The sequence below is a fragment of the Urtica dioica genome, chromosome 12, assembly GCF_054948205.1.
Source record: "Urtica dioica subsp. dioica isolate 48M chromosome 12, U.dioica_male_clone48M_v1_H2, whole genome shotgun sequence".
Taxonomy (NCBI): Eukaryota; Viridiplantae; Streptophyta; class Magnoliopsida; order Rosales; family Urticaceae; genus Urtica; species Urtica dioica.
The window spans coordinates 10,071,794-10,212,248 of record NC_142767.1 but is presented as its reverse complement, the minus strand read 5'-3'; the positions used below and the strand labels follow the sequence as shown (position 1 = coordinate 10,212,248).

Below are 140,455 nucleotides of genomic sequence, written 5' to 3'. Positions count from 1 at the left end.
ACACAAATATTTAAATTAGTTATAAATTTTAATATTAGTTATAAATATTTATATTTGGTTAAATTATGTAAAAACAATTAGTTAATTTATGTAAATTAAATGGAATTGTATTTAATTGTTATTAGAAATGATTAAAAATGTGATGGATTATGAATTTTAATAATCGAACCATTGAGGTTGGATATATTGTTAGTTTTAGGATGGCGTCGAAGGAGAAGACGAGGATATCGAACCGGCCGTGCGTGGGCCAACGGTCGGGCTTCGATCTGAGCGTGCACGGCGCCCCGGGGTGAAGGAAGTCGTTATTTATAACGAGGAGTTTCAGTCGTTCTTGCAGCCAGAGCGCGAGATGGATCCGGATCTCGCGACGTTCGCGAACACGCTCAGGTTGGTCGTCCGAGACAAGATCTCGCCTACGGTCCCAAGGTGGACGAATGCGAACGTGGGGCGGCGAAGGAGGCCGAGATCCGAGCAGCGATTTGAGACAAGTACGACATTCGAGTCGATGGTGATGCAACCGGGAAGAAGAAGCCGATTGTCGATGCGGCAATCATTCGAGACGCGAAGACTCGTCTTCGCGATTGGAGGCATACCTTGCAGTCATGGTTCGACATCGACTACAAGAGCAGCGTACAGGTGGCGCGGTCGCTGTAACCGAGGACCGTTAAGCTCGACACCGAATGGGAGACGCTGATACAACGATATATGAGCGATGAGTTTAAGGTAATCAAATCATTTACGTTAAATATGTGTTTACCCTTTTATTAAACGATTTGTTATTTACGTGTACGTTTACTTATATTACAGGCCATTCAAGCGAAGAACAAGGCGAATCGCGCGAAGAAGAAGACGAAGACTCGACAGGGGACGATTGGGTTCTCGACCCACCGCATGAAGAACGTAAGTTTTATGTTTATATGATACATCAAATCGTTAAAATTATCTAACACTTGAAGTTTTGTTTACATGCAAAAGAGCGCCGAGACAGGCGCTTTCGAGAGCTTGTTTGCGAACTACAAGCGCCAACATCAGTCCGACAAGTCCGAATGGATGACTCCTGAAGCCTCCGCACGTTATGTAAGTTTACATTTATTTTTCTTATTTTAGTTAATTATATCAGGATCGACTGGTCGATAGGTTCAACACGTTGCGAGCGGAGGCTGAGCAACAAGGAGCGGACGTTGATATTTCTGTCCTAGAGCAGCAGGCGATCCGCGATATTATGGGTTCGCGGACTGATCACTTGACCGACGTCGGACGTTTAGTGCCACAAGGAGCACGGATGGCGGCTGAAGTCGCCGAAGTCTACGGTTCCGAGGTTGGGACGTCGCAACCATGATATATCTCGCAGGAGGTGTTGACATCGACCCTCGCCGCATTCGCTGAGGCAATACAGAGTCAGGTGCCCGGCCTCAACCTGAGCTCGTTTATGCCTCAATTTCCGCAGAGTTCGCAGCACGCTCCGTCATCCCACAGCCAGCAGACTCCGACGGCCGGCGTCCACACTCCGACGCCCGGTGTCCACACTCCGACGGGCGGCCAGCAGAGGACTCCCGACGCTAGCCAGCAGAGGACTCCCGACGCTAGCCAGCAGACGACGCCCGGCGGACCAAGTCAGTCTACTCCGACACCGCAGCCTGCAGAACTTCAGCGCCAGCAGAATAGCGTTTCACGTCGAGGAGGGGGAAAACGAGCGGCGGGACGACAAAGCAAACGTCGCGACTAGTGTTTTATTAGATATTTTGTGTATAGTAGATTATTATTTACATATTTCTCGATAACCGAAAACGTACGTAACCGGATTTTATATATTTCTTGATTTGGATAATATAATTTAGTTTTTATTTGATTTTTCATTTTAGAATTTCATAAACAAAAAACCATAAAAAAATAAATAATTAACGACGAAAAAATAATAATAATAATAATTAGCGACGACAAAGTCGTCGCTAATTATTATTACACACAAGGTATTAGCGACAACTTTGTCTTCGCTAATTCACGCGGGAAATTTACCCGCGCTAATTAGCGACGAAAAAGTCGTCGCTAATTATCTGTTTCAAAATGAAAAAAAACTTCTCGTCACAACATTTAGGGACGACATTATCGTCGCTAATATCGTCAGTAAATATTTAGCGACGATTAAATCATCGCTAAATATATTTAGGCACGGACATTTAGCGACGATAAGAATCGTCGCTAAATACATTTAGCGACGAATATCGGGTTATTACCGACGAAAAAAATCGTCGGTAATTGTTGTAATTGTTGTAGTGAAGGGCGTTCTCTAAAAACAATTAATATTAATGGGCCGGGTATCGGATAGACGGATGCGGGTCCTATCCATATACTCGATAAAAATGAATATCACCCACCTCATTTAAACCAGATAACAGATCGATAACGGGTAAACTTGTCGTCCCTATATTTATACGATTTTTACGGTGCTTGTCATGCTTTTACCATTTATTTAATCTATTCATATCTAATATTGGAATAAGAATAGAATCCAAAACGATCTGCCCATTTTAGCAATTTACTTTTGATATCTTGTATTTATATTAGCAATTGAAAAATGTACGCAGATCGATATATATAAATATAGGAGCTGGACACATACATATACATATATATATATATATATATATATATAAATCTATGTTACAAAACAAATATATCTCATAATTCAATATATATACATATATAGACAATGTTATCCATGAGATTCGATCACACGTCTTGTCCGTAAGAGGATAAGTCGTAAGAAGAGAATTTATATTATCACTTGCCCCAAACAAGCTTGGGTAGCAATATTCTTATATATTAAGGCTAATTTCAAGTTTGCCATTATTATTATTATGCCTATATTTTAGGTATTATTAATTGATAAAAGATTGTAGTGTTTTGTTTTGAAATATTAACGAGGTAACTAGCAATTTAACATTGAAATATTATCATTTATCACAATTTTCAACGCATAAAGATTTATTTATAAGTAGAAAAACCTTATAAATATATATATATATATATATATATATATATGAAATTACCTTTTGTGCTGGTTTTTGAACTTTAATCTCAAATACCGTCCTAATTAATCTAATTACGTGGATATCGCTGTTAATTTTCTATATACTTTTTTCTCCTGAAGGACATTTTAACTTTATCTAAACTCAGAGCATTATCATGCGTCTGGAATCATTAAGAAAATTTCCAATTTTTTTTTTTTTTTTTTTTTTATTTATCAAAATGGATAGTTTTAAAATTCCAAAAATTAAGTAGAAAGTTTGATACCCTTTGCCATTATTTCATTTTCCCAGTATATGTATATATATTATATATACATACTGTTTTATATATATTTTACCACCCCTGCCCATATATACTTGAGATATAGAACATCCAAAGTTCTTTACATAATATTAAAGAAAAACAAAAAGTTTCTTATTTATAATGACAAAAGGTCTTCCCATATTTAAATGTTAAAACCAAAGTCGCGGAAATCAGTACATATCATTGAATGGAATTTATACTACTTCCAAGTTTCCAAGTTAATTATCTCTTCCCGGTTTGAATGACATTCACATATTTTTCCTAACCTCATTAAGGAAAAATGTTAAAGCTAATGGGCACGTAATGTTGTTGTACATTCACCAAACGACCCATGCAGTCTCTCAAATCTCAATTAAATAGATCTCCTTCATTGTCAGGTAACACCTACCTCATTTGATATTCTTCAATATACCATCAATTAATCGATATACTTAAAACTCTATATGCAAAGCGCGTGTGTTCACTCTCGCTCTCCCCGAGTGGGGGTTTATTAGCGTCCTCTCTCTATCTCTCCGAGTGTGGGTTTATTAGCGTCCTCTCTCTCTCTCTCTCTCTCTCTCTCTCTCTCTCTCTCACTTAAAATATAAACTCAAGGGTTGCATAGGATTCCATGGAGGAGCATTGAATATCTACCTAATATCGCTCTCAAAACATATCAAAATAGAAGACATTCATAAGGTTTTGCATAGATTGGTTTTACCAAATATAACAACTCAATTATCATAATGAATCTTTCCACGTGAACGGTCTGAGCCAAGCCAACAAAGTAATATAGATTCATTAAATATAATATAACCTCTTTCTTCCACTTGGTTTTCACCGATAATCATTAGCTTGTAAAAGTGAAAAAACAAAAAACAAACAAGTCTTCAATATTCTCCCTCTCTTCTGCCGGACGTTAAGCCTCATTCAATCAGCCTAGAAAAAAATATCAATATTCTGGCGATAATAAAGATATTAAAAAAGAATATTTTTATGAAATGATAAGTTTTGGTTGATTCCAGCGGAAAATAAATTTTTGGTTGAGTCTTACCTTAATTGATGGATGGTTTAGATGTACTAATCACGGCCCTCATAATTTGCATTATAATTTGGATACGCAGAACAGTTGGGATGTGTAAAGATCAGGTTATATTCTTAGTAACTGGTCTTTAGCCAGAAACCAAATATGCATGTAAAGTTTTTGAGGTTTTTAATTATTTACTCATAAAACAGAAAACGGTCAATCTACGTATCCATAATTCACGAGGTTTTTAGCTAAGCTTAAAGTTTTATAACCTCGAGCTAAATAGTAAGGTAATTTTTTATTAAATAATTTGATATGTTTTGTAACCACTACTAAACAGTAAGTCAACATAATAATAATAATAATAATCATAATAATAATAATAATAAAATTGGCAAACTTCTATAATATTGTACGCTAGTGGTAAAATTTCAGTTTTAAAAAAATTCATTGCTGGTTGTGTTTGTGTATATTAGATTAAAACAATAAAACAAAACGTGGGCCTTTAAGCATACTTATATAAGAAAAAAAATGTACTAAATAACTACTATCATACTAATTGGTTTGTAATATATAACTATATTCTCTCAAACTAATTGTGTGTACAACATATGACACTACGAAATAAATCTATACTTGTTACGTATTTTAAGTATTGAACTACATTTTTGGGTAGCTGACTATTCTTTTTTTGTTACGTAACATATAATCTAAAAATGAAACTGATACTAAAAAGAATTATATGTGAACGTTGTTTTCTTCTTTTAACTTCTGATATTTTCGCAGGGCTTTAGGTTTTTTTTTTTTCTTTCAAGAATAGTTAACGCATAATGATGTGCTCTTTTATTCCAAATCCCAAAGTGATTAATATTCTCATGGAAGCTCGTTATGTAAGCCAAGGATTTTGGTGTGCTAAAAGCAGTAGACAAATTACAACATTCCAGATCTAAAACATCCTTAACCATGGATCACTTTATTCCTTGTGTCATTTATACACCGGTTTGCTTACTCTTAGTCCTATTTTTTGTTTATAATAATTTTTACCTCCTTTTCTTTTTATATTATTCTATCAACAATCCCTCTTTTAATGCATGTTACGAGATGAAACCCAGATCCAAAGATCATTAGAAAGCGGAACAACAAGAAGTAAAAGAATCTCTCATATATAAGTATTCTTTTTCACGTTCTCTAATTTTTTTTTTTATTATCTTGTTTTCAGATTTTTTTTTTCTGGAAAAATTAAAACAAGTCAATAAAGTGCGGAGCGAAAGGAGGACGCCAGATTTGCATCATATATATTTATAACTTTTACCACTTATAAATATATTGATTTTTAATCATTCTGTGAGTTTTACTACCTTATATGCTAAATTCTCTTTTAATGCGCTTTAGTCCTTCGGAGTTAGATTTCTCTAGTAAAACAATAATCGAATATTTTTTCAATTGTTTTAACCTGATAAAAGGTAATGAAATATAAATAAAAGAACGAAAATCGTCAGAAACATTTGTACGTAGAAGAGAGAATGCTATTTCCTCAGATACTCATAATTATACTTGAACTTTTTAATTCATTTCTAAATCAACGAGGTATTTTTTTTTTTTTTTACTATAGAATTGAAAGTCCAAAGAAACTATTTTTTTTTTTTTTGTTTTTCTTACTTTGACATGTACACAATTATTCATTTATGTAATTCTAATGAAAAGAATCTAGTAATTTAATGGGGGCAGTAATTGTGCATATGGCTCAGAAAAAGAAGTGCTTGACTTCAATTAGTAAAAGATCCGACTAGGCAATATGAAGAGGCTATATACATATTAAAGAAGAGGCTATATGTTTATTATAAATACGTACATATTGAGCTCTAGATCAATATAAATAGCTTCCATAATATGTCGCTCTAGATATATTTCATGAATGGACTATTTTCCAGCTATTTTAGAGCTATCAGTTTTGGACCTATACGAGTTACAGAGACCACAAATTTGTGTTTAAAGAAAAGATAAGAACGGAATCAATATTGATAATTTGTCCGTCTTTATTGATATTATATTCCAATTAAGCACGAGCCAATAGTAGTTAACATTTGACATTGATTCCCGCTAGAAAACAATAAGCTATGCTTCAACCAAAACATATTCTAATAGTAAAATCAAATAATTATATAACTAATCATATTTACACTTTCACATTATTATATAAAGCCATCATTTCATAAATTTTAAGTAAACGGCTATAAACATGACGTGACATTCATGTTTTGCCCTTTCATTAAATTAAAAAGGTGAGTGTTTACGGCAATTTACGTGTGTAAACACTAAATACATTAACGTATCCATTTACCTAGTATTTACGAAAGAGAAATGATCTAAACTAGTAACAATTTTGATACTTTTGACCAAAATAGTAGCAACTATGTTTTTTGATATTTTTACTAGTAACTGTGTACTTATATATCTACAATTATTGTTAATTGTAGACTTGTAAGTCTACAGTTTATGACAACTGTATACTTTGATGTTTATAGTTACTAGTAAAAGTGTCCAAAAACATAACTGCTACTATTTTTGTCCAAATTATTATAATTTCTACTAGTTGAAATCATTTCCTATTACGAAAAATTGGCTATATTATAATTTAAAAATATAAATATGACTATATGTCTTCAAGTAACGTAAATTTACAAATGTAAACTACTTCTGAGAAAACGTTTATATCAACGCATACGTTATGTTGAATATCTGTACAATAGATCATTATTACTCGTCCGTCTTGAGTATAGATGCTCTTCATTTGTACTTTCTTTCTTTCCTTCTTTCTTTTTTTCCGTTTTTTTCTTCCTTATTAACTTAATTAGATCTATGATATTTTTTTAACCCATGGTTAAAGCCTCTCCCTAGTAATATATTCTGCTAATGAGTATATTATTTGGTCATTAGATTATTGGAAACCCTTAAGCTGGTTTTATATGATCATGACCAATGCCAAATGAAAATCAGTCTATATACAGTAATTAATTTGGATCAGATATATATAGAAGAAAATTCCTATCAAGATTAATTTCCCTACTCCCAAAGGAGCTAAGCGTATAGCTATAGGATCCATATACAATAAGTGACGATTTATTGGTTGATCATATGGTAGTTTTTCTTGACCGTCTCTCATTAACTGCTCATATGCTACATAAATAAGATGTGCTAACTTTCACAGTATTATTAACTACATAGCTTATATAGTGGTTGAACCCTGCAGTAGGCTCTAATAATACCCAATAATTACGACTTGCAAATTGGGTAGATTTTCGGATCTTGATTTGACCCACATATGAGCGAAAAGTTTTTTTTTTTTTTTTTTTTTTTTTCAAAGAGAGAACAATAAACTCGTTTTCAATCTGAAGGATTTTTTTTCTTTCTTTCCTACCATCAAATACTATAGGAATTTTTTTAACTATGGTAAAATATATGGACTAACCAAAAAGACGCAGCTTGGGTGGTACTTAGGATAGCCTAGTGGTAATTCCACACCTCCTGTGTGGAGGTCGTGGGTTCAATCCCCACTGCAGCAAAGCTGCCTTAAAAAAAAAAAGACGTAGCTCGGTAGGCTGTTTCCAAGAAAGTTCGAGCTCACAGCAGAAGGGTTTTAAATAGATATACATACCAATTTCATAAAATAAGAGCAAACACTAGTACAAAAAACGGCTTGTATGACACCAAAAATCCGTCGTGCAAAGCTTGCACGAAAGTTGATTTTTGATCCGTCATGCAAGTCGGTCTCAGCGAGCATAAAACGGAGAATATTGGAGAAGCTGACGGTTATTAATGGCTTGTCAATCATACATCGAAATGTGGTCACGAAACTCAATTAACCGCCTAGACCGCATGGTTATCGATCAAAACAATCTGCACGAAGTCAAGAACTTGATGTTTACTAGAAAATAGACACTCTAAAAGGAAGAAAAAAAATGTATAGGACAACTAATCAAACGCTCTTACGCACACAAGACTCATCATTTCTCTTCATCTACCACTAACTATGTTGTAATTTTCTGCCTAGAATAAATTTTTCTATTGTAGAGATAGTTCAATATGAAATTTCGTCTATGTTTTGAAACCTTTCTTGTTGGCATAAGTGGATTTTTAGCTGCATGGATATTGTTGTAGAATTTTTTTTCCATAAACTGTTTGACACTAAAAGAATGTGCCAACTTTGAAAATTTATGGTGACTTCCAACGATCCCTAATACTTGTATTAGAGTACTTTCTCCTGGACAGATCGAGGAACAAAACCGTACATGAACTTAAAACTCTTGTACATGATGGATTGACCAGACTTGATCTTCATGGAAACTATCCTATCCATGAACATGACCAATCAAATATTTGGAGAATATACTCGAGGATTCTGAAGATCGAGGAAGAGCTCGAATGGCTATTACCAGTAGAGCACTAGTCCGGTGCTAGATGAAAATCCTTGTTAATGACCCGACAAAGAGATCACCAATGGTCAACGAACAATTTCATCTTATAGAATGTCTTTCAGGGATAAGTATGACAAGTGTGACAACACCAAAGGGACCTGTTACTCCTACCGACCTAAGAATGAGAAAACTTAAGAAAAATATGAGCCCTCGAGAACAAAAACCATGTCTGAGCAAACCAGGTCGAGGAAGACTAGAATGGTGGGCGAAGACTCAGATACTGGGGACAGAAAATGTTCCACCGAGGGAATTTGTAGTTCGAGTAATAGATACTTCATTTCCTTTCATTGTGCGAGCCTTTGGAGATTCATTACCGAAGAGGTTCAGGATGCCCCGGAAGATCACCTATAAGTAGTGCCAGATGTGTTGCCTAACTCTTTCAACTTGTAGAAAGAGCTGAGTTGCTACTTCATGAAGACTCCCATCTATCCGATAATCACACGAGAAATCTCGAAGATTACATCAAGATGAACTCATAGATGATGTCCCCAACCAATGTCGTAGGTTATATCCGGTATCGCGAGTCAAAATTTGGTGGTCTATGCAAAATATCCGAAAGTGGTAATAAAATATTTCTAAGCAGAAATAAAACGTACATCACTACTAAAGTAGTTGGGCTTGTTGCTCATATACATAGAGTCGAGAAGCCACACTACTGATCTGAAGAAGATATAATACAATGATTATAAGATCATCGACCCCACAAGATAGCAAGCCATTTTCCACAAGTTTGAGAAGTATCATATGCTTAGCACAAAGAAATCTTTCCAAAATTGCCTCTGATCAATAAAGACATTGTGAAACGGGATTGCACCAAGTATCGCGCTTTCAACCGCTCTATTTTCTACAACACAAAAGTTAATGCGGCATTTTGTAGGGTAATCTAGCAACGTAGCCAATTTCAAACATGGTTTTAAGGATGTAGCCAACGTTTGGTAAATTTTGTAATCTAGCCATTTACAGAAATAAACGGTTAAAAAATATCGAAAATACCCTTATGTAACATAAATCATAGAAACCAAATACTAGCCAACGTTTCAGCCAGCCGAAGTTTATCGTGCGTAAAATAAACGGAAATTAACTGAAATTAATCCAAGAAAACTTGATCGTTAATGTAATAAGAAAGGAAAGAAATATTAATTGATTGTAGAAATCAACTAAATAAATGCATATTGCAAATTTAATCGGCTTGTGAATAACACCGTATTAAATGCGTATTAAAGGAAAAGAAAGAAATATCAATTGATATCACCATCGACAACTTCAAACTGGTGGGCATGGATCGGCTCTACCTGAACATATGTAAATTTACCATAATTAACATAAATTAACAAAGCAGCGGAGATTAACAAAAATTTAGAAAGAAATAAACGCCCAATAACCAACTTTGCCAAATATATAATTTTTTTTAAAATTCTAAATATATACACGTGTATTAACTTCGGAAATTCGTATTGAAAATTTGATCAGCTTGTGAATAACACCGTATTGAATGCGTATTAAAGAAAAGGAAAGAAATATCAATTGATAACACCATCGACAACTTCAAACTGGTGGGCATTGATCGGCTCTACCTGCACATATGTAAATTTACCATAATTAACATAAATTAACAAAGCAGCGGAGATTAACAAAAAATTAGAAAGAAATAAACGCTCAATAACAAACTTTGCCAAATATAGAATTTTTTTTTTAAATATATACACGTGTATTAACTTCGAAAATTTTAGTTGATCAAACGTGGGCTACAAGTTTTGTAAGCAAATTCTAGTATAGGATATTATAGTAATTAATATCTTACATAATTAAGACACGTCATCATTTTTTGCTAGAGTGAAAATTTGGACGAAACGTTGGTTAGATTACAATTTCAACGTTTCAAGTGGCTTAATTCGACTAATTTTTCTTTTTTTGTGCAAACGTAAGAGACATGGTCGAATAACAACTTTTATACAACATGTATCAGCCTTTATAGTTTTGTGCTGATTATCTTCATAAGATTCATCGCTTTTACATTATCTTGATGCTATCGCTGTAATGCCTTCTGCAACTCATTCGTGGTCCCTAAGATATTTCTTATCAATGCAAACTAAAAATAAATTAAAATGATTGGATCGCATCCTACAGGCTATTTGCAATAACACTAAAATATGTTGTAATTGTATAAAATAATGTCAACAATTTTTCCAATGCTTATATAACAAATAAGACCGTAAAGTCTGTTTTCATGTGTAACTTTCGAGCCCCGATCAAAAAGACCAAGACCAGTTACAATAGCCAATTGTCCAAATAGACTTCTTATGCTATCTAAACTAATATTGTTACTAGGATCCTCGACCATCCAAAATCATTTATTACTCCACATAGGCCACATACATATCTAATTGATGCTGAGGACACTATTTGCAATTGCTCCAAGCAGCCATTCTCACATTTTCCTTTTTATTTAGTTGCCTCTCTACAGAACAAAAAATTAATTAACTAGCCAATTTAAACGTTTGTGATTATTATATAACCACCATTTCGTAAATACTAAGTAAATAGTTACAAATATGATGTGACATTCCTAGTTTACCTTTTTATTTAAATAAAATAGTAAGATATTTACGTCAATTTAAACATATAAATATGTGTACGTGACCATTTAATTATTATTTAAGGAATGATGGTTATATAATTATGTGAAAATGTAAATATGACTATATACCTAACGAACCCTTACAAAATGATCATCTAGCCAGGAAAATGGCACCAGCAAATCCAACCATATCAGACTCATGCAAAGTAGGGAAACGAGAAAGGTCAAGAATAAGATCACTCTACTGATATATAGACCTCATGATTGTCCCTAGAGAATAACTATGCATTACTCTTTTTCAAGTTAACACACTTAAACCACTTTTGCAGTGATAAAATCTCAGTGTTACATTCTCAAACGTCTCACTCAGACCAAAACTTTACAAAGGCGTCGACAAACGCCTTAAAAACAGACCATAAAGGGTTGTTGTCTTGTGATCGTCTGGGCTTTTCCGACGCTCCATCCCATGACTCCCTGTTGAGACAGAAACAACGAGCCAAAACAAGGTTGTCCGTTAGAGTCGCCGAATGTTAGTCGACAAACCACAATCTCTAACAATAGAAGGAATTCATTGTAATTAGTTAACCAACAGATAAATATGGCTATGACTTGTTGGACTAAAAAAAGTCGACAAGATTTTCTTACAGATTAATTCTATGTAAAGTTGGGTTGCTTTCTTTCTGGGGACTGCTGTTCTGTTGCAAAACAACTTCCTTTTCAGTTTTCAACGCTCCATTCGTTCCTCCGTTACAGTCTGCGTACTTCATTTTCGTGCCATTTGAAGCACCTACCACCTGTAAGGGCATTATCGTCGATGCAAAACACATTTGTAAGCCAATAATCCTTCACGCACCATTTTGAATTGCTGCTTTCTCAATTTTTATGTTCAAAGTATACACAACTAGACCACTACAATACTACCGCTTTCAAAATTCTATACATGAATATGAAACAGACCACTGACAAAAAAAGTTTTGAAAACGACAAACCTTAGCTCCCGCGCTCTGTTCAGAGATCACTGTTGTACTTATAAGGTCACTACTAGATTCTTTCATTGCCTCAGTGTCCTCTTTTATATCCACTGCAACAGAAGTCGGAGACACATCTACTTCGTCTGTCATATAACTTCCAAGAACAGCCACCTCCTTTTCAGTATCATTCTCGGCAAAATTACGGTCCTTATCTTTTGACTCACTAGACAATCCGTCCAAATCATTTTCTGTACTGGCAGGCCTCATTGGAAATGTCTCTACTTCAAAATCTCCTATTACGGTAGTCACTTTCAACTCGGATGCAACTGATTCTACTTCAACATTCTCGACTTCGGACTCTGTATCGACTTGCAGCTCCATTTGGGTAATGTCTTGAGATTCTTTGGCCATCGCATCTACCAAACTACCATTAATAGCCATATCACTTTCAGGGAAATCATAATCAGCATCAGATGCTATGTTGTTTTCCTTCTCTGAGTAATCATTATCATTCTTCCCTGCTTCTACAACTTCAAGACCTTGCGTCTGTTCATCTTTTTGTTCATCAAGTCCTTCATCTTTCCTGTCTGACGGAGTACCATTGATGAATTTCCCATTCTCAAGTAGTTGATGTTTGGTCGGAGACACATCTACTTCGTCTGTCATATAACTTCCAAGAACAGCCACCTCCTTTTCAGTATCATTCTCGGCAAAATTATGGTCCTTATCATTTGACTCACTAGACAATCCGTCCAAATCATTTTCTGTACCGGCAGGCCTCATTGGAAATGTCTCTACTTCAAAATCTCCTATTACGGTAGTCACTTTCAACTCGGATGCAACTGATTCTACTTCAACATTCTCGACTTCGGACTCTGTATCGACTTGCAGCTCCATTTGGGTAATGTCTTGAGATTCTTTGGCCATCGCATCTACCAAACTACCATTAATAGCCATATCACTTTCTGGGAAATCATAATCAGCATCAGATGCTATGTTGTTTTCCTTCTCTGAGTAATCATTATCATTCTTCCCTGCTTCTACAACTTCAAGACCTTGCGTCTGTTCATCTTTTTGTTCACCAAGTCCTTCATCTTTCCTGTCTGACGGAGTACCATTGATGAATTTCCCATTCTCAAGTAGTTGATGTTCTTCAGGTGTAGCATGATGTCGATCAGAAGTTGTACTCAGTTCCTCGTAACCATTCTGAAATTCTGCTTCTATTGACTGAAAGCCATTTGATGATAATGTCAAAGGATACTGATGTGCTAGAGCGATTGAACCCAACGGTTCTTTTTCCAAGTGTTGGCTGCTTTCATTCTCTTCCACAAACTTAGCAGGACCTAGTACTCTATTTTCTTGGATTATATCTCTCACTATCTCTCGTACCGTGTAGAAAGAGCCACCAACTTCCTTGTGTGTAAGATTAAGTGAAGGGAAGCTCCCATTGTTTAATTTCTGATGCCTAAGATCAAGATTGCAAAAACAATTGTAAGAATATAGGTTCCAGTGGCTACTTTCTAGGCAATTACCCGGTACTTGATTCAGCTAGCCAATACTGAGATACCAAAAAGAAATATTAAAAAAATGAATCTGTCAATAAACAACTAGCTAAATCTCCAACATGGTAAGAATGTCCATTCTACAGAAGAAGAAGAAATGTGTCATGCTTATATGTATATACTTCAAAAAGTATTTCCCCATACAGGACATGAACACTTGCTTCTGGAGTGGCCAAATAAGACTTGGGACGCCTTTTATTTGGCAGTTTTTTGGATTTGTCAACTAAAAACTTACACAACTGTCAATTGTCAAGGTCTCATACATGATTTTAGACTAAGATAGTGAGTACTACAGAAATCCAGAACACTCATTCAAAGTCATTGATTTAGGAACATTTTCCATGACTCACGAACCCTCTGACAAATCCTAATCAACAATAGAAACTAGTAAAAGATATGAAAACCCTTTTAATAAGCAAAACTTAAATATAAGACAACAAACAACACAATGTACATCTGAGATAGAGACAAAGAGAAAACGATTCTATCTATGTGTAGTTTCTTGGAAGCTGCATTTTATCTGTGACCATATTATCATACAACGTATAAAACTAGCCTATTCTTTTCATGCGAAAAAAAAAAGAAAAAATATTACTTTTGTATGAAGGATTCGACCATTGCCTTCCTCTCCTCCTTGGAACGCCGGATTCGAGACTTCCTTCCTTCGGACTCATTGCCTCTCGCGAGGGCAAACGTTTGGCCGACCCAGCTACCCTTCACACCGTGCATCACATTCACAAAGTTTGCCACCTTTTAGACAACGAAACCTTCACTTCAAGAAGAATACATGTCACAGTGTTTTCGATTTTCGTTGCAGAAACTCTCTAGTGGCACACAAATGTAAACTAGAAAATTCAAACACATCAATCTCAACAAAAAAAAACTTCTTCTACTTTTACTAAGGGCGTCAAAACTAGTTCCATATGGGTGCCAGAACCAGCTAAATCTTATTACTTATTTTTTTAATAATGAGATAATTACTGTAACACAAACAATCCTAAACAAAATTTCAAAACCTACTCAAACAAACAAACAAAGAATTAGTCAGATTTAAACATAAAAAAACTTGCAAATTCCAAGCAAATCAAGATATCAGCTAAAAAGTTCGTAATATACACACACAACGCTTGCAAATTCAAAATTAGTCCTCAAATAAAACCAGTAAAGGAAAACAATCCCTTTCATTTCTCTGTCTGTAAATAGAACACAAACATCAAACCAGCTCATTTTTAGTGCACGGATATACCAGAACCAGAGACTTAACAACCCGAAAATCCATAAACCAAAGCAAACTCGTTCGAAATTGACATACCGACCCCAAATACCCAGCTTGGTTTATGCCACTGGAGAGAGAGAGAGAGAGAGAGAGAGAGAGAGAACATACCAACGCCGAATCGGCCGAGTCGAGAATTGAAATGTAACGCCGAGGCGAGACGTGGAGTCGCTAGATTGAAGGAAAAATTAGGGGGAGATAATGAGTGAGAAGATTTTGGGTCCGTACTCACTGTGTCAGTAGGGTTTAGGTTTTAGCGGGCTTTTCCATTTTTTTTTTATAAATAAAAATATAAATAATGTTAAAAAAAAAAAAAAAAAAAAAAATACAAGTGAAATTGAACAGGAAAACAAGTTTAATCGACTATTATTCTCGTCATTCTCAATATCTGTAGTCTGTACATTCCCGACAGAAATATCCAATAGCTTCGTAAAACTTTCTCTCTTATTTTTGTACTAGAACCATCGCAACAAATCACGGACCATTGCTAATATATAATAGTCAAATGAAAGTCATCCGAGACCATTGCTACTGATTGCATATTTATATAGACTAGTCTATTAGCATATATATAATATATAGTGAAATTTATTATAACTAGTCAAGTTTGCTAATTTTTATCGGGGAAATAGCTCAAGTTTCATTTTATTAAGCAAATAGCTCATATATTTGGCTCAGACCATAATGCCCTCACTTCATTCGCGAATAGGTTAATTTAATTAACGTACTGGAGTGAGTTAGGTTAATTAATTAACTTATTAGTTGAATATTAGCTTATGTTTTGATTTTTTTGTGAGTAAAGTTAATTTACTAAATGATTGAATTAGGAATTATGTTAATAAATTGAATGTTTTGAATATCAATTGACTTAAGTTCTTATTTTTGTAATTTTTTGTAAATTTCAAATCCTTCACGAATCAGTTAATTAATTAACCTAACTCACTCCAGTATGTTAATTAAATTAACATATTCGTGAATTTACAGTGAATCAACAAAATCAGATATGTTTCTTTCTCTTCTTCTTTTTCTGAGGCGAGGATTCATCGAGGCCTCCGTCGAACCGGTTCGACTCGAGGCGGAGAGTCAGCAGTCTCGGGAGACGAGCGAACTCGATCGCTGAAATCTCGCCGGTGAAACGATTATGCGAGAAATCCAGTCTTTGGACTCGTCGGAGCTTCGAGATCCCGGAGCAGGAGGGCGTGGCGGCGATGGATGTGGTGGAGGAGTCGTCGTCAAAGAGGTTTAGGGCGGCGGTGAGAGGGAAGGAGTTAGGGTTAAAGGAGGTTGTGGATGATAGGGATAATTTAGGTAGTCTAATAAAGTTGGGCTATTTACTTAATAAAATGAAACATGGGCCAGTCTCTTGATATTGTTGAGCCAATTTGGCTATTCTTCAAAATAAGTCATTATTATTATTATTATTATTATTGTATTTATGATTATTTCTCTTTTTCTTTATTTCCCTTTTTGCTGTATTGAGTTATATATACCCGGACTATTCTATTCTTTTACCATGCAATTCATTATTCAGACTTCCTCTTATTCTCTTAATTCCTAAATCTTCATAGTCGTGTATCAACTTTCGATCCTAATTACAACCTACGAGATCTTTCTCAAAAGTATTCCTCTCTTGATCTCACTTGATTCTCATGGAAACGAATCGCTACAAAAATTATAATAAAATAAAAAACTGTTTAAATGACCATTTAACTAACTTCCTAGTTGCACTCTCACTTCATCTTGAGCCGTTGATGTCCATGCCACCTTTTAGGATCTTCCCACGCCAGCTAAACGAAGCCTTGACTGTTCTTGAAGGGCTTTGAAGCTAAAACTCTTCATAGTTGGGTTTTAACATGATTATATACGCGTGCGAGAAGAACATCAAGCCTCTCAGCCAATTTGTTAAAAGAACGATGAATGATTGCATACCTCAAAACATTGACTCATAATGTTTTATGACGCAAATAGAACCGAGAACGGGCTTTATAGAACGTTTAGAGAGATGCCTTGCGAAATTTGAGTAGGCTAACCAATTTAAATAAGGATTATTTCTAAAGTATTTGGACCAAAATTCAATATGTCAAAGTTAATTCAAAAGTATAACTTTTTTATATTTATTGGTACAAAACTACTCTCAATGAAATATCATTTTTCATTTATATTTCGTCTGTCTAGTTTATTTATATGATCATCATTACGATTTTTTTTTCAAAACTTGGAAAATCTGAAAAAAAAAAAAAAAAAAAAAAAAAAAAAAAACATATTCAAGAAAACCAAACAAAAATCAACAACTACACATCCGAAATCCATCTCGTTTCGAGCCTCTCTCCATTTATCGGCGATAATTTAGGTTTATTGGTCATGGCTTTAACTTTAGGATTTGGCTTTTGGTGTTTCTTTGTCATTTTTGGGTGGTGGAGAAAAAGAAATCATGACGGAGAAGAAGATGAATTGGCGTAGAAATGAACATAGAGAGAAAGAGAGATTTACGTCCATATCAACGTGTTTCACAATTCAACTCCCTCCAAAGCCTCGTATATACCTAATAATTAATTTGGGAAATCTGAAAAAAAAAAAAAAAAAATGGGTTCTAAGAATTTAGAAATCCGTTTGAAGATTTATTGACATTTTATCTTTTTATTGATATCAATGTCAATAAATCTTCAAACTATTTTGAAAAATTCTTTGAAAATTTATTGACATCGATTTCAATAAATTTTGTGGATGTTAATAAATCTTCAAATGAATTTGGTGTGTTGATGGTGTGTTGAAGATTTATTGACATGCATAATATTTATTAACAATGATACCAATAAATCTTCAAAGAATTTTTTGAAGATTAATTGACATTCATGTGAATAAAAACAAAAAAATGTCAATAAATCAAAATGATCTCTTAATTTGCTTTTGTGTCATTGAGTAAATAACAAAATTAAATACAAAAGAAAATAATAGGATATTTCATTAAGGGTATTTTTGTACCAACCAACATTTTAAATTTCGTCGAAAGTAGGAGAATTGCTAGTCAAGAGGTTGGTGGTGATCAAGCCACACATGATGAAAATCACGGGGCACGGCGTCAAAGATCTGACAGGTTAGTGTATTCAAATTTAAATAATTCGGAATTCTCAAACAATGTACATATGCTTAATATGGAAAGTAATATATTATATATTTCACAGGTCGGGAGAATACTTTGACTTTGAGACCGGATCGTATTACGGTAGTGAAACACAGAGAGGAACGACACACTACATGTCTTCTGGTAGTGATTACGACGGTGGCTTTCAACAAGGATATGGATCGTACATGTCCTTTGGTAATGAATAAGGCGTCGATCACTTGATGTCTCAGTTCAACACTATGTCATTCACTACGTCACACACACAGAGTGACGGTTCGTATACTTGTCCTACTTACCATTACCCTAATCCAATAGGAGGGCCACAACCACAAGATAATCCGCAAGGAAGTGAATGTCGTACCTTCGGTGTACGCGTAAATCAGTTCGGTGCCGAGCACATTATAGTATGTGTACCAGAATGTCCACTTATAAGTGATGTCGTGGGGTACGATCAAGGCGACTACGACATTATGTTCAAAACTTCCAAAGGGGCATTTCACATGGTGCCAATATTGCGAGCTTCAAGACAATCAACCGAGTTTTATTCAACTGGGACGTCCATCGGGATTCTATTGATACATTTCATTTTCAATTGTAACTATATATCTGCAGAACATATTTATTTCATGAACGATTTGGTGGTATATCATTCAGTATAGAACATTTATGCTAGATATGTATGATTTCAAGTGTTTTAAATTTGAACTATATTTACCCATATATATATGTATTCCTTAATTTTGCCACATTATTTCCATTCGGTTTTCCGTCGGCACGTCGGTTTTTCATCGAAAACGACATTTCACTTGCCATTTTCACATTTTTTTCGTTCGATTTTCCGGCGGCATGTCGATTTTTCGTAAATCAAGATACTCGAAACGGTATAAAAAACGGCATTTAAATCCTTGATACCAACACATATAGGGAAATCATAATTTTGGATTAATTTTAACTTATTAGATTTTGGTCTGTAAGGGGATGACATAATTTAGGATAATCCCTTTGAATAAGCTATGGCGAGACACTTGGAACTTTTGAGATCGGACCATGTACCTCCCCTTCTCAAGACAAAATGAGGAGAAACCGATAAATGTGCTGATTCATTGGGGAAAATAAAATTGTTTCGGATCAAGGAGACCCAATATGGGGATCTATATGGCTGGAAGATCATTGTAAAAGCTCGGCTACAGCTATAGAGAGGCTTATAGGGTGGAGGCAAGTGTTGAGTCTTTACCAGGGTTGCCGTAATTTCTCATAAATACTATGGATAGCACCTTCACCTAATTTTATCTTCGAGTTCACGAAGGAATACAGCCGAAAGTCATGACCAAAAAATAACGTACTTCTCTTCATGCCTTTCATGACGAATCTGATTCAAAAGGCCTTTTTTTTTCTTTTTCTTTTTCTTTTTTTACCATGGAGCCGATTATGGCCTGAGGAATTGACGACTTCCCATCCTCTTTTTTCCACATAAACTAGGATGTAGTTGGGGAGGCAGAAACAACAAAGTTTGTCTTCCATTTCTGAATACAAACGAGCTTTTGGCATAGATAAGTTTGTGTTGATCCAAAAGTATATAGTAAGGATTACTCGCCGATAAGTCTCTGCAATATTGTATACAAGGTCGTGCTGCAATGTCTAACCAAAAGACTAAAGTTGGTTACGTCCTCGGCCAGAGCGCTTACGGGAGTGGAAAATATATCAGCGACGATACTATGGTGGAGTTCGAATATCAGACCGTTCAGCGACATTATTGTATACAATAGAGAATCTTTTTATTTATTTATTTAGCAATTATGTGAAGAGTGATTTTGGCACTGGAAGCCAAATTGATGAAATAGTAATTGCCATTATGTTAACATAGGGGAATAAATAATTGCAACTCCAACTGGGACATTACCTGTCTGTTTTCTCAACAAAATGGAACTCCAAAAAATTATTATAATATTCGTTCCAAGAAAGAATTGTAAATTTAAGTTAGAAAAAAAATCAGATTCTTTGCTTGAAAGTCTTTAAATACTGAAACTTTCAGTTTGGCCAAAGAAAGGTTAGGGGTTGCCCATTTTCGCAAGCTACGACACAGTCGGAAACGGTACCTGCCAGTTGTTTCTCGAGATCTTCCACCGATTGGAGAGCATTTATAACCTGCAATAACAAGTATTCATCAACGAAAACAAACTCAGAAAACAATCTTGGCAGACAATAAACTTGGAGAGTTTTTCCTGCCTTTTAGACTCCACTTTGTCAGCAATCAAGGACACCGAAGAAACAAAAACTTGTTCACGGTTGTTTTTCTTTATTAAATTAAATAAGCTTTTTGTGGCTAATTAAACGCCGAAAGAGAGAAAATAGGCTTTCTTCAGGATTATCATTTTTTACCAAATAATAACAAATACCACTCTTCCAGTACACATCCATGTTCAAGGTTGCGCCTAGAAGTAAAAAAAAATGTACAAATTGTAAAGTTGCTACATATCTTAAAGCAAGAACTAGAGCAAAAAAAAATTAAAAACAAAAAAACAAGCCTATAAAATGGCATGTCAGAATATGATAAGAGTTACCTTCCAAGAGGAATCATGGAGAGTCTGGTAGCATTGTCTAACTTTCTTCTGAAACTCAAGCTGCTCATATCGCTCTCCTCCATAACCCCCTCTTTCAGCAGCTTTCTGGCAAGTACTAAAATAATATATCGATTCAGACGAAAATCTGAAAATGATTTTATCTCAACTGGAAACACAATTAAAATGAAATTGCGAATAAAATGATGTTATATGAGGCCTGTGCGTATTAGTTCACTACATATTACACGCATTACATCAAAGCTCATCGGTATATATCGGAATTTTAATTCTTTATGTAAAGACCCTTTAATCTTTGAAGGGTTTGGGAGTTCGAGCACGATTTGGGCGACCCAGACTAAAACCGCAGGAATGAGATATTTTATCTCATATGCAAAACAAGCAAGCAAACAGTGAAGTTCTCTGACTTCTAAGCCAAAAACAAAGAAGCTTGAAACATATAAATTGAACCTATGGCTATGAAAAATTGCAAAACTACCCTAACATCAACGAAAACAATTTCCAAAAATAATTCAATGGCTAGGTCTCTTAGAAAAGAAATACCTCGGGTGGTATATCAAGATAAAGTACAAGATCCGGAGCCAATAAACCAATTTCTGGAGCCTGCAGATGATCATGCTTGTTAATTTAAGGCCGCGGATAATATAAAAATAAATAGTAGAGTACATCACCACCTTGCACCAATCGATATCTAGTCCTTTGGCAGAAGAAAAAGCTACTCCTGAATAAGAGTAACGGTCAACAATAATTGTAGTTCCAGCTTTGAGCTTACTTTCCATCAGTGATCTGCAAACAGAAACTACATTATATATTCAGTACCCAATGATTCATGAAACCAAATAGAAGCAGCAAAACCTCTTTTCCCAGCGGTTGGCACTGAAGAGAAGATGAATGGTTTGATCGTCGAGTTGCGAATGGTTGGAGAGATAGGAAGATATCATTTGCCCAACACTTGTAGTCCGGTCGGGGAATCTCCATAACTCAGCCGAATGACCCGATCCTTCCAAGTGTTTGTGTATTCGACTCGACTGTGTAGTCTTTCCACAACGATCCAAGCCTTCCAAAACAACCAACGCGCCTCTCCACTCGCTGCTTGCTTTACTCGCCATTTTGGTAAAGCCTTTACGGGAATAATTTAACTGGAGATCTGAATATCTTAGAGCTGCAATCGCCCTGAAATTCCCAGAAAAATTACCCATATAATGATACGATATGTAATCGAGTTAAAAATGATAAATAATATTTACGCTTAATAAATATTATTTACCATTCGAAAAAACAAAATACTTGTCTCCGATTTGGCGAACGATTCCATGATTCAAATCTGATGATGAATAACTGGAAAAAATTTGAAATTGACAAACAAATAAGAACGAAGTTTTAAGAAACCAAAGAACCTAAACACCTACACTAGACAAACATAAACAAAGAACGATTAAATGACTAACCTAGACGAACAGATAATATAAGAACAATAGAAGAACATGTACGAAATCGAAGATCCTTAGCATCTATTCCAAATGAGTCGTCCAATATCCTGGTTGCAAATTTAAGATAATTTTAATGGTAAATAATATTTACTGTCGGATCATTCGATAGTAAATATTATTTACCATTCGAAAAAGCAAAATACTTGTCTCCGATTGGGCGAATGATTCCATGATTCAATTCTGATGATGAATAACTAGAAAAAAATTTGGAATTGACAAACAAATAAGAACGAAGTTTTAAGAAACCAAAGAACCTAAACACCTACACTAGACAAACATAAACTAAGAACGATTAAATGACTAGCCTAGACGAACAAATAATATAAGAACAATAGAAGAACATCTACGAAATCAAAGATCCTAAGCATCTATTCCAAATGAGTCGTCGAATATCCTGGTTGTAAATCTAGGATAATTTTAATGGTAAATAATATTTACTGTCAAACCATTCGATAGTAAATATTATTTACCATTCGAAAAAACAAAATACATATCTCCGATTTGGCGAACAATATGATTCAAATCCGATGATAAATAACTGGAAAAAATCTGAAATTAACAAACACATAAGAACGAAATTTAATGAAACCAATGACAATTTTGGAAATATGAGAAATATGTGCTATTTCCCTAAATAAATAGATAGTTAGGCTATAATTTAAAAGTCTCATTTATAAGTATGCTAGTTGTTTATAAATATTTTGAAGAATTTGTTGTAATTGCATAAAAAGTGCAGTTAATTAAATTAGTTGTTCAATTAATTTCAATTTGATGAATTATTTTTTTAATAAAATAAAACTTTGACTATTTTTTAAAAGAAGAGTGATCTATGGGATTATTAGTTAAAATAAATTTAGTGCAATCGGATGAATTCAAAATTGGATTTTAAATGTAATTAAACTTCACTGGGGGGAAACAAATTTTGATGTGATTTAAAACTTTGACTATTTTTTAAAAGAAGAGTGATTATTAGTCAAAATAAATTTAGTGCATTCTGGTGAATTCAAAATTGGATTTTAAATGTAATTAAACTTCACTGGGGGGAAACAAATTTTGATGTGATTTTGGACACATAAATATCTGTGATAGGAAAAAAACGTGCGTGCGTGCGGAATTGTAAGAGGAATGAGGTTTATTAAAGTTAAAAGTATTTTGATCCAAAAGTGAAAGGATATTTTTCTATTTTGGCAATAGTATAAAGAATGAGTTAGAGATGGTCTGAGCATATTTAATAAAAATGTCTAATAAAATGAGCCTTCGCGTCTTTCTTTTGAAAATGCAATCGTTATCCATTTAGCTTAAATTTTAATCACTTGGAACATGCATATATATGAAGATGAAAAAAAGCTTTATGGCCACAAATGATATAATTTGCAACGTGTCCATGACGAGATAATACAAAGTGTTTCATCATATCATCCATTGATTTCCATTTGAGCGTATACTTTAGCAATCTCCAGCAATAGATAGTCGAGCAAAATAATTAAGAGTCTCCCTCCGATAATCAAATCATAAATAAGCCTCATCTGTTTTTTGTTTTTCTTCATATAAATAAATAATCCTCGTCTATTTGAATCAAAATTGTTCCCACCGTTTCAAAGAATATACATCACATGTACCCACCAAACTAATTCAAAAGAGCCCTCTAGCACCTTCTTCTTCTTCTTCACTTGAAATAAATAACGAATAACACGTAATATTCTACCAAGTCCCCCCAAAGTCCAGAAAGCCTCTTTTTCTCTCCTTATTACTACCTGTATATATCTCCAGTATATAAATAACGAATAAAATCTGCCTCTACGGTTAGAAAGAGTTAGCAATGTTCGTCAATCCACTATAAAGCTTTATAATCCTGCACCGAGCGTCTTCTGCTTATACCCAAATTTCATCCTCTCAAGCAACTTCTCTTTTGTTTTTCGCTTCTTGTCCATCTTTACCCTATACCTTTGTTCCCTCTCTCTCTCGTAAATGCCCTGCCAGTGAACTTCGCCGGTCAACGGCCACAGCCACGGCTCGGTCGGGTGGTCTCCATCATCGGCTGCCTCGGCTAAATCCTCGTCCATTCTTTTCAACAGCGTGGCATTGAAGTACTTTGGCCGCATAAATTCACTGCGTTGCTCAACCGGGTGTTGCTCTTCTATCGAACCTGATTTCGGATTCAAGTACACCATTCTCCGACCGCTGTGGTAAGCCCAGATGTTGACCAGAACTTCCAAGACCCGACAATAGCAATGCTTTTTCTGCCCATTATTAAACAAGTATATGAGAGTTCTAAAATAAAATATAAAAAAAAAAACTATAGCCATGACCGAGAATCATTGGTGACTTACCTCGAGCCCTGAAGAACCCAACAAGCAGGCCTCTCTTTTGCTTGTGTTCCTCTGCGTGGTGTCAAGCGAATCGGTAAACATTCTGCAATTTCATCCATAGGTGTTTAGTTTGTTTCATGGGGAAGGGACTATCGTTTTGTGAAAGACTCTGAAAGATATGATAATGCCAGTCAAGAGAAGAAGATAACAGACCGGGAAAACATAACGAACTCCAGGAATGAAGGGGTAGGCATAACCCAGCTATGCAATGCGGACCAGTGGCCACCGTCTTCGGGCATTGGTGGAAGTGTTTCGATATTCGATGGCAAGCCATACATTTGTCGGAATGCCACTTCAAAAGCAGTTCTGTGTGCATTCATGACACAAAGTTCAATTTCACCGAGAACTTATCATTATTAATAAAATTTGAAAAAAAAAACATGAAATAGAATAATGTCAAGGCTGAGGTGTTTTAACATGGGTCACCATTTTAAATAATTCAGAAAGGTAGACACCAAAAAATTAGTGCATCCTCTTTACACTCCTAAATATGATTTTACTGAGTTTTTAAAGCTATATGGTTGCAATTAACAACTTTGTACTATTTTAGTGCACATATATTAACAGTCGATCAATGACAAGATTCAGCACAAAATATAGAAAAAAAAATGATTGAAGAAAGGGAAGTACCTGCAATTTCCTCCATTGAAAATGTCACACATGGACCAAAAGGTAAGTTCATTTTTTATTCCACTTTCTCCGTCAGTTTTAAAACGTGCCCAAAAGTACATTATATCTCCTCTTATATTTTTTTGTATTGTTTCTTCCAAAACCTTTTCTGCTGTCTCAGACAACGAGACCTGCATTTTCAAATTCAAGAAGAGAAATAAAAATGTATCCAAATTCAAAACAGAAAAGCCCCCAATGGCATTATCAGGTCCCTTAGTCTTTGTAACAGCCTTGTAGAACCTTTTTTTGAATCTCATAAACCAAACCATTTAGTTTACCAGAAAACAAAATATAGACGAACTATCATATAGAAGAAGAATTATACCTTCCTACCAGCAGAACGCCATGATTGAAACCCGATCCAAGGTCTCCCATGAATGTTATCCACCTTTTTAGCAATAGCAAATATTCCTCCAATTTCACAGAGGATGTCTCGATAATAGGTTTCATTTAAAAAGGGAAGCCGGCCAACGGCATTAACATCATCCGATCTTAATCTCCTTGCTCCCGCAGACTGCCATATTTGAATGTTGGATAAGACACTATAAAACTTCAAGTGCTGCTTGTATCTTAATTAGATTAACTAGCACATATCTTTTGGGTGTTTAATGTCAGAACCTCCGCTGGTTTGCCACAGCAAGCTGCGCTATACTAACATGTTTTGAGGAAATATGACTGGAAATGATAAGACTTTAAGAAAAAGAAAACTCGTTGGAGTGTCAGTGTGACTATATAAATGGCTCAACAGGAAAATACTTGATATTAATAATTAACCTTACCCGCACTTTCCTTATTTAGAGGTTTTTATTTATTGCTTATATATCAATGATAAAGCTTACCTGCAGTTTCCTTTTTCAGAGGTTTTCAATTATTTATTTATCTGTTTTATACATACATATATACATACACATACATATATACATATACATATATATATAAAGAGAGATATTAAGATAAACTAAATTTTAGAGGTAGGTAACTCGATAAAAGCCCATTTCAAATATAGACACAAGTTTTGAAAATTAAATAAAAGTCTATTTTTTTTTTGTTATACTAATTATTTTTTGTACTCTATAGTGTACAATTAAATAACCACGGTTAATTGAATTTGAAGTCATACAACGTATGAGAAGTGTCAATATAATCGTGCCATCAAGAACTTTTCAATGGTACCAAGTTGATTACAATTGGTGGTCTAGATTATGAGCTGTGCATTTTTTTATACTTAGTGAAGAGATAGATAAGACATTGACAGTTATTTAATATATGAAAACTGTGAACATTAACTTAAGTATTTATTGGACTTGTATCAAAATTTCTTCTAAATGTTATTAGAAAGAAGAAAAAAGAAAGTTTTGAGAAAGTAAAAAAAAAAAAAAAAAAAAAAAAAAAAAAAAAAAAAAAAAAACTATAACGCACTCTGCCAATCTCTATAGATGATTTTATGGATTGGGGTGGGGTGCTATGTAATAGGGACTGGGTTTTTTTTTGCTTTTATTCCTTTTCCTTTGTTCTTCTATTCCAGTTTCTTTCCTTGTATCATTCATATTTTCTTCTCGATAAATATTTTTTTATGTTTTAACTAACAAATATATACATTTGTAGGATAATTTATTTTGATCAGTTTTTAAACAAGCATTCAAAATGAGAAATATGTACCTTACAAATACATTACATGTTCCTTGGAAAGGACAAAGACTAGCAAAGGAACTTGAAGAGCTAATAGTTTATTGTTAGTAGGCTGATTTAGGACTTTGTATTTTGAGTATTTTCTTTAAGCATAAAATTCCATTCTTTTATCCTCGAAAAATCAGTAATGAGTCTGCGATCACAAATATCTACCCGAGATCCGAAAAGAACAATACAAAAAAAAAAAAGGTTGATACAAGTACTTACAAGACTTAAACCGCGGTAAAGAGATCCGTGGTGCAGGAACGGCCAGGCAGCTGACCCACTGTATATCTCATAAATGCATACAGGCTGGCCAGTCCTCTCGAGCTCACCCTCATCTCTCTCATTTAGCTCAAACTTTAGCTTTTCAGATTTACGAGCGTTGCGATATATCTCATCCCAAACACCATAGTTTCTTTCCATCCTCTCCTCAAGCTACAGGTAAGATGAAGAGAAACATATTTTTCATATCAAGACTGGCTAAATATGCAAAATGGAATACGAGAAAAACATACAGAAAAATAACACATAAGTGCTGAACCATGACATGAAACAACATACCTCCTCCATCTCTAAATTCTCATACTCTTCTGAGCTTTCAATTTCTTCAAGAACATTCCAATCTAGTTGATCTGGGACATCTTGTTCTAGACTCTTGGTTCCATCATCAGAACCGTTTTTCGAATTATTATAAATTATGAACTCCTCTTCAAGGGCGAGGACAACACTTGATTTTCTGAAGGGTACACTTCCTTCAGCAATATTCAGCACTTCACTGCTTGGTAATACTATTTCATCCCGGAACAAATTCCATTCCCAAGTTAAATTATGAAGCTGAGAAATTGAGCTAGGCAACAAAGCATCAGAAGGGAAATTTATCACACTCTCCAGAATTCTTCCATAACCCGTTATGCATTCTGATGCTAGAATGTTTTTGGCAAGCCGTCTTCCAGAAGAGGCAACTAATTGAGCAAATCTAGATAGCTTTCCGTTTGAGATCATGCGTGAGAATTCCTTAAGGAGAGCATCGGGATTATGTTTTGGAAAGAGAATCATATGGACTCCATCAACTATCTGCAAGAAAACAGGTCATCAACCAATTCCTCCCAGTTCTTAATAAAATACATAGCCAGTACGTGCTCAAATCAATAGGAAAGTATTTATACTCACATATTTCTTCAACGTTGTATAATCAGGTGCTATAACTGGAATTTCAAAAGTCATAGCTTGAACAAGTAAAGGAGGAAAGCCTTGTACATCTTGGGAGGAATCATAAAGAACAATGTCAGCCATCAACAATACGCTCGCCACATCACTGTTCAATCCATAGTGCCTCAAAGAATCATCCCGTAGTCCAAGATGCGATGTAACTTCCTATATAGATGAGAAGAACATTATATCATATATCATACGCCTAGAACTCAAAACATCTTATAAAGACCTCTTTTTTTTTTTCATTTTCTAGCTATATGATAGACTTATTTTTACATAAGATTATACATATAAGAGCATAACTTTTTCAGTCAAATCTGAATTCCATTTTATTAGAAGGAAAGGGATGTATTGTGGCATTTATAATTGAGTGGACGTAATATCATCCTTTCATAGAGCTGTTTACCTGTAAAATGTCTTTATGTCCATCACTAGAGTTGCCACATAGAAAGACAAATTTAAATGACCCCCCTAAATCTTTCCTCCTAGCATATTTTGTTAGCAAGGGTCCAATAGAATGTATCACGACAGCATAGTCCCATCCTAGCTCATTGTAGAAGATAGAACTTCCAGCCACAAGAACCAAGAAATCATCTTCACTAAACCCGTGTTTCTCCCTTAACTGAAGTTTAGAGTGAGTGCTGGCATATATTTCTGCGGCCCAAATATCCACTGGTGATCCCGGAACGACAAAGAAGTTTCCAGTGTCAAGCCTACTATATAACATCTGATGCAAGGAAAGAAATTTGAGAAACAGATAATAAACACTAGTACCACAACTGATAAACAGTACAGAAAAACAAAATAAGTTAGCAAATCTACCGGCAGACTGAAATCTGGAAACACGACAACATTGGCTCTGCTAAAAGCACTTCTCCAGTGAGAAATAAGGTGCACCAAGCCCATCTCCTCATATACTTGAAGGCGGGTAGCAAGGGTATCTTCTTGAATGATCCATATTAATGGTACTGAACAAAAAGGCTCCTGCATAAGACTGCATAAATATAAAACTCGCTGATCACTAAATATTAAATTTAGATAATATTGATTTATTGTCTCTGCATTGGTGAATTTATTGTCTCTGCATTGGTGTAATTAATTCTTTGGAAGAAAGCCTATGGCTTTTTTCGTACAGTAACATCTTCTCCAGGGGTCTGCTGAAACTTAAAGCTAATCTATTTACAAGAAATATCCACCATGCTCGAGAGGTTATGTACTGCATGATTGTGGTGCAAATTAGGCTAGCTTGCAAGGCCATATTTCGTAACAAAATTCAACTGAAAAGGCTTGGAATAAATCAATTTGATAATGGTGCACATAATTAACATTCTTTTGTCATCAAAACTTCTGTTTTCTGTTCAACCTATCCATATGCTTTGATGATAAGCTCTCCTAAGCTAATATAGTACCAATAGGAGGGACACCCATCCACAACCACAACTATTATCTTTTGCAAATATAGAATAAACATGCCTAATTCCATGGAGGGAAACGGATATAATATACAATTACATCAACTTCTGCGAACTACAATCTGCAAGAGAGTGCACTCAACATAATGAAAAATGAAAATACCTCGAAATAGCTTCTTTTGCTTCTAGAGAGTCAACAATAACACCTTCAAAGCTGCAGCCAAAAAAGAACACTCTAGTTATTCGAGTATTTTCTTGAGTTTCCAACTTTACACATATTATGAATGTGCAGGAGGGGAATTGTAATAGATTTATGTAAAATGAACTACAAAAAGGGACGAGCATACATTGACCAGTCCATTCTGTCATGATTCCCTGACCCTATGATTGAAATCCGACCAACAACTTGCTCCCACATCAAGCGTGCATTTCCATTACCTAGTGCAAAAAACTGCCAAACAGGCTTGCTGAGATTAATAAGATTATGAAACTTGCAGTTCAAAATACTAATCAGGCCGCTTAAAGGAAAATGGAAGGGAAAAAAAACGAGTGAAAGAACCCCAACGTCAGGGTTATTCAAAACAAGTACACATACACGAAAATTACATTAACCGTATTGGTATCTCATGGGCATATATTTTTCCAATCCATAATGCCTCTTTTCTCTAACAGAATAACAGTAACATGCATACATGTCATATAAACAACAGCGTAATTAAAATTGAGTGTAATGAAAGAGTACCTTTAGATCATAACCGAGACTTTGAATATTCTTAATTACAGTAATTAGAACCAGTGACTGTGGATCTTTCTTCATATTTCCTAACACCTGAAAAGAATCAAACATGGGGATTTTACATTCATGTGCAGTAGTAAACTTCCATCCCAGAAACTACACATTGGCCTCACAATCATTCTCAGAGTATAAAACACACTCTTGGACGTAGTTTCAGATCTTAACTTTTTAGCTATTCATAAGATTCATCTCATTCCAGACAATTGACTCCCTAAAATACTACCAGTTTATTCAGCTCAACAATTTGACGAATTCACTTCTGCATTGCATTTAAACATGAGAAAAAACCCTCACTGCAAACAGATATGTTGAATAATCTTTTGTAAATTAAAATTCCAAACGACGCATGCATTAAACAACTGATCATGCAATCACACATTTCTGATTCATTCCAAATAATTTTTCTTTTTTTTTTTTAAATTTCCAACTTCATAAACAAAGACAGATTATGTTATAAACAGCTCTTATTCACCAACTCTTCCACAGTTAAACGCATGGCATTGCAATGAATTTCATTTAAGTCAAGAACTACGTAGCTAATTAACACTTACAAGAGCAAGCCTGGGTCTCCGATGAGCGATCTGAGGTTGGTTCCGCCACCGCCGATCGAGCCCGATTCTCTCGGAGAACTGTCTCGAATGCCTCCCCGGAACGAACCTGAGCGTGGTCCCCATCCTCAGCCCTTCCCTGAGCATCCTGCCCCGGTCGCCGCCGCCTTGCCGGAACACCGACGTGATCGAGCTCTGCAACACCACCGACGCCGTCACGAAGAGGAACACCGCCGAGATCACAACCAGGTACAGCGCAGACTTTCCTTTCACCGGACAAAACTGGATTCCTCTCCGACCGGACCGGCCTCCGAAGGCGTGGGATCGGCCCCGCGCGGCGGCGCGATCCGAGTACACCCTGCCGGCTCCTCCTCCTCGGTCATGGCCGGGGTTGGAGGTGGATTTAGGGTTAGGATTTCGTTTGAAGCGAAGACGGTCGCGGATCGAGTGGAAACCTAGATCGGCGCCGCCGCCGGAGCTGGCATTGTCGTCGAAGGTGGTGTCTGGTGGAGACGAAATTCGGCCCATCGGCCAGCCGGTTTTCCGTTTGGAATTTCCCCGGGAAAGTAATGGATTTACTTTTCTCTTTGTTTGATTTGTTTTGGTTTTTCAGACGTGAGTGATGTCAAAGAGTGACCGGATGTGACATTTCCTCTGCTTATGGAGTTCTTTCTCTATACAGACTGAAACTGAAAAACTCTTGTTTGCGCGTTCATTATTATTAGTATTATTATAAAAATAAAAAATAAAACTTTATTATTTGGCATTTCGGCAAATTTGTGGATATTTTCACTTTGATCCTTGATTTCTTTTTGGAATTTATACTATAAACCCTTTACTTTGATATTTTCAGCCCCTCCAAAAAAAAAATATTGGTAGATGCACGTGCACCAATGCTTTTAGTTATTTTTTGAATAAATAACATATTTGCCCCTGAACTACATCGCTTGTAACCACGTGCCCCTCATAATATAAAAACTCGATTTTTGTCCCTTAATATCATATTTTGTATCATTATAGTCCTTCTGTCTATGCTTAGTCACTTACCGTCAGTTAACTAGTCATTTTTCATCACGTGTTTCCCATATGGAATGAAGTTACATAAATACCCTTAGTTTTATTGTAAAAACATATTAAAAAATAAATGAAAATAAATTTAAAAATAATCGTACTTTGTTTTTTAAAATACATCTATCTCCTTCAAATCTGAACAAAATCAGAGCAATATAAAGCCATATTCGTAGTTCCTCTCTCTCTCTCTCTCTCTCTCTCTCTCTCTCTCTCTCCGGCGAGCTCTAGACGTGCATTGATAACATTGCCACCCATCTCTCTCTCTCTCTCTCTCTCTCTCTCTCTCTCTCTCTCTCTCTCTCTCTCTCTCTCTCTCTCTCTCTCTCCTCCAAATCTCTCCGGCGAGCTCTAGACGTGCATTGATAACATTGCCACCCATCTCAACGCCGATGTTTCCCTCCGGCGAGCTTCGAACCTGCATCAAGAACACATCCACCAATTTCAATATCGATCTCCAACCTGCATCGAGTTTTTTCCTTCGTTGTTCATCTTCGTCTTGACTCTGACATACCTAGATGAAAACAATTTCTAGGATTCCTGGCTAGATGAAAGGAGAGGTGATAAATCATCCTCTGCATCAAAACGAAATTTCTGTAAGGCTTCGAGAGAAAAGATGAACAATGCCCAATTAATTTTTTTTTCAAACCACCAGAAAATTATTTACTTTTCTTCTCTACACACACAAGCAAAGGGAAATAACACCTAATTGTACCATCTACATTTTGTAATATCAAATATCAAACAATTATCAAGAAAATCATCGAAAGAAAAATAAAATAAAACAGAGCATAAAAATTGGAGCAAAAACACATACCATCAAGTTACATAAACAAGTTTGAACAATTATCTGGTGACGATGGCGAGATACGGTGAGCGAGACGAGATGGCGGCGAGTTGTCGAAGTATGAAAAACGAAGGTCGAAATTGGGGCAAAGATGATGAATAAGAGGAAGCAGCGATCGCGCGAGGGTTTTCAAAATATGGAGACAACGAAGAGGAAGAAAATGGAAAATACGAGAGTTTGATCTGAGGATGCTTTTGAAAATCGTTCGGTGAACACCCCCTCCTTCACATGCATTTTTTCAAACATCTCACACGCATCTTCCGAATTCCCAGACTCCCATAGCGCACCAATCAAGAGATTACACGTGTAAGTCTTGGGCTCAACCCCTGAGCCGACCATGTCCCCGTACAGCCACGACAGAGAATCAAAGTCCCTCCGGCGAAGAGACAATTCGAGGAGCGAGTTGTAGAAGCGGACCGAGTGAACCTTCTCTGGAAACTGAGAGCGTATGAACTTGAAGTGAGAGACTGCCTTTGGATCGGAGAGACCGTAGTCGGACAAGGTTCGAAGCAGCGAGAGGAGAGAATGATGGACAATTTCGGGGGTGTCCGAGGCGGCGGCGATGGGTCGCCGGAGATCGTCGAACTCCAGGACCATTCTGGCTCTGGCGAGGAGGCGAGCGACGAGGGGAACAGAGATGAGATAGAGGTTTGCAATACAAACAATGACTTTCAATCGTCGCCAGATCTCGGCGAAGGTGACGGGGTTTGATATTCTATGTCAAGGCAATTGCATCAATGTAGAGAGAGAGAGAGAGAGAGAGAGAGAGAGAGAGAGAGAGAGAGTGTGTGTGTGTGTGTGTTTTAATTCTTTTTCATTTTTTTAATGATTATTTGATGATAATCTAAGAGTTTACTAAAATACCCTTCAACTCAGTAACACGTGACTCACACGTGAAAACATAACTGACATAACGTGATCCAACATAGACGGAAAGACCGATCTGTAACAAACCTGGTGATTAAGGGGAAAAGATCGATATTTTAAAGATCGAGGGGTATATTGTCACATATGCTATAGTTTAATGGGCAATTTTGTTATTTATTCTTATTTTTTTTGTACATTAGAAAAATAATCAATTTAAACGTTTGATATTGTTAAATAGTCAACGTTTAGTAAATCTTAGGTAAATAATTATTTTATATATTTACAGATATAAATCTTAGATAAATAATCACCTACACATATTAGATAATGTCATTATTTACGGCTATTTACCTATGATTTATCAAACATTAGTTATTTAGCCATATCAAATGTTTAAGTAACTTATTTTCTAATTTTTTCTCTCTTCACTATTGCACTATTACTACTGATTGCAGAGGAGTGGGAAATTAAGAAATGGGAGAGAGCGAGTTCAGAGTGGGGCAGCGAGTCCACTCAGCGGGCGATCCGCAGCGAATCGGGAGCGTGGCCTATGTGGGCCCCATTGAGGGCTACTCCGGCGACTGGGTCGGGGTCGAGTGGGACGCCGGAGACGGAAAGCACGATGGTTCCGTTAACGGTGTCAGATATTTCCGGGCCAAGTCCGAACGATCAGGGTCGTTCGTCCGGACCCACAATCTCAGCCTCGGCATTTCGCTCCTCGAAGCTCTACATCTCAGATACCGAAGCGAATCCACCAGGGAAGAAGAAGGTAATGGCATTACCATAAAATTATTATGTGATAATAAAATTATTATTCTACTGATGTTGATCATGTAACTTGGAGTTGGAAAGAAAGAACTCTTTTTTTATTATTATTATTATTATTATAGATTTAAGACTGTCTTTAGGGCTGTCTTGATGATTCTAGAATCTGTCAGGAAATCTAAAAAATCATTTTTTGGTACTAAATTTGTCAGCGAAAAATTAAGGCTGTAGAAAGATGGCAAGGGACATAGTTTTTTCAGAGTTGAGTGAACAAAACTGGGATTTAATTTGCAGACCTGTAATAAAAAATAAAATAAAAACAAATTGATGTTATTAATGCAATGAGAAGGGTTCTGATTTGTTTTAATCTATTGCTTGTTGTGTTCTTCCAGATGAGATGTATGTATTTTCATCGAGCAAGAAGCGTGTATCGGTTGAGCTGTTGGGTAAGGATAAGATTCAGGATAAGCTAAGTCGATTTGAAGAGTTGACGGGTGTGTCGCTTTCGTTTTTGGGTGTCAGCTCTCCCGGATCCTCATCCGATATTTCGGCTTTGCTACCAAGTAAGTCACAATTTTTTTTTTATTTTTTATTTATTTTGTAAAGATGGGTTCTTACTTCTTATTCTGATGGGTTTGCTCTGGTGTTTGTTTCAATTTTTTTTTTGTTTTGTAAAGATGGACGCTTTATTCTGATGGGTTTGCTCTAATTCTTGACCCATTTACTTTAGCAATGAGTAAACAAATTTAGTCTTGTCTATGACCAATTTTCATGTTTCCTCTTAGAGTCGGAATTATGACTAATTTTTCTTCATAATTTTGTTTGTTCAATGACTAGAAGTAGGATATATATGTCCTTCTGTTTTTTTTTTTTTTTGGTATGTGTGAATTTTTCTAAACATGTACTACCTCAAGTTACCAAAAACTATATGGATTATCATTATTGTTATTTTTTTTTGCAGATCTAAAGGCACTTGATTTGACTGGAAATCTTCTGTCTGATTGGAAGGTATAACTTGTATTAGCCTCCTCGGTCACTGACGTCTTTCTACAAAGTTAGTTTGACATTATTAGTTCTTGAGATTTGACATTTGATTTTATGTTGCAGGATATTGGCACAATCTGTAAGGAGTTACCAGCCCTTTCAGCTCTTAATTTGTCTTACAACTTAATGGCGGAAGAGATTGTTGATCTTCCACTTCTTAGAAACCTTCGCACTTTAGTCCTCAACAATACTGGTCTGAAGTGGACGCAGGTTTTCCCTTTCCTTTGAATCTGCTTTTTAATTTTTTTTTTAAGTGACTGCGGATCCTGAGAAATTGTAGCATTACCGTGATGAAGGTTTTTGTGGATGATCGTTAAAAAACACGTTCAAATAAAGTCCAATCCCTTTCACTACAAGTTTAGTAAACGAAATAGAAAATAAACTCTAAATTGTGGGCTAATATGCCTTTTCTTTTTCTTTTACTCTAAATGATATTGATATTCCATCTTGCTATAAACTTCTTTCTTGTCTTTCTATATTAAGATCGCAAATAATGTTAGTTTTATATGGCAGGTTGAAATACTTAAACATTCTTTGCCAGCAATCGAAGAACTTCATCTTATGGGAAATAACATAAGCACAATAGATGTATGCATCTAAATTTCTTACCAATCTCTACTACTTCGGTCAGATCATATGGTATTGTTATTTTTATTCCGTAGTATTTAGGTACCTTAAAACATGGAAAATGTTTCTTCATTGGTTACTCATCTGTACAATTAAGTTGGTTTCCTCAATCTTAACTATTGTTCTTTATTGAACACATGAGAAGATATGGTGCAACGATCTCATTAAATCTGTCGTTTTATTTTTCTTAGAGAAAAAAAAAAAAAAAGTTTCCGAGATTCTAGTTCACCTTAAAACCCCGAGTCAGGTGTGTTCCATTTCTTCTGTTTACCAGGTCCAGACATCCTCAGGGGTTCAGGGATTTGATTCTCTACGGCTTCTAAATTTGGATGAAAATTGTATAGCTGACTGGAGAGAAGTTCTGAAACTCTCACAGCTGAAGAGGTTAGGATCAAATTAGAGGGTCATCTAGCTCAAATGCTATTGATAAACAAAAGCTGCCAATTTTTTTTCGACTTTTTTTCTAAAAACTTGTTTTTATTTTTATTTTTTATTATTTATAGCTTGGAACAGCTTCAATTGAACAAGAACAATTTGAACCGCATATTTTACCCAGATGCCGACACAGAAATTCAACTTTCAGGGGACCGTGAATCACAGGAGAAAAGTAGCAAGCCATTTGAAAATTTGCGCTGCCTTCTTCTCGGTAAAAGCATTCTTCACTCTCCTACAAACCCAATGATTTTTTTTCCCTACATAAATTACGGTTGTAATGATCTTGCTATTAATATATAGGGGCCAACAATGTTGAGGACGCTGCTTCAGTTGATGCATTAAACACGTTTCCAAAATTAATGGTACACTCATATAATGTTGTTACCACTGAGGAAATACTACACGTGATAAATTTTTAGTTGACGATTTACGGTCTAATATCAATTTTGTGAAATTAAAGGATATACGATTATCTGACAACCCAATCAGTGATCATGGAAGGGGTGGTATGCCAAGATTTGTTCTGATTGCCCGATTGGCTAAAGTCGAAATAATGAACGGCAGTGAGGTAATATAGTTATCCGTGCTGGTTTTAGTGACTGAACTATCTCAGTGATACAAAGAAAAGCATACAGACTCCATTGATAAAATATATATATATATATATATATGTATATATATATATATATATATATATTATACATACATTGCAGGTTAGGCCTCGTGAAAGAAGAGAGTCCGAGATTCGGTATGTTTTTCTTCATTTTTCAGCTCAGGTCGAGAACTTGCTTCGCGTTCTTGGTTATCAAACCAACTGCTAAAAGTTATTTTGTTGATCCTACGTGAGACTGATTTGACAAGACTAAAATATTTCTCAACTTTTTGTCCTTTTTAGTCTTTTCCTAAAGGGCTCAGCCGGTGAAAATAAAAAAATAAAAAAAACTGAACTTTCATCTTAATGGTGAAATAACAAGGGTCCCTTTTCAGATGTGTACTCATAATAAATTTTGTGTGCCTGTTTCAGATATAGGCTGTTCATTTCTTCTTATAGAATATAGAGATTTATATGTTCGTATATTTTATTTTGCTTGCGTAACAAGAACACTATTTCTTAAAGGTATGTCCGCTCGGTTATGTCAAAGTTGCATGGCAATCACGAAGATATCCATCGGATCAACCCTAGGTAACATACAATTTGTCCTGAAATGAATAAAATCCATAAATTTTCTTCATAATTAATAATGAGATGATTACAGGTTTGGCGAGCTCAAGGATTTACATGGAATAGATGATGAAAAACTTACAAGTGGACCGGCGGGTCCTCAGAAAATGTCATCTGGACTTCTATGTATGAAACCTTAGTTTTTTTCCCAAAGCTTTAATTTTTATTTTTTTATTTTTTATAATATGGATGTTAAATTTGGTATGTAAAATTTACAGCTATCACTTTGAAGTGTGTTGGAGCATCTATGGGAGAGAAAGCCCCACTTACAAAGAAGCTCCCAGGCACCACAACAGTAAGACAAATTAATTTTTCCTGTGGCTATATTATTTTTTTTATTTCTATTATTATTTAACTTTGTATGGAAGTTTATTTGATTGATGATATATTTATTTTTAAAATAGGTGGGCAAACTAAAAATTCTTTGTGAAACCTTTTTCAAGTTGAAGTCTATCAAGCTGAAACTGTTTTTACAAGAAGAGGTTAGCCTTACTATTATTTACCTTGTTCTTTGTGATATCTGTTTTTCAAGCAAGAAAAAAATGAATAGATATGTTACTGATTTCGTCCTCTGTATTTGCAGGGTTCTCCTTTTCCAGCATTGCTTGGCGATGAAATGGCATCTCTTGTGGATGTCGGAGTTTGCAATGAGTCAACCATACTTGTTGACGAAGAAGAGACTTAACAGCAACCGAAACGTTTTTTCTCATCATCTCTACTTATCATTAAGACCTTTGTTTTTTCGTTTGTTTTGTTTTCAAACCACATAAACCCAGAATTCGAGTTCTTAGGATCATTTTAATACTGTTATTATGGAAGTAAAATATGTAGATTGGTTCTGTAATGTCGTGGGGTTCCATTAATTTATGTAATTTATAGGATAATTAGTTTTGAGTCACTTCTCAATAAAATTTTGCATGAAGTTGAAGCATGGTGTGGATTTTATTTATATTATTTTCAATTGGGTACTCTGGCTAATTAGCTTAATGAAAACAACACAATAGCAAAATAGCCAATGTCTTGGTAGTTATTACAAATTGACCATGAAAATCTTTTTAATGCCAACTGTATTTTAGGAACTTTAGATATTGAGGATATGGTAATATGAAATATTTATTATGGGGTTATATTTAGACTTGAGAGTACTCTTGATTAGGTTATAAATAAGAGGGGTTAGAAGAGAAAAGGAGACGAAAATTGCATGAGAGACTAAGAAGAAATTCGTAAGGAGAGAGCACAAACCTCTCGAATTTTCAATATTCATTTGTTTAGCTAAATACAAAATATATTTTAGCTGTAACAAAGGGTACTAGAGCAGTTTGATCTTTGTCGCTGAGTCTAAAAAAATCCCTAGAGTTAGATCTTGGAGCAGCTAAGGGGAGCAAAAGTTACTGGGTTTGGACGAGAGATTTGTACACGAAGCGAGTTGGTGACAACAAGGCAGAACGAGAGCTCGCGATCCAGCTGTTCGACAGAGCTCATGAGACGATCCAGGCATCACAACTTCCAACGCCACAACATGACTAGGGTAACAACAATATGGTAAACTACCATGATCATAAGATGTCTATTTTTGAGGTTTTAATGTGAGAAACTTAACATAATGAAAGGAATTATTCCAAAAGTATGACCATTTAGTAGTGTCTGTTTTCTCATTATCCAATAGCAACTATTTATTTCAAAAGTATAACATTTTGTAATTTTTCATGACATTTATTGTCATAATTCTGGAATAAATTGCTCCTATTGGATAAGAGAAAAATAATATTAAATGGTCGTACTATTGAAATAATCTTTAATAAGAAGAAATTGTGAGTGTAGATAAAAAAAAATGGTGGGGCACACACTTTTTTTTTACCTCTTCTTCTATTTCAATTTCACTAAAATCATTTCCGGATTCTTCCTCATCGTAAGTCTCTCTAGATTTTTCTACTCTCGTATCATCATCTTCATGTGCGCTCACTTCTTCTTCAACTATGGTTACTAAATCTTTTTTTTTATGAGAAATTTATCAAGAGCTCCTCTCTGAAAGTTAACGAAATATTCTCCTCTTTTTTTTTTCAATTTGTCGAAGCAAATTTTTGACAAGACATAACTAAAAAAGAAAATCAACACACACACACACACGCAAAAACCTAACAACAATAATAATCTCAAACAAAACAACTTAATTAGAAAGATGGAACTTGGAAAGTGATGAACAAATTGCTCCAACTTCAAGCTTTAAAGTGGATTGTTTTTTCTTCACTTGCTTGAGAATAGCTTCTGTGAAAAAAAAAAAAAAAGAGACCAAATAAAGTTTTGATTTTCTTTGACGTTTCAAGTTCCTTGTTTGTTTTAAAATATCTTCTCATCAATCCTCTTTGTGGGCTTAAAAATGATTAAAAGCCATAATATAAAATGCCTACTTCCACCCATATGACACAATGTCATAACCAGGTTTGGTCACAGCCAATCATCATCAGATGAGTTAATTATTTTGAAGTGTTCAATATTTGAATCTTTAAATTTATTGGGCCAAGAAACTACAATTTTTTAGGCCTTTATTTTTCTTCAAAGAGGGGAGGCCTCTAGGCAATTGCCTAAGGGAATGACTGGCCTGTAAGAGCATCTTTAATGGTTTAGCTAAATGTATTAGCTCTATTTGCCACATAGATTTTTCTAGAGCTAAATAGTTAAGCAACTAGCTTAATAGAGCCAATTTGCTTAGCTAAATCAATAGTCAATATGCAAAACAATGGTTAAGCAACTAGCTAAACATTTTTTATATTTACAAGCAAATCCTTACAATTGTTAAGCAAGAAACTATTAAAGATGCTCTAACACATACACAAGAACGTTGGAAATGACACTGTGATTAGAAAAAGTTTGACATGAATTCCAAAATTTCACATATCATAAAAACAGTTTTAGTGAAACCTAAGCAATGCGCATGATTATGTTTAAAACAATAAAACTACCCTCTTGAAGCGTGATTGATCTTTGAGCCTTTGAATATTTGAACACATGTCTCCTGGCCTTGAATGAATGTGAACAAGTAACCACAAAAAGAATCTACAAATAAGTTCAAAGAAAGTGTCTAAGATTTGTGTATAGGTACAAGCGAATCAAATGACAAGAAGAAAACTTCTTATTCAAATGTCTACTTGGAATGTCAAACAAGAAAAAAGAAATGGCCGAGTACCTATAAATATATATATATATATATATATATATATATATATATATAGAGAGAGAGAGAGAGAGAGAGAGAGAGAGAGAGAGAGAGAGAGGGAAATAAAATACACACACACATATATATATATATATAGAGAGAGATTATCTAAAAAATAAAATGTGTTGGAAGGTGTGTTTATGACCGTCTACTTGTAAGGCTATTTATAGCCTTCCAAAATCGTGTGTAGGTGTCCTTTAATCAATTTATTATGGAGTCAATGCCAAGACCTCATCAAAACGAAAAACAATCCCTCTCTTACTTAGTCACACGGTCAAGTCCATTATTCTTGTGAAATGAAATTAACTAATGAGTAGGAATGGCAGTTTAATCCGAAACCCGTTAACCCGTCGGGTATCCGAGTTAAACGGGCCGGGTGATACCCGCTCAAATGGGTTAACGGGTTAACGGGTAATACCCGTTATCATTTTTAGCGGGTACGGGTCGGGTGGCGAAAATAACATACCCGATCCGTTAACCCGTTAACCCGACCCGTAAACATTAAAAAAAAATCCTAGAATTTTGATATAACTTATACGTACTCTCACACGTATAATTTAAGATTTTATACTAGGGAAAATAACACATTTATACCTTGTGTTTTAGTGAAATGTCGAGTTTAACCCTCGGTTTTCAAAAATGTCGAGTTCATACCCTCTGTTTAACTAAAATGACGAAATTATACCCTGAAATGAATAACAGCGTCATAAATCTCCCTTTCATTGATATTAACTCTTATATAAGAAAACCAAATCATATCTAAATCAGTATCCTAACTTCCAAATTCTCAATTTTGAAATAAAAATAGCCTTAAAATTGAAATTAAATAATAAAACTCATACCTCTTAAGAAATGACTTCATTCCGTGTTTGAATTGTAACTCTAAATCCTGGATTCTCTGTTCGAATATGCGATTTTGATGACTATCAACTATCGATGTTTACCCCTTTGCTTCTTTCTGTGTTCTTCACGATTAAGAAATTGTTGTTTATTTTTTAGTTTTTAAATAAATTACATATATGACGCGATTGAATAAAGATAATTGGTGTTTATATATAAATATTATAGTCAACGTCAATGAAAAGTCAATAAAAGGAATATTCGTGTTACTGTTGTGTATTTCAGGTTATAATTTTGTCATTTTAATTAAACAGATGGTATAATTTCGTCATTTTAGTAAAACAGAGGGTATGAACTCGACATTTTTGAAAACCGAGGGTTAAACTCGACATTTCACTAAAACACAGGGTATAAATGTGTTATTTTCCCTTTATACTACTATATAACCTATGTAGTAGTGACAATTTTTTCTTATAATATGAGTCAATTTTTTTTATTAAAAAAAAGCGGGTTAACGGGTGCATATTTTTGGCACCCGTCACCCGGCGGGTATACCCGTTACCCGCCCCGTTTAAATAGACGGGTTAACGGGTATGGGCTAACGGGTATTTTTTTTGGCGGGTACGGGTATGGTAATGGTGTACCCGCTAAAACCCGTACCCGTTGCCATTCCTACTAATGAGAATGAAGCACAATTAAGTCATCATCGTTGTTATTTATATGACTACTATTAGGGAAGACAATGAGTATGATCTGGGTAAGGTCCTTCAAAATCATACTCTACCTATGAAAAAAAATGTTAAAATCATATCCTACTCATACTCATTTATTTTTAATGGGTCTGGATAAAACCCTATAGGTTCCACTGTAACTCATGAGTATTTTGTACCCATTTAATATTGTATTTTTCAAAGACCAAATAAATAAATCTTTAAAAAATACTTTAATAAAAACGTACACAAAAATTTATTTAAAATTCATAAATATAATCATTATTTTAAACGGGTAAGGTATTGAGTATGGTACTTATAACCATACCCTACCCATACGGGTCATACCCATACAACTTTTAATGGGTAATACACGTACCCTACTCATTACTCATTAATTCGGCTACACTACTAATAATGGGTAAGGTCTTCCGGATACGCGGGTATACAGATGATACTATCCTAAAATATACAAAATTAATTTGAAAAAACTACCCTTATTAATAACTCTAATTAAATAAGAAAAACCAAAATAATTGTCTGGTTAACTTCTCAAATTTGAAAATCCTACACAAAAATAAAAGAATTGTACTCATATTAAAGATGATAATTTTACCCGCATACTCACGTACTTGCAAAACCCTACATGTAATGGGTATGAGCTTACCTGAATAAATGGGTAATGGGTATGGTACGGTTATTACCCATTACAAATTATATGGGTATGAGTAGAGTATGATTTTTAAATACCCTAATCATACCCTACCGATTTAAAATAATTACTATATTTATGAATTCTAAGCAAACTTTTGCGTACGCTTTTATTGTTTTTAGTATTTTGTTAAGATTTGTTTATTTGTTCTTTAAGAAATACAATATCAAAGGTTATTGTGTACCCTTGGGTTTTACACAAGCCCAAACCCAAATTAAAATCCATTAAAAATAAAAAAATAATAAGTAAACTAGCCGCAATTACACTTTTAGATTGTTATTTAACCAATCTTTAGTAAATATTTGGTAAATACCCACAATGATTACACAAATTTTCAAATTCAAAATTAATGTAAATATACGTTTGTATAGAAATCATTGTGGTTATTAACCAAATCTTTACTAAAGGTTAGCTAAATAGCAATCTAAGAGTGTAAATATGGTTATATATCTGATGGGGGATCCATTAGGTATATAGTCATATTTACACTTTGAGATTGCTATTCAGCCAACCTTTGGTAAATATTTGGTAAATTGTCACATACACGTATTTACACGCTTAAATTGACGTAAATATCCCACCCTTTTATTTCAATGAACGGGCAAGCCAGGAATGTCACGTCATGTATGTGGCTATTTACCAAATATTTACTTAACGTTGGCTATGTAACAATCTCAAACATCTAAGTTGGTTAATTTCCTAAATTTATGGGTATGGGTAGTGTATGCTTTTATTTTATTTTTCGTGGATAGGGTCTTGGTTTGCAAGACCCTACTCATTGTCATCACTGACTCATACACAACTACAACAAATGATAATGAAAAATCCAAGAACAAAAAATAACCTTAAACCCACATAGATTTTTAAAAAAAACCCAGCAAATCGTGAATTAATTGTCGTTAATGTTGGTAAATACAAGGAATCTCGCCATCCCGCCCAAAACAAAAATATTTTTTTGAGGCTTTTACATGAAAGGATTCCTTCGTTTGTGGCCTTACAACGTCGTGGGATCCGCTGCTCCAGCTCATGCGCATCTTGTGAGACTTTGAGACGAGCAACCACGCAATTTTCTCTTGTCCAATGTTGAAGCAATTCTGGAAAAGTAGTGTTGTAGCGTGCTTTGAGTGGAGCTTGTGGTCGGCGCCAAGTGGTTGATAGAGCTTGAGCCAAACTGAATAAGTCGGAGAGGGAGTTCATGGTGTTTGGGACGTTCTTGGTTTGGCAAGCCAGAAATGACCTCGTTCACGGGACCGAATCGATGTCTCTAGAAAGCCTTGCAGAAAGGACGTCTCAGTGCATTCGGGACTTCCAGCAGGCCAAAATGGAGATGCCATCCTCGATAAGGCAGTGGAGCATGGACGGACAACAATGGGCTCCACCATCGACCGAGGAAACAAAAGCTTAATGTAGATTTGGCTATTCCTAGGGATGGTCGATCGACCAGAATGGGCGGGATGATTCGGAATTCAGCGGGAGAGGTTTAGGGCGCGTTCTGCAGCACAGTGGCTTCCTCACTTGACCTTTTCGTTGCTGAGTGTTTAGCAATCCGGGAGGGGCTGATTTTTGGCAAGACTCATGGTATCAACATCCATGAGGTAAAGAGCGACACTATGTTGGTGAAGGCAATAAGAGAGCCCTCTGATCATCGTCGAGGTTGTGGTTGCCGATATACACGCTCTTATTCGGGAGCTTGGAGTTAGTTGCTGCAAATTCATCCCCCGTGCACGAAATCATGCGGCACATCTCTTTGCTCATAACTCTTTTCGTTTTCAGTCCGATGTTTGGTGGATTCTTGAATGCCCTCTATGTATTTCTGATGTAATTTCGGTGGATACTCCGTTCAATTATTAACGAGAGGAACTATTCTTGTTTTAAAAAAAATGTTGGTAAATACGGTATAGCGAAACAATATACAAAATATTCTACATACTATGAACACAAAGAAAAAATAAAACAATAATGAGATGAAACGTAAGAATTTGAAACATAATTGAATGAAAATGTGATAAAAAAAATAAAAAAAAATAAAAAAAACCCTTGAACCCACAATAACTGATTCCTATAATTAAGGACAAGATATATTTTTAACCATATATCTGCAAAAACAATTAAGTAATCAGCTGAATAAGAATAATTACAAAAATAAAAGGACAAAATCGGCAAAGAAAATACCCACTAATTGTTAATTGGCTATTTTGCTAAGCATTTACAATGTGTGTTAGTTTGCAATTCTAACATTTCACATGTACGTACATGTATCTTAGTCCATTTTATTTATTTATATTGGATGATCTCAATCACTATATATGTAAGAGAATATGAATTGGCATATATCGTCATCGTTGTTATTTGATTGAGAAAAACCAATTTGAGAATATATTAGGATTATCGTGAGAACAAATACATATAATAGGTGTTTGGCGCTTTTTGTCCATAGTAGACTTCTCCATGTATAATAAGCCTTCGAAGGTCCCATAAAGAAAGTACATAAAGAAAACATCTCTCGTGGCTTGTGTTGCGAATCACAAAATCTCGTATGCTTTATTAGGCTTATCAAACATTATCAGTTAAAGGTAAGAGAACCAAATTTCGATACTCAGCAAGCGCCCAAATGGGAAATATGTTCCTATAAGCTGCATAGTGCAACATGCAATTTCTCATGAAAACACCCATAATTTCCTGCATTAAATAAAGTAATAAAAAATTAGTAAGCGTTCCTATATGTGATGCCTTGACTCCAATTTTTCTCTATATATTTCAAAAATATTTTATTTTTACTATTTTTTCATTCATATATACATATCCTTGATTATAATAAACATTTAAATTCAGATTACAAAAAAAATTGATCAACTTCGAATAATAAAGACAAATTGTTATTTCGAATGAGACCTCACAGACAAGAGATAGTGCAAAAATAACATAATAGTTTACTTTACTTGTAAAAGGTAACTATACATAAAATACTACTTAAGAGATTTTAATTATTACATTATAGTTATTAAAATAAACATTAGTTTTAATTTTATTTATAAATATATATCAATGAAGTAATATTTTTATAATGACTATTTAAAATATAGTTTCTAAATAATCAATCTAAGGTTAAAAAAGTTACGTTATTAAGAAATACATATTCAAATTTATAATGATATAAATGAAATAATCCTGTAATCTAAATTGGCATATTTTTAAATGTAAAAGCTAATGTTCAATCAAAACTGAATTATTTTTTTAGTGATATATAAAAATAAGATATGGATATTATCACATATTACAAAGACTTCAAGTAACCAACAATAACAAATTTCAATCGATTAATAATAATTTTCTTTAAATTATCTAACTTAGCAAACAATCTAGAGACCGATCGATAAGTTTAAATAATAACTAGCTTATTCCGTTAAGTTAAAATATTTAAACGTAAAAGTAAACATGATGTGTTAGTATGCATGCACGGATAAAATTAAATTTTGTTTTCGCATGTATACATATATACTATTTTAAAACAAGTAATATATATGATCACCTGCTGAGGAAAATCTCCATTTTCAAGTTGAGAATTGATCAGCAGTCGCGCAGCACGGTGGATCGGACCAGGGTCTCTCTCACACTAATAATAATAATAAAAAAAGTAGACACAAATAAAAATCCAAAAATACAAAAAAAAAAAAAAAAAATGTCAAAAATACTCACCTGTTTAGCATGAATCAAAGCCATCATAGCCCATGCAGTTTGAACCAAATTGGAATGGTCTCCTTCAAAAGGAGTATATATTTTATTGGTACAAGAAGTGTAACTCTCAGCCCAACCACCGTCGTCTCTCTGAGCCTCAAGCAAAAAGTCAACTCCTGTACGGATAGCCATGCAATCATGATACGACTTCCCAGCAGCCTCTAAGCCAAGCACCCCAAACCACGTGGCATACACAAAGCAAATACCCCATTTCCCGTACCATGACCCATCACGCATTTGAATGTCTTCAATGTATTTTGCACCATTGGTTATGAAATTGTCAATCTCATTTCTTCTATGCTTTGGATACAACTTCCTAAACATATTCAGAGCTTGGATCGATGACGATGTGCACTCTATGTACCTGAGTGTGAACACATATTCTTAATTATTATTATTATCTATGAATTAACTAACTATGATTTTTATGTCCTAGTCATTATTGATTTTTTTTTTCCTTTCTTCTCAATTACTTACTCGTATTCAATCACGATGTCTTCTAGAAACTCGATAGGATTTAGCCACTAAAAAAATACCAAAAGACACGCATCATTACATGTAATCTCGTTACAAGAATATTATTATTGTAATTTTCTTCTTTCTAAATAGTACGTACCTCTAGCCATTTTGGAGCTCCAATTTTCTCCCAACCCGATACACCACCATTTGAACTCTATTTTTTGAAATCATTATGCGTCATATTATTTATAGAAAGTTATGAAGATCACCAATACCGTACAAGTTTTCCAATTTTCTCACCTGTAGTGATAAAATAACATTAACGGCATCGTACATTTGTTCTGCTTCCATTGGCTCGCCTACAAGTTCCGATGGCAACATTTGTAACAATAAACAACACTGCAAAATAAATGGCATAGTAAGATTATATCAGCAATTGAGAAAGCTATATATATATATTACCTTGAGAGCTTCGGCAGTACAATCAGATACTTGCCATCCATGGTCTCGATCAGAAAATGTCCAAGCTCCTTTGCTAATATGACGAAAATGGTCTTTGTAATTTGGAAGATTCTCTCTTACTTGAGACCCCTTGCAAAACTCATGTGCCTTCTTTAGAACAGGGGCGATTTCTTCGTCAATTTTTCCCGCAAGTAGAGCTTGTATGGAAAGACTGCAATCCCATGATTGACTCCCAAAAGACTGTCCATGTTAAGCGGTAATTTGGATAAGTCAATAAATAAAAATGAAATGCAATAGTTAAATATATATATATATATATATATATATATATATATGTATATATATATATATATACCTGCATGGTGATTCCATCTTCAGCTACCCAAATGTAATCAGAAATCCTAGGAATATGTTTCTTAAATGCTTCTCCATTGGGATCATCACTCCAACAAGCGAGCATCATTAACGACTTTTGCACATTACCAATGGCGATGTAACGGCTATGTTCATCCTCGTAGTGAATATGGTTCATCACTCTCTCCACAGCTATTTCTCTTAGCTTGCTAAACGGCCAGGTATTGATGAGAGGCTCAGCAACATAGTAGAGAGAATCCCAAAGAAGCCTTTGCAATCTGCCATGGGGATAGTAGTTGTCCACGTTTGCACACAAATGGCGAATCTTGCTCCACCTAATCTCTTTGTAAGGATGAACATGTATCTCTTCTCTCAACTGTTGAACTAGTGGCGTGATTGGTCCCACAAACCTTCTTCCGTAAAAGTAAGACATTGACATGAATGTCAACCGGCAATAGCAAAACATTTTTGCTGCATCATGGGCAAAAGAAATCAAAATTTATAATTAGTAGAAGAGTTTGGCAATAATATATGAATTTAAACCTTAGCAACACGTAAACAAACAAGTAAATAAATAAATAAGTAAAAATGGTATTAATGTCACTAGTTTGAGATTGAGAGGTTTCTATGTACTTTTCATGTTTTTCTCAACAGAAAATTAGAAAAATAGTCAAATTAAACGTTTGACATTGCCAAATAGCAAACGTTTGTTAAATTTTAGGTAAATAGTTACTTTCAGATGTAAATCTTAGGTAAATAATCAATGTTTGGTATATGAAAATATCTATTTACCTTAGATTTACGTATGAAAGTGGCTATTTACTTAAGATTTACCAAATTTTGTCATTTAGCAATGTCAAACGTTTAAGTTGCATATTTTCCTAATGAACCATTTTTTTTTCTAAGAAAATGCCCCATATTTACAGATAATTTTACACTAAAAATGACATTTGTGGAAACAAATTTGGAATAGGGCATAATTGTCTACTGCTAAAATAATGGGGATACCGTATCCAAATCCCTAACTAAAGAAATGGGGTATAGACAGGGACGGAGGCAATGAAGGCCCCCCTCCCTCAATTCTTTTTTTTTTACACTTTTTACCCAAATTTATTTTTTTTCATATTTTACCTTGAAAATTTACAAATTAACCCCCTTGAAAAAAAAATTCACTTTAACCCCTTTAAGTTTAGACTACTCTAGCTTTGTCCATATAGATTATATTCTTACATGGGTGAAGTGGAACGATGGAAGGGTAGAACCAAAACTCCGGAGGCATGGGATTGCATCCATCCCATTCATACACTCCAAGCATTGCCATCAAAGTCTTCCCCCAAGAAGCGGAGGAAGTTGCGCCGCCATTTTGATGAATCCATTTGCGAGCTCTTGTGCATGAATCGTTAAGGCCTCCATCGGGGCCTTCCCCGAGAATGCGCATCGCAAGGTAGTTCAGAACGGTGCACATCATCATACTCGGGCCCTCAATGTGTAACCCCCATCCTCCGTCTTCGTTCTGATGGCAATACATGTACCGCAACATTTCTTTCTTGTGATGCTTGTTGAATACCGTATCCAATGTACCACATATGTACATAGAAAATACCTGAAATAACAATTTTTTTATATTAAAATAATTATTTATTTTGAGGTTAATATCATATGAGGTTTCAAATTGTGCACCATTATTGGTGTGAAGAACATAACACCGGAATTTTGAGCGGGCCAATGGCCATGTGGTGACTGAAGCGCCGACCAAAAGCTTATTGACCTTCTCATTGCATCATCTGCTTTTTTGTGTGTGCATTTTTCGTCCTCTTCCAATCTTACTTCGGGAATTTTTGTTGTGAAACTTTTCTTACTCAGTATCTGCAATTTTTGTGTAAATGTAAAAAATAAGTAAAAATAAAATAGAAAGATCTTGTGCAAGAAATCAGGGTCTTGTGCAAAAATAGATTTTTCATTTTTCTGTAATCCTATGTATAATAGCTTAATAAATATGACATGTCTACGAACAACTTCCTAAAATACAAAGAAAAACAAGGAAAAGTGGTAATGCATGTATTTACCCTGACTTGCTTCTTCACCTACACTTTACTGCGTAATAATATACATATATATATAATACAAAAAATTAGAAAAATAGTCAACTTAAACGTTTGATATTGCTAAATAGCTAAGGTTTAGTAAATATTAGGTAAATAGTCATAAATAATGACGTGGCTTAATATGACAGTGTCTATTTACTTAATATTTACATTTGTAAATATATAAAATTGGCTATTTACCTAATATTTACCAAACCTTGACTATTTAGCAATTCCCAACGTTTAAATTGACTATTTTGCTAAATTACCCAGTATAATATTGTGCATATGGTGAATTCTGGCTGCCAAAAAGAGTTTTTTTTTTTTTTTTTTTTTTCAAACCAATAAAAGAGTTGTGAAGTTTACAAATTATTTAGTCAAGCAAATAAGGATTCTTTAGGAATGTTTTCCATTGTACTTTTGTGGACATCAGCCATATTATTCTCATCATCCACGCAATTGTTGGATACGAAGGTAAAAAAGAGTTGCATATTAGTTTATTTAAGGTATTATATTTCACCTCCCTATCTACATATTAGTCAAATTACTATGAATAATCTGAAGATTTTCTGGAAATAGAATGTAGTAAAAATATACATATAAGAAAATAAAAATAAACCAATATTTTTAAAACCAAAAGACCATGTTTTAAATGCAATGAATTCTTATTCACACTTGTGTAATAATAGTACGTTCTACCTGAAGACGCCATATGAGGTCACTGCATGGCTTGACCTTGTGGCGATTCCTGTAAAAGTTTTGTCGAGCCTCTTCGATCTCTGCTCGTTCTTCTGGAGTTCCTGCGTTCGGATCGAACTCGAATGTCTGTCTTCCCAAAAAGTTGTTTGTGCTGAACAAGTTCGGATCTTCTTCCTCGCTCTTCCCATACTTAATCTTCCACATTATTATTTAACTTGAAGTGTAAATCATATATGTAGTATCAGTAGATCTGAAGGACTAGCATATAATAGCTCTGTTGCTTGAAAGAGAGGTGACATGGTTACAGAAATAAGGAGTGTCTCATTACCAACACCTGCTTGAATAATAATTAAAAACTACCACAATCACCCTCACGTTTCCGTTTTCTTGTACAATTTAAACTCTGGTTATAATTTATTATTATTATTTTTTAATTCTTTGGGCCAATATTACAATAGAGTTAAACACTGTTTGATAACGATGACTTTGATCATGGAAATGCAAGACCCTGGTCAATCTATATATTATAATTTTACCAAATTTATTATGTTACGAAATCTTTTTCTTTAGAGAATAGTGTAGCGTACGGTTGCATAACGTGTCGGACTCAGTGTAGCATTTTTTTTTTTTAATTTATTTTTATGGCTGTTGGACCTCCTCACTATTTGAGATCGATGGAAAACTTTACACCATTTGAGCTCCACCAACTAATTATATTTAAAGGATCTTAACAATTACCTCAGTTTGATTTTTTTTACAACAATCAGAGGTGTATCAATAACACATACTATGTGATCACAGGGAACTGTAAAAGAATAAATGTAGAACTAAATATGTGTACTCATCAAAGCTGCTAAAATTAAACAAAAGGATATAATTTAAGAAAAATAAATTATTCACCTTATTTTAATAATATAAAGTTTCTCTTTATGTACATGCCATTATTAAAATTCAGGTAACTACAATAAGAAAAGACACTTTCATATAAAATAAAACAAAAGGCATATACACTAGTAGAACTGGTATTCAAAATTATTAGCGGATGTAACTTGGAAATTATAGCCTAAAATTCAGTTTTATGTGGTCATGTAAGCGTTAATTATTAGCGTCAGAAATAGCCTCCAAAAACTCCCTTACTTTCTCTCTTTCCTCAGCCGTGAGATCAGCTTCCTCATCGAACAATCTCTTACGCACAGAGGTAGTGCTATCCGGGTTCTCATAAACCACCTGAGCAAAAATACATTAACATAAGCAAGTTGGGAAATCACAGAAAAAAAAAAATAGATAGATTGACTCAGACTACTAATGGTATTTGTCCCCACTATTTCATTTTCTTTCCACTTTTATTTTGCTACGAGTTAGAAAAAAAAAAAAAAACTTACTTCGACGTAATTGTTGACATGACCATCGTTGTTGGGAGAGGTTACTTGCTCTTGTTCGTTGCATGTCCATTGACCATCCACGATGTACTTGTACTCATATCGTCCTTCCTATTGGAGTTTCAATGCTAAGGTAAGATCTCCATTGGAAATATATGTATACATACACACACAACGATGCTTAAAGAAAACAGATATACTTACATATAGCTCTCTCTCAAGGTTCCAGGTACCCTGACCCTCATCAAACTTCAGCGGGATTCTCTGTAAATGACCAGACGATAAATATGGATAGAATCATCATCATCGTCTACAAATGATATTCAATCTCATTTGATACACTAGAGAAAAGTTGATCTTGCAATAATATACTTTACCTGTCCCCATCCGATATCAAGTCCCGAAACTTCAACCGTAGAGCAGTTGCTATTTTTCCAGGACAAGTTGACAGGTAGCTTTCTCTGCCCTGTAAGCTAATATGGTACAGAAACGCAAGGTTAGATTTACAATAACATCTTTTAACACATCTGTGTAAAAGATAAAAAGAAGCAACATATAAAGAAGAAAAAGAAAAGAGAGCTGATCAGTTGCCCATTTTTTTTATACAATATATACAAAATTATACTAGTAGTAAGAAAAAACTAGTGTTAGCTTATATATGTTTCATAAATCACCAGGCATTGTGCGAGAAAATAAAGCATTTTACAAAATCATAACAGGGAACTGTAAGAGAATAAATGTAGAACTAAAACTCTGGATTTTTTTGACATGCATACATGTAAGAATCATAAGGAAAGACAAACTTACAACATCAGCAGTTGCACTTCTGATAGCATCCATTTTTGGGGAGCATGGACGTTTGCTCTGCACAAGCGATCAAAAAATCTCTAATGAAGACACATTTTCGACATTTGAAATACTCCACACAACATTTAGTTAGCAAAAGTATATAGACAGATGCAAGAAAGTGTTTTTGACAGATGCAAGAATCACTTTCATAGAAAATAGATCGGCATGAGAGCCACACAAAAGGTCAATGCCCTATTCTTCGGTAGAAAAGAAACGAAATTACTTCAACATATTTTCTTATTACAAAATGTATACTACGTCATATCTTGATCGGAGCGCAGTGATTGAAAAGAAAGTTACCAGCAGCAGATCCTGAGCGTCGCAGAGTTTATAATCCAAGAACCAGAACATATATGCCAACTATAATAAGAAGAGTCATTCACCACATCAGTAAGCCATGTGATATATAAAAATAAAATAAAATAAAAATAAAAAAGTTATTTGCTGCAGAAATTTAGAAAAGTAACTCTAAAAGTAGTGTCCTTTCTTTCAGTGTCTACCAATAAAACTGACATGACATCTTCCTCCCTTTATATAGTTAGTTATCCCTTAATATTATTTCTACTCCTATCCCAGTTTCATGAACTGATAGGTAAATGTAAATGCACAAAATGTTGTGTATTTAGTATCTAGGGTTATTATTTAGGGAAATTAGGGGTTTTCAATTATGGAACTAGGATTTCATATTCTGCAATGAGGTTTTTAAATTATGCCTTTTTATTATTCCGAATTTAGATAATTAAGATTTTATTTATGCAACTAGGGTAATGGTTTTGGGCCCAGCCCAATAGATTGTAAACCTAGGTCTATTTAAGAGACCCTGAATTAATGAAAAAGGCAGCCAATAATCAATCACCAAAAGTTTAGTCTCTCTCAAAAGAGGGTACACTAAGCTCGGTGAAAGATTGGCAAAGCTCCCGTTTCGAGATCGAATCCCGGGTTTTAACACGAAACTCCTCTCTAATATGAAAAGATAATTTTTGCCACATTCACAATTACGTAAGACGTGCAAATTAGAAAAGATAATTTTAAAAAATTATATTTTCAAATTTGCATGTCTTGATAAATGTTCATGATAACGTAAGACATGCAAATTTGAAAAGATAATATTAAAAAAGGAGAGAGAAGAGAGATACCGCAACAGCAGGAGCTCTTCCAAGTCCAGCAGTACAATGTATGTAAGTCACGCCTCCATTTCGAGTGACGGCTTTGTGTAATACGCTGAGTACATCCGGAAGCCGAAGCCGTAAATCATGTGCATCAAAGTCTCTGATATGTCGAACATTAAAAGCACTCAGAAGATTCATTTACATTATAGTAATAGTCTTGCACGAAAAAAAGGGTTCTTCGACCAAGTAACCTTATCTCAGCGCGCAAGTGTTCGATGTCATCAAAAGTCCCTGCATAATCTCGAATTTCTTCAATTTTTACTCCAAAGTAGCTAGAGGTAGCAGTTAAGGACGTATAATACTGTTTTGTGGCTGAAATGATTCTTTGTAGTGGTCATCTTCACTGATTAATATTCAATAGTCGTAACAGTACATGTAACGTTATCGGCTATGATAAATACTGCTAGCTGCAGGTAAATACATGACTATACTCGGCACTCGATAGAAAGTAAAAACGAAATAGCTTTTTCTTATAGTTATACTATAAACTCTGCAACAGTCATCTAAAAAAGTAGGACACATTTTTCAGCTACATACTACAAGATTTTTAGGATACTCCAGATCTGAATTTTGTTGCAAACAAAATATTGTTTTTACTCCAATTTCACGAAGCTTGTCAACATCTGCAGGAGTCTGCAATTTAATAATAATCATAATAATAGGTGGTCATGTATACAAGAATCATGACTAGTTTGTGCAAAAAAAAAAAAAAAAAAAAAAAAAAAAAAAAAAAACTACCTGTAGGCACGAGCCAACAATCAAATCCGGCAGAATGAAATTGTAGTTCATTCCCGCCTCATGTCTGTAAGTCAAAGCTGCATCCAAAATGTCAACAGAATAAAGATTGGTAAATTACTATATGGAACATAAAATGCAAGATCATATACTGCAAAACAAACATGCGGTGGCAGGTGAAAGTGTCTAATGATCCCCGAAATAGTGGAACAAATAAATTACTTTATATTTCACAAACATCTCGCATTTTTAGAGTTTGAATAGAGCTAGAAATATATGCCCAAACTGATCATATTGTTGGTATATATCTCAGATTTTTCTTACCAGCACCCATAGCTTCTGTCATATTGTTGCTATATATCTCAGATTTTTCTTCCTTTGCATCAGCATCAGTTCCAGTTAACTCAGCACTAGAGGCAGAACCAGAGGTCGCCTGCAGAGAAACCAGAAACATTAATATCAAATGATTTGAAAGATGACTTATAGTTCAATTCCATACTTCATACCGAAAATCAGATTGGTGAATAACGACTTACATCAAGAGATGAAACCAACAAAAAGGAAGAAGAAAATTGAAATTGTTGCATCCTACTTGGAACAATTTGATTAAATAAATGAAAGTGAAATAATGAAAACTGGGACGTGCATATGAAGTTGCGGAGTACTGGTCCTGTATTTTAAGCAAAGAAAAACCTAATATTGTACATCACGAAGGAATTTTATTTAAAACACGAAACCTTGTATCTTAAATCCACATTTAAAATGATGCGAATAAGATGTGTAAATCCATCCCCAATACAGCTGAATCTGTCCAAATTTGCTACGAATTTGTCCAAATTTGCTACGAATTTGATCATGTAACTTCACATACTCTTAAATAAAGACGCGCACCAATAAAAATGACTTCTCTTGGTAATATAAAAATCATTCACAGAAGGAAAAAAAAATGCTCAATCAAACGAAGAGCTTAAAATTCTAGGTATCTTTCAAACTGCACATCAGACTTAGGATTGTAGCAGTTGATTTTCTTTTCTACACAAGCTGAAATGTCAGGGCTAAAAATGCCAAAGAAGTTTATTGTTCTCTAAAAGCCATAAACTTTACTCTATCAGATCAAACAACGTAATGGGTGTTCTTTCTGGTTAGTCATTGGCTGGTCTTGAATGCGATCTTATATACAACATTTCAATTATATTTCATCAAAGATTTTACCTTTATAGCCACTGTTTGGTATCGATCACCCCTTATGTTAACACCAGATGCCGAAGCAGAAGTCACCTACAGGAAAATCAGAAGCCTTCAATATAAAATGCTACAGAAGATGACAGCTAGTTTATATAGGGTAAATTAAAACATTTAGTTTGTGCTCCATATTTTAAATCTGCTCCACATTTTACCCCTCCTTTGACTTTCAAGCTGAAAATGGACACGTGGTTAAATCATAAATTCGACGCATTTTAACATAGTTGGAAAATATCAAACTTTTTGAGCTGCAGAAGACAACTAAAAAAATCATTTCAAAGAACAAGGGGTAGCAATGGTTTTATTCATTCAAAATAGAGAATGTTACTCACACTTCATATTATAATCCTACAAAAAATAAAACAACTGATTTGATAACTACTTATAACTAGAATATAGATCAACAAAAACAGGAGGAAAATAGAAATTCTAGTACCACATAGTAGCTCACGTCTTATGTACCACTTCATTCGTACCACATACTTTAAACAAGCAAAAAATGAAACACATATTTTAACATCTGTATCTCATTAACAGACATTAAAAAACTTTCCTACTTATACTACATGAACTTCATAACAAAAAAGGCAGATCGAAACTTTATATTCTCTAAGATAAGAGCAATAACGCAGCAATATTTAAAAGAACTTCCGTCAATATAGGCCTAGATTAGATTTGCTATTCATTCTCATCATTCCAACACTTTTTGATTTCTTTCATAGATTCTTCTTGATTAACAATCAAATCTCAGATTTACAATTCATTTTCTTCTGCATCTGTAAAATACTCTTACCTTCATACCCATCGTTCGGTGTCGATCACCACCTTTCATCAATAGCTGCGTAAATTTTTGAAATATAAAAAGGCGATCAATTCGGACCACACACATCATATGTATATATCGCTGTATCTATACGAAGTATCGTAAACGAGAAGTACCAGAGGATTCCGAGAAGATAATAAATTCGTCATCTGATGAGAATCGGCGCTTTGCAAAGACATAATAGAGAATCTGGATTTAGAAACAAGAAACAATTTTTAGAAAGGAATCGAATCATCGGGGAATGAAAATGCGAAGAAAGAGAATATACTCGAGAAGATACCTTGATACGTTGAGAAGGCAATCCATTGTTTGTCTCTGTTTCTCTGTTTTTAGAGAAAATATCTTACGCTTCAGAAAATAAAAATTATAAAGGAAGCTTTCAAGCAGAGTGACTGGAAAGTGTGAGCGAGTGATGTATTTATTTGTACTATCAGTCACACGTGGATTTTTGTGGGATATTTTCGTCTTCACAAAACGACGAACCCTTGGCTCTTTTATCCTCTCGTATCGTGCAAAATTACAGTTATGAACATTCGTGATTAATTTATCAATCGTAATGTTTTCTGATTGGAGACTGGAGAGAGAGAGAGAGAGAGAGAGAGAGAGAGAGAGAGAGAGAGAGAGAGAGAGAGAGAGAGAGTAAATATCGTATTTTTCCAAAATGATCAAATTTATATCAATTTTTTTTAAGGTAGCTTTGTTGCGGTGGGGATTGAACCCACGACCTCCACACAGAAAGTGGCGTGGAATTACCACTAAGCTATCCTAGGTACCACTCAAATTTATATCATTAGATTTGAAGGTATCTGTGGGAAGAGGCTTTTTTCTTTTTCCTGGAAGGTTATTTAACATTTTTGATCCATATAAGTTGATAAATTTTTAAAAAGTAAAATATGCTATACAGAATATTTGTCCAGGCTTGAAAAATCGACTACATAGTGTAAAGTCTTAAGAATAAAATTTGATATGCTTAAAAAATGTGATTTAAAGAAGAAAAAAAAAGATCGGCTAGCCTGTTTGTTAACTATAAGTTGGGAAATAAAAATTGTTAAGGTTGTGTTTGGTAGTTAACTCAAAAAGTTTTTGTTTTCTATTTTCTAATTTTTGTAGTTGTATTGAAAAATTATTTTGCAGTTGTTTTCAAAAAGCTGTTTGGTACAGTTTTCATTTTTGTTTTTGAAAAAGTGAAAAAACTGAAAAAAGTGTTTGGTATAGTTTTCATTTTTTTTTTGAAAGAATGAAAAGAGAAGATGAGGAGAAGGAGAAGAGAAGAGAAGAATATATATTTTTTTTTTTTTTCCAAAAACACCTTTTATTTGTTTTCAGTTTTCTTTACTTTTTTACAAAACAATTTTTTCCGGAAAATTAAACCAAACCCATTTTCGTTTTTTGTTTTCAAATTTTTCAACTCAAAAACAGATTTTGAGAGGAGAACCAAACATGACCTAAGCTTCGATATTCTTTTATTTTGTTTCAAATATGTGAAGTAAGAAAAATGAAAACATAAAAGTGTAATACACATTACACAACGTGACTTGTTTTATATTTTTATATTTTAGTGGTAGTACTACTCACTCGCATCACATGTTCATCGTAGATAGAGTGACTGTCGCGTATTTTATATAACTAAACGAAATTCGGATTAAGCTTTAGTTGACACGTGGTGTAATTACTGTGGGAGTTAAATTGAACCAGATCTGCGAGATATCTCAACGACTATTTACTTTTGTTTATATTATTTACTTTAAAATCTGTAATTAAATTGAACAATGACTGACTTCAATGCCATAATCATTGACATTACCATGTGCATCTCACATCGTTCGTGAATCGTGAACTTCAAAACTTCATATTTGGAATTTTGTTTATCTAAAAATTGGGGTTTTGACAGCAATAATATCATCTTGTTGTCACTTACCATATTTAGCCCAAAACCAATATTTTGACACATATGTTACTTTGACTAGGAAAGAGAAATAAAAATTTCTTCAATTACCCTAAGCAGCCAAAAATATTTTTAATTGTTTTTTATTATATTTTCCCCTCATTTTCTCTCTATTCTCTCCCGCTCAAAACTCCTACACTCATATTTGACTGCTCTCTCTCTCTCTCTCATCTTCACTCTCTTTCATTTTCTAAAAAAATAAATAATAATTCGTTCTTGCTCTCTCTCTCTCATCTTCACTCTTTCTTTTCTGGAAAAAAAAAAAAAAAAACAACCCCCTCAGATCTTCATTTCCCTCCAAGCATCTCTCTCATTCACGCTCACTCTTCAATCGCTCACCCTCTTCAGCGTGGGTCCAAGTCTTCTCCGGTCACCGTCGTCAGATCTGGGTCGAGTGTCTTCTCCGGTGACCGTCAAATCTTGGCGTCAAATTTGGGTAAGTAGCTTGTTCTTCTAACAACTAAGAGCTATTTTTAGTGATTTCGTTCAGTTTGAACGTGTTCCAAAGCTTTTTTGAGTTTTTACTTCGCCAAAAATGGTGTTTGGAATTTCAGTGTTGAAATTTTCCAGGTGTCACGAAGTGGGTACAACCAGGCGTGTTGAACTTCGTGACACTAGTGTCACGAACTGGATTCACTTCGTGACACTAGTGTCACGAACTGGATTCACTTCGTTACACTAGTGTCACGAACTGGATTCACTTCGTGACACTAGTGTCACGAACTGGATGTTTTTCCATGTTAATAACCGTCTTTTAATACTCATTTCTAATACTGAGTGAACGTATACAGGTATGGCGGAAATATGTTTATATGTTAAGCATAGCGGGAAGTGGGTAAAACCGGGCGTATATCAAGAGGGTGGTACTCTTACGCTTTTACTTCCTACCAAATTGAATTACCAAAGTTTGATGCAAACATTGTATGCTCGGTTGAACGTGACCCCTGCAACGCATTCAATCAACGTCAAACATGAAGCTGACGGGCTCGTACCGCCAACCATAGACGACGACGAAAGTTTGCGATGTTATTTGTACTTGAGGAAGAACGAACCGAACCGGACGAAGTTGAATCTTGTACTTGAGATTAGTCCGGAGGCATTTCAGGATAAAAAAGCGGATGACGCGTCTTCTCCACGGGTTGGATCCACTCCAACAGCAAACACAAGCGAGAGTGGATTTGGTTGCAATCGAAGCAGGATCATTCCAAACATGCCGAGTCCTATATCCGAGGCACGTGAATGGGACGTACCAAGTCCGGAGGCTTTCGACAATGATACTGTTGGGTTGGATGACATGAATACTGTTAGCCAGGCAACACCCCAACCCAGAAGGTCTCCACCACCAGTTGTTTTGTCGATAGAGGCTCCACCACAGACTCAACACCAGGAAGAGCCTCCTCTTCCACCACAGCCGCCAACTCGATCACAAAGAAAAGAGAATGTACCGAGCCAAGAGAATGGGGGGTGTTCGGTTACGGCTCCCGAATCAAATACATGTGTCGAGAGTAACGATATTGAGGTGTTGGACATTTTATCTCCGGTAAGTGTAAAAAAAAAGATTATATGCAAACAAAGCGGCGTTGTTGAAGCATTTGCGGATGGATGCAATCAATAATCATTATCGGTTCAAAACGAAGAACTCATCTCCGCTCAAACTTCATGTCATTTGTGCGGGTAAAAATTGTGATTGGGCGGTCCGGGCAGCGAAGCTAAAGAACACGGATTGTTTTGAAATTAGAAGGTAAAATTTCACGACCTAAAAACTGATTTTATTTGAAATTTCATTTCTCTTCATAGATGAATCAGTCCATGACAGATCTATCACGACGTGAATCCACTCCTGACACGAGTGGATGTACTTCGTGACAGATATGTCAGGAAATGTATGCCCTTTTAATTTTAATTTTTTTTTTATCGTGTGTATGTGTTTATGGTTCAATATATGATCCAAAGCACACTTGTTCTGTGGAGGAAAGACAAAAAGGGCAACCGCAAGCTACTGCAGAGTTGGTTGGAGAGAGGGTGAAACACAAATTTATTGATCCAACTGTACATAGTTGTACCCCAAAGGAGATTCAGAGTTACATGCGAACAGAGGTTGGAGTCAATATTTCATACAAAAAAGCATGGAGGGCAAAAGAATGTGCAATACAATCCTTGTATGGGACTGATGATGAGTCATATGCCTCTCTTGCAAAATACAAGTACATGTTAGAGCAAAAGAATCCAGGTTCTCTCATCGACCTAAAACATGACCGTCATAAATATTTCATGTACTTTTTCGTTTCTTTAGCTCCGTTCAGAGAGGGATGGAAGTATTGTCGGCCTGTTGTAATTGTTGATGCAACCTTCTTGACAAACTATCACAAGGGCAGCATGTTTACGGCTTCCGCGATGGACGCAAATGAGTAAATATTCCCGCTTGCCTATGGTATTGGTGAGTCCGAAACTTCCAAGTCCTGGTTTTATTTCTTCAACAAACTTAAGGAAGCATTGGGGGAGAAGGATAACATGGTCATCGTATCCGACCGAAACACCGGAATCATTAACGCCGCGAAGAAAGTTTTTCCAAGAGCAAAACATGGAGCAGAACATATGTGTCACGGAGTGGATTCACTCCGTGACAAATGTGTCACGGAGTGGATTCACTATGTGACACATCTGTCACGAAGTGAATCCACTCCGTGACAGATGTGTCACGGAGTTTGGTTATTTAAATTAAAATAGAAACCCAAAATTGTGTTACCTCAACTGTCTGCGCTTGTGAATGGGACGGTTGTTGTGGTGGTTGTGGTGGTTGTGGTGGTGGTGCTTCTGGTTGTGGGGCGTCTTTTTTGGGTTTCTCCTCCGGGCGTTTGTTATCCCCCGCTAGCGTCGTAGAAGGGGTTGCAACGCTTGAAGAAGTGTCGCCGATTCCGTGAAATTCAACCTATACGTGGGACAAGTTAACAAATGAGTGTGATCAATATTAAGTATGAATTAACCTACAAATTTATTACCTCATTGAAGTTGATTCCTCTCATGGCGGCATCCTGAACAAGTCCGATAGACTTCCACCGACGCATTATTGGCCGAGCTGTGGTGGAGACTTTCTCACAAACCCCCATGTTCGTCAGGAAAGGAAGACACTCGTACCCCCAAACCTGAAGCGGGTCGACGAATCCGGGGAGATTGAGCTTCCTTTTTTTTTACCTTGCTCCATTGGCTCGCCACCCTTCTCCACAAACTTCCGGACTTCGCCGAGAAGGTAGTTCCACACCATGTTGCCCCATGGATGGCGACATAATGTGTCCGTGTCCTCCACCGCCTTAATGAGCTCTAAGCACGTTGTCCTGTTCTTCGCATCGTCCGCCAAGAGGACATTCAAGACGAAGTAAATTTTCAGGTAATTTACCTGAACTTCTGTCGGCCAATCTACGCTCGCCTCCGAGAATTGGTTGACCAAGTTCCGAGTCAAATACTTCCCCGGGAAGAATTTTTTGAAGAGGCTGTCATTAGAAACAACCCCCTCGAACTTGAATTCCTCGTAGTCATCGACGACTTTGAGGAATGTGATCTCCTGGAAGTCTCTCTTCGTGAACTCCCGGACTTGGCCTCCAATCTCAATTAGAAGCCCGTCAGTGGTTTCTCCGTCGAAGCTCCCGGTCCTCAACACCAAGTGGCTTATAATCGCCGATGACCGTATTATTTTGGGTTGCCCCACGAACTGCCCAAAACATGATTGGGCGAAACCAGCTTGCGTTTCGGCGCTGCGGCCGAGTAAGAAAGCCATGAAATTTTCCAATCCCCCGTGGAAGTTAAAGGAAAATCCTTCAACGTTGGACTCCGGTATAAACCGTCTCCACTCCTACACATATGAGTCATCGAGTCCGTGACACATCCGTCACGAAGTGGGTGAGTCTGTGACACATCTGTCACGAACTCAAGCATAATGGTTTCACGATGTGTCACGAAGTCAGCGAGTCCGTGACACATCTGTCACGAACCAGGATCAAAATGAGTTTCTGACACTCACCTTTCGGGAAATAACAGTGGTAGGACTCTCCAAGGCGGTCGCAACGCCCGATGACTCAGCCTTGTTTTTTGGCTATATCAAACACAAAACAAAATCAAATAACCATACATTGCTCTAATTAAGTCACTTCATTTTTATTATTCTGTACCTTCTTTATCTTTGTTGGTGCGACGACGAACGCGTTGTCATCGTTGGAACGCGTGGACGGCGAAATTATTTTCCTTTTCGAAGACGTCCTAGGACTTCTTCGGACACTTTTTGAGGCCTCCTCGACCTTGGTTCCTTTAGACTTTGTCATTGAATATAAAACCTAAAACAAATCAAGTCAGAAACACTGTTACCATAAGAGAAAATTCATGCAATAACAAGGAATAATTCATGCAATAACACACAAATACACACAAACATTGTTCAACCAAATACACACAAATACACAAAAATCGAATCTCGTCTATATCTTGGCTCATAAACACACAAACACAGACATTCCCAAACACAAACAAAATCTCGGCTATATCTTGGTTTATAAACACACAAGTATTGGCATCAATAAGCAGTCTACTAGCTAATCGATGGACTCAATTGTCAAGGAGGCAATAAATCGGCCCAATGCACTAGACACTACCAATAAAATTTGTGAAAAAAAATGGGCACCCAGTATAATAACATCATATGCTTGTCCGAAAATGACCAACAAAAACTACCTTCATCGCTCGTCTTCCAAAATAGAAATATGTGTCCTCTACAATACATAACAAAAGGTCATAAAACAAAGTCATCAAGATCATGACCACATTTTGTTAGTTACAGCTATAGCCCTTACCAAAAACTCCAGAGAAGAGTTCGAGAGCTGGGTCGCCGAGAGCTGGGTCGCCGAATGTTGGGTCGCCGAGAGCTGGGTCGAGCAGAGGTGGGTTGCGCCTTCGTCGCCGAGAGCTGGGTCGAGCAGAGGTGGGTTGCGCCTTCGCCGCCGAGAGCTGGGTCGCCGAGGAGTGGGTCGCCGAGAGCTGGGTCACCGAATGCTGGGTCGCCGAGAGCTGGGTCGAGCAGAGGTGGGTTGCGCCTTCTCCGCCGAGAGCTGGGTCGCTGAGCTGGGTCGTCGCGATTTTTGAGCGAGAAAGAGAAAGAGAAGGACAGGGAGAGAAAGAGAGACACAGAGGAAGATGATTAGAGAGAAAAATCGTGGGAGGGAAGAGGAAGAGATAGTGAAATCGTGAGAGCGAAAATGTGGGAGGGCTTGGAAGTTTGAAAATAGTGAGAGAGAGAGGGAGGGAGATAAACCGAGAAGATGAAGAGGTGTAGGTGTGCGAGGGAAAATGGAGAAAATTGGGTTGGGATGGTTTATTTCGTTTAAATTAGTTTTGAGGGTATAATAGTCTTTACCTATTGGTCTAGGTACTACATGTGTCAAATTTTGAGTTTTGGGCTAAATATGGTAACTGACATTGAGATGGTATTATTAACGTCAATTCCCCCTAAAAATTTTGCACTAGAACTCACAAAAAATAAATAAATAAATTGAAATGTGGATAGTGTTCATCTAACGAAAAAAAAGACATAGGCTAAATAGCCGAAATTTCATTTTATTAAGAAAATAAAATCCAACAGAAAGAAATAAATTAAATTAATTGTTTGAAATAAATTAAATAATTAACTAAAACAATTAATTAAATTTATTTCGGTCTGGTAGGCTATTTTTTAATAAAATAAAACTTTGGTTAGAATAATAAAATAAGCCAGAAGATTGATTAGTTGAAACAAATTTTTCAAAGAAAAATCACATGAATAATATTTGAATGTGAATTGAACTTATTCTTCGCCAACAACTCCTTAATGTTTTGCCGAGCCAACTTCCACGACATTTCAACGCATAAGTCATCCTCGATCGATACGCAATGGCATCGGGTCAATGCATAAATTTCAAAAATTTGCTATGGATTTTAGCCCGAACGTTGAGACTACTTCAAGGGACTATCTCCGATAGATTTTAGGCATCTCGGCAACGATCATCCACGGCGAGTACCTAGGGTTACCATCTGTGATTGGTCGCGACAAGGTCTGGTCCAAGCTCACACAATAGACAAGCCGTCTCTTTTCACAGGCAGGTCATGCGACTCTCATTAAAGCAGTGGCATTGGCTCTCCCCACATATGCGACGAGCTTGATCTGACTCCCGACGTCCCTATGTGAGGAGATGGAACATTATGGCGAGGTTTTGGTGGAGTGGCTCCCCGACACGGCTAAAGATCCACTGGAGATCGTGGGAACACCTATCCAACACAAAACGAATTCGGTTTCAAGGATCTCAGGGCTTTTAATCAAGCCATGGTAGCAAAGCAGGGTTGGAGGCTTATCTTGAACCCATCGTCCCTGGTGGTCCGTGTCTTAAAAGCTAAGTATTTCTCCAGAGTCCCATTCACCAATGCAAAGTGCAGCAACTCAAGCTCCTTAATTTTATGGCAATCTATAGCGTGGAAAATAAAGATTCTTGTAAAAGGGTGCAGGTGTGGATGGTGGGAGATGGGCAGCAAGTACATGCTTTCAGTGATCCGTGGATTCCCCGGTTACCTTATTCAAGGACCATCACTCGTCCCTCGAGTGAGAGGATTGAACTAAAATTTGTTGCATTAATCAATCCGACAACTCGACAATGTGACAGCGAGACAGTCTGAAATATTATGTGGCCGGTCGATATTCTAGACATCCTTAAGATACCTCGGTCTCACATCCTCACCGGATAAATTGATCTAGCACCACCATTCTTTGGGAAAGTACACGGTCAAGATGGGACATCGGGTAAGAGCTCCACACGGTAGAGCTAATTTCTTAACAAAATGAAACTTGGACTATTTTAAAAATGATGGTGGACTATTGGGTTACTGACCTAATTGCCTCATATTCTAGTATATACTTTTTTTTTTTTTTTTTATCTTTTTGAATAGTATGTACCTTTAATTTATTTATTAATTTTGACCTAATATGAGTTTATATATTAATTTCACGTAGGTAACTTAATCTTCAAGACACATGTCTTCAAAGACTTATATACGTACACTTATATGTACAAGCACGAACTAGGTGGGGTCAGAAAATATGAACTGATCACGAGTTTATCTTCTTCTTTTTGCTTTTACGACACTTAATTATCTTCGTTATATTTTTATTTTATTTTTTTGCAAAAAAAAAAAGTAATTAGTTTGGAAATCATGTGTAGGTGATCGTAACTGCAAGAAGTTGCATAAAAAAAGGCTAGAACAGGTGGATTTGTTCTAAAGATAAAAAAGAAGCTGTCGTTGCGCAGATGAGACAATTGTTTGAATTATATCAACGGCCAGTAAACGTGTCTACTTATGCAGATAAAGGAGAACGCTTAATAAGAATCGATAGAGCCAAAAGAGGTGATGTTCCTGATTCAAAATGCACTCTTTATAGAAGCTGAGTCTGTGTTTTTATTTTTATTTTTAAAAGCTGTCAAGTATGACCTTCTTCAGTGTGAGGCTAAATCTACCAAAACCCTTATTTCCCTATACAAATGAGACTCGTATATCTATTTATAACTTGTATTTCTTTCGTTCACATAGTTCCATGAAACAAAATTCCAGGTAAGATCAATAATCTAGATCTACGTTTTCAGTTCTAAATAGGTTTTTCCTTTTCTTTTCTTGGACCATTGTTATCGGAACATTATATCATTTTGAACTATTTATCTGTTTATATTATCAGTGTAATAAAAGAAGAAATATGTGGAAGATTAAGTATGGGAAGAGTGAGGAAGAAGATCCGAACTTGTTCAGCACAAACAACTTTTTGGGAAGACAGACATTCAAGTTCGATCCGAACGCAGGAACTCCAGAAGAACGAGCAGAGATCGAAGAGGCTCGACAAAACTTTTACAGGAATCGCCGCAAGGTCAAGCCATGCAGTGACCTCATATGGCGTCTTCAGGTAGGGCATAAAAGAAAATAAAATACCACGGCGTGGAGTGGTTTGTTTGATAAAACGACACCTATTATAAGAAAACAAATTCTAAATTATATTGGAAGCTACAGCACATATTATAATGCAATGAACATGTTTAAATTTCGTGAATATATTTTGAGTTGTTCGGGTTTTGGATTTCACTATACAAGTTTAGTATCTTTTCTGAAATTGGGTAGAATGTTAGATGACCAATTTTACTCTATAATTTAGGGACCTAATTAACTCCTACATGCATAGCGATTGAGGACTACTAATTGAGCTAATAAATTTGAATATAGTTTTTCTATGTTCAAGATAGTTGAAAATATGAGAAAATGGTGTCATTGATCTTACTGAAATTCCATATACTCTCTAGAGCCAAACCATAACACTCTTTAATTGCTCTATCACTCAAATACAATTAGTCTACAAACCATTGAAGCACACTGAAATCTCTCTAAACCTTGAGTAAATTTGATGACTAGAAGAGGATTTTTCTTGTTATTAACCCAATAGAGTATAAACCAAAATAACAATGAATCCATCTCATATCACACAGAATCAGGAAACCTTGTCTATCTCATCTCTAAAAGAATTCTTTAATCCCGGAATAGATCCTGAAAATCTAAACAATATTTCAATAAGGAGAAATGTGAAATCTAGTTTGTTTAAGCCTATCTTGGGTAAAATTGTGAATTCTAATGTTTATTTCTCCTCTCATAAATATCAATCTGCTTCTACATAAATGGCAGATGCTAAGAGAGAGAAGTTACAAACAAAAAATTCCTATTGTAAGATTGGAGAAAGAGGAGAAGTGCACATACGAAAAAGCACATGATGCGATGAGAAGGTCAATAAGCTTTTGGTTGGCGCTTCAGTCACCACATGGCCATTGGCCCGCTCAAAATTCCGGCGTTATGTTCTTCACACCAATAATATGGTGCACAATTTGAAACCTCATATGATATTAACCTAAAAAATAATAATTAATTTAATATAAAAAATTTGTTATTTCAGGTATTTTGTATGTACATATGTGGTACATTGGATACGGTATTCAACAAGCATCACAAGAAAGAAATGTTGCGGTACATGTATTGCCATCAGAACGAAGACGGAGGATGGGGGTTACACATTGAGGGCCCGAGTATGATGATGTGCACCGTTCTAAACTACCTTGCGATGCGCATTCTCGGGGAAGGCCCCGATGGAGGCCTTGACGATTCATGTGCAAGAGCTCGCAAATGAATTCATCAAAATGGCGGCGCAACTTCCTCTGCTTCTTGGGGAAAGATTTTGATGGCGCAATACTTGGAGTGTATGAATGGGATGGATGCAATCCTATGCCTCCTGAATTTTGGTTCTACCCTTCCATCTTTCCACTTCACCCATGTAAGAATATAATCTTCTAACTTGTAAAAGTATTTTTCTTTTTTGCACATGTGCTCCTTACTTTTGTACTTTCGTCCTAATACTTCCTTCTAATGAATTTTTAATTGTGGCTCTATTTTCTAACATAACTTAAAGTGTTGGTTAAATATATTATGCCATTAACACAATCAAATTAATTTAGAGTGAATTCGATCAACACAATCAAATTAATTTAGAATATTCAATTTGGAGTCTTATAAAAGCACGCGAATAACTATGAACTTTCCAAGCAATGTTCAAAATATCGGGATATATCGGTGATATATCGCCGATATATCATTTTTTGAAGAGTCTCGGTAAAATATCCTTTGTAATCGTTATCGTTTTATAAATATCGTTAAAATATCGATGATATATCGATAAAATACCGATATTTTTTAGTAGTTAAAAAATCCAAAATATCGACAATATACCAAATTTAAAAATATCGTTTTATTTGTTTTTTTTATTTTCTTTTTTCTTTTTTTTATTTATTATTTCTTATTATTTATATCTTTTACTTATTAATTTTACTTAGTATAATGATATTATCAATATTTTCTTATTTATATTTTATAATACATATAAATATATGTATGACAAATAACGTATTATATATTTATATATATAATATCTATACTAATAGACTAAATAATTAAATATATAATACTATGGGAGAGTGAGTATACTAGCCCAATCAACCCACCAATATTAGGAGAATAGCCCAAGTTTGAATAAATTAAGTGAATAGTCCAATTAATATTTCACTACCTAAATTACCCTCATATATAAAAGCAAAACTCAATTTTTTCAAAACCTAAACCTAAACTCATTCTCATCTTCGTCAATTTCATGCCACCGATCCACTTCACGCCGCCGATCGCCACTGATCCATTTCACGTCGTCCATCCTCGTTGCTGATCCCTAACGTCGCCGACGAAATCCGCCATAGACGTCGTCAAGATCCTCCATAGACGGCGTCGATTCCGTCGAGCTCCGGCGGCGGCGATGCTCGGAGAATCGACGGCTCAGATTGACTCGAAAATCGGCGGGGGGAGAGGAATCGGCGGCGGAGAGGAAATCGGCGGCGATGGAGGGGATTGATGAGAGACACTTTGTAAATTCGCGAATCGGTTAATTTAGTTAACCTACTAGAGTGAGTTAGGTAAATTAATTAACTGATTCGTGAAGGATTTGAAATTCACAAAAAATTTACAAAAATCATACTTTAAGTCAATTGATATTCAAAGCATTTAATTAATTAACATAATTCCAAATTCAATCATTTAGTAAATTAACTTTACTCACAAAAAAATCAAAACCTAAACTAATATTCAACCAATAAGTTAATTAATTAACCTAACTCACTCCAGTAGGTTAATTAAATTAACCTATTCGCGAATTTACCAAGGGCGTTATGGTCTGAGCCGAAATTATGGGCTATTTGCTTAATAAAATGAAACTTGGGCTATTCCCCCCAATAAGAATGACAACTTGGCTAGTTACAACAAATTTCACTAATACTATTCCTTTTTATTATATTAACGAATATTATTTGTAATGTAGTAGAAAAATTCAACAATTTCTTTGAAAAAAATTATTTTATTGCATTTTTAAATATTGAGAAAGTAATGTAAATATTAATAATGTATATCTATAAGAAAAAAGTTATAGGTATATTTTAAATTTGATTGTTTTATTAGAAATTTAAAAATATAAATAGTGGTACATATTTTATTATATTTTGTTATAAGATTTTTGTCGATATATCCGTCGATAATCGATATATCATCGATATATCACCGATATAATCGGTAATCGGTATTAAAATTGTTATAGAATAGCTGTCGATATATATATCCGTAAAATCATAACCTCGATATGGGTATCAGTATCGATATTTTAAACCTTGTTTCCAAGTAACCCTTATATATCAAGTCAGATACATCACACCCAAACTTTTATGCTAATCATAAACTTTTTTTTATTCTTTCCAAAATGCAGCAAAGATGGCTTGCTATCGTCGGTTGGCATACATGCCAATGTCTTACCTTTATGGAAAGAGGTTTGTTGGACCAATCACGCCTTTAGTTGACATCTATTTTTGCCTTTCACTATTAGATGTCAACATTGTTGACATATCGGTGACATTTTGGGCCAAATTAATCTTTTGGTGGAAAGTGAAAAAATGTGATGAAATTGGTGGTAAATGGGGCAATTTCTCATTCATATATCAATGCCAAACTTTTCTACTAATTATAAATTTTGATTTCTTTTGCTCATGATGCAGCAAAGATGTTTTGCTATTGCCGGTTGACATTCATGTCAATGTCTTACTTTTACGGAAGAAGGTTTGTGGGACCAATCACGCCTTTAGTTGAGCAACTGAGAGAAGAGATACATGTTCATCCTTACAAAGAGATTAGGTGGAGCAAGACTCGCCATTTGTGTGCAAACGTGGACAACTACTATCCCCATGGCAGATTGCAAAGGCTTCTTTGGGATTCTCTGTACTACGTTGCTGAGCCTCTCATCAATACCTGGCCGTTAAGCAAGCTAATAAGAGAAATGGCTGTGGAGAGAGTGATGAACCACATTCATTATGAGGACGAACATAGCCGTTATATCACCATTGGTTTAGTGGATAAGGCATTAATGATGCTTTCTTGTTGGGTTGACGATCCTAACGGAGAAGCTTTTAAAAAACATCTTGCTAGGGTTACAGATTTTATTTGGGTTGCGGAAGACGGAATCACCATGCAGGCATTTAAATCATTAATTAGTCTTCTACATTAAATTTCAATTTAATTATCTACTTACTTGCTTAACATGAGCAGACTTTTGGAAGTCAATCATGGGATTGCACATTTTCCGTTGAAGCCCTACTTGCTGGAAAAATCGATGACGAGATTGCCCCTGTTCTAAAGAAGGCACATGAATTTCTGAAGGGATCTCAAATAAGAGAGAATCTTCCAAATTACAAAGACCATTTTCGTCATATTAGCAAAGGAGCTTGGACATTTTCTGATCGAGACCATGGATGGCGAGTCTCTGATTGCACATCTAGCTGAATATCGTAACTTGGTTCCATTGTCTCGCGTCAATGCTTGATATATAAACATGGAAAAGCTCTCAGCAATCGAAAAGGATGAAAATAAAAAGATAAAAATCCTTACAAAAAAGTGAGTGGAAATAAAGCTTCTATGATATGGTCAATTGAGAAGCCTCTAAAGGTTGTACTGATTTCACATGTATTCTCTTTTATTTAAAGAGGCGGTCTATAAGAAAATATTGTCGATGTAAAAATTAGTTGCAACAATTGTTTCGGAAAAAATCAACTATATCGTATAAAACATCGAGAATACAATTTGCTCTAATCCATAATTCCATATTGTCTTTATCAAAGATGAATCTAAGTATAGAGAGCGATTGCAAATAAAAATGATGCGAGGGTGGTGACGATAAATGAAAATGTTTTATAATCGAGTGTGTAGTCAATGAGAGCGTCTCATTAGTATTTGATTTTTTCTTTTAGAGTGCTGGATTTTCTTGATAGTTTTTTTTTTTTAAATAACCAGGTCTCTGAAAAAAAAAACCTCCCTGCCCCCGATATCGGTGCGATGGAGAGGAAAAAGAGATCCCCTTACATCTCACTCAAAATATGGCGTCAGCCACAATGATCTCTCGCACAAGGGGCGGGAGTTCCCTCACATTACAAAATCCTGAGAATCCAAATCTATTAGCCCATCGGCACAACTCATTAGCCACACCGTTAACCTGCCTAGAACACCATGTAAAAATACACCCAGAAAAAACACGAAAATCAGCAGAAGCTGCCAATCTGGGCAATGAAAATTGTTCTCAAGGCTCTCCATTATACTTTTGTTGTCTCCTTAAAAAATGACTATCTCCACGTTGCGGGATTTAGCCATGAGCACCACTTCGATGACGGCAATGAGCTCCGCTTCCCTTGCATTTCGAGCTTCCACCTTCGAGCATCATAGCCATAGAACCTCGCATTCCTCAAATCTCGCTACAACCCCAACAGTAGCCTCACCATGGTTGAAGTCCGCATCGAGGTTGATCTTCACGATCCCAAATTTTGGCGGTCGCCATCTTAGTCTAGAGAACGGGATCAACGGAGGGTCATCATCTCGATTATCGGTCAGTCTCCCACAGAAATCTTCCACTCTCTTTCTGATGAATCTAATGAATGCCTCTTCGCTGTCAGTTTTGCCCTGGAAAATCATCGAATTTCTCAGAGTCCATATACACTCCAGGATCGCCCAAGCTCTTATCAAAAATCCATTAAGTCTCCGACCCCTAACATTCGCTTCCTCGTTCAGGTCTAGCAATGACTTAAGAAATTCCTTGTCGTCTTCATCTGCTCCCCAATCCCAACTTCTCCCCCAACCTTCGCTCAACCATAGTCTTCGTGCAGGGCATCTGTAGAACAGGTGAGCAAGCGTTTCATCTTCCAAATTGCAAACTTTGCAAAGAGGGTCATTCCCAAGAAAACTTTTCGCCAAATGCTTCCCCAGATTAAAGCACCCTAAACCGATTCTCCAAATAAACAACTTGGCTCTCTCATCGAGTTTCAAATTCCACAATCTCTTTCACACACCATCTCAGGATTCCCCGGAGAATTACACAGAGTAGCCAGCGCCGACTTCACCGTGAAATTCCCACGTTCAATGGCATCCCATAACAGAGCATCCTCTCTTGACTGATCTCAAACTTTGAGAGCCAAAATTATTTTCACCAAACCTTCACCACAAATAACGGCAATCTTCACCGGGTCCCATTTTCTTTGGCCCTTGACAAATAGGTTGTCCACCGTAATTTCCTCCTCCGCGAGAGTTGTTCTTTCGATAAGCTTGTCCTTGAAAGCCCACTTGTTAGCAAAAACCCTCTCCGAATTTCCCCTACCCACCAAGTAAGAGGCGTTGTTTTTCACGAAGTTCTAGGTAGTGAGGATGTCTCTCCAGCTCTGAGAATGTCCTTGGTTTTTCGTGACTTCCAGGATTTTTTTTTTCCGACAATATTTGAGCCTTAAATGGTTTGCCCACATAGCATGAGAATCTGATGCTAAGTATTAGCCGAACTTAGACAACAGGGTGTTATTAATGTCTTTAGCCCTCCTAAGGCCCAATCCCCCCTTCCACTTAGGCCTAAAATATTATCCCAACTAATCGGGGAAAGGTACCGGTCTCTATTTTCCGTTCCCACCCACCAAAGTTTGCAAGCCATTTTATCAAGAGAGTCGCAAAATGTCTTGGGGAGATTATGGGTAGACATAGCATACACCAGAATAATTTGGACCACAGATTTGATAAGAGTCGTCCTCCCGGCCTTGGATATAGTACCGACCATCCATCCTTCTAACCTCCCTTGGACATTTGCCTTTAAATAAGCGAAACTCGCAATCCTACTTCTCCCAAGCTTTAAAGGGTTTCCTGTCACGCCCCGAAAACCGAGACGTGAATTAAACGAAGATAAGCGATATTAAACATACTTTATTAAACACTAAACGAGTAACTAAACATCCCACAGTGCATACTCAGTCATTCACTTTACAGATCCAAAGATAAACAAAACAGAATGCGAAAATATAACAACTTTTATAAGCAAAAGCTTATATACAGACCTGCTAGATAACGAAACTGAAACTTCAAAAAAAACTTGACGACGTAAAACTTCGAGGTCGTCCTAACCCTTATTCTCGTTTCCTGATTATAAGAAAAATTTGAGGAAATAGGGGTGAGCCTGAGGCCCAGTAGGTGTTATATTACGTAATGGTTTGAGTAAAAAGATTTTTGAAAATAATACTGAGTTTTATAATAATACTACTCTTGTCACGTGTAAATCACCATACACGTACAAGTACACCTTGCAGAATGTAAATTACAGAAATGTAAATGAAAAAAATTTAAATCGTGTCTCTAGATACATCTAAAACGTGTACTATCTCCTGAGCCGCCTGCCAACTTAACCCGTGGCAGTCCTCTGATCAGAATGGTGCACTCTCCACACCCTTATATATATATGATTGCACTCTCCGCTTCATATATATACGTTTCCGGCTCTATCAGGATATATAAAACATTTTATTTCGCAATTACGGGATATATGTATAAGATCAAAAATATTCTCAACTTCATAATCGGGTATCCCGAGTTGAAGTTCCGCCACATTTTCTAAAAACGGTTTAGGTTTCGTGGCACGTTCGCAACCATTTCATTTCGAAAATAATATATACTTGAGGCCAAACCATAAAATCAGGAGAGAAGGGTTATAATAACCTATCTCGAGAGTAAGCGTTTATATCGCTCTTCCACGAGACGTTCGCTCGTCCTGTGAACCCGAACGTTCACTAAAACCGAGACTCCAACCCAAAATGATGGAAACGATTCTTAGAATATTAATTTACATAATTTTCTCGTCCTTTGATTAACTTAATTTACAAGATTAATCTTAGAACTTCGAGTCGCTACATTTCCCAAATGATGATCGTTGGCATCACAGTCATGTTGGAAATTGAGTAAAATTAAATAGGTGTTTTAATTAGCTCAATTTAATTTGTTCACTAAAAGACAAAATAGTGTGTTGTTGATTGAGAAAGTGAGTTTGTATGTGGGAAAGAGTCCCACATGGAACAAAATACTAATATAAATGAGTAAGTGACGAAATCATATCAGCTCGACTGGGCGAGGTCGACTGGACGAAGTGACAAAGTCATTTCTGCTTGACTGGACGAGCTCGACCCCCAGGCGAGCTCGACCCCAATCGAGCTCGACCCCAGGTGAGCTCGACCCAGGTGAGCTCGACCTCTAGGCGAAACGGTACGATCCGCGGGTTTCTCGCGATAATTCTCGCCAACGGTCGCGTTTCCTCATTTAGTAGTTATTTTTGTTACCGTTCGAACTAACGGTCACGTCTCTTCGAAATGAACTATCGTTTGGCCAACGATCGTGTCGTTTGAGACTACAACCGTAGTTCGACCGAAACAGTGCGTCTGTTCGCGAAGACCGTTAGTTCGACCGGAACAGTGCGTCTGTTCGTCGAACCTCTTCGCGAACAGGTACGACTGATTATATAATCCGACTTCGGATTCAGTAATCGACACAGGTTTTCGAACCAACTTTCTCAATTCCCGAAACACTAATCCAGAAACACAGTTCTTGCTTATTTTCGGATTTTCACTCTGTCTTGGTGCAGTCCGAACTAGGCTTGTCGTATCATGCGGTATTCTTGTACAATAAACCTTAAGACACTTTGGGGTACTCGAAATACTATAAGGAAAGCGTTTCTATGCGTGATTCAAGCCTCGAAGTCTTCAATTTCAAAGAATTATCTAACAATCTTATAGTATCTTGTGCTATGGCTACCGAGGCGTCTGTTTCGAGTCTGAAAGTGATGAGCCAGGACTTCGTCAAGTTGGACCGTTTCGACGGCACCAATTTCACCCGCTGGCAGGACAAGATGCGTTTCTTCCTCACCGCCATGAAGATCTTCTATGTGCTCGACCCGACGTTGGTGCCCATCCCAGAGCCGACGGACGAAGATGATGACGAACTCAAGGCGAACCGGAAGAAGCGTCAAGAGGACGAGCTGCTTTGCCGGGGTCACATTCTGAACACATTGTCAGACCGACTCTACGATCTCTACACCGACAATCCATCCGCGGTCGAGATATGGAAGGCTCTCGAGTACAAGTTCAAGGCCGAAGAAGAAGGTACCAAAAAGTTCCTTGTCTCGAGTTACTTTGATTTCAAGATGTTTGATGACAAGCCTATACTTGCTCAAGTTCATGAATTGCAAGTTATTGTCAACAAATTGAGGACAGTGAAGATAGATATTCCGGAGTCTTTCCAAGTTGGTGCGATTATTGCGAAGTTGCCCAATTCTTGGAAAGACTATCGGAGGAAACTTCTTCACAACACCGAGGACTTCTCTCTGGAGCAAATCCAGAAACATCTTCGAATCGAGGAGGAATCGAAGATGAGAGAGAAGACGACGGATGCCGGTACTTCCAAGGCCAATGCGGTGAGCGCTAAAGGCAAAAGGAAGTGGAATGACAAGGGAGGTTTTTCGGGTTCCAAAAAGGACTCGAAGAAATTCAAGCATTCCGGCAAATCCAAGTCCGGCAACAAGCCCGTGTCCAAGGGGTCCAAAGGGGGCTGCTATGTGTGTGGCAAACCCGGTCACTATGCTCGAGATTGTCGACACCGCAAGACGGATGTGAAAGAGGTCGATGCCACTATGACCAATACTAACATAGTCGCTACGTTGAGCGAACTCATGGCGGTCAAAGGCAAGGTTCTAGGATGGTGGTACGATACTTGTGCTACCGTTCACGTCGCCTATGATAGGGCTGCCTTCAAAACCTATTCTGAAGTCAACGATGGACAAGCAGTTCAGATGGGAAACGAGCATCGCTCTCAAGTTGTCGGCATCGGGAATGTGGATCTCAACTTCACCTCCGGGAAGACGGTCACTTTGACCAATGTTCTCCATGTTTCGGATATGTGTAGGAACCTGGTTAGTGGCGATCTCCTAGCCAAACCGGGGATCAAATCTGTGTATGAGTCGGGCAAGCTTATCTTGACCCGTAATAGTGTATTTGTTGGCAAAGGCTATTCCAGTGAAGGGATCCGGTCAAACTTTGTATTATTGACAATGTTATTAATGAAATTTCTCCTTCTGCTTATATGCTTGATTCTGTTTCTTTATGGCATAGTAGATTAGCACATATTGGTTTTAGCACTATGAAAAGATTAATTAAATGTGGTTTAATTTCGTGCAAATCCGATAAATTGGATAAATGTGAAATATGTGTGAAATCTAAAATGATAAAGAAACCGTTTTATAGTGTAGAGAGAAATTCTAAGTTGTTAGATCTTATACACTCTGATATATGTGAATTCAATGGCATGTTAACCCGTGGGGGAAATAAGTATTTTATTACCTTTATTGATGATTGCTCTAGATTTACATATGTGTATTTATTGAAACATAAAGATGATGCTTTCAATGCTTTTAAAGTGTATAAGGCTGAAGTAGAAAATCAATTAGGAGTTAATAGTAAAGTCCTTAGAAGTGATAGGGGCGGTGAATATTTTCCTAGTGATTTTAATACTTTTTGTGAAGAAAATGGTATTGTTCATGAATGTTCTGCACCTAGAACACCACAACAAAACGGTTTAGCCGAACGTAAAAATAGGACACTTCAAGAGATGATAAATGCCATGTTAACGCATTCTGGATTACATTTTAGTTTGTGGGGTGAAGCTTTACTATCCGCATGTCATATTTTAAATCGTATTCCTTTAAAGAAAACCCAAATATCTCCGTACGAGGTATGGAAAGGGCGAAAGCCTAATATTGGGTATTTCAAAGTGTGGAGGTGTCTAGCCTACTACAAAAACATGGATCCTAAAAGGACCAAGTTGGGTCCTCGAGGGATGCGAAGTGTTTTTATTGGCTATGCCATGAATAGCAAGGCATATAGACTTCTAAACTTAGAGTCTAATGTCATAGTAGAATCCCGAGATGTGGAATTCTTTGAGAGTCTTAACTCGACAGGAACAGAACCTCAAAATTCCACTTATGAAGAACCTCGACCAGGCGAGCTCGATCTCCAGGGAAGATCGACCTCAAGGCGAGCTCGATCTCCAGGGAGGATCGACCTCAAGGCGAGCTCAAACCCTTGGCGAGCTCGACCAGCAGGGAGGTTCGACCTCCAAGCGAGCTCGACCCCAGGTGAGCTCGACCCCAGGCGAGCTCGACCTCCAGGCAGGCTCGATGCCTCGAGAGGAAAGTTCTTCTAGGGTAGTTGTAGAACAACCCGAACTTCGGAGAAGCAAAAGAGTCCGTAAGTCTAAGGAAATAGATTCTCGCCTCATTTCTTTTTACCTAGTAGAAGGAAATAGAGAGAGTTTTGCTCGGAAAATTCCTATTATTCTTCTTATTGAAGATGATCCTAAGACTTATAATGAAGCTGTGGCTTCTCGAGACTCTGCCTTTTGGAAGGATGCTATCCAAGATGAAATGGATTCTATTATGTCAAACCACACTTGGGAGATTGTCGATCTACCCAAAGGGTCGAGACCTATTGGGTGTAAGTGGGTGTTCCGAAAGAAGTACCATAGTGATGGCACTCTTAACACTTACAAGGCTAGATTAGTAGCCAAATGATTTCGACAACGAGAAGGAATTGATTACTTTGACACATATGCACCGGTAGCGAGGACAACAACAATTAGAGTGTTGTTTGCCTTGGCTTCTTTGTATAACCTCAATGTTCATCAAATGGATATCAAGACGGCATTCTTGAATGGAGATCTCGATGAGGAGATTTACATGGAGCAGCCGGAAGGTTATGTGCTTCCGGGTAATGAACAAAAGGTTTGCAAACTTGTTAAATCCTTATATGGATTAAAACAAGCACCCAAACAATGGCATCAAAAGTTTGACTCGGTCATAATTTCGAATGGTTTTGTTCCTAACGTTTGTGACAAGTGTTTGTATTCAAAAGTGCATGGTAACCTTGTGATCTTCCTATGTCTCTATGTTGATGATATGTTGATCATTAGCAATGAGATGAAAGGAATATTAGAAACAAAGAGGTTTCTATCTTCCACTTTCAAAATGAAAGATCTTGGACAAGTTGATACTATTTTAGGTATCAAGGTTCCTAGAACCAGTGGGGGTTATGAACTTAGTCAATCACACTATGTTGAAAAAGTGCTTGATAAGTTCAAACATTTAAATTTCAAAGAAGTGAATACCCCATTTGATCCAAGTGTAAAACTTGAAAAGAATGATGGAAGGGCTGTGGCTCAATTGGAATATGCTAGTACGGTTGGTTGTCTTATGTACTTGATGCAATGTACTCGACCAGACATAGCATTTGCCGTTAGTAAAATGAGTAGATTTACTAGCAATCCAAGTGCCGAGCATTGGAAGGCCATTGGGAGAATTTTTGGATTTCTTTTGAAAACCAAAAATCTTGGACTTCAATACGGTCAGTTTCCTGCCGTACTAGAAGGATATACTGACGCAAGTTGGATATCGAGTGTCGGAGATAATAAATCTACGACGGGATGGGTGTTTACACTTGCCGGTGGGGCAGTTTCTTGGAAATCAAAGAAACAAATATGTATCACTCATTCGACCATGGAATCAGAGTTCGTGGCTCTTGCTTCCGCAGGTCAAGAGGCTGAATGGTTGAGAGATCTTCTTTTAGAAGTTCCATTGGCTAAAGACAATATATCAACCGTGTCGATACATTGTGATAGTCAATCAACTTTAGCGAGAGCATACAGTGAAGTGTATAATGGAAAGTCTAGACATATTAGTCTGAGACATGACTATGTGAGGAAATTGATCAAAGATGGGATCATTTCGCTCACATATGTAAGATCAAGCTTTAATATTGCTGATCCGTTCACTAAACCTCTTGCAAGAGATTTGGTGAGATCGACCTCGAGAGGTATGGGTCTTAAACTCCTTGAGTAGCGATCTGACAATGATGGCAACCCAACCTAAGGTTAGGAAATGACTAACTATAGGTTTAGTGGGTACGAACAAGTCATTGAATTGGATATTCATAACATTATATAATAATGTTGACTGTTACAATCGGGAGGTTGAGTTTCTTAACTCTTAATGAAGTTCAGTCTTGAGGACAAGTATCTATACGTAACAGAGATACTGTAAGAACTTCACCTATGTGAACTTCGGGATGGTGCCGTCCCAAAAGTGAGAGTTGGAGTTTCTCTCATGAAAAATTCACGAGACAGGATGAGCACATGGCCATCAACGGTGCTAAGCGTGTGATATAGGCGAAGAACACTAAAGGGTGTGTGTTGAGTAATACCGATTTTATCACAAGGAAAAAAGGTTCAAAGCCTGGCTACCTAATTTCCGATAAAGTCTTGTGTTGCTTATACTAAGGATAAGTTCAAATCGAAAGATACTTATCTGTACTAACATTCTTTGTCTCTTTTCTGGATTCTATCTTGTTTTTTCTGAACAAGTGGGGGATTGTTGGAAATTGAGTAAAATTAAATAGGTGTTTTAATTAGCTCAATTTAATTTGTTCACTAAAAGACAAAATAGTGTGTTGTTGATTGAGAAAGTGAGTTTGTATGTGGGAAAGAGTCCCACATGGAACAAAATACTAATATAAATGAGTAAGTGACGAAATCATTTCAGCTCGACTGGGCGAGGTCGACTGGACGAAGTTACAAAGTCATTTCTGCTCGACTGGACGAGCTCGACCTCCAGGCGAGCTCAACCCCAGGTGAGCTCGACCCCAGGTGAGCTCGACCCCAGGTGAGCTCGACCCAGGTGAGCTCGACCTCTAGGCGAAACGGTACGATCCGCGGGTTTCTCGCGACAATTCTCGCCAACGGTCGCGTCTCCTCATTTAGTAGTTATTTTTGTTACCGTTCGAACTAACGGTCTTGTCTCTTCAAAACGAACTATCGTTTGGCCAACGGTCGTGTCGTTTGAGACTACAACCGTAGTTCGACCGAAACAGTGCGTCTATTCGCGAAGACCGTTAGTTCGACCGGAACAATGCGTCTGTTCGTCGAACCTCTTCGCGAACAGGTACGACTGATTATATAATCCGACTTCGGATTCAGTAATCGACACAGGTTTTCGAACCAACTTTCTCAATTCCCGAAACACAAATCCAGAAACACAGTTCTTGCTTATTTTCGGATTTTCACTCTATCTTGGTGCAGTCCGAACTAGGCTTGTCGTATCCTGCGGTATTCTTGTACAATAAACCTTAAGACACTTTGGAGTACTCGAAATACTATAAGGAAAGCGTTCCTATGCGTGATTCAAGCCTCGAAGTCTTCAATTTCGAAGAATTATCTAACAAGTCAACCATACCAAGCCTACCACGTAAATCCCTTTTGAGTGACTCCTTGCAATTATTCGAGAATAAGATCCTGGACTTAGAAATGTTCACCATTTGTCCGGACCATCTTTGATATTTTTCCACATACTACCAAATAGATTTCACATCCTCTTCATTAGCCTGACAAAAAAAAATTGTGTCATCAGCAAACATCAAATCGGAAATAGAAAGGTTGTTACCGATACAAATACCTTGGAAACCGTTTTGAGATTCCGCCCTCCCAAGGAGCCAGCTTAGCACTTCCAAAGCAATGATGAAGAGATAGAGAGACAACAGGTCTCTCTGCCGAGACCTCTATCGAGCTTAAGTTTACGGAGCGGGCTTCTGTTAAGAAGGATAGCACAAGACGCTTTCCAACACACTCCTTGATAAGCTTGACCATTCTACCCGAGAAGCCAAAATTGCGAAGAACGCATATATGAATTTCCACTCCATCCGATCATATGCTTTGCTCATATCCATTTTAATACCAATCCATACATCCTCGTCTCCTTTTTCTTTTCCATGACTTCCAAGATTTCCCGAGTGGAAAGGTGAGATCATTTTTTAAGCACCCCCCGAAGCTGAGCCGTTATGATACGCGTAATAACCTTGAAGCTAAAGTTGCACAAGCTAATGGGCCAGAATTTATCGAACGTTTCCGCCCCCATTAACTTTTGGAATAAGCACAACATGGGCGAAGCAAACCTCGGGCTCAAGCCTTTTCCCATTGAAAAACTCTTGCACAAACTTAACCATCGAAGGACCGACTATGTCCCAATATTTTTTATAGATGACTCCTTGGAGCCCATCTGGGCCCGGAGCCTTCAGAGCCGGCATGGCCCACACGGTTTTCTTAACTTCTTCCTCCGTGGGAATCTGTTCCAGCCTCTTGTTGTTGTGTTCATCCACCGCTGGTAAAATGAGCCCCTCTAAATCCCCCGCAAAAGTCAGCCTCGATGACTGAAAGAGCTCTCCAAATTTATGGTTTAGAAGATTCCCGATATGCCTTCTTGAGTTTAAGCATCGACCATCATCCCTCTTCATTCTACCAATGTAGTTCCTTTTCCATCTTATTATGGTGGCCGTATGGAAGAACCTTGTGTTAGCATCTCCCTCCTTGAGCCAAGCCTCTCTGGACTTTTGTCTCCACACTTGTTCTTCCTTCAAAACCAGCCCATCTAATTCCTTGTGGACACTGGCTTCTCTTTCTGAGATATTCGATGCATTCGTCCCTTGTTGAAGCTTAATGAGCTCTTCTTCTAAGGCTTTGATAGCCTCATTATTCTTCCCCCACGTCATGGATTTCCACCGATGAATTTTATTTCCCACTCCAAGGCTTCTCTTAACGAAGTTATTAGGAATTGGCCCAAGCTCCGGTTGGCTCAAAATTTCCTTGATAATTTCGCGGCAACCCGGTTCCTCCGCCCAAGTCTCGTAAAAATGGAAAGGCTTTCTCCCTTTTTCATCAAGAAGAAAACAATCCAAAAGAATAGGGTTGTGATCTGAAGCGATAGCTGGGAGAAGTCTCACTCCTGCCTTGGAGAAGTTGCACAACTAATTCGGGCTCGCGATGACCCGATCAAGCCTCTCAATGATTCTAGCTCTCCCTTGTTGACGATTCGACCAAGTAAAGAACCCACATCTCAACCCAAGGTCCACTCCTCCCGAGGACGCCAAGAAATTCCGAAGGAATTTTCCGGTAGCCCAAGAAACTGGTCTCCCTCCCCTCTTCTCGCTCGAATCCAAAATCACGTTGAGATCTCCAATAGTAACCCACGGACTCCTCATACTCAAAATGGACGAGGAAAAAGCCTCCCAAAAAGGTTTCTTTCCGAATTCATGAGGAGGCCCGTAGACCACGAACAAATCTCAATCGTCTTCTCTTGCGGCTCCTCTAACCACCGCCCAAATCAACTTCTTGTCAAGCTTCCAAATATCGATCTCTACACCTTTACGCTACCAAAGGTACACCCCACCCGAGAGCCCATGATCTGAAACCGCTTCACCTCCCCAAAAACCAAAGCTCTTCCTCAAACTAAGCATTCTATTATAGCACATTCTAGTCTCCATCAAAAACAAAATATCTGTGTTATTCATTCTCACTAGCCCTCAGAGGGCTTCTACCGTCGAGTCACTGTTAAGGCCTCGACAATTCCAAGAGAGAACTAACATTGAACATTGGGGGCATGGAACTCGCCTCCTCGGTTTCAGAAGAATCACCACTTGTGATTCTTTGGTCACTTACAATAACCTTTTCGTCTCCTCCCATTTTACTTTCGGTAGTAACTCCCACTTTAGCCATTTTTTTTCCCGTGAGCCTTCACTATCTTTCAAAGACTTTGTTCTTTTGTGATTTTCCCCTCGTACACTACTTCAGTAAAGGCCAACTTAGTCCCTCTGCCCAAACTTTCAACCATCGGAATCGAGTTGCCTTCTCCCCCCCCCCCTAGTCACTTGTTTCTTGCTCCTGCTCCCCTCAAGAATGGTTCTGTCTGCAGCTTCAGTCACATTTTCTTCATTTTCTTTTTTTAATCCCACATTCTTTTACATGCCTAAATGACCCAGTGGGGAAGAATTTTTTGCCCCAATTAATATCGGCATTGGGCTTGTTATTGGGTAAGCCTAATTTTGAATTCCTTCCATCTAACATGAGACTTTCCTTCCCGATGGACAGTTGTGTGGTGGCCTCACTTCTCTCCGTAATTCCATGTAGAGCAGTTACGTCTTTGTATCGATTAGAGGAAATAAAGTCGTTCCTTTTGTCTCTTAGCTCCAGTTCGGTGCCCGTACCACGACCCTCTCGTTGGCTTTGTTCAGCAGTCCCCTAAAGGTAAAAACTTTTGGAAGAAGGTGGGTCCCTCCTTCCCCAATTTCCTCTATCGTCAACTTTCGACTCAGAAATTTCCATACCTTTCAGTTTCTTGGCAATCACCGCTCCACTCCCTTTCACGCATTGTTGAGCTATTTCTTGAACACCTTCTTTATTCATCTTTCCCACTAGGTGTAGCTTTTTCCAGATGGGCTTTAACCCTAGGTTCAGCGAATATCCACGGCCCGTACATCTGGACAATCGACGAATGGTTGGATTTGACTTCCAAGCTCTTCTCTCGGTCACATTGGTCTTCATTGTGCCCTAACCTCCCATATTTAAAGCAAAATTTCCCTAGGTTGCAGTACTGGCACTGTATCCATCGAGGCGCTTTAAATCTTCATGGGCCAAAAAAAATCTCGTCGTTAAGCCACTTTTCAGATCTATCTGCACTGCAGTTGGAGTTCATTCCCAGCCTTTCCGAGATACTGGACAAAATTACCCACCATCTTCCCCATGTTCTCTGCATGTTTCTCCGATAAGTAACTGTAGAAAAAGAGAAAAGAGTCGAAAATGAGATAGAGTGTTCCGAGACTTTGAATGTTATTTCTTATTATTTTATATGAACTTGTATCACCTATTTATACATATGGTGGATACATTAGTATAGACTAGATACATGAGAGTAAATACGTGTAATAATTATGCATAGGAAATAGATAATAATAAATATTACACAGAGAACAAGACATAGAAAATATGATGACAAATAAATGCAACACTTTTCCCATGTGAGATGGGTTCCAAGACGTGAGGGTTTCCGAGACACGCCTGTCAGGAGGAAAGGCGAAGTAACGAGGTGAAGCCTAGCTTAGGCGAAGTGGTGAGGTGAAGCTTAGGCGAGGTGACGAAGTGACAAGTGAGGGCGAACTGCCGAGCTAGATTTCAACACTCCCCCTCAAGCTTGACTGTATATGTTGAGGAGGTCAAGCTTGCTACATAGCTCGGAGAATGTCGCTCGAGGAAGGGCTTTGGTGAGAATGTCGGCGAGCTGATGACCTGACGGAATGTAATCCATGTCGATAATTTTTGCTTCAATATTTTCATTGATGAAGTATCGATCGATCTCGATATGTTTCATTCTTTCATGGTGGACTTGATTTTTAGCTATGTTGAGAGCGACTTGATTATCACAAAAAATCTTGATTGGACCTCCGATGATAATCTTGAGGTCCTCGAGAACTCTCTTCAGCCAAATGCCTTCACATACTCCGCTTGCTAAAGACTTGAGCTCGGCTTTAGCACTACTTCTTGAGACAACAGACTGTTTCTTGCTTCGCCATGTGACAAGATATCCCGATACATATGTGTACATGTCTAATGTTGATCGTATGTCTGGAACATATCCGGCCCAGTGCGCATCTGTGAACACTTCGACACCACGACTTCGTATTTTCTAGAAGGAGAGACCAGTCCTTGGGGTAGCTTTGAGATATTGGAGAATCCTCATAACTACGTCCATGTGAGTGTTCGAAGGATTACTCATGAATTGACTTACCATACTCACTGCGAATCCAATATCTGGTCTCGTTTGAGTGAGATAGATTAGTTTTCCTACAAGCTGCTGAAATCTTTCTTTGTCGGTGGCGGCCTAGGTGGTGCGAGCTAGAAGTTTCACATTGGCATCCATCGGAGTGTCAACTGGTTTACAACCAAGCATGGCAGTTTCTTTAAGGAGATCCAAAGTGTACTTACCCTGGGAAACATAGATGCCCTTTTCAGATCGAGCTACATTCATGCCGAGGAAGTATCGTAGGTTGCCGAGGTCCTTGACTTTGAACTCAGATGACAAAGTTTGTTTCAATCTCTTGATCTCTTCTAGATCGTCTCCGGTGATGACTATGGTGTCCACATACACACTAAGGATGGTGTGATTGCCTTGTGTTGAGATTTGAGAAGAGTGTTGGATCTGCTTGACTCTGCTCATAGTCGCAACGCCTGAGCACATTGGTGAATTTTCCAAACCACGCTCGAATGGACTGTTTTAGTCCATATAGAGAGTTTTTGAGTTTGCAGACTTTGTTGGCACCTTGATCATGTAGACTTCCTCTTTCAGTTCGCCATTTAGAAAAGCATTCTTCACATCGAGCTGAATGAGAGGCCAATCTAAATTGGCTACTAGTGAAAGAAGGATCCTGCTGGTATTGAACTTCGCGACTGGAGCGAACGTCTCTTGATAGTCGATGCTATATGTCTGAGTGTACCCTTTTGCGACAAGGCGAGTTTTGAATCTCTCCACTGTGCCATCTGGGTTGTGTTTGATGGTGAAGAGCCATCTACATCCAACAGTTCGCTTGCCTGGTATCAGCTCGACGATATTCCACGTATCATTTTGTTCGAGGGTTTGGATCTCGGTAAGACTAGCATCTCGCCACTCTGGAATCTGAAGGGCTTCCTCGATGGATTGTGGCACTTTTCCTTCATCTAACTTCGCCACATAGGCTTGGTAGCTCGTAGATAGGTTCTCATAGTACACGTAATCCTCCATCATGTATTGACCACACGACCGAGCAGGTTTTCTCAATGCAATGGGTAAGTCCGGAGATGAGGTGTTACCTTGTTCAGTAGTGTCGCGGTTCAGGTTCGGAGAGACATCCTGTTCGCGAGCTTGTACCGGACTCTGGGTGATGTTCAGTTCGCATGGAGAAGGTGCAGAGGTTTGTGAGCTAGGAGTCAGAGGCGGACTGTGCGAGGTGATCGTGTTTTGGACAGGTGAGGTCGGACTTGAGGGCGAGGTGATCGTGTTTTGGATAGGTGAGGTCGGACTTGGGGGCGAACTAGGTGGACTAAGAGGCGAGGTGAATTCTGGGTTTATGATGAGCCAATTCGGGAAGTCATTTTCATTATTCTCCCCCTGACGAGCTGAATTGGCGAAGTAAGGACTGAACTCATGAAAAGATACATCCATGGAGACTATGAATTTTCTTGACCGGGGTTCATAGCATTTGTAGCCTTTCTGAGTTGCTGAATAGCCAAGGAAGACGCACTTGAGCGATTTTGGTTCTAGTTTACCTTGGTCATAAGAATGGGTGAAGACTGAACAGCCGAATACTTTTGCATGTAGTGTTGAGATGAGATGAGAATGAGGGTATGTCTCTAGAAGGACTTGGGCTGGAATTTTGTAGCAAAGGATACGAGATGGCATTCTGTTTATGAGGTAGGTGGCTGTGAGGACTGCTTCTCCCCAAAAATGAGATGGAACATTTGAGGAGAACATGATGGCTTGGGCGACCTCGAGAATGTGTCGATTTTTCCGCTCGGCTACCCCATTTTATTGCGGGGTGTGAACGCACGAGCTGGAGTGAATTATGCCATGTGTTTTGAAGAAATCGCCGAGCTCGGAATTAAAGTAATCTCGAGCGTTGTCGATGTGGACAATTTGAATGGAGGTGTCGAACTGTGTTTGGACCATTTTGTGAAAGGTTTTGAATAGGTCGGATGTTTCGGATTTTTGTTTCATCATGTATATCCAACTGAGTCTAGTGTGGTCGTCAACAAAGAGAATAAATCATCGAACTCCAGTGATATTGGGAACTTTTGAGGGCCCCATATATCACTGTGAATTGTGGCAAATGGGCGAGATGGTTTGTACGAGGTGGGGTGGTATGAACTTCAAGTATGTTTAGCGGACTCACACATGTCACACTGAATGGAATTGATATTTTTATTGATAAACAAAGAAGGAAATAGTCTTTTGAGATACATGAAATTTGGATGTCCTAGTCTAAGGTGATTGAGCATGATCTCTTTATACTAGGGTGAATATTGGGCTAGTTGACACATGGCGGGCTGATCTGGCTTGATGACATAGAGTCCAGTATTCAGCTCGGCATTACCAATCTGTCTCCCCGTGACCTGTTCCCGAAACACACATGAACTTTCATAAAAAATAGTTCGACACTTAGAGTCTTTGTTGATCTTATGCACAGATAAGAGATTGCACTGTAGTTGAGGAACAAAGAACACCGATTCTAGCCTCATGGACTTCGTCAAGACCACGGTGCCAATACAAGTGACTTGAGTTTTGGCTCTGTTGGCGATGGTGACTGATATGCTTCTATTACAAACGGAGTAAGTTGTGAATAGATTTCGATTACCAGCCATGTGATCAGAGGCACCGGATTCGACAATCCATGCTATGGGATTCTCTGAGATTACATGGAGGGGTCTAGGAGAGTTACCTAGAGGACCAATGCCCGAGCGTTCTCCACTGAGTTTAACTTGTTGGATAAGCTTCTGGAGAATAGAGAGCTGATCGTTCCTGAAGGGAGATGAGTCCGAGGTCGAGGCAGCGGACGAGGTAGATACTAAGTTTCCGGTTGAGTTCGGATCCTTGGTGTCTCGGGTTGACTTCGAGCTCGGTGGTTTCCCATGAAGTTTCCAGCAGGTTTCTCGAAGGTGTCCAGGTCGTCTGCAATGATCGCAGTAGGGGCGAGGTTTGCAAGGTCTCTATGTTGAGATGCGAGCTGCAAGTGCTTCATCTCCATGCATGGTGAGGGAAGACGAGTCTGAGGATGAGCCCGGAATTGAGCTCGATTGGATAACTCCAAGCATGAGTTTCCTCTTGCTTTCCTCGTGTTTGACCGCAGAGAAGGCTTCACGGAGAGATGGTAGTGGTTTTGTACTGAGTATCCGACCTCTGACCTTATCGAGGTCTTGGTTGAGTCCGGATAATAGTTTAAACACATGTTTGGTCTCCACTATCCTGCGGTAGAGTTTGAGTCTTCGGAGCAGGTCCACTGATGATGTTCGTAGGGGTCGATCTTTTGCCATAGATGCGTGAGCGAGCTGAAGAACTGAGTAACAGACATCTCTCCTTGACGAAGGTCGTGGAGAGTGTTCTCTGTCTCAAATAGCTCGGACACATCTTTAGAGTTGGAGAAGATTTCTGTAGCTGCTTGCCAGATTTCCGCTGCCGTTGGGTAAAAGAGGAAGGTTTCCCCGATTTCGAGATGCATAGAGTTTATGAGCCAGGACATTACCATGTTGTTTTCAGCCTTCCAACTCTTAAACTCCGGATCTTCGATCTTTGAAGATGTAGCCACACCTGTGAGGTAGTCATCTTTACCTCGTCCCGATATGAACATGAGCACGGATTGAGACCACTGTAGGAAGTTGTGGCTTGTGATATGTTGGGAGAAGGATTCAGAGTGAGACTGAGTGAGTGAGGTTTGCGAGATGGTCGAAGTGGTGTTGATGGCGGATGAGTTTTCAAAGGAGTTCATGATGATTGAAATTCTGAGCTCTGATACCATGTAGAAAAACAGAAAAGAGTCGGAAATGAGAGAGAGTGATCTGAGACTTTGAACGTTATTTCTTATTATTTGATATGAACTTGTATCACCTATTTATACATATGGTGGATACATTAGTATAGACTAGATACATGAGAGTAAATACGTGTAATAATTATGCCTAAGAAATAGAGAATAATAAATAGAAAAAATGGCGGCATAAATACCCAATGTTTTCGTGTTCTCCCACTTAAGTATCCAATGTCTATAAGTGGCGGCTAAAGTTCCCAATGTCACTAAACACTCCCTCCGTTGCTACCCATGGCGTTAAAATGGATGTCAAGTCCACGTGTATTGATCTTGTGCAACTGATGCATAAAGAAAAGAAATTTCTAAAGAAAATAAGAAAAGAATTCGCAAACATCTAAAATCCCTAACCCTAAATACCCAAATTCCAATCCCAAATTCGAACAAACCCAAACGTCACGTGGTGGCTAAAGTTCCCAAAGTCGAACCCAAACCTCAACCCAGTCGACGCGACGGAGATGACTGACCAAGCCGAAGATGTTGACCTTCGCGAAGACGAGTATGCCGATGACGGGGAAGATGAAGAAATAACGCCTCCACAACAATGGTGGTCCAGCGTGAATCAAGCTTGCGCTGAGGTACTTGGCGTTGTGGATGAAGAGTCTGATGGTGTTGGAGGCGATGGAAGTGACCTAGAAAGCCTCTGTGGTGATGATGAAGAACAACGTGAGAAGAGTGCACTTGAGTACTGTTGTCAATGGTGCCCACAAGAAGAGTTGTAGTCTTTATTTTGAACATTTGATGTAATAAAGTCTCATGAAGACTCTTGCTTGTAATTGCCTATTCATTCATTAATAAAGTTGAAACGTTCATTCAATCTTCCTTGTCTGAAGCTTTATGATAAAACCATAGTCTTTTTGTCCATAAACAAACTAAACAACTTACGAAGAGACAAATGTAGATTTGCATGAACAAACTCTTCGTAGTTTGCTTAAAACGATATATTCGCAATCTAAGGGTCAAAGGACTATTGACCTCAGTATGATTGTTAGAAGAATCTATGATGTCTGGTTATGAGGCATTGAGAGTTTGGGACTCTATAGTTCTTCTAGGTATCTTCCGAAGATACTGAATTGACCAGTGCACTTCTAGAGACAATATAAGAACAAACCATTTAACCACTTATGTCTCGAAATCACTATGTATGAATTGCATCATGCTTACCTTAATCCTGAAATGAGACATGTCATTTCACACCTTAGTATTCTCATTTGAGAAAGTCAAATTTCGGACTCACTATGTGATTCCGAACAAGGCCTATTGGTGAGGTACTAAGTTGTGAGTCTGTCATGAGTAACTTTGTGAAGTTCTCATAGATATGGAATTCATGTACAAGATTGCTGAAATGCAATGTATGTCACCTCATGCTTTGTTCCTTGGAGTGTGAATAAATGAACTGGCCAGTGTCCAAATTGAGTCCTGACTCTTTTGGATGAAACAATGTGACTTGTTAGCTCCTCGTCAATACATTGTTTCTAACTTATTCACAAGCGACAAAGGAGTTGAGGAAATAACAGCTAGAAGGGTAAAATGGTAATTTAGTAAATCCCGACTAGCTGATGACATTCATGAAGGGTAGCATAGATAATATTCAGTGGATCCGCTCATCATAATTAGGTCGAATTCTTGAGTAGAAAATAAATTCATTTGAACCGAGAGATTTTCAGTGTCAGCTCTTTAGTGGAGTCAGTTGGCATTAAGCTAAACTTGGAAAAGGTTTGTGAACTTTTGAGTCCAAGTGTTTAGCTAAAGCTTTGTTCATTTGGGTCCATGAGGTCACTGTCACGAATCACATCGATAGGAATAGTTAAACTGGAAGCTAAGTCAAAACAAGAACGAAAATAGTCAAAAGGGTATTTTTGTCTTTTGAGACAAAGGATGAAATGAATGTCAATAAATTTTTTGACAAGTTCATTTGATGACTTAATGTCACTCGGCCATGACTTGATTATTGGGCCTTGTGGATTAATTTCATTTCATAAGAATTTTATTGAAAATTCTTAATGGGCCTTTTTCATGTTGTCATGAACAAATGGAAAAGCTTCTAGAAGGCCTTTCTAGAGTATAATAGGCGCCCAATACCCAAAGAGAAAGAGAGTTCCTTTTGTGCATTAATGTATGAAGATACTTGCCAAAAGAAAAAGTGGAAACAAATTTCCTCTAAGAGGCATAAGGGATTTCGGCCAAACAAGCTTGGAGAGAGCAAGGAATAAAAGAGGAAACAAATCCAAGGTGTCATTAAGGCACATGTTGGCCGTGTGACTTGGATGGGAATGGGCAATAAAGATTGCTCATAAAGGCTTGGAAAATAAGAGGAAACTACTTCTTTCCAAGGCCAACCCTTCTCCTATAAATAGGACCCTCATTCCTCTCATTCTATTCATTCCACATAAGTTAGAGATTGAGAGCTTCTCTCTCTAGACCTTGTGGTGGCCGAAGTCCTCTTCTCTCTCTCTCTAGTTTATTTTCGTTTTTCTCTTGTCTTGGCACCTAGGTCCTCACTCGACCTAGTCTTTAGCTCTGCGACTTTGAGACTCGTTCTTAAGTCGTAGTGTTTAAAAGTGCCCACTCACTAATTCCTTCTTTTCGAGTGATTTAGTGATAGAAACTTTCGTGGTTGCTCGAGGTGCCGAGGAAAGAAAGAGAGACGTGCTGCGAGGGGAGACGAGCGTTGCAACTTTCCAAAAGCTTCTACAAGGTTCAAGCTTCAAGAAAGGTTAGTAACTTTAATAGCTCATATTAGTTTTTATTTACATGCATATGCTCTTGTCTAGGTTAGTAAAAACTAGTTTTACTTAAAAAGAAAATTTTTAAAATTCCGCCGCTTAACGAAGCGTTAAACTTTTTCTCAAACCCTAGATCGATTCCAACAAATGGTATCAGAGCTATGGTCAAAGGAATGCATGTGCATGTTTTAAAATTATGAGCTTGAAAATCGTTTTCGAAAGTTTACTAATTTTGTGACAAGTTAGAATTGTAATCTTAGATTATTTTTAATTTATTGCTCTTGTCTCTAAATTAAAAACCATGTTGATTTTCTATGAGTTTGGGATGATGTTAAAACACATTAGAATCAGTTCTAAAAGTTTTTAATTTTTTATATTGAAAAACGTGTTTTAAAGGTTTGAGATTTTTCGAGTAAATTTTGTGACTAGTTTTATTTTCTTGCTAGTTTCGTTTATTTACTTGAATCGTTTTATGCATGTTGATTATTTCTTTTATTCTATGTTATTACCCTGCTAATAAAACACAAATAAAAGCTTTAAACAACATCTTAAAACGTTCCGTTACACTCGATTCTTTTTCGCACCTAAAAGGACGAAGCTTTAATTTATTTCTTTTTCTTCGAGCTGGAATGTAAACCCGCATTAAAAGCGGCATAACTCTCTGCTCAGAAATCGAAATTTAATGATTCTTGAATCAAATTAAAGCTCTGTCTGTCCTCTGTCCAATGCCACCGGTTTCGGCTCAAAAGGACATCGGAGCCGCCAGATATGGCGATTTTACTCCGAGGTGCGCGGCTGTCTGAAACTCCAGTTTTTTAGAAATCCGGATTTTCAAACCCCACTACCATGAGTTATAGAACTCTAATGAGAAAATTTTCTTGAGCAAAAATGTTTTTCATATGATTATAAACATGATGTGTAAAGATTAAAAGTTTTGATTTTTGAAAGATTAATTGAAATTGAATTTTTACAAAACTAGTTTGAATTTTGAAAAACCGTTTTCACTTTCAAACTTGAAAATATTTTGTCATCCAAATCAAATAAGTTTTCAAAATGTTTTCAAAACTATATCTATATCACATATGTTCAAAATCTATATGCTCTTGAAATTTTGAGTGGGAGGTCTCTTTGTAGACAAAGCCGAAAAATAAAAAGATGTGTAATCTCAAACTTTCAAGTGTTCGAGTGAGTTGAAGTTCACACTTCCCTCACGCACTTTCCCGAAATAGAAAATAGGAAAAGATCGAGTATGTCCCTTGTGCCTTTATGCACTAATACTGCTCTGAACATGTCGATCTAGGATTCTCTTCTAGTTGTCCGCTCTGTCGCTCTCTAACTAGGAAATTTGTTTCCGAACTTAAAAGAGTCGATGAACCATCTCCAAAAACTAAGTGGGAGGGTTATACTTGTTGTTTGTAACCCACGATCCCCAACACTAATGAAAAGTGCAAGTGTCGCCGGACTAAGAGTCACCCTCGTGGCCCTCTCTTAAATGAGAGTACTCAAGGGCGCTTTGCTCTGATCATTGCTCAATGAGCTACGTTCGAGAGTGAGACGATGATGACAAGACCTCCCCTCGGCGGATTGTTTTTCAAAGTCAATCTTTTGGACTAAGTGGTTGGTTACACACTTAGACTCAATCCCTAGTAATCCTCCCTCGAGGCCCTGCGAAAGGATGTGAGTGATCAAACCAATTTACAAGGTGGCTAGTCAAAATTGATGTATTGACATCTTGGCTATGCATTAATGATGAGTCATTTACTTATGAAAGGAGACTCGTTGCGGCCTTCCCTCGAAGGAGTAAAGTGTCATTTCGTTCATAACACCTTTGGATTTTACAAAAGTCTTAATGAAACTTAAATCCTAAACCAAAGACTAATCATAAACTTGTTTCAACTTATATAGGCAATATGTCTCTCAACCCTCTCTCTATCTTTCTTTCCTCGAACCAACTCGAAAACGAAAACTACATAGATTCGAAACATAACCTCGACATAATACCTACCGTTAACAAGCATAAATGGGTACTCACCACCTCGTGTCCTCCTCTGTCGAATGATGATTCAACTCAAGAGGACAATGACGCCTTAGCGGCCTGGCTTCGATCCGATGAGATTGTGAGGTGCTATATCTTAGCATCTATGAACAATATGCTGAACAAGCAACATCGTGACATCGAGACTGCCGCTGACATGCTCTACAATCTCCTTGAGAGTTTTGGAGGGCAAAGGCGTCAAGCAAGGCAAAAAGCAGTCCGACAGTTTATGAACTATCATATGAAGGCTAGGACTCCTGTTAGAGACTTTATGATACTGATCATTAGTTTTCTAAATAAAATGGAAATCCTAGGATCTGAGACTGATGGGAAGAATCTCATAGATATGATCTTAGAAACTCTCCCCGCGTCTCTTGATACCTCCAAGATGAACTACTCCATAAACAAGCTAGAGTACACTGCTACCAAGCTTATGGAGGAACTTCACACTGCTGTAGGTTTCACTAAGAGAAAGAGGAATCAAGGAGAGGCACATGCTACTGAGCAAAAAGCCTCCGCCTCTGAAACTGTGAAGAGACCTTACAAGGCCGACAAAAAGAACTGTCCCGCCTATCTCAAAGCAAAGGAACATAGTATTGTACTAGTTACCGAAGCATGCTTAGTAGCTGATAATGTATCAACGTGGATTCTTGACTCCGCTGCTACTAACCATATTTGCTGTTCCTTGAATGGTTTCAAGAAAACCAAAAGCTTAGAGGAAGGCGAGTTCTGTTTCAAATGGGGTGATGGGAGCCTGGTGTCTGCAAAGGCTGTGGGATCCGTGACGCTGTCTTTTGAAGACCGCACTTTAAACTTGAATAATGTTTATTTTGTTCCTACCTTTGGGAAGAACTTAATATCCGTTGCTCGTCTTCGTGAGCAAGATTATTGTTTAAAGTTCATTAAGAATGGAATTCGTATTTCGTTTCCTGATAATTCTTTTGTCACTGATGCATGTATGAAGAATGCTCTTTTCTACATCTATCCCACTAAACCTTCTCTTTTAGACACCGAAATAGATAACGATCTAATTAGGGAGCCAAAGAGGATCAAACTTTCTGAATCCTCCGATCTAACAAAATCTACATACCTCTGGCACTTAAGACTTGGTCATATCAGTCTAGATAGGATTAAGAGACTTGTGAGGGACGGTCCACTCCAAGCCTCTGCAATAGGTTCACTACCTACTTGTGAATCCTGCATAGAAGGAAAAATGACTAAGCGACCTTTCTCCGATAAGGGTCGAAGAGCCACTGAGTTGCTGGAACTAATACATTCTGATGTATGTGGTCCGCTCAACCAACAGGCACGTGGAGGATACGAATACTTCGTTACCTTCACTGATGATTACTCAAGATATGGGTTTGTCTATTTGCTTAAACACAAATCCGAGACCTTTAACGTATTTAAGGTCTTTAGGGCTTTAGTGGAAAAGCAAACTGGCAAAGTGATCAAAACCCTTCGATCTGATCGAGGTGGTGAGTATATGTCTGGAGAGTTCGACGACTTTCTTAAAGAAGAAGGTATTGCTTCTCAGCTTACCGCACCTGGCACACCTCAACAAAACGGAGTGTCAGAGAGAAGAAACCGAACTCTTATGGAGATGGTTAGATCGATGATGAGTTACTCATCACTCCCGCTTTCCTTTTGGGGATATGCCCTCGAAACAGCCGCTTACATTCTGAACCAAGTTCCGTCTAAAACGGTTCCTGGTACTCCTTATGAAAGATGGACTGGCCGTAAAGTAAGTTTGGGCCACATCCGAATTTGGGGTTGCCCTGCACATGTGCTAAGGCAAAAGACTAGCAAGTTGGCTAGTAGGTCAGAATTGTGCCTGTTTGTAGGATATCCAAAGGAAACCAAAGGTTTCATTTTCTATAGTCCCGAGGACGATAAGACTTTCGTTAGCACGAATGCTCGTTTCCTTGAGGAGGACTTTATGAAGGATGCGAAACCTAGAAGCAAAATTGTGCTTGAAGAAAAGTTGGGTGAGGAAGCTTCTACCTCATCTGTAAGAACTGTTCTTACCCCAACTGAAACACAACCTAACTCATCAGAATCTCGTCAAGTAGTACTTCGACGTAGTGGGAGGGCTACTCAAAAGCCTGACAGGTACATGTCTTATGGAGACTCTCTTGTAGCCGTCTCCGACATGGATGACCCTGTTTCCTATAGCCAAGCGATGGCTTGTTCTGAATCAAACCTTTGGCTTGACGCCATGAAAGTTGAAATGCACTCGATGTATGTCAACAAAGTCTGGAAACTTGTAGACCTTCCTGAAGGGATTAAACCCGTAGGGTGTAAGTGGATATACAAGAAGAAAAGGGGTCCTGATGGGAACGTCGAGACGTTCAAAGCACGACTTGTGGCGAAGGGTTATACCCAACAAGAAGGGATTGACTATGAAGAAACCTTCTCGCCAGTCGCGATGCTTAAATCCATCCGCATACTCCTATCCATAGCTGCAGCTCTCGACTATGAGATCTGGCAAATGGATGTCAAGACAGCCTTTCTGAATGGCAATCTTGACGAGCGCATTTACATGGCTCAACCAGACGGTTTCGTGGATAAAGGTCAAGAGGCCAAGGTTTGTGAGTTGCTTAAATCCATTTATGGACTAAAGCAAGCATCTAGGTCATGGAATATTAGATTCGATGAAACTGTAAAAAGCTTTGACTTTGAACAGTCGATAGATGAGCCTTGTGTTTACAAGTTAATACACGAAGGTAAAGTTGTGTTTCTGGTACTATATGTCGATGATATACTACTCATTGGTAATGACGTGGGTAAGTTATCTGAGGTTAAGGTCTGGCTGGCAAAACAATTCGATATGAAGGATCTAGGAGAAGCCGCGTACATTCTGGGGATCCAAATCTTTCGAGATAGGAAAAACCGGACCCTGTCACTCTCTCAAGCATCTTATATTGATAAGGTGATGGATCGCTTCTCGATGCAAGACTGCAAGAGGGGTCAAACACCCTTTAGGCATGGAGTTTCACTCTCTAAGGACCAGTCTCCCAAGACTGCACAAGAGATTGAAGACATGAGGAAAATTCCTTACGCCTCTGCCGTAGGAAGCCTCATGTATGCTATGCTTTGCACCCGACCTGATATATGTTTCGCCGTTGGCGTAGTTAGTCGTTTCCAATCCAACCCTGGACCCGAGCACTGGATTGCTGTTAAGCATGTTCTTAAGTATCTTCGAAGAACTAGGAACTTGATGCTTACATACTCAGGTACTGACCTGACTATGACGGGATATACCGACTCCGATTTTCAAGCGGATAAGGATTCCAGGAAATCCACTTCGGGATCTGTGTTCATCCTTAATGGTGGAGCTGTTGTGTGGAGAAGTATTAAGCAATCTTGCATTGCTGACTCCACAATGGAAGCAGAATATGTGGCTGCTTGTGAAGCATCCAAAGAGGCTGTATGGCTTAAGAAATTCCTTAAGTATTTGGAAGTTGTTCCAAACGTCGACGAGCCCATGACCCTTTATTGTGATAATAGTGGGGCTGTCGCTAACTCAAAGGAACCTAGAAGCCATAAGCGCTCTAAGCATATTGAGAGGAAATACCATTTGATTCGAGAGATCGTGCAGCGCGGAGACGTGGAAGTGAAGAAGATCTCAACGGTGGACAACCTCGCAGATCCATTCACCAAGGCCCTAGCGAACAAGGTCTTCGACCAACATCGTGAGGGATTAGGCATGAAGGACTACACACACCTTCTTTGAGTCAAGTGGGAGTTTGTTGTCAATGGTGCCCACAAGAAGAGTTGTAGTCTTTATTTTGAACATTTGATGTAATAAAGTCTCATGAAGACTCTTGCTTGTAATTGCCTATTCATTCATTAATAAAGTTGAAACGTTCATTCAATCTTCCTTGTCTGAAGCTTTATGATAAAACCATAGTCTTTTAGTCCATAAACAAACTAAACAACTTACGAAGAGACAAATGTAGATTTGCATGAACAAACTCTTCGTAGTTTGCTTAAAACGATATATTCGCAATCTAAGGGTCAAAGGACTATTGACCTCAGTATGATTGTTAGAAGAATCTATGATGTCTGGTTATGAGGCATTGAGAGTTTGGGACTCTATAGTTCTTCTAGGTATCTTCCGAAGATACTGAATTGACCAGTGCACTTCTAGAGACAATATAAGAACAAACCATTTAACCACTTATGTCTCGAAGTCACTATGTATGAATTGCATCATGCTTACCTTAATCCTGAAATGAGACATGTCATTTCACACCTTAGTATTCTCATTTGAGAAAGTCAAATTTCGGACTCACTATGTGATTCCGAACAAGGCCTATTGGTGAGGTACTAAGTTGTGAGTCTGTCATGAGTAACTTTGTGAAGTTCTCATAGATATGGAATTCATGTACAAGATTGCTGAAATGCAATGTATGTCACCTCATGCTTTGTTCCTTGGAGTGTGAATAAATGAACTGGCCAGTGTCCAAATTGAGTCCTGACTCTTTTGGATGAAACAATGTGACTTGTTAGCTCCTCGTCAATACATTGTTTCTAACTTATTCACAAGCGACAAAGGAGTTGAGGAAATAACAGCTAGAAGGGTAAAATGGTAATTTAGTAAATCCCGACTAGCTGATGACATTCATGAAGGGTAGCATAGATAATATTCAGTGGATCCGCTCATCATAATTAGGTCGAATTCTTGAGTAGAAAATAAATTCATTTGAACCGAGAGATTTTCAGTGTCAGCTCTTTAGTGGAGTCAGTTGGCATTAAGCTAAACTTGGAAAAGGTTTGTGAACTTTTGAGTCCAAGTGTTTAGCTAAAGCTTTGTTCATTTGGGTCCATGAGGTCACTGTCACGAATCACATCGATAGGAATAGTTAAACTGGAAGCTAAGTCAAAACAAGAACGAAAATAGTCAAAAGGGTATTTTTGTCTTTTGAGACAAAGGATGAAATGAATGTCAATAAATTTTTTGACAAGTTCATTTGATGACTTAATGTCACTCGGCCATGACTTGATTATTGGGCCTTGTGGATTAATTTCATTTCATAAGAATTTTATTGAAAATTCTTAATGGGCCTTTTTCATGTTGTCATGAACAAATGGAAAAGCTTCTAGAAGGCCTTTCTAGAGTATAATAGGCGCCCAATACCCAAAGAGAAAGAGAGTTCCTTTTGTGCATTAATGTATGAAGATACTTGCCAAAAGAAAAAGTGGAAACAAATTTCCTCTAAGAGGCATAAGGGATTTCGGCCAAACAAGCTTGGAGAGAGCAAGGAATAAAAGAGGAAACAAATCCAAGGTGTCACTAAGGCACATGTTGGCCGTGTGACTTGGATGGGAATGGGCAATAAAGATTGCTCATAAAGGCTTGGAAAATAAGAGGAAACTACTTCTTTCCAAGGCCAACCCTTCTCCTATAAATAGGACCCTCATTCCTCTCATTCTATTCATTCCACATAAGTTAGAGATTGAGAGCTTCTCTCTCTAGACCTTGTGGTGGCCGAAGTCCTCTTCTCTCTCTCTCTAGTTTATTTTCGTTTTTCTCTTGTCTTGGCACCTAGGTCCTCACTCGACCTAGTCTTTAGCTCTGCGACTTTGAGACTCGTTCTTAAGTCGTAGTGTTTAAAAGTGCCCACTCACTAATTCCTTCTTTTCGAGTGATTTAGTGATAGAAACTTTCGTGGTTGCTCGAGGTGCCGAGGAAAGAAAGAGAGACGTGCTGCGAGGGGAGACGAGCGTTGCAACTTTCCAAAAGCTTCTACAAGGTTCAAGCTTCAAGAAAGGTTAGTAACTTTAATAGCTCATATTAGTTTTTATTTACATGCATATGCTCTTGTCTAGGTTAGTAAAAACTAGTTTTACTTAAAAAGAAAATTTTTAAAATTCCGCCGCTTAACGAAGCGTTAAACTTTTTCTCAAACCCTAGATCGATTCCAACAAGTACAATCCGCGCGCAAGTAACCTGGATTTCAAGTTCAAAATTGGAATGGAATTTCCTACCATGGAAGATTTAAGGTATGTACTCAGAGAAGAGTTTATCAAGGGGATCGAGATTTCAAATATCTATTCAATAACAAGACCAAACTTCGTGCTGAATGTAAGGGACTGGGTTGTCCATGGGTGTTGTACGCTAGGGTGAGGGGACCGGGTTTGAGTACAGTTCGAATCAATACACTTGTCGATGATCATAATTGTGGGATAGTGTTTAACAATAAACTTGTCACTAGTCGATGGTTGTCTAAACACTTTATCGAGCAGTTTCGACTGAATCCAACAATGGAGTATGCATCTTTCTTGGAGATGACAGCATCAACAAAGTTCAGCCATGTAGGTAGCAGTGTTTATTATAGGGCTAGGGCATTTGCTAGAGAGATATTAGAGGGTAGTGTCGCGAGTCAATATGCAGTTCTTGAAGATTATTGCAAACAGATCATTGCTACAAATCCAGGTATGCATTTTCATCAATGTTTGTTTGTTTGCTAGAGTTACAAATCCAGGTATGCATTTTCATCAACTCTGTTTTTCTTATTTTTCAGGATCAACAGCTTTGATCAAAACAAGTCTAGTTGATGGGAAGAGGGTCTTTGAAAGAGTCTACATATGTCTGAAGGCGTGCGTGGATGGTTTCAACAAAGGATGTAGGCCACTGCTTGGCTTCGATGGCTGTTTTCTTAAAGGCTATACTAAAGGTATGCTTTTGGCTGCAATAGGTATAGACTCTAATAACTCCCTATTTCCTGTTGCATATGCTGTTGTTGAGAAAGAAAACACACAGACTTGGACTTGGTTTATGCAACTACTCAAAGAAGATCTCGGTATTGAGAACACACATGGTTTCACAATGGTGACTGACAGACAGAAGGGTTTAGAGAAGGCATTGTCTGAGATATTTCCAGGGTCATAACATAGGTTCTGTGTACGCCACCTTCACTCTAATTTCAAGAAGGATCACCCGAGATTGCAATTGAAGCAACTGTTATGGGCGTGTGCACGAGCAACCACTGAAGTTGAATTCAAACTTCGTATGAGTGAGTTAAAAGACGAAAATGAAAAGGCTTATGAGTGGCTTCAGAATAAGCACCCTTCACAGTGGTCCAAGTCTTATTTCAGAGTGCACTCGAAATGTGACATGCTCATCAACAATGTGTGTGAGGTGTTCAACGCTGTGATATTACCTGCAAGGGATAAGCCAATAATCACCATGCTTGAGAGGATAAGGTATTGGCTTATGTGTAGGTTTGCTAAGAAAAGAGTTCAAAGTGACAAGTGGGTGCACGGAGTGGGAAATCGGATTGTGGGTATAATAGAAGGACACAAGAAGATTGCACGGTATTGTCTGCCAACTTCAGCAGGGAATGGCAAGTTTCAGGTACATTTAAATAAGTTTGAATTTCTAAGTTTAAATAAGTTTGAATAAGTTTGAATTTCTAAGTTTAAATAAGTTTGAATTTCTAAGTTTATAGGGTACAAAAAACTGTTACAAATTTATATTGTTTTTTTATCATATCATTATTATTATTACAAATTTATAAGTTTGAAAATTTGCTTTAGACCTCCGAATATGCTCTTAGAGGTGAATTAGAACCTGAAAAATAAGATCATGCATGTTTTCTTTAGCTGAAATGGTTATTCTTTTTAGTGAGGTGTAATGACATGAAAAATTAAATTGCTTTCAATGGGGTGCAACAAAGACCAAATATATTGTCAAAGAATTTACAGACATGAAGTCAGATCATCAAAAAACAGTCATTTCATATGTAGGATTAATATCAAATATCATAGAATGGAACAATTATGAAATCAATGGTTATGAACTGGTACATTTAAATAAGTTTGAATTTCTAAGTTTAAATGTGCAGGTTATGTGTCGAGGGGTTGAGAGTTTTGCTGTGGATTTACAAGCAAAGGCCTGTACATGCCGCCTCTTTCAGCTTACTGGAATCCCTTGTCCACATGCGCTGGTTTGTATTTGGTGCTCAGGTTTAAAGCATTATGACTTTATTGACGACTGCTATAAGAAAGAGGCCTATGAAACTGCCTATTCTGGAATGATTGAACCCATGACAAGTCCGGATAAGTGGCCAGACACGGGTTTGAATCCAATATGGCCTCCTATACAGCAAAGCTTACCTGGACGTCCTAAGAAGAAGAGGAACAGAAGCAGCGATGAAATCCCACCTGGACCTAGTACTTCTACCAAACAAACTAGAAAAGGTCAATTGAATCATTGTAGCTATTGTAAACAAGTTGGCCACAGTAAGAGATCTTGTCAAAATCCAGCTGTTGAAGGGGTAAGTGCATTACTGCTTAAGGTTTGAATTGAATCTCTGTGCATTGAACAGGTTTGAATTGATTATGTTACACTGCTTCAGGTATCGGCTCCCAAAAAGAAAGGAAGGCCACCAAAATCCAATCCAACACCGGAAACAATTAAGAGAATTGAAAGGAGGAAGAAACAGGAAGCAAGAGAAGCTTTTGCATTTTAGTGCTTTGAAGATGTTATTTAAGTCTATGTTTTGCCACAGTTTTTATGCTCAAGTATTTTGCCACAGTTTTTATGCTCAAGTATTTTGCCACACTTTTTATGCTCAAATTATGTGTTGGAATCGATCTAGGGTTTGAGAAAATAATTAACGCTTCGGTAAGCGGCGGAATTTTAAAAATTTTCTTTTACAAGTAAAACAGTTTTTACTAACCTAGACAAGTGCAAGTACATGTAATTAAAAACCAATATGAGCTAGAAGTTTACTAACCTTTCTTGAAGCTTGAACTTTGAAGAAGCTTGTGGAAAGTTTGCAACGCTCGTCTCCCCTCGCAGCATGTCTCTCTTTCTTTCCTCGGCACCTCGAGCAACCACGAAAGTTTCTATCACTAAATCACTCGAAAAGAAGGAATCCGTGAGTGGGCACTTTTAAACACTACGACTTAAGAACGAGTCTCGAAGTCGCAGAGGTAAACACTAGGTCGAGTGAGGACCTAGGTGCCAAGACAAGAAAAATCGAAAATAAACTTAGAGAGAGAGAGAAGAGGGGCGGCAACCACAAGTTCTAGAGAGAGAAGCTCTCAATCTCTAACTTATGTGGAATGAGAAAAATGAGAAGAATGAGGCTCCTATTTATAGGAGAGCTCTCACCTTCAATAAGGTAGTTTCCTCTTCTATAAAATATCACATATTCATGAGCCAATTTCCTCTTTTCCTCTATGATGCACTCGGCCAAGGTAGGCTTCATTAAGCCTTGGATTTGTTTCCTTTTTTGTTCCTTGCCTTGCTTCTTTCTCAACTTGGGCGCCTACCTCTTGTTTCCCTTAGAGGAAATTTGTTTCCTCTTTTTCTTTTGGCAAGTATCTTCATACATTTATGCACAAAATATTCTCTCTATCTCTTGGGTATGTTGGGCGCCTATAGCCTTCTAGAAAAGGCTTCTAGAAGCTTTTCCATTTGTTCATGACAACATGAAAAAGGCCCAATAAGAATTTTCAATAAAATTCCTATGAAATGAAATTAATTCACAAGGCCCAATGATCAAGTCATGGCCGAGTGAAACATGTCATAAAATGACCTTGTCAAAAATTTATTGACATTCATTTCATCATATGTCTCAAAAGACAAAAATACCCTTTTGACTATTTTCGTTCTTGTTTTGACTTAGCTTCCAGTTTAACTATTCCTATCGATGTGATTCGTGACAGTGAACTCATGGACCCAAATGAACAAAGCTTGAGCTAAACACTTGGACTCAAAAGTTCACAAACCTTTTCCAAGTTTAGCTTAATGCCAACTGACTCCACTAAAGAGCTGACACTGAAAATCTCTCGGTTCAAATGAATTTATTTTCTACTCAAGAATTCGACTTAATTACGATGAGCGGATCCACTGAATATTATCTATGTTTACCCTTCATGAATGTCATCAACTAGTCGGGATTTACTAAATTACCATTTTACCCTTCTAGCTGTTATTTCCTCAACTCCTTTGTCGCTTGTGAATAAGTTAGAAACAATGTATTGACGAGGAGCTAACAAGTCACATTGTTTCATCCAAAAGAGTCAGGACTCAATTTGGACACTGGCCAGTTCATTTATTCACACTCCAAGGAACAAAGCATGAGGTGACATACATTGCATTTCAGCAATCTTGTACATGAATTCCATATCTATGAGAACTTCACAAAGTTACTCATGACAGACTCACAACTTAGTACCTCACCAATAGGCCTTGTTCGGAATCACATAGTGAGTCCGAACTTTGACTTTCTCAAATGAGAATACTAAGGTGTGAAATGGCATGTCTCATTTCAGGATTAAGGTAAGCATGATGCAATTCATACATAGTGACTTCGAGACATAAGAGGTTAAATGGTTTGTTCTTATATTGTCTCTAGAAGTGCACTGGTCAATTCAGTATCTTCGGAAGATACCTAGAAGAACTATAGAGTCTCCAACTCTCAATGCCTCATAACCAGACATCATAGATTCTTCTAACAATCATACTGAGGTCAATAGTCCTTTAACCCTTAGATTGCGAATATAACGTTTTAAGCAAACTACGAAGAGTTTGTTCATGCAAATCTACATTTGTCTCTTCGTAAGTTGTTAAGTTTGTTTATGGACTAAAAGACTAAGGTTTTATCATAAAGCTTCAAACAAAGAAAGAATGAATGAACGTTTCAACTTTATTAATGAATAGATAGGCAATTACAAGCAAGAGTCTTCATGAGACTTTATTGTTGGAATCGATCTAGGGTTTGAGAAAATAATTAACGCTTCGGTAAGCGGCGGAATTTTAAAAATTTTCTTTTACAAGTAAAACAGTTTTTACTAACCTAGACAAGTGCAAGTACATGTAATTAAAAACCAATATGAGCTAGAAGTTTACTAACCTTTCTTGAAGCTTGAACTTTGAAGAAGCTTGTGGAAAGTTTGCAACGCTCGTCTCCCCTCGCAGCACGTCTCTCTTTCTTTCCTCGGCACCTCGAGCAACCACGAAAGTTTCTATCACTAAATCACTCGAAAAGAAGGAATCAGTGAGTGGGCACTTTTAAACACTACGACTTAAGAACGAGTCTCGAAGTCGCAGAGCTAAACACTAGGTCGAGTGAGGACCTAGGTGCCAAGACAAGAAAAATCGAAAATAAACTTAGAGAGAGAGAGAAGAGGGGCGGCAACCACAAGTTCTAGAGAGAGAAGCTCTCAATCTCTAACTTATGTGGAATGAATGGAATGAAGGGAATGAGGCCTCTATTTATAGGGGAGGTTTTACCTTCAATAAGGTAGTTTCCTCTTTCATTGAATATCACATATTCATGAGCAAATATTGCTCTCCTTCCCTTAGAGTAACTCGGCCAAATAGGCTTCTAGAAGCCCTTGGATTTGTTTCCTTTTTTGTTCCATTCCTTGCTTGTTTCTTGTGTTGGGCGCCTACCTCTTATTTCCCTTAGAGGAAATTTGTTTCCTCTTTTTCTTTTGGCAAGTATCTTCATACATTTATGCACAAAATATTCTCTCTTGTCTCTTGGGTATTTGGGCGCCTATAACTTATCTAGAAAGGCCTTCTAGAAGCTTTTCCACTTGTTCATGACAACATGAAAAAAGCCCATTAAGAATTTTCAATAAAATTCTTATGAAATGAAATTAATTCACGAGGCCCAATAATCAAGTTATGGCCGAGTGACATTAAGTCATCAAATGAACTTGTCAAAAAATTTATTGACATTCATTTCATCATATGTCTCAAAAGACAAAAATACCCTTTTGACAATTTTCGTTCTTGTTTTGACTTAGCTTCCAGTTTAACTATTCCTATCGAAGTGGATTTCCTGGAATCCTTATCCGCTTGAAAATCGGAGTCGGTATATCCCGTCATAGTCAGGTCAGTACCTGAGTATGTAAGCATCAAGTTCCTAGTTCTTCGAAGATACTTAAGAACATGCTTAACAGCAATCCAGTGCTCGGGTCCAGGGTTGGATTGGAAACGGCTAACTACGCCAACGGCGAAACATATATCAGGTCTAGTGCAAAGCATAGCATACATGAGGCTTCCTACGGCAGAGGCGTAAGGAATCTTCCTCATGTCTTCAATCTCTTGTGCAGTCTTGGGAGACTGGTCTTTAGAGAGTGAAACTCCATGCCTAAAGGGTGTTTGACCCCTCTTGCAGTCTTGCATCGAGAAGCGATCCATCACCTCATCAATATAAGATGCTTGAGAGAGCGACAAGGTCCGGTTTTTCCTATCTCGAAAGATTTGGATCCCCAGAATGTACGCGGCTTCTCCTAGATCCTTCATATCGAATTGCTTTGCCAGCCAGACCTTAACCTCAGATAACTTACCCACGTCATTACCAATGAGTAGTAAGTATATCATCGACATATAGTACCAGAAACACAACTTTGCCTTCGTGTATTAACTTGTAAACACAAGGCTCATCTATTGACTGTTCAAAGCCGAAGCTTTTTACAGTTTCATCGAATCTAATATTCCATGACCTAGATGCTTGCTTTAGTCCATAAATGGGTTTAAGCAACTCACAAACCTTGGTCTCTTGACCTTTATCCACGAAACCGTCTGGTTGAGCCATGTAAATGCGCTCGTCAAGATTGCCATTCAGAAAGGCTGTCTTGACATCCATTTGCCAGATCTCATAGTCGAGAGCTGCAGCTATGGATAGGAGTATGCGGATGGATTTAAGCATCACGACTGGCGAGAAGGTTTCTTCATAGTCAATCCCTTCTTGTTGGGTATAACCCTTCGCCACAAGTCGTGCTTTGAACGTCTCGACGTTCCCATCAGGACCCATTTTCTTCTTGTATATCCACTTACACCCTACGGGTTTAATCCCTTCAGGAAGGTCTACAAGTTTCCAGACTTTGTTGACATACATCGAGTGCATTTCAACTTTCATGGCGTCAAGCCAAAGGTTTGATTCAGAACAAGCCATCGCTTGGCTATAGGAAACAGGGTCATCCATGTCGGAGACGGCTACAAGAGAGTCTCCATAAGACATGTACCTGTCAGGCTTTTGAGTAGCCCTCCCACTACGTCTAAGTACTACTTGATGAGATTCTGATGAGTTAGGTTGTGTTTCAGTTGGGGTAAGAATAGTTCTTACAGATGAGGTAGAAGCTTCCTCACCCAACTTTTCTTCAAGCACAATTTTGCTTCTAGGTTTCGCATCCTTCATGAAGTCCTCCTCGAGGAAACGAGCATTCGTGCTAACGAAAGTCTTATCGTCCTCGGGACTATAGAAAGTAGAACCTTTGGTTTCCTTCGGATATCCTACAAACAGGCACAATTCTGACCTACTAGCCAACTTGCTAGTCTTTTGCCTCAGCACGTGTGCAGGGCAACCCCAAATTCGGATGCGGCCAAGATTCACTTTACGGCTAGTCCATCGTTCATAAGGAGTACCAGGAACCGTTTTAGACGGAACTTGGTTCAGAATGTAGGCGGCTGTTTCGAGGGCATATCCCCAAAAGGAAAGCGGGAGTGATGAGTAACTCATCATTGATCTAACCATCTCCATAAGAGTTCGGTTTCTTCTCTCTGACACTCCGTTTTGTTGAGGTGTGCCAGGTGCGGTAAGCTGAGAAGCGATACCTTCTTCTTTAAGAAAGTCATCGAACTCTCCAGACATATACTCACCACCTCGATCAGATCGAAGGGTTTTGATCACTTTGCCAGTTTGCTTTTCCACTAAAGCCCTAAAGACCTTAAATACGTTAAAGGTCTCGGATTTGTGTTTGAGCAAATAGGCAAACCCATATCGTGAGTAATCATCAGTGAAGGTAACGAAGTATTCGTATCCTCCGCGTGCCTGCTGGCTGAGCGGACCACATACATCAGAATGTATTAGTTCCAGCAACTCAGTGGCTCTTCGACCCTTATCGGAGAAAGGTCGCTTAGTCATTTTTCCTTCTATGCAGGATTCACAAGTAGGTAGTGAACCTATTGCAGAGGCTTGGAGTGGACCATCCCTCACAAGTCTCTTAATCCTATCTAGACTGATATGACCAAGTCTTAAGTGCCAGAGGTATGTTGATTTTGTTAGATCGGAGGATTTAGAAAGTTTGATCCTCTTTGGCTCCCTAATTAGATCGTTATCTATTTCGGTGTCTAAAAGAGAAGGTTGAGTGGGATAGATGTAGAAAAGAGCATTCTTCATACATGCATCAGTGACAAAAGAATTATCAGGAAACGAAATACGAATTCCATTCTTAATGAACTTTAAACAATAATCTTGCTCACGAAGACGAGCAACGGATATTAAGTTCTTCCCAATGGTAGGAACAAAATAAACATTATTGAAGTTTAAAGTGCGGTCTTCAAAAGACAGCGTCACGGATCCCACAGCCTTTGCAGACACCAGGCTCCCATCACCCCATTTGAAACAGAACGCGCCTTCCTCTAAGCTTTTGGTTTTCTTGAAACCATTCAAGGAACAACAAATATGGTTAGTAGCAGCGGAGTCAAGAATCCACGTTGATACATTATCAGCTACTAAGCATGCTTCGGTAACTAGTACAATACTATGTTCCTTTGCTTTGAGATAGGCAGGACAGTTCTTTTTATCGGCTTTGTAAGGTCTGTTCTTAGTTCCAGAGGCGGAGGCTTTTTGCTCAGTAGCATGTGCCTCTCCTTGATTCCTCTTTCTCTTAGTGAGACCTACAGCAGTGTGAAGTTCCTCCATAAGCTTGGTAACAGTGTACTCTAGCTTGTTAATGGAGTATTTCATCTTGGAGGTATCAAGAGATGCGGGGAGAGTTTCTAAGATCATATCTATGACATTCTTCCCATCAATCTCAGATCCTAGGATTTCCATTTTACTCAGATGACTAATGATCAATATCATAAAGTCTCCAACAGGAGTCCTACCCTTCATGCGACAGTTCATAAACTGTCGGACTGCTTTTTGCCTTGCTTGACGCCTTTGCCCTTCAAACATCTCATGGAGATTGTTGAGCATGTCGGCGGTAGTCTCGATGTCACGATGTTGTTGTTGCAACATATTGTTCATTGATGCCAAGATACAGCACCTCACAATCTCATCGGAGCAGAGCCAGGCCGCCAAGGCGTCTTTGTCCTCTTGAGTTGAATCATTATTCGTCAGAGGAGGACACGGAGTGGTGAGTACCCATTTGTGCTTGGTAAGGATAATGTCGAGGTTATGTTTCGAATCTACGTAGTTTTCGTTTTCGAGTTTGATCGAGGAAAGAAAGATAGAGAGATGGTTGAGAGACATATTGCCTATATTAGTTGAAACAAGTTTATGATTAGTCTTTGGTTTAGGATTTAAGTTTTATTAAGACTTTTGTAAAATCCAAAGGTGTTATAAACCAAACGATAATTTACTCCCTCAAGAGAAGGCCGCAAAAAATTTCCATTTATAAGTAAATGACACATCATTAATGCTAAGCCAAGACGTCAATACATCTATTTTGACTAGCCACCTTTTAAATTGGTTTGATCACTCACATCCTTTCGCAGAGCCTCAAGGGAGGATTACTAGGGATTTGAGCCTAAGCGTGCAACCAACCACTTAGTCCAAAAGATCAGCTTTGAAAAACAATCCCCCAAGGGGAGGCCTTGCCATCATTGCATCACTCTCGGACGTAGCTCATTGAGCAATGATCGAAGCAATAACGCCTTGGAGTACTCACATTTAAGTGAGGGTCGCAAGAGCGGCTCTTAGTCCCACGTTATTGCATCTTTCATTAGTGTTGGGGATCGTGGGTTACAAACAACGAATATAACCCTCCCACTTAGTTTTTGGAGTTGGTTCATCGACTCTTTTAAGTTCGGAAACAAATTTCCTAGTTAGAGAGCGACTGAGCGGACAACTAGAAGAGAATCCTAGATCGACATGTTCAGAGCAGTATTAGTGCATAAAGGCACAAGGTACATACTCGATCTTTTCCTATTTTCTATTTCGGGAAAGTGCATGAGGGAAGTGTGAACTTCAACTCACTCGAACACTTGAAAGTTTGAGATTACACATCTTTTTATTTTTCGGCTTGTCTACAAGGAGACCTCCCACTCAAATTTTCAAGAGCATATAGATTTTGAACATATGTGATATAGATATAGTTTTGAAAACATTTTGAAAATTTATTTGATTTGGATGACAAAATATTTTTCAAGTTTGAAAGTGAAAACGGTTTTTCAAAATTCAAACTAGTTTTGTAAAAATTCAATTTCAATTAAACTTTCAAAAATCAAAACATTTTAATCTTACATATCATGTTTATAATCATATGAAAAACATTTTTGCTCAAGAAAATTTTCTCATTAGAGTTCTATAACTCATGGTAGTGGGGTTTGAAAATCCGGATTTCTAAAAAACTGGAGTTTCAGACAGCCGCGCACCTTGGAGTAAAATCGCCATATCTGGCGGCTCCGATGTCCTTTTGAGCCGAAACCGGTGGCATTGGACAGAGGACAGACAGAGCTTTAATTTGATTCAAGAATCATTAAATTTAGATTTCTGAGCAGAGAGTTATGCCACTTTTAATGCGGGTTTACTCCAGCTCGAAGAAAAAGAAATAAATTAAAGCTTGGTCCTTTTTAAGTGCGAAAAAGAATCGAGTGTAACGGAACGTTTTAAGATGTTGTTTAAAGCTTTTATTTGTGTTTTATTAGCAGGGTAATAACATAGAATAAAATAAATAACAACAAGCATAAAACGATTCAAGTAAAAAAACGAAACTAGCAAGACAATATAACTAGTCACAAAATTTTACTCGAAATTTCTCAAACCTTTAAAACACGTTTTTTAATATAAAAAATTAAAAACTTTTAGAACTGATTCTAATGTGTTTTAAAAAAATCCCAAACTCATAGAAAATCAACATGCTTTTTAATTTAAAGACATGAGCAATAAATTAAAAAAAAAAATCTAAGATAACAATTCTAACTTGTCACAAAATTAGTAAACTTTCGAAAACGATTTTCAAGCTCATAATTTTAAAAACATGTACATGCTAATCTTTGACCATAGCTCTGATACCATTTGTTGGAATCGATCTAGGGTTTGAGAAAATAATTAACGCTTCGGTAAGCGGCGGAATTTTAAAAATTTTCTTTTACAAGTAAAACAGTTTTTACTAACCTAGACAAGTGCAAGTACATGTAATTAAAAACCAATATGAGCTAGACGTTTACTAACCTTTCTTGAAGCTTGAACTTTGAAGAAGCTTGTGGAAAGTTTGCAACGCTCGTCTCCCCTCGCAGCACGTCTCTCTTTCTTTCCTCGACACCTCGAGCAACCACGAAAGTTTCTATCACTAAATCACTCGAAAAGAAGGAATCAGTGAGTGGGCACTTTTAAACACTACGACTTAAGAACGAGTCTCGAAGTCGCAGAGCTAAACACTAGGTCGAGTGAGGAACTAGGTGCCAAGACAAGAAAAATCGAAAATAAACTTAGAGAGAGAGAGAGAAGAGGGGCGGCAACCACAAGTTCTAGAGAGAGAAGCTCTCAATCTCTAACTTATGTGGAATGAGAAAAATGAGAAGAATGAGGCTCCTATTTATAGGAGAGGTCTTACCTTCAATAAGGTAGTTTCCTCTTCTATAGAATATCACATATTCATGAGCCAAATTCCTCTTTTCCTCTATGATGCACTCGGCCAAGGTGGGCTTCATTAAGCCTTGGATTTGTTTCCTTTTTTGTTCCTTGCCTTGCTTCTTACTTGTGTTGGGCGCCTACCTCTTATTTCCCTTAGAGGAAATTTGTTTCCTCTTTTTCTTTTGGCAAGTATCTTCATACATTTATGCACAAAATATTCTCTCTTGTCTCTTGGGTATTTGGGCGCCTATAACTTATCTAGAAAGGCCTTCTAGAAGCTTTTCCACTTGTTCATGACAACATGAAAAAAGCCCATTAAGAATTTTCAATAAAATTCTTATGAAATGAAATTAATTCACGAGGCCCAATAATCAAGTTATGGCCGAGTGACATTAAGTCATCAAATGAACTTGTCAAAAAATTTATTGACATTCATTTCATCATATGTCTCAAAAGACAAAAATACCCTTTTGACAATTTTCGTTCTTGTTTTGACTTAGCTTCCAGTTTAACTATTCCTATCGATGTGATTCGTGACAGTGACCTCATGGACCCAAATGAACAAAGCTTGAGCTAAACACTTGGACTCAAAAGTTCACAAACCTTTTCCAAGTTTAGCTTAGTGCCAACTGACTCCACTAAAGAGCTGACACTGAAAATCTCTCGGTTCAAATGAATTTATTTTCTACTCAAGAATTCGACCTAATTATGATGAGCGGATCCACTGAATATTATCTATGTTTACCCTTCATGAATGTCATCAGCTAGTCGGGATTTACTAAATTACCATTTTACCCTTCTAGCTGTTATTTCCTCAACTCCTTTGTCGCTTGTGAATAAGTTAGAAACAATGTATTGACGAGGAGCTAACAAGTCACATTGTTTCATCCAAAAGAGTCAAGACTCAATTTTGACACTGGCCAGTTCATTTATTCACACTCCAAGGAACAAAGCATGAGGTGACATACATTGCATTTCAGCAATCTTGTACATGAATTCCATATCTATGAGAACTTCACAAAGTTACTCATGACAGACTCACAACTTAGTACTTCACCAATAGGCCTTGTTCGGAATCACATAGTGAGTCCGAACTTTGACTTTCTCAAATGAGAATACTAAGGTGTGAAATGGCATGTCTCATTTCAGGATTAAGGTAAGCATGATGCAATTCATACATAGTGACTTCGAGACATAAGAGGTTAAATGGTTTGTTCTTATATTGTCTCTAGAAGTGCACTGGTCAATTCAGTACCTTCGGAAGATACCTAGAAGAACTATAGAGTCCCCAACTCTCAATGCCTCATAACCAGATATCATAGATTCTTCTAACAATCATACTGAGGTCAATAGTCCTTTGACCCTAAGATTGAGAATATATCGTTTTAAGCAAACTACGAAGAGTTTGTTCATGCAAATCTACATTTGTCTCTTCGTAAGTTGTTTAGTTTGTTTATGGACTAAAAGACTAATGTTTTATCATAAAGCTTCAAACAAAGAAAGAATGAATGAACGTTTCAACTTTATTAATGAATGAATAGGCAATTACAAGCAAGAGTCTTCGTAAGACTATATGATATCAAATGTACATAAATAGACACTACTACTCTTCTTGTGGGCACCATTGACAACATTTATTACATCAAATGTACAAAATAAAGACTACAACTCTTCTTGTGGGCACCATTGACAACAAACTCCCACTTGACTCAAAGAAGGTGTGTGTAGTCCTTCATGCCTAATCCCTCACGATGTTTGTCGAAGACCTTGTTCGCTAGGGCCTTGGTGAATGGATCTGCGTGGTTGTCCACCGTTGAGATCTTCTTCACTTCCACGTCTCCGCGCTGCACGATCTCTCGAATCAAATGGTATTTCCTCTCAATATGCTTAGAGCGCTTATGGCTTCTAGGTTCCTTTGAGTTAGCGACAGCCCCACTATTATCACAATAAAGGGTCATGGGCTCGTCGACGTTTGGAACAATTTCCAAATACTTAAGGAACTTTCTAAGCCATACAGCCTCTTTGGATGCTTCACAAGCAGCCACATATTCTGCTTCCATTGTGGAGTCAGCAATGCAAGATTGCTTAATACTTCTCCACACAACAGCTCCACCATTAAGGATGAACACAGATCCCGAAGTGGATTTCCTGGAATCCTTATCCGCTTGAAAATCGGAGTCGGTATATCCCGTCATAGTCAGGTCAGTACCTGAGTATGTAAGCATCAAGTTCCTAGTTCTTCGAAGATACTTAAGAACATGCTTAACAGCAATCCAGTGCTCGGGTCCAGGGTTGGATTGGAAACGGCTAACTACGCCAACGGCGAAACATATATCAGGTCTAGTGCAAAGCATAGCATACATGAGGCTTCCTACGGCAGAGGCGTAAGGAATCTTCCTCATGTCTTCAATCTCTTGTGCATTCTTGGGAGACTGGTCATTAGAGAGTGAAACTCCATGCCTAAAGGGTGTTTGACCCCTCTTGCAGTCTTGCATCGAGAAGCGATCCATCACCTCATCAATATAAGATGCTTGAGAGAGCGACAAGGTCCGGTTTTTCCTATCTCGAAAGATTTGGATCCCCAGAATGTACGCGGGTTCTCCTAGATCCTTCATATCGAATTGCTTTGCCAGCCAGTCCTTAACCTCAGATAACTTACCCACGTCATTACCAATGAGTAGTATATCATCGACATATAGTACCAGAAACACAACTTTACCTTCGTGTATTAACTTGTAAACACAAGGCTCATCTATTGACTGTTCAAAGCCGAAGCTCTTTACAGTTTCATCGAATCTAATATTCCATGACCTAGATGCTTGCTTTAGTCCATAAATGGGTTTAAGCAACTCACAAACCTTGGTCTCTTGACCTTTATCCACGAAACCGTCTGGTTGAGCCATGTAAATGCGCTCGTCAAGATTGCCATTCAGAAAGGCTGTCTTGACATCCATTTGCCAGATCTCATAGTCGAGAGCTGCAGCTATGGATAGGAGTATGCGGATGGATTTAAGCATTGCGACTGGCGAGAAGGTTTCTTCATAGTCAATCCCTTCTTGTTGGGTATAACCCTTCGCCACAAGTCGTGCTTTGAACGTCTCGACGTTCCCATCAGGACCCATTTTCTTCTTGTATATCCACTTACACCCTACGGGTTTAATCCCTTCAGGAAGGTCTACAAGTTTCCAGACTTTGTTGACATACATCGAGTGCATTTCAACTTTCATGGCGTCAAGCCAAAGGTTTGATTCAGAACAAGCCATCGCTTGGCTATAGGAAACAGGGTCATCCATGTCGGAGACGGCTACAAGAGAGTCTCCATAAGACATGTACCTGTCAGGCTTTTGAGTAGCCCTCCCACTACGTCTAAGTACTACTTGATGAGATTCTGATGAGTTAGGTTGTGTTTCAGTTGGGGTAAGAATAGTTCTTACAGATGAGGTAGAAGCTTCCTCACCCAACTTTTCTTCAAGCACAATTTTGCTTCTAGGTTTCGCATCCTTCATGAAGTCCTCCTCGAGGAAACGAGCATTCGTGCTAACGAAAGTCTTATCGTCCTCGGGACTATAGAAAGTAGAACCTTTGGTTTCCTTCGGATATCCTACAAACAGGCACAATTCTGACCTACTAGCCAACTTGCTAGTCTTTTGCCTCAGCACGTGTGCAGGGCAACCCCAAATTCGGATGCGGCCAAGATTCACTTTACGGCTAGTCCATCGTTCATAAGGAGTACCAGGAACCGTTTTAGACGGAACTTGGTTCAGAATGTAGGCGGCTGTTTCGAGGGCATATCCCCAAAAGGAAAGCGGGAGTGATGAGTAACTCATCATTGATCTAACCATCTCCATAAGAGTTCGGTTTCTTCTCTCTGACACTCCGTTTTGTTGAGGTGTGCCAGGTGCGGTAAGCTGAGAAGCGATACCTTCTTCTTTAAGAAAGTCATCGAACTCTCCAGACATATACTCACCACCTCGATCAGATCGAAGGGTTTTGATCACTTTGCCAGTTTGTTTTTCCACTAAAGCCCTAAAGACCTTAAATACGTTAAAGGTCTCGGATTTGTGTTTGAGCAAATAGGCAAACCCATATCGTGAGTAATCATCAGTGAAGGTAACGAAGTATTCGTATCCTCCGCGTGCCTGCTGGCTGAGCGGACCACATACATCAGAATGTATTAGTTCCAGCAACTCAGTGGCTCTTCGACCCTTATCGGAGAAAGGTCGCTTAGTCATTTTTCCTTCTATGCAGGATTCACAAGTAGGTAGTGAACCTATTGCAGAGGCTTGGAGTGGACCATCCCTCACAAGTCTCTTAATCCTATCTAGACTGATATGACCAAGTCTTAAGTGCCAGAGGTATGTTGATTTTGTTAGATCGGAGGATTCAGAAAGTTTGATCCTCTTTGGCTCCCTAATTAGATCGTTATCTATTTCGGTGTCTAAAAGAGAAGGTTGAGTGGGATAGATGTAGAAAAGAGCATTCTTCATACATGCATCAGTGACAAAAGAATTATCAGGAAACGAAATACGAATTCCATTCTTAATGAACTTTAAACAATAATCTTGCTCACGAAGACGAGCAACGGATATTAAGTTCTTCCCAATGGTAGGAACAAAATAAACATTATTGAAGTTTAAAGTGCGGTCTTCAAAAGACAGCGTCACGGATCCCACAGCCTTTGCAGACACCAGGCTCCCATCACCCCATTTGAAACAGAACTCGCCTTCCTCTAAGCTTTTGGTTTTCTTGAAACCATTCAAGGAACAACAAATATGGTTAGTAGCAGCGGAGTCAAGAATCCACGTTGATACATTATCAGCTACTAAGCATGCTTCGGTAACTAGTACAATACTATGTTCCTTTGCTTTGAGATAGGCAGGACAGTTCTTTTTATCGGCTTTGTAAGGTCTGTTCTTAGTTCCAGAGGCGGAGGCTTTTTGCTCAGTAGCATGTGCCTCTCCTTGATTCCTCTTTCTCTTAGTGAGACCTACAGCAGTGTGAAGTTCCTCCATAAGCTTGGTAACAGTGTACTCTAGCTTGTTAATGGAGTATTTCATCTTGGAGGTATCAAGAGATGCGGGGAGAGTTTCTAAGATCATATCTATGACATTCTTCCCATCAATCTCAGATCCTAGGATTTCCATTTTACTCAGATGACTAATGATCAATATCATAAAGTCTCCAACAGGAGTCCTACCCTTCATGCGACAGTTCATAAACTGTCGGACTGCTTTTTGCCTTGCTTGACGCCTTTGCCCTTCAAACATCTCATGGAGATTGTTGAGCATGTCGGCGGTAGTCTCGATGTCACGATTTTGTTGTTGCAACATATTGTTCATTGATGCCAAGATACAGCACCTCACAATCTCATCGGAGCAGAGCCAGGCCGCCAAGGCGTCTTTGTCCTCTTGAGTTGAATCATTATTCGTCAGAGGAGGACACGGAGTGGTGAGTACCCATTTGTGCTTGGTAAGGATAATGTCGAGGTTATGTTTCGAATCTACGTAGTTTTCGTTTTCGAGTTTGATCGAGGAAAGAAAGATAGAGAGATGGTTGAGAGACATATTGCCTATATTAGTTGAAACAAGTTTATGATTAGTCTTTGGTTTAGGATTTAAGTTTTATTAAGACTTTTGTAAAATCCAAAGGTGTTATAAACCAAACGATAATTTACTCCCTCAAGAGAAGGCCGCAAAAAATTTCCATTTATAAGTAAATGACACATCATTAATGCTAAGCCAAGACGTCAATACATCTATTTTGACTAGCCACCTTTTAAATTGGTTTGATCACTCACATCCTTTCGCAGAGCCTCAAGGGAGGATTACTAGGGATTTGAGCCTAAGCGTGCAACCAACCACTTAGTCCAAAAGATCAGCTTTGAAAAACAATCCCCCAAGGGGAGGCCTTGCCATCATTGCATCACTCTCGGACGTAGCTCATTGAGCAATGATCGAAGCAATAACGCCTTGGAGTACTCACATTTAAGTGAGGGTCGCAAGAGCGGCTCTTAGTCCCACGTTATTGCATCTTTCATTAGTGTTGGGGATCGTGGGTTACAAACAACGAATATAACCCTCCCACTTAGTTTTTGGAGTTGGTTCATCGACTCTTTTAAGTTCGGAAACAAATTTCCTAGTTAGAGAGCGACTGAGCGGACAACTAGAAGAGAATCCTAGATCGACATGTTCAGAGCAGTATTAGTGCATAAAGGCACAAGGTACATACTCGATCTTTTCCTATTTTCTATTTCGGGAAAGTGCATGAGGGAAGTGTGAACTTCAACTCACTCGAACACTTGAAAGTTTGAGATTACACATCTTTTTATTTTTCGGCTTGTCTACAAGGAGACCTCCCACTCAAATTTTCAAGAGCATATAGATTTTGAACATATGTGATATAGATATAGTTTTGAAAACATTTTGAAAATTTATTTGATTTGGATGACAAAATATTTTTCAAGTTTGAAAGTGAAAACGGTTTTTCAAAATTCAAACTAGTTTTGTAAAAATTCAATTTCAATTAAACTTTCAAAAATCAAAACATTTTAATCTTACACATCATGTTTATAATCATATGAAAAACATTTTTGCTCAAGAAAATTTTCTCATTAGAGTTCTATAACTCATGGTAGTGGGGTTTGAAAATCCGGATTTCTAAAAAACTGGAGTTTCAGACAGCCGCGCACCTTGGAGTAAAATCGCCATATCTGGCGGCTCCGATGTCCTTTTGAGCCGAAACCGGTGGCATTGGACAGAGGACAGACAGAGCTTTAATTTGATTCAAGAATCATTAAATTTAGATTTCTGAGCAGAGAGTTATGCCACTTTTAATGCGGGTTTACTCCAGCTCGAAGAAAAAGAAATAAATTAAAGCTTGGTCCTTTTTAAGTGCGAAAAAGAATCGAGTGTAACGGAACGTTTTAAGATGTTGTTTAAAGCTTTTATTTGTGTTTTATTAGCAGGGTAATAACATAGAATAAAATAAATAACAACAAGCATAAAACGATTCAAGTAAAAAAACGAAACTAGCAAGACAATATAACTAGTCACAAAATTTTACTCGAAATTTCTCAAACCTTTAAAACACGTTTTTTAATATAAAAAATTAAAAACTTTTAGAACTGATTCTAATGTGTTTTAAAAAAATCCCAAACTCATAGAAAATCAACATGCTTTTTAATTTAAAGACATGAGCAATAAATTAAAAAAAAAAATCTAAGATAACAATTCTAACTTGTCACAAAATTAGTAAACTTTCGAAAACGATTTTCAAGCTCATAATTTTAAAAACATGTACATGCATATCTTTGACCATAGCTCTGATACCATTTGTTGGAATCGATCTAGGGTTTGAGAAAATAATTAACGCTTCGGTAAGCGGCAGAATTTTAAAAATTTTCTTTTACAAGTAAAACAATTTTTACTAACCTAGACAAGTGCAAGTACATGTAATTAAAAACCAATATGAGCTAGAAGTTTACTAACCTTTCTTGAAGCTTGAACTTTGAAGAAGCTTGTGGAAAGTTTGCAACGCTCGTCTCCCCTCGCAGCACGTCTCTCTTTCTTTCCTCGGCACCTCGAGCAACTACGAAAGTTTCTATCACTAAATCACTCGAAAAGAAGGAATCAGTGAGTGGGCACTTTTAAACACTACGACTTAAGAACGAGTCTCGAAGTCGCAGAGCTAAACACTAGGTCGAGTGAGGACCTAGGTGCCAAGACAAGAAAAATCGAAAATAAACTTAGAGAGAGAGAGAAGAGGGGCGGCAACCACAAGTTCTAGAGAGAGAAGCTCTCAATCTCTAACTTATGTGGAATGAGAAAAATGAGAAGAATGAGGCTCCTATTTATAGGAGAGGTCTCACCTTCAATAAGGTAGTTTCATCTTCTATAGAATATCACATATTCATGAGCCAAATTCCTCTTTTCCTCTATGATGCACTCGGCCAAGGTAGGCTTCATTAAGCCTTGGATTTGTTTCTTTTTTTGTTCCTTGCCTTGCTTCTTTCTCAACTTGGGCGCCTACCTCTTGTTTCCCTTAGAGGAAATTTGTTTCCTCTTTTTCTTTTGGCAAGTATCTTCATACATTTATGCACAAAATATTCTCTCTATCTCTTGGGTATGTTGGGCGCCTATAGCCTTCTAGAAAAGGCTTCTAGAAGCTTTTCCATTTGTTCATGACAACATGAAAAAGGCCCAATAAGAATTTTCAATAAAATTCCTATGAAATGAAATTAATTCACAAGGCCCAATGATCAAGTCATGGCCGAGTGAAACATGTCATAAAATGACCTTGTCAAAAATTTATTGACATTCATTTCATCATATGTCTCAAAAGACAAAAATACCCTTTTGACTATTTTCGTTCTTGTTTTGACTTAGCTTCCAGTTTAACTATTCCTATCGATATGATTCGTGACAGTGACCTCATGGACCCAAATGAACAAAGCTTGAGCTAAACACTTGGACTCAAAAGTTCACAAACCTTTTCCAAGTTTAACTTAATGCCAACTGACTCCACTAAAGAGCTGACACTGAAAATCTCTCGGTTCAAATGAATTTATTTTCTACTCAAGAATTCGACTTAATTACGATGAGCGGATCCACTGAATATTATCTATGTTTACCCTTCATGAATGTCATCAACTAGTCGGGATTTACTAAATTACCATTTTACCCTTCTAGCTGTTATTTCCTCAACTCCTTTGTCGCTTGTGAATAAGTTAGAAACAATGTATTGACGAGGAGCTAACAAGTCACATTGTTTCATCCAAAAGAGTCAGGACTCAATTTGGACACTGGCCAGTTCATTTATTCACACTCCAAGGAACAAAGCATGAGGTGACATACATTGCATTTCAGCAATCTTGTACATGAATTCCATATCTATGAGAACTTCACAAAGTTACTCATGACAGACTCACAACTTAGTACCTCACCAATAGGCCTTGTTCGGAATCACATAGTGAGTCCGAACTTTGACTTTCTCAAATGAGAATACTAAGGTGTGAAATGGCATGTCTCATTTCAGGATTAAGGTAAGCATGATGCAATTCATACATAGTGACTTCGAGACATAAGAGGTTAAATGGTTTGTTCTTATATTGTCTCTAGAAGTGCACTGGTCAATTCAGTATCTTCGGAAGATACCTAGAAGAACTATAGAGTCTCCAACTCTCAATGCCTCATAACCAGACATCATAGATTCTTCTAACAATCATACTGAGGTCAATAGTCCTTTGACCCTTAGATTGCGAATATAACGTTTTAAGCAAACTACAAAGAGTTTGTTCATGCAAATCTACATTTGTCTCTTCGTAAGTAGTTAAGTTTGTTTATGGACTAAAAGACTAAGGTTTTATCATAAAGCTTCAAACAAAGAAAGAATGAATGAACGTTTCAACTTTATTAATGAATAGATAGGCAATTACAAGCAAGAGTCTTCATGAGACTTTATTACATCAAATGTACAAAATAAAGACTACAACTCTTCTTGTGGGCACCATTGACAACATTATGTTCAGGTTTTATGCTCATAATTTGCCACAGGTTTTATGCTCAAGTAATGTTCAGGTTTTTTAGCTCAATTACTCCAGGAACATATTTGCAGGAACAATCAATTCATATATACATAGTCAACAATTCATAACAAACACCGAACAATTCATAACAAACACCGAACAATTCATAACAAACACCACTGCAGAACAATTCATATTACATGATTGAACATATAATATTCACCAAACAATCTTACAAATTACACTAATCAAAACAATATGCAACATAATAATATAAATTGACCAATATTCACATCTTCGAGTTGTACTCTTGGCTTCTTCGTCCTTTACGTCTTTGATTTTCTCAATTTCATATTCCAATTGGTGAATGTACTCCATGATCCGATCAGTACTCTTTGTTTCTTCTTCTTCTTCCTTGACAGTCCTGATGCTTTTGAGTTCGATTTCTAACTGGTTTATTCGTCTAAGCAAACCAGGTATCACTCCCTTCGATCTTTCACAAATCTCAGGATCAACCCACCTAAAATAATCGCATTCAGACTGAAATTGAAAGAAGCAATGCGCATATCAACAACTCGATTTCAAAACCAGAGAAATATACAAAAACTCAATTGAATGATTCTCTTTCAACTTACTTTTCCCTTGTAGCAACTTTGAAATCGCCGACCAGGATTCGACTCAGTCCACGATGTCCGATGAGTCACTGGCACGCCACACGTACACGTCGGACCCGTTGAAATTCCTCGAACCGCTGACGAACGACTGCGTGAATGTCGTCCACTCACGTTGGAGCTGGAGCCGCTGATGCACGACGGACTACGAGCTTCCATTTGCTTGATTTCAGTGCTTTGAAGACGAAGAAGAAGATTTAGGTATTTAGGGTTAGGGATTTTAGATGTTTTTGGGATTTAGGAATTTAGGGATTTCGCTTGTTTTATTTTTATATCCGAATTCTTTTCTTCTTTATGTATCAGTTGCACAAGATCAATACACGTGGACTTGACATCCATTTTAACGCCCTGGGTAGCAACGAAGAGAGTGTTTAGTGACATTGGGAACTTTAGCCGCCACTTATAGACATTGGATACTTAAGTGGGAGAACACGAAAACATTGGGTATTTATGCCGCCATTTTTTCTAATAAATATTACACAGAGAACAAGACATAGAAAATATGATGACAAATAAATGCAACACTTTTTCCATGTGAGATTGGTTCCAAGACGTGAGGGTTCCCGAGACACGCCTGTCAGGAGGAAAGGCGAAGTGACGATGTGAAGCCTAGCTTAGGCGAAGTGACGATGTGAAGCCTAGCTTAGGCGAAGTGGTGAAATGAAGCTTAGGCGAGGTGACGAAGTGACAAGTGAAGGCAAACTGCCGAGCTAGATTTCTACAGTAACCCGGCAGGAAGCCACAAAGCCTAACTTTGATCTGAGACCTGTTGAAGGTGATTTCATCTATCGTCATGTAGGCCGACCATGGGTTGAATATCATTTGAGCCCCTTTGAATGTCCAAGGCCTTCTTAGCAGTATCTTCTCCAAATCTTCTTTATTTCGGAACCGGAACTGTAATAATCCAGGCTTCATTTCCTTCACCACCCAGCTGTTGTTGCACTTCCACACCACTGAGAAAAGTTTATGAATTATTTTGCCACAGGGATGCCATGTCGACAAGAGCTTCCCCGCCATAATATGGTCGCCTTCGTCCCTAGGTTGACCCCTTCTTCCTTAGAGATGACTAGTGTTTTAGAAAAATTGTTTGTCGTCTTCTCTACTTCGTCTTCATTATAATCTGGTACTTCAGCCAAAACCTCACCACTCTCACTGTGTTTCCCTTGAAAACCCAAAAAACCCTCCATGTGTTTCCCTTAAACTCAGACCATCCAACCCAGCAAAACTCACTCAACGAAAACCCAGAAAGAAACCAAACTCAGATCTGACTACACTCTAACGCAAACACTCTTAGAGAAAGACATTTCAAAAGGAAAACTAGTAACTCTTCCAAATCAGATAGTTGAAAAGACCGAACACCCAGACAAAAGCTTACACAAGACAAAAGTCAAAATGAAAATTTCCCACTTTGTATGGAGAGGAAAATCAACACTAAAAAACAAAAGCCTAAATGTAATTGTATAATGGAGTTAGGGTTAATCATTTTTTTTTATGATTATTCACTCTTATAATCAAAATTGTTCATCCAGACGAAAAAACCACATTCCTCATCCCTATAATGTCCCTAAAAAATTTATATAAAAAAAGACCATTTGTCCAAAACGATATTTTTTGTTGTTGTTAGATGTCAATTACTAATATTATTATCATAATAAAATTTACCGTTTCAAATATTTTTTATGTAAAAATAACCATATTTAAAAATAAAAAATTACACAAACTAAACCACTTAAAAGTTAAAACGTTGGGATAGCGATCTAGCCAACGTTTCGACTAAGTTTCAAATGTAGCCAAAATTGATGATGTTGCGCTATTATTCATATAGCAAATTACATGGTTATCCTTTGTTTTAAAATCAATTTATATGTAGCCAACGTTTAGTGCAGCCAAATAGACAAGAATTATTACATGTTATAGTCATTAAATCGTAATATTTTATCTCCTAATTTGTAGTCCAATTAGTTGCACTGAATCATTGATTTGATTTTTATTGACTTTCTATGTTAATTTACACGTTAATATATTTAAACGTGAAATCCCCTTATTAGGGAGTAGTTATGTTTTGTTATTTTGAACGTATGAAAATTAGGTTATAATAGGTAATCTGGTAATTTCCGTTAATATTAGTTTATTTTACATGCGATATAAAGCTTTCTTGGTTTAATTTCAGTTCATTTTCGTTTATTTCGTTACAAGCTTAACAAAAATATGATTTTACATAAATAAACCATTGTAAATGACTTACCTATGCAATTTTTTTTTATCTTTCTTTGAAGTCAAAATAGTTATGTGGGGGAGTAACATATGCTAAACAATGTTGATCATGCAATTAAAAATAAACAAATATTTTTTCTCGTCTAAAATATTGTCGCCATTTTTTAAACCTAAAACACAGTCATCATTTTTTTCATCGTTTAGGAAGATGAAAAATCGCCCGTTAGAAAGAGAAACAATCGGTAACTGGGAAGAAAGAGAAAGTGGGGTAATTATATTTTCACGGTTACCTATTATATTTTTGTTTCAATAATGAATTGTCTTTTATATTTTTAAAATTTAAATCTCAAACATGGACTGAGAAATATTTAGCAGACTTAGTTGACTTTAACTTTTGGCTAGCTGAAACATTAGCTAATATTTGGTTTCTGTGATTTATGCTACATAAAAGTATTTTCGATATTTTCTAACCGTTTATTTATGTAAATGGCTAGATTACAAATTATCCAAACGTTAATTAGATACTTAAAATCGTGTTTGAGATTGGCTACGTTGTTAGATCACCCTTTTAAAATTCCGCTTTAGGCCTCTACTTGTGTTAAGCATGCCCCCGATTGTCATCACTTGTATGTGATGGTGTGGGATTAGAGTCTTCGACGTAATAATGAATCCCATCGTGGTCAAGATGATTACTAAGTACTTACCAAATCAAATATAAAATTATTTGTACTACATGCGTATTTATTTTTTAATCATTTCTACTTTTTCCCATGGATTTAAATTCCGGGGGAATCGGACGGGAACCAGTGCGGTTCCCGTTTTTTTGAAGACTCCGGCACCGGAATGAGCAAAACCGGAAGATTTCGGTGATTCCGGGGGAACCGGACCGGAAACTAGACCGGGATCGGATCCCGGTCCATACTTCCTGGTCCGGTTCAGTGTTAATTTTGGTTAAAACCGGACTATAAACCCGGAAACCACAAAAAATTTGGGAAAAAAGTCGGGAAGATCCCCAATTTTTTCCGCCGCGACCGAGTGCAAAATCTTTGCAAATCCTATAGATTCCGAGCTTCCCGTCATCTTCCCGACTCGCCAAAGGCAAAAAGCCACCAGATCCCGCCGGAAGGCACCGGTATTGGTGAACTTCCCGACGTGAATATGTATTTTGATGATTTTGAGTTTATTTTTTTATAATTCTTGAAGATTAAGTATAAATTGGTAGTTATGAACATGAATCTAGTGTTGATTTTGAGTTTGTGTTCATGTTTTCTATTTTTTTTATTAATAATCCGAATTTTTTTTAATTTTTTTATTAGTTAGTGATGATTATGGTTATGTTGAACTTGTTTATTGACTTTGTGTTCATGTTTTCTAATTTGTTTTATTAATCCGAATTAATCTTTGAATTTATTGTTAGTTTGAACATGAATCTAGTGTTGATTTTGAGTTTGTTTTCATGTTTTCTATTTTTTATTAATCCGAATTTTTTTGTAATTTTTTGATTAGTTATGATGATTATCGTTATGTTGAACTTGTTTGTTGACTTTGTGTTCATATTTTCTAATTTATTTTATTAATCCGAATTAATCTTTGAATTTATTGTTAGTTTGTGATTATTATGGTTAAAATCATATATTTAAAACCATTATTGTTTTATTCCGAATTTGTTATGAATTATTTTCAATTTTCATTTAAATCCGGGAATATGTTAGAGTTTGTGAGTATGTTAGAGTATGGGAATATGTTAGAGTATGTGAATATGTTAGAGTTTGTGAATATGATTCATGATTGTTAGTCTAATTTAATTTAGTAAAGGTGATTATGTTGATGATTGCTAGTTTCAGTACAGAATTTGTAGGTTACAAGAATGTCGGCCCCCGACCCAGCTAGGAAGTATTGTACGCTCGTGCCCGGAAAAAAATAATGTGCACCAGTGTATATTTTGCAATCACATTATGGTAGGCGGTGGCATCACCAGAGTGAAAAACCACCTAGCCAATGTAAACGCAACCAAGAGTGTAAGATTCTGTGAAAAAGTCTCTCCTGAAGTACAGGAAGAGATGCGAGGTTTACTTGTTGGCAATGTCGAAAAAAGAAAAAGAACCAGTCGTTGGCCTCTACGATTCGTATGACATTGAATAAAAATGTTGGCGTTGACGAATCAGACGAAGAAGAAAACTACGAAGCCCAATTACGATCAGTGATGAAGAGGTCACGACAAGAGGCCCTTTAATCAATTACTACTTAATATAAAAGAATAATAGATAACAAATTACTTTAAAATAGCCACAAAAAAGGTGTCTCTTTAGATTTTCAATATCAAAATTTCCTAAAAATAGAGATAAAAATAACAAATTTTTGGGAATTTCAAATATTAAAAAATATCCAATATGCTCTTAAGAATCCGTAATTTTCTAGTCCCTCAAAATTATGAACCATTATAAAGCAGTCCCCTAAACCATTTTCTAGTCCTCCATAAGATTATGCTACTTTTCTTCTCTCTATCCCAAAACAAGGTGTCTCTACGTAGAAATATATAATTTTTTTAACAGTGTATTACGCATTTAATAAGAGATTCGGTTTCTTGATAGTTTTATTTTACAGAAAGAAATTGATAGAAATTTTAATATTTTTGGAGACATAAATGTCAAACCTTTTCGGCCCAAATCGCGTAGGACATTTACACGGCATTTGAAACAATGCTTCAAACACACCATCTCATGGTATTTAAATCGAAAGTGGTGGTCCATAATTGGCTCTGTAATAGTATTAGTGATCGTCAATGGATTGTCATATCGCAACTACATTTCCAAAAAAAAAGAAAGAAAATCCCTAATCCTAATACATCTCCAAGAGTTATAAATAAATCATACAAAGAAACTTAAGAGAAAGGTCCCATCAACCTCGAGTATAAAAATTAAAATAATACACAAATCATTTTCTCGTAAAACAGAAAGCAAAGGGAAGGTCTAGCTTCATCAGAAAGCTTTAACTTGAACCAACTTGGGAGAGTCTTACAAAAGATTTTGTTGCGAAGAAACGATTTGAAGTCCTCACATATCTACCGGACCAAACGGGTTGAAGTTATTTTGATCGTCAGAAGGGTTCGAATCGCCAAAGAAAGCACCAATCTTAGGCAATGCCGGTCGATTGAGTTTAGGGAATTGCCAAAAGGAGTCCGAGTTCTCCATGAATATGTAGAACAAAATGCCCGAGGCTAGAAATAGTCCCAAGAGCAACAAGTAAATCTGCCATTCTGCATATTTAGGAGTAAATGTTTAGAAGTTTTCAATAAAAATAAAAAATAAAAAATAAAAAATTATACATTCGCTTGCTTAGAGATTAAAACAGACCTTTCCAATCAACAGGGACGTTTAGCTTGGTAACCACGGGTCCCCATTCGTTTGAGGTGGTAAGAACGACCCTGAAAAAGAGTCCTACGCAGTGAATTCTCTAGTACATTCAAAAAGCTTTTAGATGAGAGACTATATGTCCCTCTAAATCATGAAGTCCATTTCTGAAGTAATCATTTGTACTTTCATGCCCAAAAAATGCCTTTATCATAATAAATAAATAAAAAAATACCCAATTCCTTAATATTATTACCTTTCAGTGGGACAAAACTCGAGTGTGTCAATACATGTACCAAGGTGTAGCCTTTTACTTATGTGGGAAATCGCCATTTTCTTTACATCCACTACGCATATATCTCCATCTTTGCTCCCACTAAATAAATATCCACACAAAATGACTATGGTAATAACCTCTGACACTTGATAGAACATTAAAAACATTTAAGCAAAAAATAAGCTAAAGTTCAAGAATTTGATTGCTTACAGAGCGAGATATTTTCCATCCTTGCTCATGGACATAATTGAAGTGGGCTTATTAAGTAACGTCTTATGCCCAATTCTCTTCCATGTGCTTATATCCCAAACCGCGGTGACAATCTTATCACCTATTTAAACCATGAAACAGGTGTGATGCGAAGAGTTAAATCTGGTAAAAACATTTACGATGTCTATCTGTGTGCAAAAAGGAAGGTGAAACGCACCTTTCTGAACGGTGCAAAACAGAAACGGTTTTGTCCCATCCTTTGAGAAACGGCATAACTGAATGCTTTCGTCCTGCGGAAAATAAATAAAATAAAATAAAACTCGTGAGATGAACAATGTCGGAACTTGAAATTTGAATCCCAAAACTAAGATTTCAGATAAGCGTACTGGTTTTCGAGTCAAAGTTGTGACGGGAAATCCATCTTCTGTTTTCCAGACTCTAGCTACACCATCAGTGGATGTTGAAACTAAGAATTCAGAGTCAAGGCTGGAAGGTGAAACAAATTCAAGATTAGTCACTTCAATCCATGTGAATATTGAAAAACAGCATATACATGCCAAAAACCAAAATGGGGCAAAATAGCAACATTTTTCTTTTTCGTCTCAAACAATCAAAATTATGCCCCAAAAAAAAAGGGTACAAATATATATATACATATATATATATACGAATTGATAATTTTTTTATAAGAAAAATCAGATGTAAATCTTAATTTTTATACTTGCTGCTTTACGGTGCACATTATGTCTTTAATCAATCAATTACATCAAGAAAAACACTCCGAACCTGAAATCCATATCACGAACGGACTTGTGCGCTTTTGGTTCATCTAAAATGATACGGAGGCTGGGCCACTCCAAGATTCTTACATGCCCATCCTGTATGTAATGATAGTTTAATCACATTGATGGTTCAGAAAAAAAAAAAAAAAAAAAAAAAAAAAACAAATAAAACAAAACCAAACACAGAAACACAAGTGAGAACGAAAAATCTATTCCTTACCTCACCACCGGTAGCAATTTTAGAACCATCGACACTAAAAGCCACACATTTCTGCGGACCAACACCTTGAAGAGGAGCTATTTCTTTTGCCAATAGCTTCGTTTTCGATTCTGTAACGCACAGCTCAAGAAATCTGCAAATTCCCAACAAACAAACAAAACACACCTTCACCACCAAGATCAAGTAGAATGTCCCGATATTTTACATGCTAAAATACGTTATGATATACAGATAAATTGCTTAAAAATGTATCAACCTTGAGTACAAATCACTTGAATTATTTAGTATTTAATGCCCTCAAAGCCAGACTATGTCCATAAAAGGCATGTCAATAAAAAGTGAATATACCTAACGGTTGTTGCTTAACAAAATTGGAAAGGCGAAAAAAAAAAACAAAAAAACCACTGCATGTCAAAATTACAGTTATAATAAAACTCACTAAGAGTTAGTTAAGTAGTTTATTCTTTATAGCTGTTTTTGTACATCTCTCGTTTGGGTGATTGGGTCCACTGCTTTCAAGTTTCATAGAGTAATTAATAAATAAAAAAATACATCAAATAATAAAACCATAAAAAAAAAAAAAAAAAAAAAAAAAAACTCACTTGCAACCACCTTTGGTTGTAGAGCAAAGCAAATCGTCTCCGCTCGGATGAACAGCGATTGACACTGGATCGCCGTCAACCTCTTCAAACACATGCGTCGCCTAAAAAAAATATATAAAACTCGAAATTAATTTAATTTTCGAATCAATTGAAAATATCTAGAGAGAGAGAGAGACGAACCAAAGGAGACGAAGAGAGATGCGTGGTATTAGGGTCGAAGGCGAAGAGCTCGATCACCGACGGCGAGGACTGAGATGACCCGGTGCCACGTGTCCTGGACTTTCCCAAAACGACGACGTTGGCGTTTTCCGGTCGCCGCACCCACGTCCCACACGCCACCGAATACTTGCCCTCGCTCTCCATTCTTCTATTTCTATTCCGATTACCAAACCAAGCTTCTGGTCTTTTTTTGGGGTGTACTATTTTTGTAACTATATTTTAAAATTTGGGGATTTTTAAAAGGGAAGAGAAAAATGGTTAATTTTTCGAAAACAATAAAATAGGACAAGTGTGCGTGTGTGTAATGTACAACCTAAAACATAACACGGCAGCGAGAGGGGTTGCGGTGGACTTTCTCGTGATGCAGTTTGGTGGGTCCCACGAGGTTCTCTAAAATAAAATATGTCAACGCCTTATGGGAATATAGACGACTTTTTTTTTTTTTTTCTTCTTCCTTTTTCTCTCTGGATGTAGAATCAAATGTGGATATTCGACGGGAATAACGCGCGAGTATGGATTAAAAACTGTTACATATTTTTATTTTATTTTATTTATAAGAATATGCTATAGGATTTAATTGTTGAAAGATTGACGAATTATTTATAATTGAGAGAGTGGTTGGGACGATATTTGGATTCTGAAAATAATCTGCAGTATGCCTGTATGATTATGGTTGAAAAAATGACCTTTTTTTCGAATAAGATAATTCAAATTAAGTGTTTAGTATAATGATGAAAGTTTCATAAATTCATGTATTCTAGTCATTTATAGTGTTAAAATACTAATATACCTATTTATGTTTTGGTGAACCTGTTTTCCTATAATCTAAAAATAATTAATCTAAGTATCCAAAATTTTAATTCATTATTAAAACATTTTTTATACATACCAAATAGTTTCAAAACTATTTCATCTTCATAACATTGCAAAAAAAATTCAAAAAATTCAATCATGTTTTCAATTTCGTTAATTCATTTTCAAAACACACAAACAAGTTACATCATTTCAGTCAAGGTACATGATCTCAAAATATTTAATCGTGCCTTCAAAAAATTTAATCCACTTCTATATCTAGAAAAAAAAAAAAGTTTGAATCACCCATCTAAACAAGTAACAAAATTGTAATAAAATGTTTGAAGTATTTCTTTGGCATAGTCATCTGCTATGAAAAGGTAACGAAATCTCAAAATATTTAATCCTGATTTCAAAATATTTAATCCAATTTTCTATAACAAAAACAGGGGTGTTCATCAAAACCGTCAAACCGAACAACCCGATCATCCAAACCAAACCGAACTCTTTTTTAAACCGTCCCACTAAAATCCGATGAAGTTTGGGTTGTAACCAACCCAAACCAACCCGAAACCGCAATTGTTTCGGGTTGGTTTGGTTTTTTATAGTCGTGAGATTGGGTTGAACCAAACCAACCCGATAGTGTTAATTATTTAATTTTTGTAAGATTGCAAATATTTTGTATGTACTATTGTTAAAAATATAATATTTTTTTAATTATATTATAATTAAATAAATAAAAATACTTAGTATTATACTTTATTATTTACGACTACATGAAAACTTGGTAATTAAAAATATGCGTAATTTTTATTTTAATACGTAATTTTTTTTAAAGATAGGTAAAATTTTAATTTTATTTGACAAAACGTTCTAGATATAATATACGTATGTGATTTTTATTCGAGTTATAAAGTCATTTGTCGATAATTATAATCCGAAAAAACCAACTCAAACCAACCCGATTATTTTTGGGTTGGTTTGGTTTGATTTTACCTTTCAATCGGGTTGGTTTGGGTTTTAAAAATAAAAATTTGTTGTAGCGGTTCGGGTTGGTAGAACATGAAAAAACCGACTAACCCAACCCGATTACACCAACACTCAAACTGATGACGACGAAGACGAATAAGAAGAAGAAGAAGAAGAAGTTAAATTGCACGACATGTACGGGAATAACGACAGAGATCGACGATGACGGTGATGGCAGCCGACGTAGATTGACGATTGGTGGCGATCGATGGTAATGGCAACGAGATCGACATAGATAGACGGAGATGGCGATCGAAGGCGATGGCAACCAGATCGATGGAGATGGCAATAGTGATGGCGACGTGATCGACGGATATAGATTGAGATTGCAATGAAGATGGCGACAAGATCGGCGGAGATAGACGGAGATTGAGATGGCGAGTTCGAATGATGGACCGAGCAGCCAAGACGATGATGTCATGGCTCGGCTTTAAATCCCGATGTGTCGGGTCGATAATTTGAATCTCGGCACGCCCACCGCGAACGTGGAAAATCCATCGTTGAGCTATGAAGAGATGGCGAGCACGAAGGTCGAGACCTCGTTACAAGCTTCAAACGATTCGGAGGCGAACATAGACATCAACGGTTTCGACGCCTCGGTTATGCCCCGACGGAGGCGTTGTTGGCGATGGCAAACAACGGAGACGGCGAGTTCGAACTACGGTGATCGATAGCGTTTTTTGGTTTTTTGGTTTTTTTTTTTTCTCGAATCAGTTTTTGTGTTTTAGGGTTAACAATAATGAGGTCGTAGGCATTGGGATTTATTAGAAGGATATTTTTATGATTTTTCAAATTTTAAGCTAGTTTACCACAAATTGAATAGTTGGGCTATTTTACTAAACTTAAACTTTTAAATGGCTAGATAGCCGCATCACAAAAAAAAATAGACGTTTACCGCTATCGTGATTAAACAAAAATTAGATTTCATTCAAATTAAAAAGCTATCAATAAACAAACTACATAGAGATGGAATTCAATTAAATTAAACCGATTAGACCAACTAATAAAGTATCCCCCAATTATCGAGACATAAACGCATGACTAAACTTAATTGGGAACCAAGCAACAAACATTCAATGAATAGCTTCCAAACCCCACAAGGAGGACCCCCTCCTTAAATACGGCACTCGAAGGTTAAGCGACAGTTCATGACGGGCACTCGAGAAAATTAGGCTAGCGAACAACCCAAAAAATTCTTCCCAAATCTTACACGTGCTAAAATTCTAGGAGAACCACAATGGAAAAGCAACAACATCAAGAAAAAAAAAATTGGTTGACTAGAAAAAAATAAAACATACAAATCTAGATATAAACAATGCAAATCTAGATCTAACAAACACAACAAGTAACTTAATAAGACACATACAAAACTAAACCCTCTAGACGGCCCAACCACTCGACAAGTTAGGCCATTGTCTAGGGCCTCATATCCCAAGAAGAAAATTAATGCCTCAAATTTATTATTTCATTGGTATAGGCAGGCCCAATTGTTATTAGAGATTTGTAACATAATAACCACTTAGGGAAATCGCCAACATTAATCGGAATCCCAATAATACTCTTTTCCCAAATCAACATCTTCTTTTCCAACTCTCACATGAACAAATCTTTACAATCCACATTGAAATTCTGATTAGTTGCAACGGCAAGATGTCGCACACAATGCGTTGACAATGTGTCCGACAACTTGCTTGAACACAGATATGGATAAACAACAAAAAGTGCAATAAACAAAGTACACAGGATATGGTTACCCAGTTCGGTGAATCACACCTACATCTGGGGGCACGCTGCCAGTGGAAAGGATTTCACTATCTTGTAGTCAATAGTACACACAAGGTTTATATCTGATTACAATCAACAAATCAATAAAACCTAGAGACTATTACTACCAGTGATCACCTAGACAGGGACTCCCCCTGAATTTGAGCTCCGTCTCAATTCCACTCTTCGAGCAACCTCCTGGCTCGGATGACCTTCAATCTTCAGTAGTACGTGAACCTTCAATCACGAAAAGCACAAGAACCCAACTCTCACATACACTCAATCTGTAGAATAGTGTTTGAGAGAATACACCACTTAAAACCAAAACACACAGCCTCCCAGTCCGCCGGTCTTGCACGTCTAAGAGTTCTGAGTGTTTGATCAAAAGTGTCAAGGCTGCTAAGGGAGAGCGCATGGCTTTTATAGCAGCTGGACATTCCTGGAAGATATCTCGGGTTTCCTTACCCGTCCTCAAACGAATATCACAAAGTAAAGACTCCATCAAAGTGAATATTCGTGCAATGAAGATAGCAGCAAAGGATATCTTGCAATGAAGGCTCCAGCGAGGCAGATATCTTGTAATGAAGACAGCAGCGAGGCAATAACTCTGCAGTAAGACGCCAGCGAAGCAAACTGACGAAACTGGAAACTTGCCTGAAATACTGTCTGCACACACGAGGAAAGATGTCAATCCAGAAGATGAAACATACCACACGACATCTTTCCATACCACTTGCACTAAAAAATAAAGCCAACAAAAACACCGTAACAACAATCTCCCCCTTTGGCTATTTTTTAGGCAAGCACTTCCAGGACCAGTTCTCATACAAGCGTCATACCCAGAAAGAGAGTCAAAATAAATGACCTCATGACGCCTCTCCCCCTGATTGCCTCAAAAAGATACCAAAGGCAAGGATCGACCAACACAGAGGGAGGAACAACAGCCTGAAAAGGGAATGAGAGCTAGGAAAAACAGCATATCATTCAATAGACAAAAGTACGATAAAGCTGTCTTACAAAGCATCCAAAACGAAACACATCAGTCTGAAGCACAAAGGAATAGTAGCAAAAGATGTCTAGAAAAGAGAATATTACAGACCAGAAACGAATCAACCAACAGTATCCTGATCATTCTCAGAGACATACACATCATCTTCAGAAACAGAGTCTTCAGTGGCTTCAGAGACATGAGACCCGGCGGCTGGACCTGGCTGAGAAGAGGTGGCAGAGCTCGGGGTAGTAAGGTCTTTGAGAAGAGCTTCACACTTGACTTTCCTGGAAGAGAGAGTCTCGATGGTCTTTTTCAGAATCTCAACCTCTTCAAGGAGTTCCTTCACCACGTTTCTCTGAACATCTTCAGACATGGAACTCAAGTGAAGTTTGTTCGCAGGTGCGTCAGATGTCTCGCCAGAAGGTCTGACAAGATCCTGAACATGTTTCCCTTCAAATAATTTGGGACTGAAGGAAAGGGCACCAGGACGCTTACCCACCACATCAGAACTCCTCAAGATGTTCTTGTTTTGATCAAGCAGAATCCCAGTGATAAGAGAGGGAAAGCCGATGGGAAGCTTTACTGCGAAAGACTTGGCATGTTTTGCCAAGTGATCAAAAACAAAATCACCAAAGTCGAAAGAGGAGCGAGTACCTATCTGAAATATGAGCCGAGTGAGATCTGCTGTGATGCTGGACCCATGAGAGGAGGGAGCCCAGTTGGCGATGCCAATGCGATATAGGACAGAGTACTTGACAGTGAGCTCGGCTGAGGGCAAAGTTCCCTTTGAGGGCCAGACCTTGGTCTCATTACCAGTAATTTCTTGCACGATGACGTCTAGAGAAGGAACTCGATCAGCTATGATGATCTTCCCACGGCCCAAAAACTTGTTGATCACATCAGGAGAGATCTCAAAACAGTGACCTCTGACAAAGACCTTCCTGAACTCTGGGTCTTCTGGAGAATCAAAGGAAGTGGAGAGATTAACAATGAACTCTTTAACCAGCGCCGGATAGAACACACCAATGCCAGTGACAGTTCTCAGCATCTCGGCGTCGTGAAGAAGCTCCATAATGGCATCAATTTTCAACGCCTCAGTGGACAATTCCTTTTCAGGAAAAATGGCGCGATGATAGACATATCTCCACTTGAGAACACCGTCTTCTTTGTGGAAGGAGATATTATCCATGGGAGCAGCAGGGATATTCTTTGGCAGTTTTTGCCCTCCTACAGACCTCTTGTTTCCCAGACCAAGAGGGATAACAGAATCTTCTTCTTCAACCACCTGATCCTCAACGACAGGAGACAGGGGAGTCTGAGCCGTCTTCTTCACCCGTTTCTTAATCATGCCCATCTTTTTCTTTTTCTTTTTCTGGACCGGGATGGGGACAGCCGAAGAGCTTTCTTCTGGAGACTTCTTCTTCTTCCTCTTCTCAGACAGAAGAGTGGCTAAGCACACATCCTCATCTCTCTGAGTCTTCTTCTTCAGAGAAGCGAGAATGTCCTCTGCAGCCTCCTGAACCTGGTCTCCCTTCCTCTTTAGCACCAGGGAAGATGTGGGCACATCTTTCGTGACATCTTTATTCAGGCCCATCATTCCTCCAATGACATCCTCAGGTGTAGGCTCATGAACATCAGGACGCGAATTCTTATCCCTAGAACTATCATCAGGGATATTAGGAGCTTTAGGGTTACCTCGAACAATCTTATGGGGGCTCTCGATAGGGGACTCTCCAGACCTTGCTTCTTCTTCGCGATCAGCTTCGTCTTGTCCCTTTTCAGAGGAGGAACTGCAGGAGCTTGCTTCTCCTGTGATGTCGGCGATGGAAAGAGCAGCTTTACTCGAAATTTCTCAAACCTTTAAAACACGTTTTTCAATATAAAAAATTAAAAACTTTTAGAACTGATTCTAATGTGTTTTAAAAACATCCCAAACTCATAGAAAATCAACATGCTTTTTAATTTAAAGACATGAGCAATAAATGAAAAAAAAAATCTAAGATAACAATTCTAACTTGTCACAAAATTAGTAAACTTTCGAAAACGATTTTCAAGCTCATAATTTTAAAAACATGTACATGCTAATCTTTGACCATAGCTCTGATACCATTTGTTGGAATCGACCTAGGGTTTGAGAAAATAATTAACGCTTCGGTAAGCGGCGGAATTTTAAAAATTTTCTTTTACAAGTAAAACAGTTTTTACTAACCTAGACAAGTGCAAGTACATGTAATTAAAAACCAATATGAGCTAGAAGTTTACTAACCTTTCTTGAAGCTTGAACTTTGAAGAAGCTTTTAGAAAGTTCGCAACGCTCGTCTCCCCTCGCAGCACGTCTCTCTTTCTTTCCTCGGCACCTCGAGCAACCACGAAAGTTTCTATCACTAAATCACTCGAAAAGAAGGAATCAGTGAATTGGCACTTTTAAACACTACGACTTAAGAACGAGTCTCGAAGTCGCAGAGCTAAACACTAGGTCGAGTGAGGACCTAGGTGCCAAGACAAGAAAAATCGAAAATAAACTTAGAGAGAGAGAGAGAAGAGGGGCGGCAACCACAAGTTCTAGAGAGAGAAGCTCTCAATCTCTAACTTATGTGGAATGAATGGAATGAAGGGAATGAGGCCTCTATTTATAGGGGAGGTTTTACCTTCAATAAGGTAGTTTCCTCTTTCATTGAATATCACATATTCATGAGCAAATATTGCTCTCCTTCCCTTAGAGTCACTCGGCCAAATAGGCTTCTAGAAGCCCTTGGATTTGTTTCCTTTTTTGTTCCATTCCTTGCTTGTTTCTTGTGTTGGGCGCCTACCTCTTATTTCCCTTAGAGGAAATTTGTTTCCTCTTTTTCTTTTGGCAAGTATCTTCATACATTTATGCACAAAATATTCTCTCTTGTCTCTTGGGTATTTGGGCGCCTATAGTGATGCTAGAAAGGCCTTCTAGAAGCTTTTCCACTTGTTCATGACAACATGAAAAAGGCCCATTAAGAATTTTCAATAAAATTCTTATGAAATGAAATTAATTCACAAGGCCCAATAAACAAGTTATGGCCGAGTGACATTAAGTCATCAAATGAACTTGTCAAAAAATTTATTGACATTCATTTCATCATTTGTCTCAAAAGACAAAAATACCCTTTTAACTATTTTCGTTCTTGTTTTGACTTAGCTTCCAGTTTAACTATTCCTATCGATGTGATTCGTGACAGTGACCTCATGGACCCAAATGAACAAAGCTTGAGCTAAACACTTGGACTCAAAAGTTCACAAACCTTTTCCAAGTTTAGCTTAATGTCAACTGACTCCACTAAAGAGCTGACACTGAAAATCTCTCGGTTCAAATGAATTTATTTTCTACTCAAGAATTCGACTTAATTACGATGAGCGGATCCACTGAATATTATCTATGTTTACCCTTCATGAATGTCATCAGCTAGTCGGGATTTACTAAATTACCATTTTACCCTTCTAGCTGTTATTTCCTCAACTCCTTTGTCGCTTGTGAATAAGTTAGAAACAGTGTATTGACGAGGAGCTAACAAGTCACATTGTTTCATCCAAAAGAGTCAGGACTCAATTTGGACACTGGCCAGTTCATTTATTCACACTCCAAGGAACAAAGCATGAGGTGACATACATTGCATTTCAGCAATCTTGTACATGAATTCCATATCTATGAGAACTTCACAAAGTTACTCATGACAGACTCACAACTTAGTACTTCACCAATAGGCCTTGTTCGGAATCACATAGTGAGTCCGAACTTTGACTTTCTCAAATGAGAATACTAAGGTGTGAAATGGCATGTCTCATTTCAGGATTAAGGTAAGCATGATGCAATTCATACATAGTGACTTCGAGACATAAGAGGTTAAATGGTTTGTTCTTATATTGTCTCTAGAAGTGCACTGGTCAATTCAGTACCTTCGGAAGATACCTAGAAGAACTATAGAGTCCCCAACTCTCAATGCCTCATAACCAGACATCATAGATTATTCTAACAATCATACTGAGGTCAATAGTCCTTTGACCCTAAGATTGCGAATATATCGTTTTAAGCAAACTACGAAGAGTTTGTTCATGCAAATCTACATTTGTCTCTTCGTAAGTTGTTAAGTTTGTTTATGGACTAAAAGACTAAGGTTTTATCATAAAGCTTCAAACAAAGAAAGAATGAATGAACGTTTCAACTTTATTAATGAATAGATAGGCAATTACAAGCAAGAGTCTTCATGAGACTTTATTACATCAAATGTACAAAATAAAGACTACAACTCTTCTTGTGGGCACCATTGACAACAAACTCCCACTTGACTCACATAAGGTGTGTGTAGTCCTTCATGCCTAATCCCTCACGATGTTGGTCGAAGACCTTGTTCGCTAGGGCCTTGGTGAATGGATCTGGGAGGTTGTCCACCGTTGAGATCTTCTTCACTTCCACGTCTCCGCGCTGCACGATCTCTCGAATCAAATGGTATTTCCTCTCGATATGCTTAGAGCGCTTATGGCTTCTAGGTTCCTTTGAGTTAGCGACAGCCCCACTATTATCACAATAAAGGGTCATGGGCTCGTCGACGTTTGGAACAATTTCCAAATACTTAAGGAACTTTCTAAGCCATACAGCCTCTTTGGATGCTTCACAAGCAGCCACATATTCTGCTTCCATTGTGGAGTCAGCAATGCAAGATTGCTTAATACTTCTCCACACAACAGCTCCACCATTAAGGATAAACACAGATCCCGAAGTGGATTTCTTGGAATCCTTATCCGCTTGAAAATCGGAGTCGGTATATCCCGTCATAGTCAGGTCGGTACCTGAGTATGTAAGCATCAAGTTCCTAGTTCTTCGAAGATACTTAAGAACATGCTTAACAGCAATCCAGTGCTCGGGTCCAGGGTTGGATTGGAAACGGCTAACTACGCCAACGGCGAAACATATATCAGGTCTAGTGCAAAGCATAGCATACATGAGGCTTCCTACGGCAGAGGCGTAAGGAATCTTCCTCATGTCTTCAATCTCTTGTGCAGTCTTGGGAGACTGGTCCTTAGAGAGTGAAACTCCATGCCTAAAGGGTGTTTGACCCCTCTTGCAGTCTTGCATCGAGAAGCGATCCATCACCTTATCAATATAAGATGCTTGAGAGAGCGACAAGGTCCGGTTTTTCCTATCTCGAAAGATTTGGATCCCCAGAATATACGCGGCTTCTCCTAGATCCTTCATATCGAATTGCTTTGCCAGCCAGACCTTAACCTCAGATAACTTACCCACGTCATTACCAATGAGCAGTATATCATCGACATATAGTACCAGAAACACAACTTTGCCTTCGTGTATTAACTTGTAAACACAAGGCTCATCTATTGACTGTTCAAAGCCAAAGCTCTTTACAGTTTCATCGAATCTAATATTCCATGACCTAGATGCTTTCTTTAGTCCATAAATGGATTTAAGCAACTCACAAACCTTGGTCTCTTGACCTTTATCCACGAAACTGTCTGGTTGAGCCATGTAAATGCGCTCGTCAAGATTGCCATTCAGAAAGGCTGTCTTGACATCCATTTGCCAGATCTCATAGTCGAGAGCTGCAGCTATGGATAGGAGTATGCGGATGGATTTAAGCATCGCGACTGGCGAGAAGGTTTCTTC

General features: G+C 37.5%; 10 protein-coding genes and 1 pseudogene across 12 annotated transcripts; 4 read left to right on the top strand and 7 right to left on the bottom strand.

Annotated features, from left to right (window-relative positions):
• Positions 1-11,616: 11,616 nt before the first annotated feature.
• LOC149379028 (DNA binding protein) lies at positions 11,617-15,468 on the bottom strand. 3 transcript variants are annotated; one of them, XM_089603595.1, is made up of 5 exons: positions 15,310-15,468; positions 14,521-14,692; positions 12,382-13,828; positions 12,038-12,186; positions 11,617-11,866 (listed from the first exon to the last, which is right to left on the bottom strand). In XM_089603595.1, the coding sequence occupies exons 2-5, from the start codon at positions 14,652-14,654 to the stop codon at positions 11,755-11,757; spliced, it is 1,842 nt and encodes a 613-aa protein (XP_089459721.1). In that variant the 5' UTR covers positions 14,655-14,692; positions 15,310-15,468; the 3' UTR covers positions 11,617-11,754. The 3 variants fall into 3 exon arrangements, with proteins under 3 accessions (XP_089459721.1, XP_089459722.1, XP_089459723.1); XM_089603596.1 differs by having other exon boundaries at positions 14,521-14,697; positions 15,310-15,462; XM_089603597.1 differs by having other exon boundaries at positions 14,521-14,675; positions 15,310-15,462.
• A 4,636-nt stretch (positions 15,469-20,104) lies between these two features.
• LOC149379027 (thymidylate kinase-like) lies at positions 20,105-22,107 on the bottom strand. The gene is made up of 5 exons (XM_089603472.1): positions 21,757-22,107; positions 21,576-21,687; positions 21,445-21,504; positions 20,884-20,988; positions 20,105-20,467 (listed from the first exon to the last, which is right to left on the bottom strand). The coding sequence occupies exons 1-5, from the start codon at positions 22,098-22,100 to the stop codon at positions 20,351-20,353; spliced, it is 738 nt and encodes a 245-aa protein (XP_089459598.1). The 5' UTR covers positions 22,101-22,107; the 3' UTR covers positions 20,105-20,350.
• Positions 22,108-23,892: 1,785 nt separating this feature from the next.
• Positions 23,893-31,776, bottom strand: LOC149379026 (UDP-Glycosyltransferase superfamily protein). Its single transcript, XM_089603013.1, has 14 exons — positions 31,072-31,776; positions 30,467-30,553; positions 30,072-30,175; positions 29,888-29,938; positions 29,135-29,306; positions 28,719-29,039; positions 28,271-28,474; positions 27,662-28,174; positions 27,326-27,535; positions 25,755-25,943; positions 25,391-25,560; positions 24,914-25,066; positions 24,722-24,803; positions 23,893-24,631 (listed from the first exon to the last, which is right to left on the bottom strand). The coding sequence occupies exons 1-14, from the start codon at positions 31,594-31,596 to the stop codon at positions 24,236-24,238; spliced, it is 3,177 nt and encodes a 1,058-aa protein (XP_089459139.1). The 5' UTR covers positions 31,597-31,776; the 3' UTR covers positions 23,893-24,235.
• A 2,506-nt stretch (positions 31,777-34,282) lies between these two features.
• On the top strand, positions 34,283-38,882 carry PFI (tubulin folding cofactor E / Pfifferling (PFI)). The gene is made up of 15 exons (XM_089604316.1): positions 34,283-34,619; positions 35,008-35,178; positions 35,577-35,623; positions 35,723-35,869; positions 36,173-36,247; positions 36,561-36,670; positions 36,790-36,932; positions 37,022-37,083; positions 37,182-37,289; positions 37,435-37,469; positions 37,839-37,904; positions 37,978-38,069; positions 38,162-38,238; positions 38,348-38,425; positions 38,527-38,882. Exons 1-15 carry the CDS (start codon positions 34,325-34,327, stop codon positions 38,626-38,628), a joined length of 1,608 nt encoding a protein of 535 aa, XP_089460442.1. The 5' UTR covers positions 34,283-34,324; the 3' UTR covers positions 38,629-38,882.
• Positions 38,883-45,837: 6,955 nt separating this feature from the next.
• On the bottom strand, positions 45,838-51,454 carry LOC149379024 (lupeol synthase-like). Its single transcript, XM_089603712.1, has 11 exons — positions 51,213-51,454; positions 50,110-50,295; positions 49,728-50,032; positions 48,431-48,902; positions 48,076-48,315; positions 47,914-48,012; positions 47,771-47,827; positions 47,632-47,678; positions 47,116-47,518; positions 46,949-47,032; positions 45,838-46,098 (listed from the first exon to the last, which is right to left on the bottom strand). The coding sequence occupies exons 1-11, from the start codon at positions 51,414-51,416 to the stop codon at positions 45,973-45,975; spliced, it is 2,223 nt and encodes a 740-aa protein (XP_089459838.1). The 5' UTR covers positions 51,417-51,454; the 3' UTR covers positions 45,838-45,972.
• A 632-nt stretch (positions 51,455-52,086) lies between these two features.
• SEX4 (dual specificity protein phosphatase (DsPTP1) family protein) lies at positions 52,087-57,813 on the bottom strand. The gene is made up of 15 exons (XM_089604259.1): positions 57,690-57,813; positions 57,526-57,598; positions 57,380-57,424; positions 56,557-56,622; positions 55,669-55,777; positions 55,348-55,424; positions 55,166-55,242; positions 54,801-54,881; positions 54,577-54,709; positions 53,741-53,800; positions 53,399-53,455; positions 52,969-53,064; positions 52,796-52,855; positions 52,595-52,702; positions 52,087-52,439 (listed from the first exon to the last, which is right to left on the bottom strand). The coding sequence occupies exons 1-15, from the start codon at positions 57,713-57,715 to the stop codon at positions 52,308-52,310; spliced, it is 1,200 nt and encodes a 399-aa protein (XP_089460385.1). The 5' UTR covers positions 57,716-57,813; the 3' UTR covers positions 52,087-52,307.
• Positions 57,814-66,902: 9,089 nt separating this feature from the next.
• On the top strand, positions 66,903-71,810 carry LOC149379022 (beta-amyrin synthase-like; annotated as a pseudogene).
• A 927-nt stretch (positions 71,811-72,737) lies between these two features.
• Positions 72,738-73,989, bottom strand: LOC149379021 (uncharacterized). Its single transcript, XM_089603932.1, has 4 exons — positions 73,946-73,989; positions 73,523-73,664; positions 73,364-73,465; positions 72,738-73,271 (listed from the first exon to the last, which is right to left on the bottom strand). Exons 1-4 carry the CDS (start codon positions 73,987-73,989, stop codon positions 72,738-72,740), a joined length of 822 nt encoding a protein of 273 aa, XP_089460058.1.
• Positions 73,990-76,119: 2,130 nt separating this feature from the next.
• LOC149379020 (uncharacterized) lies at positions 76,120-77,802 on the top strand. The gene is made up of 2 exons (XM_089603931.1): positions 76,120-77,280; positions 77,761-77,802. Exons 1-2 carry the CDS (start codon positions 76,120-76,122, stop codon positions 77,800-77,802), a joined length of 1,203 nt encoding a protein of 400 aa, XP_089460057.1.
• A 23,716-nt stretch (positions 77,803-101,518) lies between these two features.
• LOC149379019 (uncharacterized) lies at positions 101,519-103,089 on the top strand. The gene is made up of 3 exons (XM_089603930.1): positions 101,519-101,972; positions 102,463-102,894; positions 102,976-103,089. The coding sequence occupies exons 1-3, from the start codon at positions 101,628-101,630 to the stop codon at positions 103,087-103,089; spliced, it is 891 nt and encodes a 296-aa protein (XP_089460056.1). The 5' UTR covers positions 101,519-101,627.
• A 24,209-nt stretch (positions 103,090-127,298) lies between these two features.
• Positions 127,299-130,561, bottom strand: PHF1 (phosphate transporter traffic facilitator1). Its single transcript, XM_089602314.1, has 10 exons — positions 130,194-130,561; positions 130,014-130,114; positions 129,412-129,544; positions 129,196-129,287; positions 128,796-128,895; positions 128,627-128,699; positions 128,410-128,530; positions 128,179-128,298; positions 127,926-127,996; positions 127,299-127,828 (listed from the first exon to the last, which is right to left on the bottom strand). The coding sequence occupies exons 1-10, from the start codon at positions 130,374-130,376 to the stop codon at positions 127,626-127,628; spliced, it is 1,197 nt and encodes a 398-aa protein (XP_089458440.1). The 5' UTR covers positions 130,377-130,561; the 3' UTR covers positions 127,299-127,625.
• Positions 130,562-140,455: the final 9,894 nt, after the last annotated feature.

Coding starts and splice junctions, on each gene's coding strand:
- LOC149379028 (XM_089603595.1), bottom strand. CDS start 14,654: ATGCACGGTGTGAAGGGTAGCTGGGTCGGCCAAACGTTTGCCCTCGCG. Junction 12,187..12,381: donor AACAGAGCGCGGGAGCTAAG/GTTTGTCGTTTT, acceptor ATGCCCTTACAG/GTGGTAGGTGCTTCAAATGG. Junction 11,867..12,037: donor ACTTTACATAGAATTAATCT/GTAAGAAAATCT, acceptor CTGTCTCAACAG/GGAGTCATGGGATGGAGCGT.
- LOC149379027 (XM_089603472.1), bottom strand. CDS start 22,100: ATGGGTAATTTTTCTGGGAATTTCAGGGCGATTGCAGCTCTAAGATAT. Junction 21,505..21,575: donor TAGATATCGATTGGTGCAAG/GTGGTGATGTAC, acceptor GATCATCTGCAG/GCTCCAGAAATTGGTTTATT. Junction 20,989..21,444: donor ATCTTGATATACCACCCGAG/GTATTTCTTTTC, acceptor AGTACTTGCCAG/AAAGCTGCTGAAAGAGGGGG.
- LOC149379026 (XM_089603013.1), bottom strand. CDS start 31,596: ATGGGCCGAATTTCGTCTCCACCAGACACCACCTTCGACGACAATGCC. Junction 25,944..27,325: donor TTTACCGCGGTTTAAGTCTT/GTAAGTACTTGT, acceptor CAAATATGGCAG/TCTGCGGGAGCAAGGAGATT. Junction 24,804..24,913: donor GAGTTCGTTATGTTTTCCCG/GTCTGTTATCTT, acceptor ATGAAATTGCAG/AATGTTTACCGATTCGCTTG.
- PFI (XM_089604316.1), top strand. CDS start 34,325: ATGGGAGAGAGCGAGTTCAGAGTGGGGCAGCGAGTCCACTCAGCGGGC. Junction 35,870..36,172: donor CTGGTCTGAAGTGGACGCAG/GTTTTCCCTTTC, acceptor TTTATATGGCAG/GTTGAAATACTTAAACATTC. Junction 37,470..37,838: donor AGAAGAGAGTCCGAGATTCG/GTATGTTTTTCT, acceptor TATTTCTTAAAG/GTATGTCCGCTCGGTTATGT.
- LOC149379024 (XM_089603712.1), bottom strand. CDS start 51,416: ATGTGGAAGATTAAGTATGGGAAGAGCGAGGAAGAAGATCCGAACTTG. Junction 50,296..51,212: donor ACCTCATATGGCGTCTTCAG/GTAGAACGTACT, acceptor CAAAAATTGCAG/ATACTGAGTAAGAAAAGTTT. Junction 47,519..47,631: donor GACATCGTGATTGAATACGA/GTAAGTAATTGA, acceptor GTTCACACTCAG/GTACATAGAGTGCACATCGT.
- SEX4 (XM_089604259.1), bottom strand. CDS start 57,715: ATGGATTGCCTTCTCAACGTATCAAG. Junction 54,710..54,800: donor CACTTGCGCGCTGAGATAAG/GTTACTTGGTCG, acceptor TCGACATATCAG/AGACTTTGATGCACATGATT. Junction 53,801..54,576: donor GAAGAGCTCCTGCTGTTGCG/GTATCTCTCTTC, acceptor TTCTTATTATAG/TTGGCATATATGTTCTGGTT.
- LOC149379021 (XM_089603932.1), bottom strand. CDS start 73,989: ATGGCTTGCAAACTTTGGTGGGTGGGAACGGAAAATAGAGACCG. Junction 73,665..73,945: donor GGAACGGAAAATAGAGACCG/GTACCTTTCCCC, acceptor CTTGGTGGGTAG/GGGAAATTCGGAGAGGGTTT. Junction 73,466..73,522: donor GGGACCCGGTGAAGATTGCC/GTTATTTGTGGT, acceptor GTTTGAGATCAG/TCAAGAGAGGATGCTCTGTT.
- LOC149379020 (XM_089603931.1), top strand. CDS start 76,120: ATGGCTACCGAGGCGTCTGTTTCGAGTCTGAAAGTGATGAGCCAGGAC. Junction 77,281..77,760: donor CGGATATGTGTAGGAACCTG/GTTAGTGGCGAT, acceptor TGAAACATAAAG/ATGATGCTTTCAATGCTTTT.
- LOC149379019 (XM_089603930.1), top strand. CDS start 101,628: ATGAGTGAGTTAAAAGACGAAAATGAAAAGGCTTATGAGTGGCTTCAG. Junction 101,973..102,462: donor CAGGGAATGGCAAGTTTCAG/GTACATTTAAAT, acceptor TTAAATGTGCAG/GTTATGTGTCGAGGGGTTGA. Junction 102,895..102,975: donor AAAATCCAGCTGTTGAAGGG/GTAAGTGCATTA, acceptor ACACTGCTTCAG/GTATCGGCTCCCAAAAAGAA.
- PHF1 (XM_089602314.1), bottom strand. CDS start 130,376: ATGGAGAGCGAGGGCAAGTATTCGGTGGCGTGTGGGACGTGGGTGCGG. Junction 128,896..129,195: donor GTTCGTGATATGGATTTCAG/GTTCGGAGTGTT, acceptor TTCACCTTCCAG/CCTTGACTCTGAATTCTTAG. Junction 127,829..127,925: donor CGTCCCTGTTGATTGGAAAG/GTCTGTTTTAAT, acceptor CTAAATATGCAG/AATGGCAGATTTACTTGTTG.